This window comes from Dipteris shenzhenensis, chromosome 7 (assembly GCF_047967505.1).
Source record: "Dipteris shenzhenensis isolate YYH24624 ecotype China chromosome 7, Dip_SZ_1.0, whole genome shotgun sequence".
Taxonomy (NCBI): Eukaryota; Viridiplantae; Streptophyta; class Polypodiopsida; order Gleicheniales; family Dipteridaceae; genus Dipteris; species Dipteris shenzhenensis.
Genome location: NC_141602.1, coordinates 44,381,429 through 44,519,693, shown reverse-complemented (window position 1 = coordinate 44,519,693; position 138,265 = coordinate 44,381,429). Strand labels below are relative to the sequence as shown.

The following is a 138,265-nucleotide window of genomic DNA, read 5'->3' as shown; positions in this document are numbered from 1 at the left end:
TGCGCCAAATGTTCTTATTGTAACTCGTTTAGGCAAAGTGATGTGGAACAAAGTTGGGAAGAAACCAACATTACTTGTGTTATTGCATAACCATGCGGGTTAGTAGCAGTGACCTAGAGGGGTGTGTGAGGGTAGCTTAGCCGCAAGGGTTGATGGTTCATATCTCCAAGTGGTTATAGTCTTCAACGATTGCTTCTCTAACCATCAGACGGCTCTGTACGCATGCTATTACTAGAATTCCAAGACCATTGTGTACGCAGATGTTGTACGAGCTATTGCTTTGGAATACAGTGTTCTGTAAGCGTTCTCTCTCTCTCTCTCTCTCTCTCTCTCTCTCTCAAATTTGTATTCTGTCTCATGGATGTTGTGTGTATCGTTTGTCTATTGCTTTCCGTAGTGTCTGTGTGCATTTATGATGCTACACATTGGCGATCACGATGCGCATTCTTACCTCACGCAAGGAATTCGCGATCGGGCAATTGAGCACTCATGTCATCCGCTCCTTGCTATCTTTGTGATGGCACTTCTTATGGAGGTTTGCATGCAGTTGCACTCCCTCTGGATGAGATTGTTGCGGTGAGGAGACACATCTGGGGTTTTCAAGATAAACTCCATCGAATGCGATTTGACCCCCAGCATCCTGCTTATGGTCGAGCGAGTGCGAAAATTCCAGTGAAGAACCTCATGTGATGGTCGTGGTAGCATATTTTGCAGTTGTTGGCTTCCCAGTAGGCATGCATGTGCACATGCTTGAAAGGACCTCCTGATCCCTTGACACCGACGACACGACTGTGGTGGCTCAACACTGATCCTGAGCATGGGGGTCTCGATTGATGCACATCGGGTGCCGAGTGCATCTTCATCTCCAATTGCAGTTTCGGTGGCTTCTCACAATCTATGTGGTCAAGGAAGGCCATCTGGAGGAGCACCAAACGTTGGCGGTGTGGTGATGGCTGCGACGGGTAACATTAACTATGCCAAGTTTTTGGGGGAAAAGTCGGGCGACCCCGATGCACAAGTTTGGATGTTCGAAAAGGTGTATGGAATCAACAATCCGAGAGTTGTGGTACCGCTCCAGCAAGAGGTGGTTTTTGAGTCAACCTTATCGGGTAAGGCAGCATGTTGGTTGGCAGAGTACGTAGTGAACCATTTCCCCACATATGATGCGACCCGCGATGCATTCTTGAGGTGGTTTCGTCAAGCAAAAATGATCCTGCAAACTCTAGAGAGATTGCATAGCTTGGAACAAGGCGATTAGGATGTGGAAGGTTATGCGTTCAAATTCAATTTACTCTTGCAACGTGTACTTGCGACTCAACACCCTGCTTACGAGGTACTCAATGACTACTTCATTTCGGGGCTACCACGGGATCTACGGATGGCATTGGCCAGAGTGGATCGGACACAGACAACACTTGTGGCGGTCATGGCACAAGTAGTGTGAGCAGGGGAATCGCTGCACGGGAGGACATCCAGAAATCGCAAATCCGAGAAGAGCAAATCTAAGAAGAAATTGTCCAAATCCAAGAAGTTAGATGCTAGTGAGGAGGATTTGGATGCGACTAGTTCGGACGGAAGGTGTGAAGGTACTTGTTCGGAGGAGTCCGACTCAGAAGTAGAGATGAAGACCTGGAGAACTACTAAAGGAGGTAAGGGTGTGCCAGTGGCTTTCAAAGATGGATATGTACTTAAAGGCTTGAAGGAGATATGGTGTACTCACTATCGTAATCTTGGTCACTCCGCAGTCGAGTGGGCTCTTAACGTGAATTGGTGCACGATTTGCTTGACTAATACACACAACACGGTGGCATGCCATTACAATGGGTGTGGCCAGAGAGCAATTGGTCAACATCAGCAAGATGCGGCTATGTCTTTTGTGCAAGAAGAGCTGCAGCATCAAGCGTTCCAGCCACATCAATAGACATTCCAATGAGGCAGAGGTGACGGTGGCCGTGGATGCAGATGTGGAGGTGAGGGTCGTGGTTAGAATCATTTGAAGACCTATCTGTTTTGTTTGGGCGAAGGCCATTGGTGAAACGAATGCTTGGAGGCTCATGAATGGGATCGGCAACGTGCGGAGCACCAAAAGATGGCTGAGAAAATGCCCAGCACTTCGATGGTACACATTGTTGATGATGATCCACTGGTGTGCCGAGAGATTAGCATAATCACCCGTGCTGGTACTAAGCTGCAACGACTGACTCCTGAGAGCGGTGACAAGATACTAGATTGGTTAGCTCAGGAACATGTGCATCGCCAAGTCTGTGAGTTGGTGACAAAGGAGCAACCATTGATGTCTCTACCAGAGTCCATAGCAATGCCCAGTGAAGGGCAAAAGGTGTAGTTTGCGGAACCAGTTGTTCAATCAGAGGTGGCAACTCAAGCCAAATTCAAATTACACTTATCAAGAAATGGTCCAACAGCAGTCGAAGCAACTCCGTTGTTGGTCCCTAACCAAGCCAAGAGGCAAGCGAATTCTTTGCAAAGGGAGTCGGTGTTGGAGTGCATTTTGGAGGCTCCTATCCAAATTTCATTGGGCCGATTGCTTAATCTGGTTCTGGGATTCCACAGACAATTGTTGCACTTCGTGCATACGGAGTCAAAACCAGAAGAGGTGGAGCTATGTCAAGCTAATTCATGCCTAGTTCCGATAGTTCCCTTGATCGACATGAGAATTCCGGTGATTTTTGCAAAGGCACAGGGTCGGACTTTTGCTTAGGTGATAGTCGATGGTGGGTTGGGGGTTAATATTGTCACTTTGAAGACCTGCCAAGAAATGGGCTAGATGTCTTGGGAGCCGGCACCCTTCTTAGTACGCATGGCTAATCAACGCTAGGTTTGACCACTTGGAATCTTGTGGGCCATTGTTTTGGAGGTGGTGGGCATATCATTCATAGTGTCTTTTGTGGTGCTCAACATGGAAGCCGCAACACTAGAGTATAGAATCCTTTTGGGTAGGCCTTGATTGTGGCAAGCGAAAGTCAAGCAAAATTGGGAGTAGAACATCATTTCAGTATGGAGAGGAAAGAAGAAAGTGTGGGTCACAATGGGAGTAGTAGCACCTTTGGCGGATGCAATCCGACCTATGTTGGCAGAGACAGTGAACATGGCGGATGGATTGGAGGATGATGAGGAGGAAGCCTTTCCTATCTTCACCATTGATGTGGACGGCATTACAAACAGCTACATGCATCACAGTGGTCTAGCGAACATGGTTAGCCTTGTCTCGGAGGGGGAGTTTGAGCCCCAGCAAGTTGCAGTAGAATTGGATATACGGGACCTCCTGCAGCAAGAGACAGAATTCAAAGAACAAATGAGCAAAGTCACGTGCGTTTAGGAGGATGCTCTCGATACAATTTTTATCGAAGCGGATGGTGCATCTAAATCAGTCAAAGTCAGCACTTTGTTGACAGTTGAATTCTGTAGCAAATTGATTGCTCTATTGTAGAAATTTTTCGATGTGTTTGCCTGGGACTATACGGATATGAAGGGTCTGGATCCAAAGTTTTACCAACACCGGATTAACCTCAAACCAGATTCATTTTAACGAAGATACAGAGGTATCGTATGAATCCGTACATGACCAAGAAAGTGCGTGAAGAACTGGAGCGCTTGTTGCGGGTGGGATTCATCGCACCGATTGATAATCCAGAGTGGATTTCCCCGATTGTCATTGTGCCAAAGAAAAACAAGAAATTGCGGATTTGTGTCGACTACTGCAAGCTGAATGCGGCCATAGTTCCTGATCCATTCCCCTTGCCCTATATGGATTCGCTGCTCAATGAAGTGGTAGGGCACAAGGTGTACTCTATCTTGGATGGATATAGTGGGTACAACCAAATTCGAAGCGCTTTGGAAGACCAGCCCAAAACAACATTTATCACATCTTGGGGGGTCTATGTCTACACTATTATGTGGTTTGGATTGCAGAATGCTCCCTCAACCTTTTAGAGGGTGATGCAGGAGATCTTCGGGTCCTGTTTGACAGATTTCATGAGGATTCTCTTGGATGACCTTAGTGTGTTCGGCACTTTCGATGAGCACTTGGAGCACTTGCAAAAATGTTTCCAATGATGCAGGGAAGTCTCCTTGAGTATGAACCCTATGAAATGTGCATTCGCAGTCCATAGTGGCCGACTCCTAGGGCATGTGATCTCGGCGGAAGGAATTGCGGTGGATTCAGATAAAGTGGCAGTAATTATGCAAGCCCTGGCACCAATGACGCCTAAGGAATGCTTGTGGTTCTTGGGCCAAATTCGATGGCATGGTAGACATCTATGGTTCCTGGCTCACATGGCGATTCCCTTGAATGCATTGGCTCATGTGGAACTGAAGGCATTTGTGTGGACTGTAGAGTGCGACCAAGCCTACCCGTAGTTAAAGATTCAGCTTTCTAGAGCACCAGTGCTACTATCTCCGGATTGGTATAAGAATTTTCATGTGTTTGTCGATGCCTCGGATCGAGCCATTGGGAGCGTCTTGATGCAAGAAGATGCAAACAACTAGTATCGCCCAGTCTACTACACGAGCGGACGGCTTTCAACAGTCAAAAAGAATTATTTTGTCACGAAGCAGGAAGAACTAGGCATGATCTATTCTGTCAAGAAATTCCGGCATTATTTATTAGGTCGACCATTTATCTTCCATGTCGATCACTCCACATTATTATTTTGGTGAAGGAGCAAAGTCTTATAGGCTGATTGGCACAATGGGTGTTGCTCTTGTGGGAATACGACTTTGATGTCGTTCATTGCCTGGGCTCGTAGCACGCAGTTGCAGATTTCTTTCCCGATTGGAATCTCAGGAGCTACCAATAGGAGTGGAGGACGAATTCCTTGATGCAGAGCTAGCAGTGATTTTTTAGGCAGATCTGATCACGGTAAAGGCCAAAGTCATCCCAAAAGGACCACGGTCATGGTATGATGAGATGCTCTCATTCCTCTCTACTGTCATCATGCCCAAATACATTGTAGGTAGAAAGTTAAGTAATACAGGCATGGGAGAAGGAGGTGGGCTAACATAGGAATGAGAAGATTTTTTTTTGGGGTACTATGGGAATTGTTTGGGCTAGAAGAGTAAGAAAAAAGGTAAGTGGGGAAGAGAGACTTGCTCAGTGATCACAAAAGTGAGTCAAGAGACAAGAAGGCCTTAATGACTTACATGTACTATGTGCAGCCATCCAAAGTTGCAGGGAAAACATTATGTGTGTGTTTTAGACTCGACAAAACCCCTTTTCATAGTGAAGTGAAAACAATGTAGCTCAAAAGAGAGAGCAATTGTCATTAATTAAAAGTATTGAACGCTAATGTTTTGTCAAAAGGTCGATGAGAGGTGGGCATTTTTAAAAAAAATTGTAGAATGCACAATTGTTCAAAAGGTTGTGCTTTGATAAGTTGTAGCAAGCATCACTTTTATTGAAGAGGGGAGTCTGCATACCTACCACCATCCATAACAAGAAGAACATGGTAAGAACTAGTTAAAGCTTAGTTGGGAAGACGTGTCATAAACACCCCTCCCTTGTTATCGGAGTCACAATAAAAATTACCACTTAACAACGGACTTACAAAGCAAGTTGTGAAAATATGAGTGAATAAGTAGTGGTATGAAAAGTGAGGCATTTTTGTAGACTGAAGAGCAAGTTAAGTTTTATGAACAAAATTATAGATATGAGGAAGAAAATGTTATTAGATAAAAATAAGGGAGGGATAGTGAAATGGAGGGGTTATGTGAAAGTGCGATAGGTGGGAAAGACCGGGTTTTTTAATAAGGAGTTAAGAAAGGAAAGGAAGGGGAAGAAATTGAAAAGAGATAATTTAAAGTATAACAAAATAGTGTGGGGGTTGGGTGAAGCGAAATAGAGAGATAAGGAGAAAATTGGGGGATGGGTATAGGTATTATAAATAAATTAGAGTGGAACTTTAGCAGAAAAATTAAGGGAGGGTAAGAAAATGGGGTAAGTACACTTGTTGAAAAAACTTTAAATAAATTGGGAGAGGAACATTAGAACAAAGAAAGAAAAGTTAGGATTAAAACAATTAAAGTGGGAAAATGCCAAAAAAGAAGATATTTAAGGGTAAGGAGGGAAGGAAAAAATTAGAGAAAAAAAAGGGCTAAGAGTACTTTGGAACTAGGGGGTTTGAGGAAAAAACCTAAGAGCACTTTGGAACTAGGGGGGGGGTAGCAAGGGCATCACAGCTAGCCTAGTACTAGAGAGCATAGGCTACATTGTTGCAATAAGGGTTGGGACTCCGAGAGGCTTAGAGGCAAGGAGCTATGGGATTAGGGGCAATCCTTCGTACATCGAACAGTAGAGGTGGGTAGTTAGTAGTACGATGAACAATTAGAGAGGCAGCCAACACTACGACGAGTGGGTGGAGGGGTTATGGGACTCCGTGGGCAGAGGATAGTGTAGATACTAGATTGCGGGCACAAGGGGTACGGGTAAGGGAATAAATAGGGAGTGTGTAAGGGGTTTCAGTAGGAGGAGATAGGGGGTAGTCGAGAGGATTAGGTTGGGGAGAGGCATGAGGCCCAAGAAAAGATTAGGAAAAGGTAGTTTAGATGCCTAGCTATTTTAGAGAAAAGACTAGGAAAAGGTAGTTTTTAGAAAAAACTAACCACTCTACTATTAGGAAAAGGTAGTTTAGATAGAATTAACTACTTAATAAGAGAAACCAATAGTTTAAAAAAAATTAGGGGAATAATTAGGAAAAGTTTTAGAAAAAATTAGGAAAAAAGGAAATAAATAGGGAAAATTAGGAAAACATAAATAGGAAATAGATTAAAAATAAATATGAAAATTTTAAGGGAAATCTAAGCAAAATTAGGGGGAAATAAAGGAGAAAACTAGGGAAAAATTAGAGGGGGGGTGGGGGGAAGGAAGGGAAAAAGGAAGGGGGGGGGGGGAATTAAACAAGGAAATAAATAGGGTGAATGGATAAAAAGTAAATTGAATGTAAAGTGGGAAAGGGATAGTAAGTGTGTGCGTGCATGTGTGTGTGTGTACCCAACTTAACCCCAATAGGATACAACACCCTAGGTGAGACAGTAGATCATCACCTAGTGTGATGACCTACTATCTACCCAAAGAGGAATAGAAGTGTTGTTTAAGGAGTGAAAAGGATGTATTAGAGTATGGTGAGTTTGAAATTCGATAAGCAAAGGCAATTGTTTAAGAAGAGGTCTATGGTAGGTAGAAAGTTAAGTAATACCGGCATGGGAGAGGGAGGTGGGATAACATAGGAATCAAATTTTTTTTTGGTGGGTACTATGGGAATTGTTTGGGCTAGAAGAGCAAGAAAAAAGGTAAGTGGGGAAGAGAGACTTGCTCAGTGAGCAAAGCAGTGAGTTAAGAGGCAAGAAGGCCTTAATGACTCAAATGTACTATGTGCAACCATCCAAAGTTGTAGGGGCAACATTCTGTGTGTGTTTTAGACTCGACAAGGCCCCTTCCCAAAGTGAAATGAAAACAATGTAGCTCAAAAGAGAGAGCAATTGTCAAAAGGTCGATGAGAGGTGGGCGTTTTTTAAAAATTTATGGAATGCACAATTGTTCAAAAGGTTGTGCTTTGATAAGTCATAGCAAGCATCACTTTTATTGAAGAGGAGACCATCATTCAGCAAGAAGAACGTGGTAAGAACCAGTTAAAGCTTAGTTGGGAAGACAGGTGTCATAAACACATAAAAATAACTACTTAACAACAGACTTACAAAGCAAGTTGTGAAAATATGAGTGAATAAGTAGTGCTATGAAAAGTGAGGCATTTTTGCGGACTAAAGAGCAATTTAAGTTTTATGAACAAAATTATAGATATGAGAAAGAAAATGTAAGTAGAAATCCTTTAAATAAAAATAAGGGGAGGGATAGTGAAATGGAGGGGTTAGGTGAAAGTGTGATAGGTGGGAAAGATCGGGGGGTTTTTTGTAAGGAGTTAAAAAAGGAAAGGAATTGGAAGAAATTGAAAAGAGATAATGTAAAGCATAAAGAAATAGTGTGGGGGTTGGGTGAAGGGAAATAGAGAGATAAGGAGAAAATTAGGGGATGGGTATAGGTATTATAAATAAATTAGAGCGGAAGTTTAGTAGAAAAATTAAGGGAGGGTAAGAAAATGGGGTAAGGATGCTTGTTGAAAAAACTTTAAAAAAATTGGGAGAGGGACATTAGAACAAAGAAAGATAAGTTAGGATTAAAACAATTAAAGTGGGAAAATGCCAAAAAAGAAGAAATTTAAGGGTAAGGAGGGAAGGAAAAAATTAGAGGAAAAAAAGGGCTAAGAGTACTTTGGAACTAGGGGGTTTGAGGAAAAAATCTAAGAGTACTTTAGAGCGGGGGGGGGGGGGGGGGGGGTTAGCAAGGGCATCGCAACTAGTCTAGTACTAGAGAGCATAGGCTACACTATTGCAGCAAGGGTTGGGGCTCTGGGAGGCTTAGAGGCAAGGAGCTATGAGATTAGGTGCAGTCCGTTGTACATTGAATGGTAGAGGTAGTATTTAGCAGTACGATGAGCAATTGGAGAGGCAACCAGCACTACGACGAGCGGGTGGAGGTCCGTGGGTAGAGGATAGTGTAGATAGTAGATTGCGGGCAGAAGGGGTACAAGTAGGGGAGTAAATAGGGAGTGTGTAGGAGGAGACAAGGGGTAGTCGAGAGGATTAGGTGGGGGAGAGGCACGAGGCCCAAGAAAAGATTAGGAAAAGGTAGTTTAGATGCCTAGGTAGTTTAGAGAAAAGACTAGGAAAAGGTAATTTTTAGAAAAAATTAACCACTCTACTATTAGGAAAAGGTAGTTTAGATACAACTAACCACTTAATAAGAGGAACCGATAGTTTAGAAAAAATTAGGGGAATAATTAAGAAAAGTTTTAAAAAAAACTAGGAAATTTTTAGGAAATAAGGAAATAAATAGGAAAATTTAGGAAAACATAAATAGGAAATAGATTAAAAATTAATAAGAAAAATTTAAGGGAAATTTAAGCAAAATTAGGGGGGGGGAAAAGAAGAAAACTAGGGAAATTTTAGAGGGGGGGGTAGGAAAATTAGAAAAAAGTTATAGGAAAAATTTAAGGGAAATTTAAGCAAAATTAGGGGGAAATAAAAGAGAAAACTAGGGAAATTTTAGAGAGGGAGTGGGGGGAAGGAAGGGAAAAAGGAAGGGGGGGGGAAATTAAACATGGAAATAAATAGGGTGAAGGGATAAAAAGTAAATTGAGTGTAAAGTGGGAAAGGGATAAGAGTGTGTGTGTGTGTGTGTGTGTGTGTGTGTAGAAGACATTTACAACACCCCTTTGCATAGTGAAGAGAAGACAATTTAGAGTAGGAATGGGAAATGTTTTATTGATAAACTTTAAAATAAAAATCCACTAAGAATGAAGTAGCATCACTAGAGGGTGAACATTTAAAAAAAAAGGAACTGTGAGCATCACTAAAGGACTCTGAAGAAGAGGTTAGTGCAGTAGAGTACGACAGAGAGAGGGAGTAAACAAGTAAGAGAGAATAGAGGTGAGGGATATGGATGGTGTGTAAGAGAGGGATGCGAGGCAATTAAATAGGAGAGGAGGGTGAAAGTCAAGGAGCCAAGGAGGTTAGAGTTCTCGGGGGTCATGAATGTAGAACATCGGGGAAAAAATAAGAAATTTTAGATAAATAAGAAAAATTACAGGAAAATTTTGGGATAGTAGAATTAGTTTTATAAAAAGGAAGAAACATTAAGAAAATATAAAAGGAAAAAAAATTATGTAGCATCAATAATAATAAAAAGGAGATTAAGAAATAAGCAAAAAAAAACCTAGAAAACTTAAGGAAATTTGGAAAACATAAGAGAGAAAAAGTAATAACGGAAAATTAATATAGGGAAAAATAAGGGAATTAAAATAGAAGATAAAGAAGAAAATTTTAAAAAATACAATAGATTTAGAAGATTAAGAAAACAAGAAAAATAGAAGAGAGAAAAAAATTTAAAATTAAGAAGAAAGTAAATTAGGAAGAATAAAAGGAACAAAGTAAAACAACAATAATAAAAGAGAACAAAAGGAGATAAAGGGGAAATTTGGAAAGAAGGGAAGAGTAATAAAGAAATTAAGGAAAATTAGAAAAGGTTAAGGGAAAAAAGGAAAATTAAGAAGTTAAAAAATCAAACACGAAAATAAATGGGAAATTTAGGGAAAAGGAAAAAATTACAAAAGAAAAATAAGGGGGGTTTAGGAAAATAAGAGAAAACTAAATTAAAGCAGAGAAAAGGGGGGAATATAGGAAACTGAGAGAAAAGGGTTTAAAATGGATGGAAATGAAAAATGGATTACAAAATTAATGAAGTCAATATATTGAAGGACATTTAAAATAGAAGATAAAAAAACCAATAAAATTAGGTGGAAAAGGCGGACAAAGGAAAGAATTAGCACATTAAGAAGAAAGAAAATTAGTAAGAATAAGAAAGCAAAAAGGAGAGCCAAGTAAAAGAAGGGAAAATTGGAAGAAAGGGAAATAGGGGAAGAAATGGGAAAAAGGTGAAATTAGGGGAAGGAGAAAAAAATATGAAAAATAGGGGAGAAATAGGAAATTAGGGGGGGGAAAGGTCGGGAGGGGGGGATAGGAAGAATTAGAGAAAAATAGGGAGAAATAGGGAGATGAGAAAAATACTTAGAATTAGGGAAATTAGGGAACGATTATAATAAGAATTTTTTTTGAAAAAAAGAGGAAAAAATAAATTGGGCATACAACCACAAAGAATCCTGTGGGATCAGGACGAAATCATTCCAAAGTCTCTTCTTCATATTCATATTACATTTCAAATCTTTCTTGAGGGAGAAAAAATGGATAGTTTGTCTTGGTCATGAGAAGTACTCGAAGGTGACACATTTATGGGCTATGTTCACAATATACTTTGCATGATCAAGATTATTAAGTTGACAAGTGAAGGAACTATTGGATTAAGGCGAATCACAGTTACAGGCGAAACATACTATCACTTGGGGGTTAGCATTCGTGAAATCCCATGTCCTTAAAAAAGTATCTTTCAACGTTATGGATGGCACACGTCTAATGTACTATGAAATAATGGAAGACGACATTCAAGGGGCACCCAACCTAATGTAATGCGCTAATAGAGAGCAATGATATAGGTCATAAAGTACTACTAGAATGGAGGACATTGATGTTGTTTGTGGGACAAGTGATGTAGTAACAAGGGTCAATGATAAATGTAGTGATACGGGTCATGAAGTACTTACCGGAATAGAGGATAATGATGTTGTTTATGGGACAAGTGATGCAAGTTTAGTGATACTAGTCATGAAGTACTTTTTGGAATAGAGGATATCAATGCCATTTGTGGGATAAGCGATCCAATCACTGGGATCGATGATAATAATGATATCGGCCATTAAGTTCTTAATGCGGTAGAAGACATAGATGGGACTCAGATTGATTTAGACATCTGTGACATTGGTCATGAGGATATGAATAACGAACACCAACACCTATTTGTGATATAAGTAGACTTGGTGTTCACACTGAAATGGAACTGATTCAATGACATACTCAACCAAATGCTTTTGGATTCAAAATATTGGCTTCAATGAACTTGCCTAAAAGATTGCCATTTCCAAGGTATTACAAATCGTAGTTCTCAAGGACATTCCACATTTAACTTTACAAATGAAATGGAAAGAGAAATGCAATCTAAAATGGACAATGATGTCATGTCCAATAGGAAAAGAAAGCTACCAGGCTCAAAAAGCACGTATGTAAGTGTTAAGAGGCGATGAATCATGGCACCAATTCTAGAACCCAAGAGGCATGTAATGCTATCCGAATAAGATATGCAAGAAATTGTAATGAAAGTTTGATGTAAGAAACTTTGCCTTAGAAGAGTTACAAAGGAACATTGTGAGGCTATACATGTAGGTATTTGGAGCAAGACAGGGCCAAATAGACATAATTATCTTCTTTAAGACCAATTGTTAGGTGGATTATCACATGGTACCTACTGAGGCATATGTGAAGAGGTCAAAGATAAAGTGATTCATAGAGTTCATGGAAATGTATGTAAGTTAAAAGGACAAAGAAGCACCTTGAATGCTCTGTAACTTTAAAGCGAATCTTGAAGGCAATGCATTGCAACAACCTCATCTTCCACAAACAATGCCAGATGGAAGTATCATGTACCAATGGGCTAGAGTCCATTAACAAAACATTACAAGATAGAGAAAAGAAAGAAATTTCTAGAGCTACTTTTTACCAAATTTAGTGCGGATAATTTTACAATGTGAAGACGCCATCAAAGCAAAGAATGTCAAAATGCAAACGTGTGATGAATTGAAAAATGTCATCGAACATAGTAAATGTGACTCGTGAGAAACTTCAAGGAAGATGGAGAGCAATCCATTTATGTCATGTGCAAGATGATAGAATGGTGTATGCTTCTTGGAGGGAGGAAACTATGTCAGATCTCAAGAAGTCTATGTGCATCACTATTAATGGCAAATATTAGAATACAACTTTGCCAACATTCAGATGCACCCCACCTCCATTGGAGGGTAAAAGTGGACTAAAAATACACTTGTGTAGAGTATCAGTTTAGCATGCATGACAACACTCCAGTGATGCAATGGAAGTACTACTCAGTGGATGCAAATCATTTGGGTGAAATGAAAGGGTTGCAAGCATTTATTTCTCACGTTAGGTGTATGATGCAAAAATAGCCAGAGCAATCTCAAAAAAATATGGAGATAATTACGGCAAATTAATCTCTTGTCAAATATCTAAAACAAGAAAATTTACCGAGCATACAATACTCATATCTATTTTGGCCGCAATAAATTGAGTGGAGAGAAGATTCTACATTTGCTAGAGAGTCCACTATAGCTGAAGATATGGAAGAAGATGAGCAATGCCTTTTCCCTTGTAAATTTTATGGTAGGAAGATGATAAGCCCTTGCTAGAGTTTGTACCATCCGATGTAAATTTTGTGGTAAGAAGGATGATGAGCAATGCCTTTTGCCTCGTAAATTTTGTGGTAGGAAGGGTGATAAGCCGTTGCCAGATTTTGTACCATTCAATGAAATCCAAGAAGATGTTTTTTTGCCATTTGTAGAGCAGATCCAAAAAGTTGGATGACCAAGGTCAACCAATTTGGGTCGCAAAGATTGCTCGAATAGCAAGGGTTGAAATGGAAATCCCTAGCTTATTCACAACGTTATGGTATGAACCCAAACCATAAACAAATCTCCCAAAAAAATACACAATGAAACAACTTTATGAGGGTTGTTTGGAAAAGAAACAGGCATGGGTTTCAAATAAAGAGGGCTTGGATGAAGTAGAAGTGAGTAGCATCATCCATTGTTGGAAATCAAGGACTCAAAGTCTTAAAAAGAAGCATGGGTATGATGTAGAACAAAGTATCACGATCCCTGACAGTTGCCTCACACATCAAATATTGTTTGGGTAGACTTGATCTTACTCAAGATGCAATAACAGAGTCGAATGACTCAAATTGAGATTCCGAAGCATAAGAGCATATATGTCTTATGTGGTGGTCCCCTCTCGAAGATCTTATACATCATTTTCCAAAATGATGTATCTTCACACCACCTCTATGTTGATATCAAGAACCCTTGAATTACATCCATTAATAATTAAGTAATTAGAAAATTAATTATTAATTAATCAAAAAACTAGTTAGTAATAAAAGTAATTAATAATTAAACAAGGTGGCGATACCACTCTAACCCTGCTTGGAACCTCGCCTTCATCACTCACCATCTACTACTGTTGCTCCTGCTACTCTTCTACTGCTTGCTGTGCAAGGCTAAGGGGGTAGGTACTAAGTACTTCCAATAAAAGAACTTGCTAAAAAAATTTTAGTAAGATTTGGGTTAATTCCTATTTGGGTCAAACAAATTTAGTAAGATCTGGGTTAGTTCCTATTTGGGTCAAACATTCCTAACTACATCATTAACCTAAGACCTAACCCTAGTCCCCACTAACCCGGTCAACTTGACTGACTACTTTCCCAACCCACCTCCCAAAAATCCACTCATCCCTAAGACCCTTTGCAGGGCCAAAAATTAATAATAGAAGGTGCAAGGCTTAGATGGGCATGTAAGGATCAAGTCCTATGTGCCCACATATTAAGGGGTGTGCCACATGTGGGTGGACCTTCCTCTTTTTTTCTATCAAAACTTTCATTTGGTGTCAAATGTGTAAAATACTTTACTAGAAAAGATTTTTCATTCCCCTGACATTCTCTTCCCCACCCAGTGTACCTCCACTTTTGCTTTCGTAGATCATAATTTATGGAGATGGATATATGCACTGTTACAAAAACAACCTTTTTTTAATTCTAGTAGGTCAATATCAAGTGGAGGTGATTAGTTTGGGAAAGAAGTCTAAAACAAGAGAAAAAGTCCAAATTTTTTGAATACAATGTTTTGATACCACGATAAAGTGGACACATAGTTCAGATACTCAATACACACAATGATGAGGAATAGAGAAGACTCCAACAGTTGACTATACAAAATGTACACTCTCTCTATACCAAAAAGATGAACATGATACAATATATATTAAACCCTAATGTATGACTTAGGATCCCTTTTAGAGTCTTGTATAGTACTATCCATCTACCCGTGTGTACAACAATGAACATATGCCACACCATATGTACATGGATGATGACTAGCCCAATGACCCACTCTCGTACAGCTTTCAAATGTTCACAAATGATATTGCAACTATTTCGATGAAGAACTTAAAAAGGATGCTTTTGTTAGTGCAATTTTGACTCTCTAGTGATGTTTTGGGATCAATAAGCAATCTCTTAAAAGGGAATAGGGTGTACATGCAAGTACCCAATAAAGTGGATTAGTAAGTGTGTACGTGCAAGTACCCAATGTAGTTTCAACTCTTTTGTGATGCTTCAAGATCAATAAGCAATCTCTCAAAAGGGAATAGGGGAATACTAGTGTGTACTTGCAAGTACCCAACATAGGTGGATTGGTAAAGGTGAGCTGGCATGCTATTTGGCGTCCCGCTAGGGGATGCTATTTCATTTACAATGAGATTTAATTAATTCTTGGCAAATCTTAAGAATAAACTAATACCTTAGGTTGATAGCAACTAGAATGGAATGAAAGAATTCTAGTTATTCAAAAATTTCCTTCATAGTCTATTGTTTATCTAGCAAGCTATGGACCTTCAAGAAATCTCACTGGAGAACGATTGAGGAGGAGTTTAAAAGACTCATATGGACTACTTAAGCATTGCTAAATGAAAGTTGAGGCATAGGAATCCCAAACCTAAAGGATCAAGCTCATGCTACCCTACTAGGTAAATGGAATTCGAAGTTGTTTGAATGTAGTGTGTTGTAGGTCAAGACAACCAATGGATACTTGGGAGAGCATCGGCAAAGCTATTGGTACATGGAAAAGCTGCATCCCAACATTATAAGCTTATGACTGTTTTCAAAAAATTTAAGGGATCAAATTTGATAGGGGTTCTTGTAGAAGCTTGAAAGAAACTAGGGAAGCACTTAAATTTGGAGGGCATGTAAGGGTTTGAGATGGGATAGCAACCTCAAAGAATGTGTGTGGTGGAGTTGAGCAACTTTTATAGGCGTCCTATAACTACTATGAAGAATCTCTCTAGAGCTATAGATTGCATAATAAAGCTATTACCATTTGGGCAAGCATATAGGATAATGGCAAAGTGGGCTAACTACCAACTACGTAGTTAAGAACCAAGTTTGAAGTTCATTGCTGATTATTCTGTTACTATTAAAGGCAGTACTAGAGACAATTGACAATGGTTGGCCATCCGGAAGTGAATTCTAGTTCACTGGGAAGGACCCTCACTTGAGAAAGCCTATAGGTGCGATCGGGTAGACAAGCTTTAAAGAAGAGAATCTTCAAGAGATCGATGTAATGACATACAAAATAGAGTGGAGGCTAATATGATGTTGCCAACTCAAAAGTAAAAATTCCTCCTTTAGAAGATACACACACTCTATCTCTTATCTTTAAGTTATCGTTTGGGCAAAGTATGTGGGATAATGGCAAGGCGGCTTGGCTACCAACTATGTAGTTAAGAACCAAGCTTCAAGTACATTTGCATTAGACCTTAGCTCGTGATTGGGATAGGGAGGATAAGTTGGCTCATAATAGAGAAGAAGAGATGCTGGTACTTCTCATCAATTGAGCATGACAAAGGCATTCAATTAGAGTGATGATCAATGGGAAATGCAAGGTTGAAGTCAACCATTCCACTTGGAGTCAACTGGATGAAAACATCCCAGAATACGAAGGACGAGGATTTATTCAGGTGACTATTCAAGAGGTTTGGAGGTAAATATAATAATAAGAATTGCAAATGATCAGCTCTAGTGATCTATAGCTCAAACTTAACAAGGTAAAATCTTCACCGAGTGAAGGCTCTGCTCCAACAGCCACAATCTTGTAAACATACCCGGAAAGATTTACACGAAATCAGCTGAGTTCTCATTATGTCTAGAGACCAACTAGCGTAAAGTTAAGTACTTCGATACTTCCCATAGGCTTTATGGCTTAAAAAGGGACTTATCACACAATTGACCAGCAGCCACACTAAAAGGCCAAAAATCTTCACCTTGCTCCTCATGAAATTACAAACAACCAGCTCAGTGCACCGCAGAGGCTAGCTACTTTACAGCTTTATACAAAATTTTAAACAACATGAAAGAAAACAAAAATAGAACCTTTCCTGTTTTAAAATGCCCTTCTTATGTGACGTGTACATTAATAAGTTTTGGCTACCCTAATACACATGAACCTTAATCTAATATCAAAGAAAACGGTTTACTCACATAGGATAAAAGTGAGAACCCCAATTCTCTGGATTGAGGCCAACTACCTGCATCAAACAATAATATATGTCCTTAAGAGCATACAATGCCTTATACAACTGAAATTTTTCTACCAATTTACGAGCTTTAAGGGACATCAGATCCTCTCTTTCCATAAGAATGATACTCAGCTCTCGATTGGAATGAGACGTGCAAATATGAATCAGATTCTTTATTGAGAAAAGCCAGCCGAACATTCTGTTCCTCCAGCAATTCTAAAAGATCATATCTTATACTCCTTTTCTGATCTCCTGTTTAAGATAACGTACCATGCATCAATAACTTAAGCTATAAATATATGCCTACCTCTCCACTTTCATTCCATATCCAATGAATTCCTTCCCTTGCATCCTGCTCTTTTGGGCCACATTTTAGGACCACTGGTTGACCAACTTCATTTGCTATCTCTGCATCCATGATCTTCTTAGCTATGAAGCTTTTCTGTCCAAAATCATGTGTTTTACAACGATTGTTCTTAAAAGTTACTATGGTTTCGCATTATTCACCTAATGAACAACCTTGATACAGAGGAGGAACATAGTGAGATTTATTTCAAGAGTTCATGTAGCATCATTCAGACACCCCTCAATGGATCGACAACTCCATATCCCAATTTATCCCTTGGATACCCTGTGGCCCGTGGTTGTGGCAGTATCAACTCCAACGATCCTCTCACGGATTCTGATATCTTTGTTATAGTTGACCGACTTCACTTTCTGCAGCCTCAGCACCTTTGTATCCACACCGCATATCAAAGAAAGCTACGAGCTACGATCCATACCACCCTGTACACGTGGTGCACAAAAATGTAAGCCATACAAATCATTTCGGAATAAGCACAAAAGAAGTTCCAGCTTGGCAGGAATAAGTCTCACATGAAGCATTCTATTTCGAAACCCAATTGAAAGAGTTTTGAGTGCATGTCTAACCAACAATATCAAAAGGTAAATTCATTGCTGCGAACATACATATTTCTTGCCAAAATGTGTCATCTCCATAAGGACTCTGCTAAAATTTTACATTTCCTGCAATAAGAGCAAAGGCATCAGGCAAGATGCCGGACTGAATCCCAAACAAGTTGCTTTTCCACACAAAGGCTTCTTCTGTAAACTTTCGATTCAATCTTATCGCAACACACTTTGTTTCACGTTATCAAACAGGCACTCATTCCTTTACCAGCCTACACATAATACCCGATAAGCAGTTAGAGAGAATCAGGACACAAGTGACAAATGCTCACAGTAAATTCAATAAATGTGTGGATTCAAAAAGTTATTCACTATGATTTCACACCTTTTTGGATACAGCTACAGAGAATATGGACAATGGTGAAACTACACAACCTTAGTTAGAAAGAATATCTTACAAAGTACATCTACAGTCGTGAATTTACATAAACTGCAAAACATTTCTGAAGGTTCGCATTGGAAGAAATGTCTACAACGGTGAGCTATTTCTGAAGGTTCGCACTGGAAGAAATGTCTACAACGGTGAGCTTACAATTACCTGCAAATCCCCTCAACGAACACTTTACAGAGGCATGTTATAAGCAAGCTATGAGATACTCATAGTTGCAATTATGTACTCAGCACACCAGCTATCTTTTGAGAAAATATGAAAATCAGCACAAATTCCATAAGAAGTATATTTCCGGTAAAGACAAAAAACACTATATAGACATACCTTCGAAACATCTACTTGGCTCAACGCAGTAAACATGCTCTCATAAATTTTTTCTGTCCTCCTCTTGTATTCACTTTCCTTCTGCTTCAGCTTTTTGTACTCCAATTTCACATCCCTTGAGCACAATCCAGAAAGATGTGACAGGCTCATCATAATCATTGGAATCAAAAAATCACAAATCTGTACAGACATTTGTACATGACTACGACTACCAAATTCCATCGCCTTATCCTCTCCAAATTCATTTACTTCAATTTCATTCTCACAAACATTTACAACTCTGCAACCCTTAATTACCAGACCTCTCTTCTCAAGTCTTGACCTTGCAAAAGCTCAAAGAAATTCAGCTAGCTGTCTTCGACTGTTTATGAGCTGTGATAAACAGAAAGGGTCTTTGAACTTATGGCACCGGCAGTCAAGAGTACCAAAGTGTCAGAGTACATACTTATTCTGGGGATCAATTTCCAGAGCTTTTTTTATATCCTTCTCTGCAAGTTCTGATTCCCCACATTGCACATATGCCTGCGCTCGTCTGTACAAGGCTTTCACATTTTTTGACTCCAACTCTAAAACCTGAAGGATTTGTGTCATGAAAATAAAAAGCGTTAACACATTTGCCTCAGACAAAAAAGACTAGCTTTGCAACAGCTATATCTACGTCATTGTAATCCATCAGTGGAATTTCGCAATATTGCTTCAGGATAAACACAAAAGCAAGATTCTCACATATAAACAGAACAGGGGAAGACAGGTTTGACCTTCATTTACATGGCATAGCTGAGGCAAATAACTAGATGGAACTAAAAAGAATATGAAAATAGATAGATCTCAAATCTCTGATACTGTTGTTAATTGACACTCGCCTTTGAGCATAGCTTCACTACTTCTTTGTGGTCCTTCTTCAACTTCAGTTTACATGCTGCATTATTCAAATAGCATGGAACTTTCAAAAGTGTTGCTTCTGCCTTTTGCTCATCAGAGAAAGAGTTATCATTCTCGATAAACTTTACAGCCTGCAATAAAATCATTTATTAGCTTGAAAGAAGGCTGTCTCATACCACAGAGGAAAAACAGAGGTAAAATTCGAATCCAAATTTAAAGATGGGTCAGAGTGCGGGAATCCCAGAGGAGGCTGTCTTCTACCATGACAGCGCCACAGGATTGCATTAATATGTTAGGGCAGCTAGCAAGCATACCCTCTCATACTTCTTCGCAGCTCGCCAATATTTCCCAACTTTAAACAGGGTGTTACCCTCTTCTTTCTTTTTGGCAGCAGCTTCAAGCTTTTCAGGAGCATCCATCTCCCAGGGCTCCTTCTCCTGAAAGAAAATCAATTCCAATTATGACTGAAATTTTCAAAACAGTCTTTAAATTAACCAATAGTGATTCATGAAAAGATTTGAGTTACAGAAACCTTTGTAAATGAAACGAGCTCCACTTCATAAACCAAAGTGGAATGAGGAGGCACAACAGCCATGTCCCTACTCCTTTCCTCTGCCCCGAAACCATAATCAGGAGACACAGTGATCAAGGCTCTCTCTCCTTTCTTCATCTTGGCAACGGCCAAATCCAAGCCCGTAATGACTTGCTCTATTTACAAACACAGAAAATCCAAAGTAACTTCATCTGATGATATAAAATGTGCACTATTGAAAAACAGACCTGATAAATAAAAATAACACATGCACGCACCGGGGCCCAACACACACACATGGTGTGCGCGCACGCATGCACGCGCAAGCAATATAATCTCAACAGTACCCAACAACTGTCTCTTTGGGATTGTTGGAATCGTATGACCCAGGGTAAACCTAAATCTCATATAAAGCATTCACAGATAGGAGGTTGGGGGGGGATATGACATGCCATGGCATAGCCTGGCATGATGTGATATGATAAGATATGAAATAAGGTTATGAAGGTCCCAAACAAGTTCTATTGCACAAAGGGCAGTTTTGTTCAAAAAGTTACAAGTTGCGGTTGACAGGAAGCTTTTTTATGTGGTTGTGCTCATTTCCAATCTTGGCGGTGCATATACACACTCCAAGACCCTCCTATAACGCTGAGAGAGAGAGAGAGAGAGAGAGAGAGAGAGAGAGAGAGAGAGGAGGGGGGGGGGAGCAGTGTTGTGGAAGGGTGGGTGTGTGGAGTTAGGGAGGGAAGGGGGTATAGCTAAAGTGAGGTCAATAATCCAAAGGGAAAAGCACCAATAATTTAAAAGGTCCAACGTTACTTATGACATGAGACTAAAATTATGTTTTAATCTTGCATTCAGGCACAGCAAAAGGTGAAATTAATAAAGTAATGCAACTTAGAATACAAAAGAACACAAGCTTGTGGCACGTGTAATCTTCGATTGTAGTAGATTCCTTCTGAGAGGGTCAATACTTACCTTCATCGATAATAAATTCCAACGGCGCTTCTCCGTCATGCCCCTTCCGCTCAAAAACGGTCCCATCAAGCAGCTTAGCTACATATCTTACTGCCATTGGAACAGTCAGAACAGTCGTAAATTAGAATGCAGCTATTTCATGTCGACTTAACATTGAACTGCAGATCAGATTCTCAATTCATACTTACTCCTAGCGACCGTTCCATCGTAAGGCCTGTCGTATCCTTCTCCTGGCTTTAAAATCTTTTTGACCACACTTTCATTGTCCGTTATAATATCAACGCTTTTCCAGGACACCAATTCTAAATCTATCGACAGATTTGCATACGGTGGAATTGCGGCCTGCTGATTGTGTTTCTTTGATCCCTTTTCACCGAAAGCATCTAAAAAGTACAAAAAGTGAAAGCGCATGAGTTCCTTCTACAGCCCAGGAAAAGAAACATTATTTCAAGATACCGCGAAGGTGATGCGTACGATGACGGTTCATGTTTTACTAAATCTACACTGAAGCAAGTGATGCGTACATTGGGCTTTCACAGCTAAGGAGACGAGTTCTCCTTTCTTCATCGTTTTCACAGCTCTGCCAATTGCAGGGCAGAAGAGGCCTGCACCCAATAATAATACTTACTTATAAGGGAGAAAAAGGAAAACTTTCAGCATGCTTAGGCACGGCATCAAATACTTACCGTCCCTCACGTAAAATTCAACACCGGTTTCAGCAGACTTTGCCACGACGGTCCCATCATCTAGTTTCGCCTCGTATTTCACTGTGGTAAAGAACATAGACAATTTAGTTACCCCGATGGGAGAACGAGATCGTAGAAATCCCAGTGAAAACACCCTCATCAGGGCAACAAGATCATAGGAATCCCAAGTGGAAACACCCACCTATGACTTCATCTGCATCCTTGGGAGTCGCCCAACCTTCTCCTTCCTTCACAATGCGCTTTAAGATGCCACCATCCCTACAAATATCCTTCACGCTTGCCCAAGATAGAAGCTCCACATCAAATGTTAACGTGGCTTCAGGAGGGATAGTTGGCGGAAAGCCAGCTTTGCCATACGCGAGTTCAGGAGGAATTGTGAAGATAGCACGTTCCTCTTTCTTCATTGTAGCAATGCCCTGGTCCCATCCTTGGATGACCTCACCTGCATAAACAGGACTATGCTCATGGAGGGCGATAGACTCAGCTTGACCAACAACAATGCGCACCCAATGCTACTTTAGACGGTGCAATTAGATTAACGCTAAAACTGTCAAATTTCGTCAGTCTGGATGACTTGCGAGGAGAGATACCAAATCCACAAGCTGGTGCGTACCTTGCCCGAGCTTGAAGACAAAAGGCTTCCCACGATCTCGACTGGAATCGAATTTTCTCCCGTCCTGCAGGGTCCCGACGTAATGCACTGCACGAAAGAGAGCAAAACTCCGGTATAAAGTTCGACTACTGTATATTCATTGGCAAGCGCGCGGCAGAGAACATTGCAATACAGATATGATAATGGCTAGACAGTGTGCAACTTACAATCGCGGAAACCAGAGCGAGGAATGAATACAGAGAAGGTAGGGACAAATACCGGAAACCTCGTCGCCAAGTTCAGGTTTGAAATATCCAGTGCCAGTTTTGACGAGCTTCTTGACGAGGCCGAGGTCACCGATGTCACGTTCCTCGCCCTCCGTCTGAGCAGGAGGGGGTAAGAAAGGGGAGCTCATGGCGATGGCGAGAGAAGGGTTTAGGGTTTTAGAGCAGAAATTACACAAAAGGAAGAAAGGGCGTTCATTCATTTTGAAGCAGTGGCCAATAAAACTCCATCCTGCTGATTTGTCGGGGTTCTAGAATACTCATTTTGCTTACCCACTCTACCTATCTATCAACTTCCATTTCCCCCCGATTTATCTCTGAGTTGGTCAATCTTAGGCTGTTTCCACATCTCCAAAGGGTGTGCCCAAAGTTTGGGCACCCAAAAGCATTCATGCTCTCGCTTGAATGGGCACCCCCCATTACACACCACACTCCAGCCGCCCATTGTGAGATCATTAAACTAGGTTGCGGGAGGCCACCTAAGGGGAATGAATGAAGAGAGTAATTTATAATATCTTGATTGTAAATTAACAATGAAGAAAGGATGGCAAGCCGGTGTTTTAAAAATACCTGACTATCAACTAAGCTGACAATAGTAGGCTCTACCAAATGGCGTATGTGTTTAAGCGTTCCCTTCTTGCCAACACCTCTGCAAACAAATAGAAAAGGAAGAATTTAGCATATGCAAAAGCAAAAGAAAACACAGAACTTGAAATGGAAAAAAAAAAATATATATATATATATACATACATACATATATACATACACACACACACACACACACACACACACACACACATATATATATATATATATACACACACATATATATATACACATATATATATACATACATATATATATATACACACACACACACACACACACACACATATATATATATATATATATATATATAGATATAGATATGTATATATTTTATATAACCACACATAGATATAGATATAAATATAGAAGGACCCCATCTTGTTGCATCTGGGAACGTCATACAGCAAGGAATTATGGATCCATTAAGTCCCAAAGTTACAGCATGCAATCGAACGGTCCAAGATCACAGCCAAGGAGTTCGGTGTGTTTGGCAGGACTATAAGTGAAATTCCACTGGTATACATAAAGACATTGATCCCTGGTATACATAAAGACACTGAGGCATTCATATTGGATGAGAGAGGGGCTGTTGTTAGGCGATACCACCCTTGAGAGCATCTTGGGGTATTCGTGAGCTGCATAAACGAAGCCGTGGATGAGCGATTCCTGAAATCTCAGCAAAAACCATGGAATGGATGAGCAATTTCACCGACAAAGCCCAACAGAAGCACTGGAATCACAACCTCAAGCTACAGCAGGAGCTACTCAATGATCAATCAAACTAGAATTGTGCAATGGAATAACAGATTCACGAGACAAAGTCCTCAAAAAAGCAATGGAATTGCTTTCTCAACGACAAGAATTGCTCCCTGGAGCTTTCTCAATGATCGATGCATGAAATCTCAATAGAAACCATGGCAAGAATGAACAATTTCACAACAAAAACTCCTACCCAAATGAGAAGTTAATTTTGAGACACTATGACTTCACATTAATACTAGGCTATGAAAGGAAACTTACGAAATTTTACACAACCACACAAGAATTTTAGTTATAAAAAGAAAAAATCCCCCTCCTAGCCCTTCCCTAATCCTGACAAAAGCAACCGAATCAACCATCAATCAGACAAGAACTGTGCAATGGAATAACAAATTAGCAACATTTGTGAAACAAAACTCCCCAAAAAAGCGATAGAATTGCTTTCTCAAGAACAAGAATTGCACCCTAGAGCTTTCTCCAAGCGATCGGTTTGGACAAGAATCGTCGTCGAAATGATTGCCGATTGCACACGATGAACATGAATCAAGGGAGGAGATTACAGTATCTTCGTGGCGTGAAGGGGTGCTAGGTGCAGAGAGGAGTCGCAGGGCACATCGCATCGTGTCATGCTATAGAATTCGCACACCATGTCTTAATTCTCATCCCACCATACTAATACCATGGCTAAGAGAGCACATCTTCTTATTCAGAAACGAAAAGCATTGGACAAGCAAGAAAAGCGTGCGAGCTTTCAAACATAGAGTTTTCCATTGGCCACATTAGATTATCTAGATCTAGATCAATAGGCTATATTCATGACACATGGCTCAAGGAGGCCTCAAGAAACCCAAACATCCCTTAAGGCTGCCTACCGTGAAAAATGGGTGCCTATACATGGACACCCCCTTTTACACACCGCCCAAGTACAAACCTCTTTTGTAAAAATGAGGGCTCGGATGAGTCTAAAGCTAGGGTACCCAAATCATGATCGTGATTGTGGCTGAATCTAGCCCTGCCCACCATCAGTGGGCAGCCAAGCTTGGCTGCCCAGGAAGGCCCCTTTCTCAGGGCATGACGTGGACTCCACGTTGGATTAAAAGGTCTAAGCTTGGGCACTGTATGTGTAAAGAGGTGCCCACCTAAACCTTAAATCGTGGCTTTTTATTGGTCCAAATGGCTACCCAACCTTGGGCACCGTTTGGTGTGTAAACAGCCTTATTCTCATGACCATCCACTGTGCAGGTCGACGGAGCATCAATCTGAGACATCGATCTCCGCACCTTCCATAATGGGAAAGGCGATTACCGAGATAACTCCACCAATTGGTCACGTTTGACTAGCTTAATATTACCTGCACACACTCATGTATTATCCACCGTTAGATCTAACCGTTCTCCACTCCACCAAGTAAGAACCATCGGATCTTTCTTGATCCAAGGGCTCACGACCAGCATTGTATTATGGCCCTTAGATCAAGCTTTTGATCTAGCAGTGCACAAAAGTAGGTTAAATGTGGCATGAGGTACAACCTTAATGGCGCGACGGCTATTTTCCACCTTCTAATCAATGCAATTGTCATTCGATCCAACGGCACATATGTCGCCCCCCCCCACTATTGATGGTCAAAAGTCCTCTCCGGTAGCCATTGCCGGTCGAAAACCAACAAAACCGGCTCTCGGCCTACTAGCCGATTACACCAGTTTTGCCGTTTTTCTCCCAGGACTGGCTACTACAAGAGAATTCCTTACTCCTTACTCAGTGGGGTTGGCCTACACTTACATGCACCTCCTAGGAAATAAAATGCACACAACCAGCTTAGTCGAGTGCACGCCCACTTGTTTCAAGTGCCACTACTTCACTCGCTCCCTTGAGATTAAGGGTGTATTTTTCAGTTCTAGCTCGAGAATATTACCACAAAACCATTTCCAGGAATGGTTCCCTCCAATTAGAAGGAATTCAACAATATATTAATTAGTGGAAGAAGAAGGACTCGGCGGTCACTAAATGAATGAAGTGGCCAATAAAACTCCATCCCATTGATTTTTTGGGGTTCTAGAAATTTCACTGCGTTTACCCCAACAGTCAAGGTCCTAGGGTATATTTTAGAGAACAACATACTTATTTCTAGTGTCTGCATAAGTGATGACATTAGATTTGTAATTCCTATATTTCTTAGAACACGGCAATATAAATTGAGGACAAAACTAAAATAGTGAAGCTAGTGTATGCTTCATTGAAGAAGTCTTGAGTGAAAAATAATGGATGCCTAAGATAGTGACATATTATCTGGATGTCGATTGCCATACAATGAAATTATACTTTTTTCTCATACTGATAGTGCATTGAATATCTTGTAGATACCAGCCACATAGATTTCTTTCACTTACTGCAAATGTTGGAATATATAGATGTGAATTCAAACATAAAAAAGTGTGACGATTTTATCCAGCAACAAGCAATCATGCACAACTTTTTATAAAGTATCAAATATGATTTTATGTGTTTTTCTTGCAAGCATGAACTGAAATTTTGCAATCAAAATAGTCAAAAGTGTCCAAGCTGGAAACAAAGAGCCATGGGCATGCAAAATCAAGCAAGATCATTGGATTAACTCATGGACCTGCACTTTGAAGTATGCTTCATGACTTTTGAGGATGTGGGGGTTGAACTCTCTTCTCTAGTTGGAAAAGGACACTGCATGAAGCAAGGAAAAGGGAAGCCCACTAGTAGAGGGATAGTAGTTGGTGCGGAATTGGCAAGTGGTAGACATTGAAGCGAATTGTTGCATGGAAGAAAACAAGCAAGAGCCATTTCCTATAAGGCAATGAATCTGATGCAAAGTTTCTTTTGAAAGCTTCCAGCTCCCCACACTCATTGTGTACATTGCTATGTTCTTTGGTATCCCCACTCTCGATTTCACTATGACCACTACGGTAAGGTTTCCTTCTTGGATCTTCATGTGCACCCTTGGACACATTCTAGTTTCATGTTTGAAAATCCTTGTGAGCAATGCTTGACAATGTAGTTGGAGCTACTTGAATAGCATCAAAGCTATGGATTGTTGTCTTATGTGCCTCAAAATGCTGCCATGTCTGAGTTCCCCATTGGATAGGTGCGCTTTGCTCTATCAATCCTTTCCATCTCCACCATAGATTCTGCAGAAAAATAGCCTGTTTAGTCTCCTTCCTTCATTGCCACTCTCGTTTCCCACCCTTCCTCACAACAATGCAGTTCTGCTCCCCCTCTACCTTGGTCTTCCGCCTCCTTGCTCATTGTCACGTTCACTCAAAACCACAACTGGAAGGGATTTCATGATTGGTAGTGCCCGATATTTGCTATCCTTTGTAGGCTATTGTTTTGATTATGAAAGCAAGAGGCATCCTGAGTGGTTATAGACTATCTTAAAATGTCGATGTTCTCTCCCCATGATTCCTCTCTTCCCCAAAAAAGAATCTTTTGGTGTCTAAAAAGCCTTGGGGATCTGTTTGGAAATCAAAAGAGGAGTGGTTTTGCTAAGCACGTCAAAGACTATTGGAAAAATGGTTTATTCTTGCTCAAAGTCTCAACATTCAAGGAAAAAGGTTTTTGGCTTCCTGAGGCCTTCTTCTATGACCAAGAAGAAGCATACCAATGAACAAAAGAGCAAAGAAACAATTGAATGATTAGGGCTAAACTCAATCTAAAAAGTTGAACTTGTAATCCATAAGGGAGCTAAAGCAAGAGAGTGAGAGTGAAAGGTGACAAGCGTGATGTATTCCTAATTTGGAAGGGGCTTTTTTTAGGAAAGCTTCTACCCCTTCGAATCTATCCAAGATCAAGGTTGTACACATGGTTCAAGGAGAGCTCATGAAAAGAAATCTTGGGTGTAGGATGCCTACCGTAAAGAATTCAACTATATGTTTAATAAGTGGCAAAAAGGGGAGGGGAGGGATGGAAAGGCAAGGAGAGGGGTAAAGAGAAGAGTGATTAATGAGGATGTCCCTCTATTTATGAGAGGAGGGGCACGTCTCCTCTTATCATATCTCACAAACATCTTCATTTAGCCTAGTGTGGTAAGACCTTGGGAGTGGGTAGTGGGATGCCTTGAGTTCAAGTCCCCCCATTGCATGAAGTTTTGGAGGTGAAAAATAAAGCCCTTTTCAAATTCCTTTCTCCATAGGTTAAGTTATATGTATGGAATAATTTGTTGAGATTAAGAACCTTTAGAGTAGGTATATGGAAAGTATAGATGAGCAAATTAATGGATTAATTAGGTGAGATCCATTAGCGGGGTATATTTTAGTTTTAGCATGAGAATATCACCATGCACACCTAAGAACCGTTTGAAAATGGAGGTGTAACACAAAACCCATTCACACTTCTCGATCAAAAAATGACTCATTTATCAAGAAGCCAATGTCAATGTTAATGCCACCCAGCCGACCACCAGAGTGAGATGTCCGTGGTATAGCCCTTGCCTATGGCACCTCCTAGGTTGGCTTTCAGTTGTAGCTAAGGTCACATGTCAAGCATGTGAAGAAATAGTGATGGGAACTTCTCTTCCTTTAGTGATTGAAGCAATTTCTTGACACGCCCCATTTCATCTTCTCAATCCAGCAAAGATTGATTGTTATCACTTTGTGGTCATACTATGTTGGCTACATCGTCTTATAAAAAAATAGCATACACATCTACCCTATGAAACCTACTCTGAAATTGTGAGCCAAAAAGCCTACCCATAAACCAAGAGCATTTAAGTTCCACCTAATAGAGGATGTCATGCTCAACCCTTTCTAGCATATGCCCAATAAGAATTTCACACAACCACCTCTAGTTCCACATGTTTGCTTCTTATGACAAGGCCTTAATTTAGTTATGAGAATCAGCTGGGTTATCCCACTCTATTTGCATTCCAAGCCAACTAGTTTAGAGCAAATTTTAGGGTGATAATTACAAGCCCATGCTATTACCATCCTAAACATGCTTCTGACTACAGAGGAGGATCCAAAAAGAAGCAATACTAGCTTCTTACAAACAATGGAATTTGGATATACACTCAACAATACGAGGGTCCATGCTCTTTGCTCGAATTTCCTTTTCATAGACAACTCTTACTAGCTATACCCACAATATATGATATGTAGTTTGGAGTTTTAGTTAACAGGAACATTAGCTAAATGACTTTCAATCACCAAAGTCACTTGTAAGATTCATAAATCTATGTAAGTTAAATTGAGATTTGGAATGTTAATGGAACCATCCATGCAACTAATCCAACAAGCAAGCACAAAAGAGAAACATCCATTTTTGGGTGTCTTAAGGATAGTGTAAATTACACTATTCTAAAGAGAACTATCATGTCTCTCTCCCCCAATCTTCAAACATGGTATTAGAGCTTGTGGTGCTCTATCCTTTGTAAAGAAAGTGATAAACCCTTCCTTTTATCAAGGCATAAGCCCTCCTTTTGAGGCATCTTGCACCTCGGGTGGCACACCTTAGGACCTATATAATACAACATACAATCAAAAGAGGGTAGAAAAAGCCCTAAATAGATGGGACACTAAAGGGTCAATGATCAGAGGGAGTGATCTTCTAGAGTGGAATAAATTCAAAAGAAGTACACTTTCTAGTTGATATTGGCAATTTTGGGACATTTACATGATTAAAAAATAAGTTGGAGATAAAAGGAAGGAAGCTAGGTTGGACAGTTTTATTTGACATAAACCTCGCCCTTAAGTCAATCAAAAATAACACTCAGAACATATCCTCTTTAGCTCTATGTAATCATGAGCCCATCTTACCAAGGTGTGACACCCTCTTGGTTTAAAGCAATCCCCAAATTTGTTGGTTCAAGATCAAATCTCAAATTTTTGGAGATAGCCTTAGTATTACTAGACTTGCTACTATTTCCTAGAATCAAGCAATTAGAGATACATAGGGGGTGCACAAAAGGGCCAAAATAAAAGCGGCAAAGATCAAGGCAAAGAGGATAGAAGCTCCAATCCAAAATTAGAGAGCTCATAGAGAATGCCAAGCTAAGCGATGGCTAGGTCAAGACTCAATACCTAATGCCAAAAACAAAATGAGAGTGCAAGGCTAAGCGCTTACTAGAGGTCAAGACTCATTACTTTGTGCCAAAAAGGAAATGAGAGTGTAGGAGTAAGTCCAATTGAATCAAGCAAAGATCTATTATAGGGAGTGGTAGATATACAATGAGAATCGCTTGTGGAACCTGCAAATCATTGAAAAACACAACGAAAACTATGCACAAGAATATGCACGATCTTTCAAAGCTCACAAATGGAAAAGAAGACAAGCACATTGGGTGCAATCTCCCCCCATAGGAGTGATGCTCGTATTCCACTCCCTCTGTATTTGATTGATTCTAGAATTTCAAGCAACAACTGTTACAAGCTCACGTCCATCTCCTCCATGCATAAATTGGAGATAAGCAACACACATCCTTTCCAAAATAGATTGCCTTTTCTAGAAATAGAGTTTGCTTTTCCCACTTTAGTTAATATGCTTAGGCTAACCCTCTAATGTTCCAAAAAGTAAAATATGTACATAAGTATTTGTAATTTTAAAAGCTAGGCTTTCGGAAGTAAGCCTTGCTTATTCCCTGCATCATTGCCTTATGCACACAAAAATGCTTGCTGCCAACAGCCATCGCCTGATTAGTTACTCTTCCCCTGAATTCACAACATCCATCAATAATGTAAATGTTTTCAAGCATAAGAAACCTTGGAAACGATCACCAATGTTATTCAATCTTTCAGCATTTAAGCGATGTAAAATCAACAAATCATAGATGGATGATGCACACATGCGACACATACCATCGCATGGTGCACACATTGCTACACATGCATAAAATCATATGGATGGTGCACATACCGTCATCGCGCAAGTGGTGCACACACCACTACACACTCATATGGCCATAGCCATATATCTAGCCATGCGTATGGATGGTACACACACTGCTACACATACTATTGCTCATCATGTAAGTGGTGCACACACAGCTACACTTAAGTGGTGCACATACTACTACACACTCATACAAACAGTGAGCGCACACTGCATCAGCTGTGTGACGAAATGCTAGATCCCACAACTAAATACTGAAAGATTGGAAAATACAAGGATAATCATAATTCTTGTAACATCACTCTTGCTTGATATTGCAATTGTCCTCCATTGCATGACAGAGAAGTAGTCAACAAATCAGGGTACTAGTAAAAATATATTGCGGGCATCCACTTGGCATCCTATAGGTAGTTCTTGAATGTAACAAGATAAATGGGATATGAATTTCTACATCTTGTCTCTCAGTGATTTGTGTATCAATGATATGATATGGCTCTAATAGTTGGGTCTCTCCTTCAAGCAAAAGTGCCTCCTCTATAATAAGTTGAATCGGTGGGTTTCCACAAAAAGGTTTCAAGAGATGCACATACAAATTATGAATTTTCCAATGTGGCGATAATTCTAATCGATAGGCATTTTCATTGATACGCTCTAAAATTTTAAAGGGACCATAGGATTTAGGGGCCAACTTTACAACAAAATGTGTCTCAATACTCTTAACTAGACACTTTTCAATTCATAACATCACTAGGTCGCCTTTTTCAAATATCTCTTTTTCTCCCCTTGTTTGCTTGTTTAGTATATATAGCTTGAGCGTGCTCTATATTCTTCCAAATAGTAGTCAAAATTGTAGAGCACTGAATCGGTCAACAACCTCTACTTGATGCTTAAGACGGGTCAATGGAGTAGGAATAGTCTTGCCACAGATAGCTTGAAATGGTGATTTACTTGTAGCAAAGTGCACAGTATTGTTGTAGGCAAACTATAAAATGTGTACATATTTGTCCCATTTGTCTAGCTAACCCAATACATAAGCACGCAACATATCACAAATAGTATTTTGTGTGACTTCAGTTTGACCATTGGACTCCATATGAAAAGTAGTGGAGAAGTCTAACTTCGTACCAAGATTATCAAAAAGTGTTGTCTAGAAGTTACTACAGAATTTACTATCTCAATCACACGATTACTTTTGGTAGGCTATGGTGAACAAAGATATGCTTGATGAACAAATGAGCAGCTTGAACTGTTGTCAAAGCCTTTTTACACGGAATAAAATAAGCTTGTTTGTGCTAAATCTATTTATGATAGTCCAAATCATATCGAAACCTCAGCTAGTTGTAGGAAATCCAGCAATGAAATCCATAGAGATTTGTTCCCATGGTCTAGCAAGAATTGGTAAAGGTACAAGAAAACCTTGATATTTGCCCTTGTAGCTCTTGACTTTCTAGCAAATAAGGCATTGTGCAACAAACGATGCAACATCGACTTTAAGCTTAGGCCAAAAAAAATCTTCAACTACAATTTGATACGTTGCAGCGATACCTCTATGCCCCATGTAGGGTGGTTGATACACCTTTTCTAGTACCAAACAATGAAACGATGTAGTGATGCATAAGCACTTTTCATAGAAAAGGTAGTCATCATGGATGGAATATGAGGCCATAGGGGTACCAATGGCTTGCTTAATTTTATGCCAAAATTCTGACAAGTCTCAATCATTAGCATATGCATCCTTCATAGGCTCAAATGGGTCTCACTTGATGACTGAGATATTATATAAGCTAGGTCGTTGGCTCAATGCATCATCAACTACATTGTCTTTGCCTGGTTGGTATTGGATCATTGGTTTAAAACGGTCAATAAAGAAAGTTTAAGGGCATGGACTACAATGGCTAATTCTTATCATATGTGGAATAGTTTAGCTCCATTGGTTTCAACTCACGTGACTCAAAGGCAATCGGATGGTTAGCTTGCATAAGCACAGCCCCAAAACCCTGCCTACTAGCATCAATGACCATGACAAACAAAGAAAGGTCTTGTGAAGTGTGGCATTGTCAAAATTGGGGTTTGGAACATTGCCTCTTTAAGTCGTTGGAATGCTAAAGTGTGTTTTTATTCCCAAGAGAAAGCACGAGTCTTATGTAGAAGTTTAGTCAATGGATGTGCCTTGTGTGCAAAATTCTTAACGAATCTTCGGTAAAAACTACACATACCTAGAAAAGATTGTAACTCATGGATATATTTAGCCTATGGCCAGTTCACTATTGCCTCTACTTTCTTGGGATCTACTCGAATACCTTCAGCTGAAACAATGTGACCAAGATATTGAATTTCAAATTGGAAAAATAGACTTTTCTTTGGGTTGGCATAGAGTTGGTTCTCGTGTAAGAGGGAGAAAACAAGATCCAAGTGTTTCTCATGTTTCTCTCGACTCTTGCTACTATAAACCATGATATCATCGAAGAAAACTACCACAATGTCTTGATAAGGTAGGAAAACACGATTCATCATCTGACTAAATGTGGCAGGTGCATTAGTCAGACCAAAAGGCATAATAAGGAATTTGTAGTGACCAGTTTGGGTCCTAGAAGCAGTCTTGAAAATATTAGGCTCAGTCACTCTCACTTGATGATATCCTGACTTGAGATCAATTTTGCTAAATATTGTGGCTCCTTTCCACTTGTCAAGAAGGTCCTTGACTCTCAAAATGGGGTATCGATTCTTCACTGTTATTTTATTTAAGGCATGGTAATCAATGCACATTCGAAAGTCCCTTTTTTATTATTGACAAGAAGAATGCCCAAAATGTAAACTGCTATGTCAAATCAAGCCTCGAGCCGAAAGCTCTTCTATTTGGGATTGAATCTCTTGTTGCTCAATAGGATTATGTCTATATGGTGCTTTCCATGGCGGAGCACTACCTGGGGTAAGATCAATCTTACGGTCCTCAGGTCTAGACTGAGGAAGGCCAGGGGGTAAGTCTTCCATAAAACAATTAGCACAGATAGCTAGAAAGGATCAAGAGGCCCTTGCTTAGGTTTTACAGTCGCAGGACTAGCCTCGACCTTATTGACCATAACAAGATATGTTTTGTCATGTTTGCACATAGCTCTTTTAGCTTGGGTATGCGACAATAAAGGCCAAGAGGGAAGGCTCTTGCCGCATTCCAAAATCATGGACTCAGTGTCCTGAGTCACAGTAATAGTGCACTCAAGATAATCAGGTTTGGCATTGTGATCGACGCACCTAGGCATTCCAAGAATAAGATCTTGCTCTCATAAAGGAGCGACTACGAAGTCACGCCTCTCGAATAATGGCCCATATAATCACCTCAAGATCCTTCACCATTTGCAAACAATTGTAACGTGATCCTTGAAAAACTGAATTGACTTTGTATTTTGTTTTGATGGATGGAAGACCTAGTTCCTCAACTAAATGACATGAAATGAAATCATGGGTGCTTCCATCATCAAACAAAACATTACATTCTTTTTTCGCGTAATGATGCAGTCATGTGTAACAAAGAGTACGAAAAAGAGATGCACTTTTACTGAAAAGCACTTACATGGAGGAATGTAGTCGATGTCCTTGGTTTCCTCCTCATCTCTGCCTTCTTGCTTGAAAGATTCATCCTGGGATCCGTTGGCAATGTCATTGATGTAGTTGACTCGTGCAGAGTTGTGCTGGCCATACCAGTAGTATGGCCATTGGTTCATCCTCCATTGCCTCCACTGTTGTTGGTAGCATTCTTTCCCTAAATACCTGGCTTGTGTGCAAGAAGTGGGCTCTTTGGACATTCAAAAGAATAGTGTCCCTTCTCCTTGCAACTATAACCCTTGACAAGTATACCCGTTCTTCGATTTATATTTGATTTAGCAGACTTGCAATTAGACTTACCCTCAACTTTACCAGTTGGACCCTCCTTCTTGAAAAATGGAGTAGATTTCTTTGCTCGAGGAGTACGAGAAGAAAAGCTTCCTACCTATTTTCTTTCTTATTCTAATGCGCAAACCCTCAATAAAGGTACGGCATTGCTCCTTTCATGGTACTCAATGGTATGTAATTGAAGTAGGACTAAAAGAATTTTCTCAGTGTATGCATCCATGCTTTCATTGTCCAACTGCCTCATTCTTCACCATTGCCTACGAGTATCCTCTTCGAACTGTGAGGTAGGAAGCACTTCTTAATTTTGTCTTTGAATGCTTCCCATGTATTTGGAACATGCGTGCTTTCTACAAGTACACTCCACCATAATTGTGCACTACCCATCATGTGACTCACAACAAGTTTCACCTTCTCCATCTCTTGGTATTGCTCGCCCAAAAGATATTGGTTGAAGGAACTAATCCAAGCAAGTAGAGCCTGTCCATCTCTTTTACCATCAAAATTTGGAAAAGTAAAAGTCTTGCGATTTATATTACCCGACTTTTTTTTATCCTGAAGCTTGAGTGCTTTTAGGATGGCCTTCCCCACATTGTCTCGATCATCACTAGACTCGTGCAAAGGGGTGGTGTCGTGGTGTCACCCGCAATGAAGCCTTCACATGATGCTTCTTCTTTCTTTGATGTCTTGTTCTATAACTTCCACTGTCATTATTGGAGGCATCCGACAATTCCTAGTTGTTGCTTTCACCATCATCTTCATCTTTCCTATACTTTTTTGTAACTTCAGTAACCTCCTTTAGTAATCAAGTTGTATGCCTTTCGTTGTCTTTATGTGTGTTGTACACATTGCGCATGTACTCAAGTTCTTGCTCAAGGTCCTGCGCATGTTTCCATGTCTCCAATGAGTCTGATGTAATCATAGGCTCCTCGTCCGCAGGAGATATAGGTGGCTTCCAAGTTGACGTCACTTGTCATAGTGCGTCTTCAATGTCTTGGCGAAGTCGCTTCGCATGTTGATAGAGTGCTTGCCACTCCTTCTCAATGAGTTTCTTCGGTGTTGGACCTCTCTGGCTCGTAGTGATCGTTTCGCACATCCTCGACATGATGTAGGTCTTCATGATGACCTATTTTTGATAGAATATGCTTTCCTGACATAGTTAGAATCATGCATGGTGTAAGCAAGAAAAATCACTATGAAAGGAAATATATACAAACACAAGACTTATCTCAATTCAGTTCCCAAGCTTTGAAAGTGGCTATTTGTTGAGTATAGTATTTTGGTGGCCTCTCAGACTCACATGATTCCAACGAGTGCATTCACATTGCAAAGTACAAAGCAAAGCTCGTGTCCAATAGCACTTGTAGTTTGTGTCTTGCGCTTGCAAACACCTGCTTGTCTGCTTCCAAAATCCTTTGGGTTGCTCCCTTGATTGTAGTTTTTTTCCCCTTGAAAGATATCTTTATGCCCAAAAACTATGGAGTATAGAACAACAAAGTGACTTGACCTAGTGGATAGTCACAATTGTTAAGTGTGCTTGGGCTAGAACAATATTGGGATGGGTGACCTCCTGGGAAGTTTTGAGAGCAATCTCAGAAGTCTCCCTCATACAGCCAACAATGCCTTTGGTGCCAGGTATGCCATGGTCACCGCCTTTGTTGCACGCTTTGGTGGAGCTTCGGCTAGTTGGTGCTGCATTCCACCTAATCTCTGCGCTAATGTGCAATACTTTCTTTCCACACTTTGGTGGAGCTACTGTGCAGTACTTTCTTTCCTAGGAACTACGAAATCCCCCCCGGGTTTTCTTTTGTTGCTTCGCTCTTCTTCTTCTGCTTACGCCTTCACTTGAGTGTGACAAGTATGGCATAATCGTTTCGCTTTGGTGGAGCTTCGACTGGTTGGCGTTGCGTTTCGACTATTCTCCGCGTTGTTGTGCGGTACTTTCTTTCCACACTTTGGTGGAGATTCGACTGGTCGGTGCTATATTTTGATTTTTCTTCGTGTTGTTGTGCGGTGCTTCTTTCCTATGAACTGTGAATCCCCCCCCCTCCCGTTTTTTTTTTGCCGCTCCATTTTTCTTCTTCTGCTTTGCTTACGCCTTCGCTTGAGTATGACAAGTATGGCAGAATCTTTTCTCTCAAACTTGCATCGCTTTCTTTCACACTTTTATTATGTGTGGCTTTCCTTGCAGGCCCACATGGTTCCCATGCTACGGATCAACGAAGCCTTTGATCTGATACCACTACAACAAGAATCGCTCACAAAACCTGCAAATCATAAAAAAATATAGCGAAAATTATACACAAGAATATGCACGATCTTCCAAAGCTCACAAACGGAAAACAAGACAAGGCGCTGGGTGCAATCTCCCCCCATAGGAGTGGTGCTCATCTTCCACTTCCTATGTATTTGATTGATTCGAGAATTTCAAGCAACAACTATTACAAGCTCATGTCCATCTCCTCCATGCACAAATTGGAGATAAGCCACACACACCCTTTCCAAAATAGGTTGCCTTTTCTAGAAATAGAGTTTGCTTTCCCCACTTTAGTTAATATGCTTTGGATTATGGTTAGTAAAGGGGTAATTGCCGTATGTCCAAGCAGGGGGATCCTGTGTCTCAGGCTAAGCCTCTAATGTTCCAAAAATTAAAATATGTACATGAGTATTTGCAATTTCAAAAACTAGGCTTTTGGAAGTAAGCCTTGTTTATTCCCCATATCATTGGTTGTGCCTTATGCGCAAAAAAATGCTTGCTGCCAATAGCCATCGCTTGATTAGTTACTCTTCCCTTGAATTCACAACATCCATCAATAATGCAAATATTTTAAAACATAAGAAACCTTGGAAACAATCACCAATATTAGTCGATCTTTCAGTATTTAAGCAATGCAAAATCAACAAATCATAGATGGATGGTGCACAAATGTGACACATGCCATCGCATGGTGCACACACGGCTACACATGCATAAAATCATATGGATGGTGCACACACTACTACACATACCATGCACACATTGCTACACACTCATATGGCTATAGCCATATATCCAACCATGCATACAGATGGTGCACACACTACTACACATACCGTCACTTGTCGCGTAAGTGGTGCACATACTACTACACACTCATCGCATAAGTGGTGCACACACTGCTACACACTCATACGAACAACGAGCACACACTACATTAGCTGTGCAACAAAATGCTAGATCCCACAACTAAATACTGAAATATCAAGAAATAATGGGATAATCCCCATCCTTGTAACCAGATAGATGAAATAGATACACCTAGCAAAGCAACTTTTAGGATCATCAGGAAGAAATTCCTCTCCTTAAGAAGAGTGATGGCACGTATGCCTCAACTATTAAAGAGAACCTTTAGATGATTTGTCTTGTTATCTTCTTTATTGATTCCCTCAAGAGAGATTCTATATGCTTGAATCAAGTGTCAATTGGCTAGGTCCTCATTTATTGAAAACATTAACCTTTTTTTCAGGAACACCTATGAGACGGCGGACTAAATTTAAACAAGCCACTATTGTTATGATTGAGGGGAAAACACTAGGGGAGGATGGATTACACATGGAATTTTTCAAAGTCTTTTGGGATCTTATTGGGCCCCCTCTACTTCTCCTTTAGGTAAGCACAATTCGATGGAAGATTAATTAAGTTGATCCCTAAGGGGTGAGTAAAGAAGGAACTTCTAAATTGTAGACCTCTGAATTGTAGCTATAATTTTTTTACAAAGGCCAAATGGATTCTCCTTCAACCAAAGGGATTTATAGAGGGCTAACATTTACTAGAGGTGATAGTAAACCTATGGGATGGCTATGAACATGCTAAAGACACTCGCCAAAATATTTGGTCCTTGAAATTGGATTTTGGTAAAGTCTACGTTAGGCTAGATTAGGGCTTCCTAGTCCAATCCCTTGGAGACATGGGACTTGGTCTTCTTTATGTGTCCCTTACATAGTTTATTCTTTAAAATGCCAAGGTAAAGGTTTATGTGAATGGAGAAATGTCCAGGGATGCCCTATTGTTGTGTTGTTGTATGCTATAGCTGCAGATGTCATTGGGTAGTTCATACATCAACAGGTGGACGAATGAGAACTTAAAGGGATTGAGTTACCTTTAGGGGGATTCTTCATACACCAACAATTTGCTAATGACACAAAATCAACTCATAGAAATACTCAAAGAGACATTGAGTGTCCTCTAGCATGCCTAGAGACCTTCTTCCTAGCTTCAGGCTATTTAATCCACCATGCCACTATAGGGTATTGGCAACCTCTTCTTGCTCCTAGTAAAGGGTGTTTGAAGAGCAAAGCTTTTCGATTACTAGGCATCCCAATTTGAAGTTACAATGAAAGACATGTGGGACTGATTTCTAGAAAGGTTTGAGGACAAGCTTGTAAGGTGGAGAGAATACCAAAAAAATTTGCTAGGAAGGAAGAATGCCCTTAAACACTTCATCTATCTTGTTGGAATATTCTACTTGTCGTGTTGGTACCCCTCACAGGCTAGTTTACATATGTTTTCCATGCTGTGCAAGTGCTTTTACAGGGGGGTATTCCAAACAATAATTGTATCTAGGGGTTGTTGATATTCAACAAGCAGCCTACAAACTAGCTCTCTCAGGTTATTAAAGTAGGTATTAACACGAATTCTTCTTGGACCCAACTCTTGCTTAGAAACTTTTTCTCAATTAGACATCTTAGAGATATTAATGAAAAATTATCCCTTGCCTACTGGTAGTTTTATATAATCTTGAATTGTGCTCTACCAAAGGAAGTGACCTTTGGAGATCATTCTTGTCAACGTTTGTGACCATTAAAGCCCAAGTTGCTTTGTTAGGGAAAGGAGCCTTTATGAGTATTGACTACTATGCGATTTCTAGAGATTCGCACTTAGCTGATAATGATATCCCCAATGCCAGCAAGCTCTTTGAGGTGGGTCTCCAAACCTAGGGACAACTTTGATGTAGAGGAAGAGCTCACATGGGAAATATGGCTTGAGACAAGGAGGAATTCTATCTCACAAATAACGACAGAGAGATAATTTTAAATAGGGTTAGAGTTGTGGCAAGGAAATATCTAGTGGAAAGGTGGAACTTCGGTGTTTGATGAAAAGGAATTCAGTTGGGTGGGCGGCTCTTCGTTTTTTCCCACTTCCCATCCCAACCCCAAGGCTCACCCTATTGAGATTGTCCACGTTTTGAGTCAAAGATGGAAACACTCCCATAATCATTAGGCTTGGAATGTCAGGTTTTCAAGGATTTAGCACAAGGGAATCTAATAGAAAATATCCACATTGCTTTGGCTTATTTTACACAAGGCAATGTGGACTAACTAAGGATAAGCAAAGGGATGGGAGATGTAGGAAATGGCTGAGTACGTCTTTCATCTTTTCTTGAGTTATCCCCATGCAAGAAGGGTGTGGAAAGTATTGCAGATGATCAGCCTATCGGTTGGAATGCTGTCCTCTTGGGGGATTAAATGAAAGTCAAATAGAGAGATCTTTTTTGAGAGTGCATGCTTTGTTGTTCATTTGGACATCCAGAAATAACTTTTAATTTAATATGGTAACCATTAATATGAAGAAATGGCTAAATGGGAAAAAGCTTTGCTGATGTAGTAGATTCGAATCTTCGTTGATTAAGCTAAACTAGGAAATTAAAGTTTGCCAATAGATGCATCCAATTCAATACGAGTCAAGGGCCGAATATTCCGAAGAGACTTGCTATGGGTAACAATAGGGGGATGGCTAGTAAAGATGTATGATGATCTACTTATTTTGCAAGGACATTTTTTGCCCTCAATGCGAAATTATACATGTGTGTAGTTCTATGCATGTATGATTGTATATGATAGTACTAAAAACATTATGTATATGCTTTTTGTTCATACTTAAACTCTTGACACATTTATGCATATGCATATTCATACATAGTTACTTTGTGTGTGTTCTTATGGAGCCATCGATACTTGGCACACTTATGTATATGCTTATTGATTTGTACTCAAGCACTTCATAGGCTTACTTACATATGTATTTATTGATGGGTACCTATCCATTTAAGCATACTTGCTCATTTATGCAATGCAAATTAATGCGTATATTATGATCCATATCAGTAATTATGTATGTTTTGAGTATGGTTTCATGAACAATATTGCACTAAATAACTAAGTATATAAATACATATTGAATGTGTTCAAATAATATAGATTTCATGATAAGTGTTCAGATTTGTCAAAAAAAATGAGATTGAGAGAGATGTTGTGATATGATGCAAGAGTTTACAAGTGGATTTGACGAGAGCGTCCTAGATTGAATAGATATCTAATGAGAGCATGGATGCGGAGTTCAAACGAAAGTGCAAAGGCATTCGAGTGGGACTGTAAAGGGGGTGTGAGAGAGAGAGCCATGTAAGTGGTGAGTTTTCTCTTGTGGGAAGGGGATGGCCCTCAAGCGTTAATAAGTCGTTAAAGGTTTGAAAGGGGGCCTAAAAAAGGGCGGAGGAGGAGGAGGAGGAGGAGGAGGAGGAGGGGCGGCGGAGGAGGAGGAGGGGGGCGGCGGTGGTCGTATAAATTGTTGTTTTTTTGAGGGGGGTGTTATTTTGCCCCCTTTTTTGTGAGGACGTTGGCGACATACGAGTCGGCCAGGGAAGAGCAAAGGCTGGGCAAAAAAAAAAAAAAAGAGGGATTGACGGACGAAATGGGGAGCGTATGATAGCGGGGGTTTCTGTTGATCGATCGATCGATCGATCGGCGGAGCTGCGCCTGAGAAGCTGTTGTGGTTGTTGTTACCTTTGAAGCAGCAATTCGCCCCGCCCTTCTTCAAACTATGGCATTTCACGTTGCCTGTCCAATAACCTGGTCTCTCTTCTTCTTCTTCTTCTTCCTCCTCCTCCTTTTCAAAACTCCTCTCTACACTCGCTCTTCCTCGCCCTCCCCATCCCAAGGTTCTTCTTCATCGCCACCCTCTGCCCCCCCCCTCCTTCGCCAATTTTCTTCCTCTCCCCCTCCCCTCCGCCATCTCCCCCTCCCCTCGCCCGCCCTCCCCCCCCCCCCCCGCCTTCCCCTGCCTCGGCCGATCTCCTCATCACACCCTCCGCCTCCCTCATCATCCCCCCCCCCCCCCCCCCCCTTCATTTGCCCTCCCCTCCTCCCTTCCCCGCCTCTCCATGCACCATTTCTCATTCGCATTATTCCAATTTCATTTTTCTTTAGCCTAATTTTTGCTGTTGTTTTTCTTCTCGCAAATACAAGCTCAATTTCGATGTCCCTTCTCGCCTAATTGATGCGCGGATACCCTCATTTTGCATAGATGCTCCTCTGCATCCTTGCAGTATCACTTTGACCTTACCTCATGATTCGTTTCCATGCAGCCGGAAGATTTGTTATTGTACCCTCGGAGCTCCTCTGCCCTTGCAATCTCCTCAAGGCCGGGAATATTTCTTCCAAGATGTTTTGGCTCTGGAAAATCTGCTGGCCAAACCCGCTTTCCTGGCTGCTGGAGGCGAAGAGACTGTCGAAATATTGGTTCCGCGTTTGGCGAAAGATCTTAAGCCTAAGAAGAAGAAAGGCACCGGTGGACAGAGCGGATGGGACAGCAGCGAAGAAACTCCTATCTCTCTCTCCAAGAAAGCTGTCATGCGAAAGAAAGCCACCATGGCGGCAATTGCCGTTGCCGAGGCTGCTGCGTTAGCGGAGCAAGCAAAGAAAGCTGCAGAAGCTGCTAGACTCGGAGCAGCTCGCCAAGTGCGTCAACGAAGCCAACTTTTATTAGTCCTTGTCAAGTTTTTCTTCTCATCTTTCGCTATGATACTTTTTAAGTAGAATGTGTGGTGAACCTTGGCACGAACGTGCATGAAATATAGGGTGTCTTAAGCAACAGAAAATTGAATGCTAAGGGTAAACATTTTGATGTTTTTAATTAATGAACGTGACATTCAAAAGCATGTTCAAGCAATTGCTTCCAGTGGTAGCCTCGTTCATTGTCTGAAAGACTTGCCCTATCCTGGAAGTTTGTTGCCTGTAAAGTTTCTGATGTCTAAAGACATGATTTATTGGAAGGTAGATCACACCTTCTTCTGCTTTCTTGTCACTGTCTGCAGTTTTGGGAGGTTCCTTCAGCCATTTTCTATTATTTGTCTTCTTCCAGCAGCGTATCAGGTTTTTGTGAGAGTCTGTCAGCTATAACTGTTTTGGTACCTTTCTACAATGCTTTATAACGATTACTTTATGTTTTTGGCTGTGTAATTTCCCAGCTTGCAGAAGCAGGATCACACAGAGCACATTCCAATGGATCCGAAGCACTTGTAGGAGTGCCACAAGCTACCTGTGAACTCTGCCTGTTCGGTGAGGTTATAGGCAGCAAGAAAGCTGATAGAATGATCTCTTGCCCAGGATGTAAGAAGCGGTATCATCGGAACTGTCTCAAACGCTGGGCAAAAAATAGAGGTGAGTGGCAATGATGTTTTAAAGGTTTAAGTCGTGCCACCTTTTAACAGGCACATTAAAAATTTCCCAACCGAAGAATCCTGATTTAACAACTTCCTGCTACCCAAGCATGAGTTTCTCAATGTTTAGTTTGATTAATTCTTTTTGACATTATATTGCATTGAAAATGTGGTCTCTTTAACGAGTCACGCATTTCATCTGACTGTCTACAGATTTGTTCAATTGGTCTTCCTGGGTTTGTGGATTCTGTCGCATTTGCGAGGTAAGGTTACTGAATGAGTCCTTAAAACTTGGTGTTTTGGAAAGTATCTTCATTGCTGTTGATGTCATAACAAGATCTGCTTTGCTTCAAGGCTCTGCTTGAGTATCTTGAGGGGTCATTATGGTTTCTCCCTGTCTGATTTGTGTTTTTTTTGGAAAGAGAACAACAAACCAATATCACGATAGTGAATGCAAATAATTCTTGAGACCTTAAGTATGTTTGTACTGACGTCGTCCTGGTGTTTATGAGCTGTCTGATTTGTTCAGCCTGGAACAGAGCAGGTTCCAATCACAAGAGAGCATGACTGGTTATCTAATACTTCATTGCATTGGTTTGTGCTCCAGAAAGCTATTTTCAAATTGGTCCTATTCCATATGAGAATGGAGGAGGGGTGCATATGCCCATCATGGGCTATATTGGCAGGTCCTTCAAAGCCAAAGTTGGCCTGACGTTGGCGAGGCCTTTTAGGCCAATTGGGGGGCCCATCTAGAGGCCTGACCCAGCAGGCCATCGGATGGGCACGTGGGGCTGATCAGCCAGTATGGGGTCAGCCTGCCTCCCCAGTTGATATATAAATGGAGTTCAGAGCTCCTCTCCCTATCCATTCCACAGCAACACATTCGAGGAGAGGGAGCAGCAACAGCAGGGCCTCAACTTACACTGGGATCAGATTTGAGGAAGGGAGCAGCAGCAGCACCTCAGCATGTTGGCTGAGGTCTGGGGCTGCATCCTGTACATTCTCTCCCTGTTTTGATGGAGCGTACATAGAGGCTCCTTTTGGCTCCAAATTCTCTGCGGTGCTAGGACAGATTTCAGTTCGCCTACGTGTGCACTTCTATGGTGTGAGATTGGGCATATTTTCATGTTCCTTTGCTCATCTACATTTTGCTGCAAATTAGTACTAGATTTGCTGGTTATTCTCTGATATCGGGGAGATTTTGCGCACTTACATTCGGCAGCCTGCTATGAGCTAGTACTAGGTGTACTGGTTATCCTGCGAGATAGCTTGGGAACCATTGTGAGAACCTGTAAGTTGGCTCTTAAGGCGTGAATTGTGACAATCAGATCGAATGCTTTGTAGTCTGCAAGCTCATGAGGACATCTCTTGGCTCCAAGGTGGACAAAATGAATGTCCTCACTTGGGCCATCCACTAAGGTGGAGCTTGACATCTGGGGCTCCCATGTGGGTGCTCATTGATTATTAGGCGTGACCACACACTGTGCAGCTTGAGTATTTTCTTAGATTTCTGGATTCCTAGTTGATCTTGATTGCCCCATGCTTATTGATCAAATACTTTGAGCTCCCCTCATCAAAGATGAGCTTGCGTTGTCCTATGTTGGTCTAGTGCATAAGTATGTCATTGACTAGTTGACCTGCTTGCCGGAAGGAGGGGTTGTGATATGAACAGTGCTGTAGTGAACTAAATCCCCTGGTTGTCCTCCCCTTTGGCTAAGTTTTTACTGTTGTCATGATGGTGGAGACTGGGCACTTGGGCTGAAGATCATGCGATCGAGGGATTGTTCTATTTGGTGGATGCGGGCTAGGACAATGCTTGTGATGGCTGTGTTCACCGCAATGGTAGTAGAAACACTTCTTGTCTTGCTTATGCTTTTACTCTGCATTGAGGAAACCACCAGACTTTCCATTGGCTGCCGATTCTCTGTTTGAAGTAAGTTCTGAGGGAGCTCATGCGTTGTCGTAGTCCTTGGGGCTGAAGCTGTAGATGTACTATTGAATGTCTGAGGCCATGGAGAAACTTGGTGATTTTGTGTCTCTCCTCCTCCTGTAACTGTATGGCCCTTGTGTGAACTGGTTTGCATAGTGCTTGACTGTCTCATTGGAGCAATTGTCTTGAGACGATACAAATAATGTAATCGCACGGACATGGTATGTTGTCCTTAAGTATTTCTTTCGAGTGGCTGGATTTTAACCACTTGTGCCACGAAGTAAAGATGCCTTAAACATGTCTATGTGCAACATGTTTGCATGTCCTTGCCATCTGGAGCAAGGCACTCCTTGTCTACTTTGGTCTCTTGAGCGGCATGGTCCCATTCTCTCTGTGTACGGCTCCTTTTTCTAGACTACAGTTCCATTGTTTGTCTGCATAATCTCGTTCTTTGGTCTCTTGATCCTACAACTGTATGGCTTATATGGTGAACCTAGCTATCACGCTTGCATGTGCATCATGGGTTGGATCATGGCGATGATACTTGATGGTGTAATTGATGCCTCCATGCGATGCTTCCTGGAGCACTTAGCCATCTGCCTCTATACATCTTATATGCTAAGGTGTCTCCTTTTGCATGTTGGTGAGCTCAGAAGATTTATCATAGTGATCTTTTTGGAGCATGCCACTTGATCCAGTGGATCTCTCACTGAGGCTGAAGGGAAGAGAGTCATGGAAATGGAGGCCTACTAGTGCTAGAAGACACTCGGGATGCCATGCTTTCTCTTCTGAACCTCCACTACCTCTACTCATCATCTTAGGTTAGAGAAGTTATGATGCATGGAAAGGAAGGCGATTACCAACAACAGCCCCCTGTGGACAAATCCCTAAGTACACAACATGGCCAAGCCCATCAAATCAAGATGACCATGACCAAACACAAAAAGTCGGGGCAACCAAACCAAACATGACCAGCTGCCCACGAAGTCTCTAGACTACTAAAGTCCACAAGGAGCTGTTGTGAGGCTGTGAGGAACTTGCGTTGTCACACACAGTCCAATGGCACAAAAGATGCCTGTCAAGGATTGTGACAACTCCGCGACAAACCCCGAAGCACGCAACATGGCCAAGCCCATCAATCAAGACAACCATGACGAGACACAAAAGGTCGGGTCAACCAAACTGAATACAACCAGCTGCCACCAAAGTCTCCATACTACTAAAGTCCACAAGGAGCCGCTGTGAAGCTGTGAGGAACCAGCGCCATCACACACAATCCAATCACACAAAAGGAGCCTGCCAAGGATCGCGACAGTCAGTCCGCTTAGGTCCTGTACAGAGACAGCCGCCTCAAGTGTCCAAAGGAGTGCGGAGTGCGGGGGTTGCCAATCCCCGCCTGCTAGCCACACATGCCTCCTCAAACCCCAAAAGAGCTAGTTGGGATGTGAGGAGGGTGTTCAATGAAAGCCTTATAACCAAGGCGGCCTTTAATACCACTTTGTATATGGGACTAAAGTCCCTGTTGTACATGTGTGACAAGTGTGACCAGCCTTTTAATCAAGGCATATTCGACAATGCTTCATGTGCAAATGAGGGGTGAAAGCCCCCACTTCCAACAATGACAGAAAGTCAATAGAAAGGCTTTTATACAAATGGATGCTCATGGATGTTGTGTATATATCCCCCATTGGCACTGTTCATGTGGGTCAGGATATGATACCAATGAGTGGAGTTTATGGTTTTAATATTGAGAGGAACTCTCAAGGGCTAAAGGTTGCATTGTTTTTTAGGTTTCTAGAGAACAAGGTTGGGCATGCTTGTGGATTCATCTATATATACACGTTTGTTGAATTAGTAGACTTGCAAATTTCTCCTCGGGAAATAAGTTGGAGGAGCTAGACTTTAGCGTATCATTTGTCCTTGAACTCTTTTCGCTTTGCAATAGAAATTCATTCTTTCATTTAGCTGTTAATCCTCTCGCTACCTTTTGCATTATGTGTTTGTAAAGAGCTATGAACCTTCCCACTACCTTCTTTTATTCTTTCATTCAGCCATTAATCCTTTCGCTACCTTTTGTAAAGAGCATGGATGCAAACCCCTAGGTGTTATGTTGTATGGGCTGATTGCTAGAGTTGACCTTTAAAACACCTATTGAATGCACCCTACATGCGACAATGGCTACACCTCAGGCTGCCGACTTTGACTGGTGCCTCAAGGACCATGAAAGGGTTTTGTTGCGGAATAAGCTGGGAACCTAGTACTCATTCATGATAGAAAGAAAGAAAGAAAGATATATTAATGTCTTTGGGAGGCCTCACATGCCTATGAGACAAGTTCAGTAAAAAATGTAACTCATACAAGCCACCATAGGCTGAGGCAAGGGCACACTCGGGCCCTTGCCGGCTATTCAAGAACAAGGACTCAAAACTCAAACTTAGAGATCCTGAGAGAGGGAGCAAGAGGTGTGATCAACTATCAACTATGATCCTGGTGTCATGACAGTCCTCCAGTGGGATATCAAGATATGTTTGTCTTTGCCGGGTCGTCTCTTGCTATGGTGGGCTGCTTGGCCTCCGTGATCTTTGTATCCGATGGACCATATCAAGGGTGATGCCTTAGCTCTCAGTAAGGCCAAAGTATCAGAGGAGCCCCAGGACCTTTGACAATGTTAGGATAGTGTTATCCTCGCAAAAGTACACTTATTTTTTGGTTCTTTTGTTGTGTCTTGTGTTTTGTTTTGTTTTGTTTTCTTTTTTTGAAGAACAATACCTGAAACCTTTTTGCGATTTGTGTTTTGGGGTTTTCTCATGTTTTTTGGCTGATGTAAATGGTTCAGGTTTGCAGGCGTACTGGGGAGCCAAATAAACTTATGTTCTGTAAAAGATGTGATGGAGCTTATCATGCATATTGTCAACAACCTCCTGTTAAGGTAGGGAAAGTGTAGGGTACATCCACAACCGTTAAAAGTGTAGGGTACATCCATAATTGTTGAAAGTGAGATATTTTGTTGTCTTCGCATTGCTTTTCCCCTTTCCATTTTGTTCTGAATGTATTTATGAAGTTAATCTGTTTAAAGTCAAGAATCTCATGCAAGCTCTTTGAAATTTTGATAACAGCAAGTACCAAAAGGTCCATTTCTATGTCCAAAGCACACCTCTTGTCATAGCTGTGCTGCTCGTGTTCCAGGAAGTGGTGTTAGTTCAAGGTAAGTCCTGTGTAACCTCATTCTTGGCTTAGATAGATTTGATCAAACTGTTTATTTACTTGTTCCCTTTCATAATGGCTCTAAAAGTATTAGTGGAGTCAGTTGTCTCTTGACTTAGAAATGGAGTGGCTTTCCTGTAATGTGTAGAAATATATTAGATCAGTCTTTGCTCAGTATTGGGTTTGCTGTCATTGAGAGGTTGAGGATCATTTTGAGACATATCCCACTGCTTCCACACCCTTCACCACCCAGCCCGAAAGAGATGTTGCAGGGGGGTTGAGAGGTGGACTACAAGTGGCTGAGAGGCGGGCGAAGAGAGAGAGAGAGAGAGAAAGAGAGAGAGAGAGAGAGAGAGAGAGTTTATTAAAGTCTTCGGAAGACTAATGGGTCTATGAGATTGTGAAAAACCTGATACAATGAGCTGTGGTAGTGGAGCTACTAAACGAGCATCCACACCAATGCAGAATGCAAAAAAATGCAAAATGGCAGTACTAAGTCCTAAGTACAACATAGTCATATCTCGACTATATATATCAATCTCAGCATCATCGTCGACATCATCATAACCATCATCATCATCATCATCAACAGCAGGACATTAGGATGGATGAGGCTGTGGAAGTCGATGCATGAGGTCAACAATAGAGCGCTGTCGCCCCCTTAGGGGTGCAGTCCTAGTACGCCTCCTGGTCGTAGCTCTGCATCTAACCAGGGCCACTGTGACCCCCGTCGGTTGGGTTCCAACCCTAAACAAGGAGGGGATGTCCCCAAGTATGATATGTGAGTCAACCCTCTGTTTGAGCTGTCGGGTCATAGGCTCCGGGTCACGGTCATGTTGAGGTCTCGCCTCGTGGGGGTCTATGTGATCTGGCTGAAAGAACTCCGTGATAGAGCTCTGAGAGGTATCAGTCGAGGAAGAAGTTTGTTCTTGTCTCTGTGCTCGGGGGGGGAGAGAGAGAGAGAGAGAGAGAGAGATGTATTAACGTTTGCAAAAGGCCTCGCGGACCTATGGGACAAGGTATAAAGTAGACCAAAAAGGATGATCTCATACAAGCCTCAGTGGGCTGGAGCAAAGGGGGCGCTCTAAGGCCCTTGCTGAGTGCTTAGACTCTAGTTTGCTCACTCCCGACAGTTAACTTCCAAAGTGCTTGGTCTGTGCAGCTCGTGAAAAGTTAGCCCGATTGTGTAGTGCTCAGATGAAGATGCTCGCTCTTGCGATCCTTAGGAAACGGTGTACATGGGTGCTCAATTGTGTGAAACGTAGGTGCCAATTAAATAACTCAAAGGTTTGGGTTACTATTGAAGGGGAAACGAGGCGATATGGGTGAATTGAGTTATTAACAGTTAACAGACAGAAGAAAGCACAGCTTCTATGCCCTGCATACGGTGGAGCGTGACTTTCTATCGTAACCTTTGACCTTAATTGCTTTGTGACACAGAGGCGTCTAATGGTCATGCCGCTGATCATTAGACAGCTGGTCATAAATCCTGGGAAGTCCTCATCTTGAGCATACTGCTCCTTCATTGCATCTAACTCATTGTGGTAAGCAATGGTTACTGTGGAAACGTGAGGCTTCCTTGACAATGCATCAGCCACTACATTCTTTTTACCTTCCACATGCAGATAAGAAATTGGTCCAATGCATATGCTTCTCAGATAATTTCATCTGAGTGAGGAAATATCTCAAAGACTGAGGATCTGTCTGCACTGTGAAATCAGTTCCAAGTAAATATTGCTTCCACATGACAAGGGCATGAATTACAGCCAGCAATTCCTTTTCATAAATGCCTAGATGTCCCTCATCATCCTGAAAAATTCTACTCTCATAGGCCACTACCCGTCCTTCCTTCATAATGACCCGCTCCCAGGCCATTCTTTCCACATGCATCAGCTTGGACATGACGAAGATCTGCTAAGATCAATACTGGCTCTGGTACGCTTTTCTTTTAGCATCTCAAATGCTGCAATCTGGTTCTCAGCCCATATGAAGGATGCTCCCTTCTTCAGAGAGGTGAAGCAATTTCAGCGAAATGGTGTATAAATCGCATGTAGTACGAGCATAAGCCCGAAAAGCTTCGTACTTAATGCAAATTCTTCAATTGTGGCTAGTTGCGGATTGCTTCAATCTTCGCGGGATCCATTCACACTCTATCCTTCCTTGAATGTAAATCTTAGGCAAAAGAATTCACTTTTCTTTGCATTTACAACCAGCCTATGCTTGCTAAGCTCTGTAAATACTATTGCCAGATGCTTTTGGTGCTTTGCCTCATCTTTTGAGTACACTATCATATCATCGAAGAAAGTGCCCACAAAAGCCCTATGCTCACGGAGGATTCTGTCCACCATCCGATTAAAAGTGGCAAGAGCACTCATAAGCCCAAATGGCATAACCAAGCACTCATACAAGCCAAAGCTGGTCCCGAAGGCCGTCTTGGACACATCCTTTGGACGAATGCGTATCTGGTGATACACACTCTTGAGATCTATGCGACTGAAAATGGCTGGCCCTTCCAATCTATCCAAGATATCATCTATTCTTGGAATAGGAAATCTGTTTTTTATGGTTATCTTGTTCAGTGCACGATAGTCAAAGCACATTATGAAGAACCGTCACTCTTTTGCACTAACAGAATCGGTGAATAGTAAGCAGAAGAACTGGGCTGAATCAGCCCCTTTTCTAAAAGATCCTTCATCTGGCTCATGATTTCTTCTTGTTGAGCTGCACTCACCCTTTATGGTGCCTTGTTTGGTGGACTACTCCCTGGCACTGTATCAATTGCATGATCCTCAGGCCTCTCAGGTGGAATTTTACCGGGTAACGAGTCAGAGAAACACTCTCCAAACTGATTAAGAAAATCTGTCCGCTCTTTATCTAGCTCAGAGATTACAAATTGTGGATCGTCAGACTTAGTATCCTTTGCAAAAACTAAATATGCAGAAATATGATGTTTCATTACTGAGCATATAGCTGATTTAGATACAGGGATTGACTCTCCCTTAAGTTTGACATCGAGTACATGTTTCTTCCCTCTATGCTCCATGGAGATCTTCCGATTATATGTATCCACCAAAGGATGAACTCTGTGACACCAAGGCATATCCAGTAAAACATCACAGCCCTCAAGAGGCATTATATAAAATTCCTTGTTGTCCACAAAGATCTATATATGCAATCGGAGCTTTCCAATGATAGGGGTGACTAGAGTGCTAAATCCAGGACAAGCCAAGCCTGCCTCACTCATGTGCCCCATCTCCTTTGCACGGATTCCAAGTTTGCCTGCCAATTGTGGAGAGAGAAAATTTGCACGAGCACTTGGGTCAAAGAAAATCAATGTCATCTGATCCCTCACTTTGCCCCATGCCCTGCAAAGCTCCGGAGCATCCTCATCAGGCTGCTCACTGATAACATCAGGCATGGACTGATCAGATGGTGTAGGCTTCTTGCCTTTTTGCTCTTCCCTATCATCCACTTTCCCTTTAAGCTTGCGTTTTGGGAAATCCTGTGCCACATAGCCCTCTTCTTTACAGTGAAAGCTTTTATTAGCCTCCATCAAGGCTTTTCTTTCCTCACTTGACAGCCAATTAGAACTTGGCCTATCACGCTTCTTCCCTTTGTTAAGAGGAAGCTTGGAAGCATCCTTGGCTTCCCTGCTTTCTTGAAATTCTCGGACTTACCGCGAGAGCTTCCCAAAACTTTTTATTGTATTTTTCCAAGTTATGACAGTTGGCTGCATCCAACTTGTGCCATGCTATCATAACATCTACTTTAAAGGTAGTGGTCAACCAGGTAGCTGAAAACACCTGCTGAAACTGAACCCAACTCGTGGGTGCTCTAATTTGGAGCAGCAAATTTGTCCACCATTGTAGGGCATTCCCCTTCAAGAAGGTGGCTGCCTTTCACATTTTTGATGACTCAGTGAAGTTCCCCCCTGAGAAGGCTGCATCAAATTGCTGCACAAAAGTTAAAGCCTTCAACCTGTCTGAGCCCCATTAAATGTCTCAAACTTCACTGCTTGCTCCACCCTCCTTGTAATCTTTTACCTTTCATTTGGGTGTCAGATTGTCATACACAGGTGGCTGCAAAATGCAGGTTGCATTGCATTCCCTCCAGCCTATCCTGCACTGCCACTACCCATTAGAGGGTTTGTCAAACCAGCCCCAGGCATACCAAACATACTTGTAGGAGCTCCAAAGGTCCCTGACCTTCCACTTTGCATTCCTGGCTGCATGCCAATATTGCTATACATCATGTTAGGCATTGCGGGCTGCATACCCCCAGATGCATTGCCTTGCATCCCTTGCATCCTAGGCTGAAAACCAATAGGGTAATTTCCAAGCATTCCTTGACCATCATTAACTAGACTAGCCATCGCCCTTGATTTACATTCTGAAAACCAGTCCCTTGGCCATGCATAACCATACCAGGACCTTGAAAGGGCTCCTGCCCTGAAGCTCCCTGTACATTTGGCACTACTGGCACTACTGGATGCTGTCCATCCAATGGCATCACACCAAATTGCTGTTTTTGAACCCCATTAGGCTCCCCCGCATGAGAATGCTTCTTTCTCTCCTTAGACCTCAAAGGAGTCTGCATCAACTCAAAGAACCTTGGGTCTTGCGTGATTGTTCCCATAGCTCTCATTAACTGTGCCTTAAACATAGCATCAGCATCATCTGCATCTTCAGCCTCTTTTGACACTTTTGACTGAGAGGCACTCACACCAAAAGGATTTACAGCTTGCTGTGCCTCAACATTTGGGAGGCTCCCTCATACATAGATTTCTCAACGTACAGACTGTCCACACGGCTGTACGGAAGCCCGACTCTTCGTGTATGGGTTTGTACGGTGGCTGGTTTCCGTATTGCTAGTCGTGGAGAGCCCATGGCACTGTCGTCTCTATCCCGTGCGTCGATTCCTCTTTCTTCCAAGCTCTCATGCCATTCGTTTTCCCGTCGGGCATTCTACATTGATCCAAGGCCTTCCTTTCTTTTTTTGGTTTGCCCCCAAGGCTTTAATTTACCCCTAGGCCCCCTCTAGTGGGACCTTTCTAAAACCCCCAGCAAGGACCAACTTCAATTTCTAAGGTTCTTTGGGCCCCTCTTGGCCCTAGATTTATCCCCAAGGCACAATTCCGTTTGGGAAGAACTTGCCATCCTCACCCCGTGACCTTGCCAACTAGATTCCCAGGGTTGGGTCCACATGTAAGTACAAAACTCACGCCCTCATGACAGCTAGATCTCAAAAACTCAAAAGCTCAAACAAAAAACTGGAGCTGAGAGTTCGGAGCTTAACCCAAAACCTGGCACTGTAGTAGCTCTCTAGCGGGATGCAAAGATCTCCTGGACCTGCACCTGTCGAGCTGTCTTGCGTTGTGGCAGAGGGCGTGGTCTCCTTGACCTTTGTATTTGATGGGCTATGCCTTTGAGTAGGGCGGAGATAGGTCGAACCTCGATCGTGTGTGCCTTGGTCACTCTCCGTGTCATGTGTGGACTTTGCGTCCCTCGATCGACAGAATCTCATGTTGTCTCTATCCACTGATCCACAACGCTCGTAGGTAAGCTAACAACTCCTCCACCCACAACATTCTGGAGCCAACTTATAAGCATAGAAAGTTTGTGACACGTCGTCGTGCTCGGTCTGCCTCCATAGCGTGTGATGCTGTACATGCCTGTTGCTGTCTGATCTGTCGTAGTAGCGTATGTATGTGCCATCTCATCGCAATTACATAAAGCCTAATGCACACCTGGTCCTGAAAATGGATCAGTCGTCGTGAGAGTGGACCAAAGCCGTGTCCCTCTTGAAAGAGGTATAGGTATCGCCCTCGGATCTTGTAGTAGGCTTTGCAGAGGTATAAGAAGTGCTTTTTTGTCTCAATCTTCCCAAGTATGCATAGTTTGCAAATCCGCTGCTCTCTAGGTATACTTGCAGCTGTACCTGTCTCGGTCTCAAGTTGATTTGTGATGAGATCTGCATCTGTCCGATCACAATCCTCAGTGCATGTGAGACTCCTTTGTCCTCAAGGTACTGGGGTTTGATGATGAGTCCATCCTCTGATAATCTTCAAGAAGTGGTTGTGATAGAACTGGACCTTGGTAGGGAGCTCCTGGTCGTATGTAATTGGAGGTCTAATTGTATAATATGGTTAATCTCATCTTGAGGGGTCGACTCAGGTGGTGCATCCATGCTGTACTGGAAGGGGAAAGCCGGCCCATCTGGATACTTTTGAGTGGCAAACGATGTGGATACACGTGCATACGATACTGCGTCGGTCATACTCTTTGCTGACCATATGGATGACACTAGTGGTAGTCTCGATAGTCTCTAGCAAGGTAAGGCTTATGATCCGTGGAGGAAAGTCATCCTTTAGCAAAGGGCATCGACCAGAAGAGTTGTCATGCTGAACTTTGCCTACATTATCTGACGGGGGACTGCGGGCTTACTTTGTATCATTTTAGAATCCATAATCACCTGTAGCCGCTCAAATCTCCTCCACGCTACTGTTGAAAGGTCACTCCATGTCAGACGGTCTCACTAGTGTGTTGAAAAGCTAGCCCTTTGTTAGCGAGTCTAAAAAGTGCGCGTGAAAGAACACTTCCTCTAAAGTTGGGCCAAAGCTCTTGGTCCACATGTGAGCCGTGCTCTAGCTGCATGAGTCATCCTGAATATTGGCCTTGAGAAAACTGCCCCCAAGTACGTATAGGATTGGACGATCTCCACTTGATCGCCTTGGTAAGTGAAACTATGCTGATGCAGCATGGCGCGTGAGGTGTTGAAGATCATAACCTTGCTCTTCCCAAGGTTGATTGTCAAGTCTCTCTCTCTGCCAAACACCTTCGGTGATAGAGGACATCGCTGCTTCACACCATGGTGCTCTCAACATGGACTCTCCCTCTGATGGACTCGTATAAGCTCATCACCCTGGGCGCAGATCAAGATCTCTGAGATCGACATCTCTCGAAGCCTCTTGATCAGACGGGGGTGTGGGACAGTGTCAAAGGCCTTCCGAAAGTCTACGAAGCAAGCGTAGACTTTTTGGTGCCTCGATCTTGCCTCCTTAATGATGGTTCTCAAAGTGAAAATATGATCAAGGATGGAGTGCTGTCGTCGGAAGCTTGTCTGTCCTAGAGCCCGCTGCCCATGTGGCTTTGTTTGACTGTTAATCCCCCTCTCTAGTACCGACCCATAAATCTTGGCTAGAGTGTGGCGAATCATGAGAGTAATGTAGTTCCCCGTCTCCATGGGGTCCCCTACTTTGTGTATGGGCACAATGGTGGTAGTGCTTCAAGAGGATGGGAAGCCATGACAGACCGTGTGATTGAACATCTATGCTAAGATCAGAGCAAGGCCATGTGCGAAATGCTTTGTGCGTAGTCCCTCATGGTCTTGAGCTCTCCGGTTATGGAGCCGGCAGAGTGCACCCCGTACATTTTGTGCAGGGAACAAATGGCACGTGGTGGGCCCGAGCATATAGGACATGTTAGGTGCTGTGTGCATCGGGATGTCATAGAGTGAGTGCATAAGTGTGCCGAACCTCTGTGAGGGGAATAGCGGCTTCCCCTCAGATAGAAGCCCCCATCTATTGTTTGGGTCCCCGCCAGGGAAAGAACGGGTCACCTCCTCTATCTTGTGTGTGAGGAAAGCCCGCCTCTTACGACGTGTTAGTCATCGTGAAATCTGCTGTGCCTCATGTGTCGTCAGATGGCCCAAGGCTTGCTCCCTTGTGAGGTGCGATCTCATCTCTCTGCACTCATCATCGTACCAAGGATCGTGAGGCATCGTCCCAACTGGGGCATGTGCTGCATGTCTGCATCATCTCTAAGTAGATCTGAGAGCTCACGTGTCTGACGTAGACTGGGTCGAGAGCATGATCAAAGTGGATCTTGACACGAGTGGGTATGGGCGTTTGTAATAGAGTTTGCCTATTTCTGCAATCTATATTTTTCTTTGGCTATTCTACTTAGTGAGCAGGCTTCAGATATGTATCTATGATTAACCTCAAGAGTACTTGGGTGCACAAGTTTGTGAGAGTAAGATTTGATTTAGCATTGTTTGATGCCTGGGTAATATTCTTTTGCTGCGGGAGTGTTGCAAGCAACCTCCATCTGTGTTTTCTAACACGAAAGCTGAATGCTTCCTCCACAAGGCAGAAGTTCTTCTACATGAGCTGCTGCAGTGCTCCCTCTCTCAGCTTGCCCCTCCCTCTATGAGGTCCCGCATGTTATACAAAGCCCATGAGCTGCCTAAGTAGCTGCAGTCCCCTCCATTGCTTCTTTACAAAGTCAATACTGAAATTCTCCAGCCTTGTTGCACATGCCCTTGGATTGCTATAATATCTTATTTTCTTCTCAAGGTGTTCTTGTAATTAGATCCATTCAATTTAGATGCACAAAATTTAAATAGGGCAAGTTAGAAGTTCTGCTCAGTATAAATCAGGGCGCAGTCTCTTTTCTAATTGAATTTTCCATAGTACATGCAGTGGATGTTTTACTTAAAAGTGTTATTGAAGGGCCCACAAAGGTTGGCGCAAGATTAAGCCACTCACACTCTCTGAATGTGTTTGCATTTGGAGTAGTGCACTGGTTATTACTGGCATAGAAGTTCATGCGTCATATTGTTACTTTACCCATTCTTTTTAAATGCGCAGGAAGGTCCTGACTCTTGTTTACTGTTCCAGGTGGTTTTTGGCGTACACAACTTGTGACTCTTGTGGGAGGCTCTTCATGAGAGGGAAGTACTGTCCTATTTGCCTAAAGGCAAGTTATCTGCTCTTCCTTCTCTCTCTCTTGCTTGTCTACAGGAAGTACTTTTTAATCTTGGACACAGTTCATTTTTTTGGTGGATTTGTTTCTATGGAGAATAGCTAGAGCTTCAGGTCAGTCAGATAATGCTGCTCTGTGCAGCGAAGCAGTAGATATATAGTTTAGGTTCTCTCTCCTGTGCAGTGCATTAAGTTGCATGGTTGTGCATTTCACAGTGGATAGACTATGTTTTCCTAATGTAATATGCTAAGGGTAGTGCAATGTTTTTAGCAAGTGCTTCGATGTCTCTTAATGTAGACATACGCTTTGCGTTTACCAATACAGGTGTACAGGGATTCTGAGGCATCTCCTATGGTTTGCTGCGATGGTTGTGAGCATTGGGTTCATTGCCAGTGTGATGGGATAAGGTATGCCTTTATCACTGACAGCAGTATGTGAAGAACTATGGTTGTTCTTGCTCAAAAGCATTGCTCTTCTTCTTTGTTGAACTCTGCCAAATGTGAAAGTTTGCTAAAAGCTTTGATGATTTTGGTTGTCTTTATTGTAGAAGTGCACATGCCATTTACTTTTCTATCCATCATTCTGAATAGGAATCACTAATTCTCTTTTCAGTAACAAAGAGGCTGATTGCTTGCAGTGATGAGAAATATCATGAATTTCAGCTAGACAATGATTTGCACTACAAATGCGCTGCTTGTCGGGGAGATTGCTATCAAGTAATTGTCACGGCCATGCTTATTCGAATTTCTGGCAGCTTCAGGACCAATTTTCAAAATGTGTTCGTACATTTTTGTAAAGATCTCTTGAACAAATTTTAGTTAAACTGTGGTTCGGATCTGATGTGTGGATTGCTCTGGGCTTGGTGCAGGTCAAAGATTTGGATGATGCAGCAGATGAGTTGTGGAGGAGGAGGGATTTAGCCGAAAGGGATATCATATCGCATAATCAGGCTGCTGCAGGGCTTCCTTCAAAGGATGAACTTTTGAAGTTATCTCCCTCTTCTGATGATGACGACGAAGATCACATGATTGTCCCAGTAGAGGATCGTTTGCTGAAGAAGATTGTCAAGACACAGCCTTTGAAAGTGAAAGAACAAGAGGGGAAGTTTTCAATTAAACCAGAGCTATCAAAGAAGAAAACTCAGAAAATAGAGAAAGGTGGATCTGGTGGGAATATCAAGAAGTTCAAAATTACTTTGCCTAAGTCGAATATAGTCAAGTCTCAGGATCATGCTAAAGTACATAACAGTAAAGTGGAGAAGGGAACTACAGAAGAAAGAGAACAAGTTCAAGAAAAGATGCACAAGAAAAAAAATGGATCAGTTGTTAAGATGATAAAACTGGCTGATCACAGGATTCAATCTGGAGACTCTACTGCACCTGGCCATGGGAAGAAGGATGTTATTACTTTGCCTGGTCAACTCACACCAGGAAATAAAGTGTCTGACAAAAAGAGCAGTTCCAAGAAAGTAAAGAGTAAGAAAAGTGCAAAAAAAAGCTCCAAGCATCAAATATTTGTTGACAAAAGTAACCTCGGGAATCAACCTAAAACAGTAAAATCTGCAAGCAATGCAGATAACATGACGGGCACCAAAGTTGTGTTGCATCTTCCATCAAAAGAAAAGGGAATAAAAAATAAAGTCAAAATGAAGCTTCCTCCGGTTTTGGCATCGACAATGGAGGATAGGTTAGAAGGTCAGAGGGGGACTGATCAGTTTGGTTCAGATGCAGAAGGTTGGTTATTTTGTCTGGCATTTCGTTAATGCCAGGGTGCTTTTAGAATGCAATTGTGTGCGGGAAGTCTCATCATGTCTAAGCATGTTCAGCAGGATGTGGCATAAAAGGGATGAAATTGAAGGAATTTAGTACTGTCTCAATTTTGTGCTTAATATAGGGTTTTATTTTCTTTGCTTTCTGGAATGCGTACCTCTTTCAGCATAGGAATTCTTTGTGGATGGATTTTAATTCAGCTATATTTCTCATGCTTTGATGGTAGCATCCTTCTCTGCCTGCACAACCAGCAGTGTTGCTCTGTTCCAGAATAGTATGGCTTAGATTCTGGATTTTGATTGTGCAGAGACAGAGTCTGAAGCCCCATATGACCACGAGCTTCCATCACATGACGGGAGAGATGGGTTTCAGAATTCATACCCTGAGGAAGATGGAGAAGATATGCAGATATCAGAGCAGGATTTGGGAGGTAAGGAAACCATGGCTTGCATTCTGTTGGAATTTGAGGTTAGGGCTTCATATGGGGTTGATTGTCTTAAGCATGGTGAATCTACTTGTGTATGCAATCATCTCTTTGATAGGCTGAAAGTCTAGCTGATGAGATCCAGGTTCTTAGTTTTTTTGCGAGAAGATATTTTTGCCTTAGATAAGCATACAAATGAGACCCGGGACTTTGCTGAGGAAACATACACAGTCAACCTTATTAAGGCCTGCTGGCATTAGTCTTTGGATTGGGAGTTGGATACCTTACCTAGAAGCTCATTTTCTAAAGCTTTGGTACAGGAGACATAGGCACAAATATTATAACACATAAATGGTTACATTTACTGGAGAAGACAACAGCTAGCTACTCTAGACCCTGTGGAGTCAGTGCCGTTCTTGGTGACTGATTTTTGCAGTCATCCTTTTATGAATGGTAGATTTTTTTTCTTCCCAAGAAAAGAACATTAAAATGAGAAAATGATATAGATCAGCAATCCATGGGACACTTCACCAATCAAAAGAGGCAGCTGGCTGTTATGCTATCTGCTTCTCCGGACATCAGTGCACCGCCTAGAGTCTCTCAGAAGAAAATGCCAACAATTAGGGTGGGAGGCTCTACAAGCAATGGACTCCTTGATCCTGAGAATGGAAAAAGGCCTGCAAGCCATGCCTTACAAAATTGCTCCTGGCTTTTGGCAGTCTTTCTACATCCCTCCATGCTCCCATGTGGCCTTCAAGGTGTAGACGAAATCATGCCATATGTTGATAAGGGTGGTGGATGCAGGCTGAATCTACTGATCTGGCATCACTATACCAGCGAACTACGTAGATATTCTAGGCTGTGATGTTGGCTGTTCAAAATATTGTAATATTTAAGGCAGCAGCCAATGTATTAGTTAGTTAGGAGGGTTAGGAGCACTGTTTCCTTCCCCTAACCACAATTAATTGTTGAGTTAGTAGTACAGTCAATTTCAAATCACCCTAGGCTCACCCTAGGGTTTTATCATGTTGATATCCCTCTCGTATGTCATTCTTGCAATCTCAGCTCAGCTCAGCTCTATGTTTTTGAGTTTTCTCCATCTCCGAACCCTCACATTTGGTATCAGAGTAGGCTGCCCCTTGTTCGGATGCACTCCCCTCACCCTTGGGGACGATTTCTGTCACGAAAACTCGAGTTTCGCCACCAGAAAGTTGCTGTTTCAGTCCATTTTTGATCAGCTGCCCTGTTTTTGCCCATTTTTGATCAGCTGCCCTGTTTTTTGGTGGATTTGAGCTCAGTTTTTCTGTGGACCATGCTCCTGGAGCTGTTCTACCACTGGCAGCCCCTCTCCTCCCCCTTCCCTAGCCTCTCCGCCCTACCCTCTCCTCCCTAGTTGTAGGGACGATCGCAAAAGAGAGAGAGAGAGTGCAGGTAGCAAAGAGTCGCACGATAGTTCAGCCGTCACGTCAAACTTAGATAATGAAAAAATCTAAGTACAAGGTACTTGTACCTAGACCTAGGACTAAGTGTCCTATGTGGCCTAAAAGGCACTAACACTACAAGTGCCTACACTTATGCCTACAAGGCACATACCATGGCCTATAGGGCTTCACTAGAACCACCAGAAGATGGCCTACAAACCCCCCTCCATGGGATGGGCTGAAGTACTCTCTGGAAACGTCTCAGAATACCTGGTAGTTTCTGGTCATGGTGGCACATGTTCATCCAAAAGGATATAGCCACCTATGAATGTACAAGGGATGTCAGATCATGTAACAAAGGGAACCAAGTGTAAAGCCTGTTGGAAGATTTCGAACTTGGGACGAGGAAGTGCCTTTGTAAACATATCTGCTATGTTGTCCTCTGTGGGAAGATAGGACAACTCTATGTCTCCTGCTGACAACCGCTCCCGAACATTATGATAGTGAACTTCAATATGCTTGGTACGTGCATGAAACACTGGGTTACGTGCAATGGCCAAAGCACTCTGGCTGTCAGTGTAGACAATAGTGGAGGATGTTTGGCAAATACCAAGATCTGTAAGTAACTGTCGAAGCCAAGCACACTCTACTGTAACGGTGAAAGCTGCCCTGTACTCAGCCTCACAGCTAGACGTGGCAACTGTTGGTTGCTTCTTGCTGAGCCAAGAGATACATGAAGTGCTAAGCAAAAAACAATTGCCAGTATGAGACACTCTGGTGTTGGAACATCCTGCCCAGTCACTATCCGTGTAAGCATGCATGGTAAGTGAACCCTGATCACCATAGAAGAGGGCTAAATCTTGAGTGCCTTTGAGATATCTAAAGACTCTCTTCACTGCCTGCCAATGCTGTGAACTGGGCATGTGCATGAATCTGCTGAGCTGAGATACTGCATACTGCAAGTCAGGTCTGGTGTGACATAAATAAATAAGGCATCCAACAGCCTGCTGAGAAAGAGTGATATCACATGGTGGGCTCCCATCCTGAGCTGAGAATTTGAAGCCAGGGTGCACTGGAGTAGAGATTGGCTTGCAATCCTCAAACTAAAAACGATCAAGGAGCTGTCCAATATACTTGGACTGAGACATCATGATACCCCCCTCAACATGAGCAAACTGAATGCCCAAATAATAATGGAGCCGTCCCATGTCTGACATGTCAAAAATCTGCTGCAAATCAGCCTTGAAAGCTGCAATTTGCTGAGTATCTGGGCCCGTGATGAGCATATTATCCACATATAAAATCAGCACTAAAAAATCAGATCCACTCCCACGGACATAAAGAGTGGGTTCTGTGGGACTATTCTGAAAACCAAGGGATAGTAAGTGTGCATGAATTTTGGCATACCATGCCCTGGGTGCCTACTTCAAACCATAAAGGGCTTTTATAAGCCGGCATACCTTATTTTCAGAATTAACAACTTCAAAGCCAGGAGTTTGTGTGACATAAACTTCTTCCTGTAGATCCCCATGAAGAAAAGCAGTCTTCATGTCAAGTTGGTGCACTTGCCAATGATGATGGGCTGCAATGGCAAGACACATCTAATGGTAGTAATCCTGGATGTGGGAGCAAATGTCTCCTCAAAGTCAATGCCTTGTTGTTGGGCATACCCTTTTGCAACAAGACGGGCTTTGTATCGATCTATGCTGCCATCAGATTTCCTTTTTAATTTGTAGACCCACCGCGTTCCAATGGCATGCTTGCCGGGAGGGAGATCTACTAATTCCCATGTGTCATTTTTGGCAATAGATTGTAACTCAGCTCTCATTGCATCCATCCACTCTTTGCTGTCAAAAGCATCTTTATGGCACAGAGGCTCTTCATTGCAAGCTGTAGCAAGGAGTGCAAACTCAAGAAAGTGACCATGCTGTCTATTCCCTGATCTTGTCCGGGCAGCAAAAGGCTGATCTTGTTTGCTGTCCCTCAATGTATCAAGAAGCCATCTGGGAACTTGCCTTTGCTGTCTATTGACAGCTCTTTCTTCAATGACTGCATCATGAGTAGTGGGATCATTTTGTGCCAGAAGAGAAACCTGCAAATCAGCATGAGGGTGTGGCTGATTATTGCCTAGTGGAGGGCCTGTAGGAGGCTCATGTTGCTGGTCAAAATCCTCTTCTGATGATGGCAGAGGTAACCAAGATTCAAAGGCATCAAACATGTCAACATCTGGCTTTGCTTTGCAGTCCACAAGAGGAGAAGCTGAATGTTCAGCAAAGATTACATCTCTATTAACAATAATCTTCCCAGTATTTGGTTGATATAACCGATACCCTCTGCTCTCGTGGCTGTAACCAATAAATATGCATTTGATTGCCTTGTCATCAAGCTTATGTCTCAGCTGAGATGGTACATGAACATATGCAAGAGACCCAAAAACTCTCATGTGTGAAAGTGAAGGCTTCCTGCCTTTCCATGCTTCATAAGGTGTAATAGTCTTCAATGCCCGTGTAGGTGATCTATTCAGCACATAGTTGGCACACATTACTGCATCAAGCCAAAATTTATTGGGCAAAGACTTGGCCTTAAGCATGCTTCTGGCCATCTCCATTGTGGACCTGTTTTTCCTTCTAGAAACCGGATTCTGCTGAGGAGTGTAAGAACAAACCTGTCAGGACTCAGGAGGCCGTTGTACACGGGTGCTCCTCCTAACAAAATGTTCCGTAATAGGCTGGTGTCTAGCCTGTTCGTCATGCATGACGGGTGGCTGTACCACCATATTTGGCTGTTCTACAGCGCCATTTGCTGGCATATCCAGTGGTGCATCATTGGCAAAATTGTCTGGCTGATTTTCAGCCTGTATACCCTCTTGAACAGGGATATCTACAGCAGCCTGCTGCTGCATATTAATGGACATTCTTTGCTGTCCGACATCATCATAAACAACCCTCCTGTATTCCATAGGTTGCACGGGTTCTTTGTGTACACTATCCTCTTTAAAGATGACGTCATTGCTGCGTATAATCTTCTGTTTGACGGGATCCCATAACCTGTACCCCATTTCACGTTCGTCACCGTAACCCATGAAGATGCATCTGAAAGATTTTGGCTCGAGTTTGGTGCGCAGTTCTTTGCGTACATGAGCAAAGCACTCGCAGCCAAACACACGTATGTGCTTGTATGAAGGTGGCTTGCCAGACCACACCTCCTCTGGCACTTTCAGCTCCAAAGCCTTGTTCGGCGACCTGTTAATTAGGTGAACTGCTGTTTGCACGGCTTCTGCCCAAAAGCCATGGGGCAATGCAACATAAGACAACATACATCGAACTTTCTCCTGAATAGTTCGATTCATCCGCTCACTCACACCATTTTGAGATGCATTATGAGGGGCTGTGAGTTCCTGTTTAATGCCCTTAGCTTCGCAAAACTGTACAAAAGCATGTGACACATACTCACCCCCATTATCGGATCTGAGGCATTTCAGCCTGCGTCTTGTCCGATTCTCAACCTGAGCGACAAACTTCTTGAAAGCATCTAAGGCATCGCTTTTATGCTTCAAGAAATAGACCCACACTTTGTGTGTGGCATCATCAATAAAAGTAATGAAATACTTTGCACCCCCTAGTGATAGTTGTGGCATCTCACACAAATCAGTGTGCACTAGATCAAGCGGTGCTCTATTTTGGGGAGTTCTCCTCTTATGAGGAGTCATAGAATGCTTTCCAAAAATGCAATGATCTCAAGTAGGCAAATCTGAAAATGAAAAAGACGGCAGATAACCCAAACGTGACAGTTCTTGCATTCCTTTAACGGACATGTGTCCCAACCGGCTATGCCACAATGAAACCTTCGGCAGCTCGGATATGGCAACAACATGATTACCTACATTGGAAACATAAAGAGGGTACAAGGTATCACTCTTATAACCCTCAGCCACTACAACTTGGCCATCAGTAATCACCCATTTGGAATCCCCAAATGTGGTGTGGTATCCACTGTCATCCAACAAGCCAGTGCTAATCAGATTTTTCTTGATTTGCGGCACATGGCGAACACCATCAAGCATAAATATGCGTCCATCAGGGAATACTATCTGTATACTGCCAATCCCTGTAATCTGACATGCATAGTTGTTCCCAAGGTGAACAACTCCATAAGTACCTGTGTAGGAAGTGAACCACTCCCTATGAGGAGTAACATGAAAAGAAGCACCTGAATCCAAGAGCCAGGTGTGCATGTCATGGCCATCAACAACCAATGTATGTGCAATTACAGCAGAAGAACATAATACATCATGTCTGTCACTGTCACTGTCCTCTGCTGCAACATTCACTGCATCCAAGTCATCTGCCTTGGCCTTGCCTTTGCCTTTGCTTCCACTGCCTGCATCCTTTGTCTCAGCCTTCTTGGCTTTCTGATCCCGTATAAACTTGAAGCACTTAGACTTCACATGTCCCTTCTTGCCACAGTAAAAGCATTCAATATCCTTTTTGCCACGGGACTGAGTGCGGGATTTGGACTTGCCAGCAGATCTCCCCTTCTGCTGAGTCCTACCTCTTTCCTGTACTTGCAAAGCATTGGAAGACTTGCTGCCCGCATTATTCTTCCTGCTCATCTCCTCCATGAGAAGAGAGCTCTCCACATCAGCATACATAAGAGTGACATTTGAATTAGACAGGGTGGTCTTGAAAGTGTCCCAACTCTCAGGGAGGGTACACAACAAGAAAGTAGCCTTGAACTCCTCATCAAGGTTCAATCCCTGTGCAATAAGCTGTGTAAAGATGGCATTGAACTCACTCAAGTGTGAGGTCATAGCTGTACCTTCTTTCATGCGAAGGTCGACAAGCTTCTTCAACCAATAAACCTTACTGGCTGAACTCTTTTGGGCATACAACTCTTCTAGCCTCTGCCATAGGCCATAAGAGGTCTTTTCAGCCTGAACATTGAACACAAGAGAAGCAGTGAGAGTAAGCATGATAGCAGCCCTTGCGGACAAATCAAGCTCCTCCCACTCATCATCTGCCATCCCAGATGGCTTGACACCCTTCACCCTTATGGGCTTAGAAATCTTCTTTAGCAGAAGTACATTCAAACACTGTTCTGCCCATAATGCATAATTGTGTGCCCCTTCCAATTTCTTTATGTTCAGTATTGAAGATTCACTTCCCCCTGATGCCATATCAGATAAGGAAAGTGCCTGACTCCCTGTAAGTCAAGAAAATGACTAAATAAAATTCTGATTTCTCAGAAAACCTGCTCTATCAAGAGCCAGGAGCACTCACAATAGTGCTGTTTTTTACTGTCAAAAAATCTGCAGCAAAACAGAAAATTTTCCCTCCAGTCACTGTACCTTTTGACACACTGTACCGTGCTCAAATAGGCATAAAACAGTAACTTCAGAATGCTGCAGCTGTTCCACAAGTGCTTTATCAGTGCATCATCATCTGACGAAGCACAAAACACTGCTGTCCTGGACACTTCTCCCACCTCAGATGAGGTATTACACTGATTTTATATGCATAAACCACTTGTCATACACTGTTTTGTCCACTGAAAAAGGCTCCAAACACCTCAGCCTGTCACAAACCTGCAACAAAGTATGGGACAAATCCCAAACAATCACCCTTCTGCCAAGGGGATAAAAGGCATCTGAAGTTCTCAAACAGTAACTCAAGTGCTCACAAGCAAAATCTGGGCAAAAGCCCCTTGATTTGACACCTGTACCAAGTGAAAAAACACCTCAACACTGAGGTAGCATACAAAATACAGCGCTCTCCTGGCACTTTCACCTGACAATGTAGTGCATAAACGGTCCTGTGTACACAGTAACAACACAGATCCCAACGTACAAACACTGAAGAGAAAATCTTTTGAGCATTGGCAACGATGGACAGTTAGGGACCGAGTAAACTCGATGCGCCCTGGCCAAGCGTGGCTCAACTGAGATTTTCAAAGTGTCGTACACAGAATGTGACCTGCAAGAAATGTCACTGAATACACTGCGGAAACAAGACCAATGTGGGCACCCTAGCTCCACACTGCCTCAAGGCATACACTGCATACACTTCCAGGCAAAAGCCCTATAAAATTGTCACTCGAAAACTGAGATTTGCACTCAGCAAAAGCATAAAAGCCCTCTGCCAAATCAAGGCATCTGACCTTCCCGAAACAAAATAACTGTGCAACCACCACACACTGTGGCACTAGTCACCTCAAGCATGAGGGACACGAGAGTACTTGCTGTACCTCAAACACACAGTTTTAGAACTGAAAAAATTCCGGGAATGCAGAGCAGAGTGCTCTCTCTTTTCCTTCTTCCCCCCAAAAAAAATCTGTGTCTGCTGTATCTTCTATACCTGCGCAGGGTACCTGCTGTACCCTATACCTGCGAGGGCACGGATCCCCCAAATTTTTTTTTGACCTGTACCTGCTTGTCGCGGCGTCCGTGGTACGGTTGCCTGTACGGCTTCCGTACGGCCAGTACGGCTGGCCGTACCTGTACGGCTTCTGTACGCTCCGGTACGGCTGCCTGTGCAGCCTGGTTGCGCGGCCGGTGCTGTGCACTGCGCGCGCTGGCTGCGCCCGCGCAGCTAGCAGCAGCTAGCTGCTGTTGCAGCTATAGCTGCTTGAGCAGCTGCTCCTGCGCGCTGGCTGCTCGCCCTGCTCGCGCGCGCTGCCCTGCTCGCTGCTGCCTCGCCCTGCTCGTGCGCGCTGCCGTTGCTCGTTGCTGCCGCTGCTGAGGGCACGAGGCCCGAGGGGAGAGGGAGGGGTAGAGAGAGGGGTAGACCGGAGAGAGAGGGAGAGGTAGAGGCTCTGATACCACTTGTGAGGGAAAGGGAGAGGGAGTGGAACGATGGAGACAGAGAGAGAGAGACACAAGAAGTGTGGGTGTGTAATGTGTTGAGCCACACCACAAACTCAAGAGTTTTATTAGGATTAGGGATTCACCCTATGACTGTCTTAAGACAGTCATAGGTGTCATAACATTTTAAAGGGTGGCAATCTGCCTTTACCCCAACACAAGCATAGGTGAGGCCTGTTCTACCCGCTGCTCAGGATTAGTGGAGATGGGATGGCAGAGAGACCTAGGATTTGTCACTCATTGTCGAGTCTATTAAGAGGATCATAATACCTCACATCCGCTCCTCCAAGACTTCCAAGCAAGCTTGGGATACGTTGGAGAGTATGAGGGTCTCTTTCTTGAAAAGTTAGCTTGATTATGCCAAGATGCTGAAGGGTGGCTTAATGTTAGATTGTTTGACTAGGATTCGAGATCTTAGATAATAGCTGAAACATCAATGAAGTTATACATGATAGTCAGCTTATATCTACAACTCTGATTTCTGTGCTAGAGAATTTCACACTTCTCTGAATTTTTCCATGAGACGTAGTATAGTTCCACTTCCTTTTCAGAAACTTGTGGGGCTGTTATTGCAGGAAGAATAGACAAGGAAAAATATGTATGCTAATGTTAATGATGCTGTCAAGCCTTGTTGACTAAAGGAAAACAGAAGCCTCAGTTTGGTGGCTCTCAATCCAGTATTGATTCAGCTCAGCCATCAAAGGAAAATTCATGAAATGTAGGTCAGCCCAAGAAAAACGATAAACGCCATTTTTGCAAGCGTTGACATCACGTCAATGAATGCAAGAAAAGGTTGGAACAACATCGATATTTTGTTACCTTCGTAGATGATTTTTCCAGATTTTTAATGGTGTATGCTTTGAAAGAAAAATCTGATGTCTGATGAGTTTGAGTGCAAAGTGCATACTTTGAGAAGACAAAGGGGGGAATAATTATCAGATGTCTTCAAAGAATTCTTGTAGGAAAGAGGGATTATGCATGTGTGTAACCCCTTATATACCCCAACAAAATGGTGTTGAAGAAAGAGTAGATTGCTGATGGAGATGGCGAGATGCATGATCAAAGGGACGAGGTTGCCACACAGATTTCGACTGGTAAAGCTGCCAAGTGCCATAGTTCACGTGGTGAAATTCGGAATGGCTTCATTGCATAACTTACTGTCGCCACACAAGCATCTTGCTTGCTGCCGTCATGTGTATCCAACTGATATAAACCATGATGTAAAGTGTGCCGTAGTGACTATCTGGCATTCTTTTTCTCCTCTCTTACAATTTATTGATGATCCTGAAAAATGACAAAAGAGGAAATTCTTTTTTGTTCTTGGAACACAATGGGCATTTGGAAGACACAAATCAGTTCCATCTAACTCCCTTCTGAGGATATGATGAATTGTTGGCACAAGATAGTGTTTTGCCAACAGGAGCAGGTTGCAAATAACAAGCAAGTGCTTCCTTGAAGTAATGTTCCTAGATGCACCACTGGGAAAATACCTAATTGCATCATAAGTATGAGAGCTTTTTTTTTTTGGGAACTATGGGGCCTAGCTTTGTAGGGACTTATACCTATAGGTCAAGGGTCCATCGGCGGGACAAACACATCCAAGCCTTGGAGTGGTTGTAACCTTCTACAGTGAGCTTTTTTAGGTAGAGGGATTTTGGAAAAAAGTTCGGGCCCAAGTGCCTCTCATAGTCACACTTGAGGTATGTTATGGAGGCTGGTGGCCCCAATATTTGAGGACCTATGGAATTTCTCCGAAGTTTGAATACCTTGAGGAAGACGGGCCGACTTCATCCTTCTTTTGCTACTTCTTGGATACTAGCTCTAACCCCCTCTGTTTGGCATTTTAGGAGACGGTTCACTTTGGTGCCTCTCTTATGGCTTGATTTGCCTTATCACAAAGGAGACAAAATAAAGACTCACGAATAGCTCAGGTTTTCATTCTTTGCATTCAACCACTCCTCCCTTATCTCAGCTTGTAGACTTTAGCATTATGGGCGAAACCAATGTTGGGCATCTTCAGCTTTTGGGAGGCCATTTGGGTGTTGGAATCAGAGTCCTAGTGTGTGTGGTCCTAGAGTCCTAGGAGTGTCCTACAGTTGTGTGTGTGTGAAGAGTCTTGAGGCCACTTGTGCCACCTCATGTGGTAGGTGTTATTTCTCCCCTAAATTATAGGATCTAGATTCTCTTGTGTGTGACCTCATCTATGAGGTGTCTGTGTGGGAAGATAAGGCTTGCCCAGCCTATAAAAGAGGCTATATACTTGCTGTGATAACATCAATCTATCAACATCAGTTCGTGCCTCAGATCTTGTCTCTCACCCTCTCCCCATTTTCAACAGTTGGTATCAGAGCAGGTCTTCCCTGACTGAGCCTTGCCTCATCGCTATGTCTTTGCGATAACATTACCACACGTCGCCATGTCTACGTTGCTGACCAGCAGGCCGTTCCAAATCCGCCCAAAGAGGGGCTTGCGTCTGATTAGCTAGTTGGCGAGGCAACGGCTTACCAAGGCGACGATCAGTAGCTGGTCTGAGAGGACGATCAGCCACACTGGGACGGAGACACGGCCCCGACTCCTACGGGAGGGGGGAATCTTCCGCAATGGGCGAAAGCCTGACGGAGCAATGCCGCGTGGAGGAGAATGCCCGCTATCTTCCCTGATGCTGCTTCATTCTGTCCGTCCTCCCTCGCAGTCTGCTCACGCCTCCCTCGCAATTTGCTCACGCATCCCTCGTAATCCTACCCGCTACCTCTCTCCTCCGTTGGGCCACTCTAGTTCCACATGAGCTCCTACCCAAGCCTCATCATCGACTGCTCTTTAGCATCAGCTCAGTGTGACACTATTCTGCCTACGTGGTTCACCTCTCCTGATGCTGCAACTACTTGTTTCCTCACCGAATCTGCATCCACAAGGTTTCAATGTCTGAGCTTCGATTTGCAGCTCCCCTTTTGTAATTCTCTTAGTCGGAATGGATCAGATGCTGCTGGCATAATTCTGTTGATCATGCAACTTATTTTCCTGTTGCGCCAGAGGATATGTACGCCGATTCTTCCTAGTACTTGGACAGGGCGTATCCTGCCATTTGCTGTTCATGATCTGTTGTCCATGATTCAGCTCATTGATTCCTTGCTGCCTCCCTGTCTCTTGAGGATGCCTTGATGCAGTAGCAGCCCTGCTCTACGCCGACTTGAACCTTGCTCTATCTGTGTCGAAGCTCGCCATTCTGAAGATCTCCAATTGATTCCTCTCCACCAACATATGAAGATAATGCTGCAGCAATTCAGTCGTCATTTTGACTGCTACAGGCCCTGTTCGTGACCGATTTCCTACCCGAAACCCTAATTTTCGCCCCTTTACAATTTATGCTCAACTTCTCGAATTTTTTGGGTGTTTTCATGATGTGAGGGTTCCCAACCGTTGAATGAGAACTCTTCTGTCAGAAATTTAGAAAAGCCCCAATTTTCTGCAAACTCTAATTTTTCAGCAACCCTAACCCAAAAATTTAGGGCTTTTCTGTCCTGTGTCTTCCTTTGGCATAATTGAAGCTTCTACCATGTAAAATTTGGGCCTTTTTTGAAATTTGAGTAAACATTGTAAGGGATTTAGACACTGGCTGTAATAACAGCTAAGACCTTCCCACCAATGGATAGCATAAAAAACTCCTCGTTCATCGAGAAATTCTCAAGGAGCAATTTCCCAACTTGGCAGACAAAACTCCGGCTTCTTCTTATGCGAGAAGGCATATGGAATATCACCAATGGCAAGGAGCCAAAACCCCAAAGTGATGATGCTAGAATCAGTTGGTGGGAGAACCAAAATGATAAAGCAATGGCTATCATTGGCCTAGCTTTAGCTGACAACCTTATCCACCATGTGGATTTTGATAAGACTGCAAATGACGTTTGGGAAAAATTAGAGAATTTGCTTGGAAATAAGATCAATAATTCCAAAGTATTTCTCAAACCAAAACTCTTCAAACTCAAGATGAAGGAAACTGAAACCCTCAATGAACACTTGAGCAATATTGGGTCAATTCTCCAACAATTATCTGCCATCTGTGCCATTGTTGAAGATGATGATCAAGTTGCTGTACTTCTCTCAAGTATTGAAGACATTTCCAAGTACAATGAGATCCTTGCTGTCCTAAGAGTCAGCCGCAATATGAGCTTTAAGGATATGGTAGCTCATCTCATTGATGAGGACCGTAGGCTTACAGAGAAAGCAGAATCTTCCTTTGAATTTGGCAAAGCATTCTTTCTCACAAATAAGCCCAAGAAGAAAGGAAAACCTCTTAAATGTAATTACTGTTAGAAGCTTGGCCATCCAGAGGATCGTTGCTTCAAGAAGATGGCAAAGGTACAAGCCAAAGAACATGCCAATCTGGTTGCGGAGCAGAGCGAGGACGAAGACGATGAAGCTACACCTTCTGGACCTGAGGAACAAGCCTGCACTGCTGCTGTTTCTGGTTTATCCCTCCATGAGGTGATAGATGAAGAGTGGGCTTTCTAGAGTCGTGTGTGTTAGGTACTCTGCCTTGGGTAGTCCCCCTAAAATGATGTAATAATTTGTCATTTTGTGTGCCTTGTCCTATAAAAGACTCCACTTATTTCCATGTACCTAGTTAGGAGACAGGGGGGTTGTTATGTCTTTCCTTTATCAGGTGTCACCTAATTTCTCTAAACTAACCTCTGCTGCAGATCACGGGAGTAGCACCATGATTCTCCTCCCAGCCAAATCATGCTAAGGCACAAAGCGAGGCAGAGATCTACGTTGAAATTTTTTCGTGAATCCAATCCTTCTCTTCTCTCTCTAGCCTTAGCAAACCCCAAATCCCTAGATAGATCTAGATGCCACATGTCATCCATATAGGGCCTTCCTAATGCAACATTTCACCCCTCTCTTGGGATGCATTTAATTCCTTGCCCCTAGGCACAATCTTTGCACTAGGCCCTTGGTCTCAGATCTATCTAGTCTGGTGCTATCAGCCCTCACCTAGGACCTTGACATTAAATCCCTCCCGATCATTTACATGAAGCGCAAACACATATATTACAGAGATAGATCCATAAGGGAAATGTCGACTGATTCTTCCGAGGTCATGCTACCTCGGCTAGAGCGTAACATTCCTTCCCTCTTCAGACATCAGCGTCCTCGATGATAAAGTCTGGGAACACTCTCCGCAACTGATATACAGATTCCCAGGTAGCTTCGGATAGAGGCTGACCATGCCATGCAACCAACACCGTGGGTATCTTCCGATTTCGTATTTGCATTGTTCCTCGGTCCAGGATTCTTGTTGGTTTGCGCCTTGCAATATCCTCTATCTCCTGAAACAAAACCACACCGTCGATTAGTGAGTCACCAGTATGTAAAAATTTCTTTAAACGTGAAACATGAAAAACCGGGTGCACCTTACACCCCTGTGGCAATTCTAATTTATAGGCTACACTGCCTATTCTCTTTAGAATTAACCACGGCCCACAGTATCAAGGTGATAACTTAGCACACTCTCCTGAAGTCAACGACTTCGAGTGCGAAGGAATTCTGAGAAAAACTTTTTCTCCTTCTTCAAATACTCTTATAGACCGATTTTCATCCGCATACACCTTGGCTCTATCCATAGCCTGACGGATATTAGCTCTCGCAAGTGCTAGCATCTCCCGCATCTGAACTACAAAGTTCGCGGCACTAGGCACTTTCTGAGGTACTCCAACTATAGTTGGATTGGCTGGCCTATAACCATAGTTCAGGTCAAACGGACTGAACCCAGTAGATGAATGTTTCCTGTCATTGTAGGCAAACTCCAACAATGGCAACCACTTGTCCCATGTATGTTGCCTCAATGACACATATGCCCTCAGCATATCCTCTAAAGTCTGGTTGACTCTCTCCGTCTGACCATCCGTCTCAGGATGATCCCCACTACTCATTCCCAACTCAGTCCTTAGTGTCTCAAATACCGCTGTCCAAAAGTGACCGGTAAACCTGACATCTCTGTCTGACACTATGGATCTAGGCAATCCATGCAGACGAAATATATGTCTAATAAACAAATCCGCTACTTGCGGGGCACTAGTAGACTCTCTAGTCGGAATGAAGTGAGCCATCTTGGTTAGACGATCAACCACCACAAGGATAGAATTATACCCTCCTTGTGTTGCAGGTAGCCCTACAATAAAATCCATGGAAATGCTCTCCCACTTACTTAGTGGTATTTCCAAGGGCTGTAAAAGTCCGGGTGGCTTCACCCGCTCGGCCTTACTTACCTGACACGAGAAACACCGTGTCACATATTCATGAATATGCTTTTTCATCTTTGGCCAAAAGAAATCTCGCTTCACGAGATCATATGTCTTCTCGACTCCTGGATGTCCCGCACACGGGCTATTATGGCATTGTCGAATGACTCTCTGCCTGAGATCATTCTGACCAGGTACTACAACCTTGCCATTTCTAACTAGCATACCATCCCTTATGGTATATCTTGCATAAGTTTGGCCTATTCTGGATGCCAGGTCATTCTTTTCATTTTCCCCGGGTTTTAACACATGAGCCTTAGGCCATAAGCTGTGGACAAACTCGTCCACCTTCTGAGTTTCTCTGATCTCGGTCATTAGAGCACTCTCTAATACCGTGAAACTCAGGTTGTGCATAATGCGAGACAACGCATCAGCTACCTTATTGTCTTTTCCCCTATGGTACCGAATCGTTAAATTAAACTCCTGCATGAGCTCTGCCCACCTAGCTTGGCGGCCCCTCAAGTCAGGCTGTTTACAAAAATGTTTCAGAGTATCATGATCCACATCTACATAAAACTCTGAACCATACAGATAATGCCTCCATGTTTTCAAAGCATGGATAACAGCTTACAACTCCAATTCATGAGTTGGCCAATTCCTTTGAGAGGGAGAAAGCTTCTTGCTTTCAAAGGCTACTGGCCTTCCCTCTTGAAGGAGGACTGCTCCTACCGCAATGCCACTTGCATCGGTTTCTAGGAACAACGGTTTCTGGGGATCAACTATTTTTAACACCGGTCCTGTGACCACAGCTTGTTTTATGGTGTTAAAACTTTCCTGTTGATTCTGTCCCCAAACAAAAGGTACTTTATCTGAGGTCAGATCAGTCAATGGCGATACTATTCCGGAATATCCTTTGATATGCCTTCTATAAAATTGGACAAATCCCAAGAATGATCGCAACGCGGTCAGACTCTGAGGGATTGGCCAAGTTAGTATCGCAGCCACTTTCTTCGGATCCATTTCTACCCCCTGTGGAGTAATTATGAACCCTAAGTACTCAAGCCTAACCATACACAGTATAGTTTTCTTTTTATTCACGTAAAGACTGGCTTTCCTCAAAGTACTGAACACTATCCTTAAGTGCTCACAATGCTCAGTAACACTTTTACTGAATATCAAGATATCGTCAATAAAATGTACTACGAACTTTCCGATATACGGACGTAGTAAATCATTCATAAGCATGACGAAGGTCGCTGGAGCATTGGTAAGTCCGAAGGGCATTACCAAAAACACATAATGACCAAACCTGCTTCTAAAAGCGGTTTTATGCACATCCTCGGCTCTAATCCGGATCTGATGGTAGCCGCACTTAAGATCTATCTTGCTGAAAATCACGGCTCCATGTAGTGCATCTAGCAAATCATCAATCCAAGCCATCGGATACCTGTGCTTAACAGTGATATTATTCAATGCTCTGTAATCTATACAGAGGCGAAACGTATCATCCTTTTTCCTCTTTAATATCACTGGTGAAGCAAAAGGTGAGAAACTTGGTTGAATCTGCCCCAACTTGAGGTATTCTTCCAGTTGCCTACGCACCTCCGCTTCTTCAGTAAAACTCATTCTATAGGGAGGTCTATTTACAGGTTCTGCCCCCGGGATCAGTTCAATCTTATGCTGAACTTTCCGCTCTAGAGGTAACCCATAAGGTAGTTCATCCCTAAAACATTCAGAGAACTCCTCTGTTATAAGATTAGCCAGCTTGGCCATCTCACCACTTTGCGTAACATCAGTGCTAGCCGAAGACTCATCCATCGACTCTACCGATGCTGTGCAAAGGTATAAAAACTCTACTTGAGCCTTTCTGATTTCCATCACGGAAACCAACGGTCCCTGAGGTATATCTTTTTCACCTCGCAAGACATAAAGCACATCATTCATCTTGAATTGATATACGTGCTTTTTCCAATCAATGGCTGGGTTCTTCCTAGAATGCCATGCCATTCCCAGGGCTATATCTGCATGAGCAAGCTTGGTCATTTCAAAATCAAGCTTCTCAGCATAGTCCTGAATCCGAAGTTCCAACTGGGTAACCCTTTGGTCCCATACTTCAGTTGAACTTCCATCTGCCATCCTGACTGTGTACGCATAGTCAGATGGACGTGTCTTTAATTTCAGCCTCTTCACGAGCTTGGAGTTAATCACATTGTGAGTTGACGCTGAGTCAAACAACACAATGACATCATGACTGGCCACTTGCCCTTTCATTTTGATTAACTCCGTATCATTAAAGGCTGTACACCCCGTTGCTGCGGGCTTAGATAGGATGTTATCAGGTGCACTCGTCACTAACTTAGCAACAGACACACATAACAAACAAGGTACTAACCTCTGAGAAGATCCCGCTAGCTGAATCTGCATCTCTTCCGCTCTGGGACTTCCCTGCATCTCCACGTCGCACTCTGAGATCACCATCTCAGCCATCCGACGATCTTTATTACGTGGACAATCTCTCCACTGATGAGGTTGAAGGCAACCAAAGCATAAGCCTTCTCTCCTCGCTTTTTCCCGCTGTTCTGGGTTCAAGGGAGATTTAGACCAAGCCCGGGCTGCCATTGGAGTTACTTTCCTTTTCACTCCAATGGTGGTACTTGGCTTAGGAGTTTCAGCCGGTCTCGCCTGCTTGGCTTGAGCACTCGGCTGTGAACCACTCCCTCTACTAGCCCACTTCTTCTTAAACCCAGACTTCTTCGGATACCCATACTGGGTTCCGACCTGTGCAAACCCACTTGGCTTGCTGCCCTTGGCATCCTCGTAGTTCAGGGCTATAGCTATTGCATCATCTAGCGTGTTCGCGTACTTAGCCCGAACTTCCATTTTTATTCGATCATTCAATCCAAATATGAAATCTTTCACTTGGATTGATTGAGGCAGGGGTTCGTCAACCTTCATTACACTCTCGCGAAACTTATCAGTGTATTCTGCCACTGATAAATTTCTCTGACGAAGGTTCCTATATTGATCCCAAGCTCGGGATGCTTCGTCAGGAGGTAAGAAGTGTTTCCTGAACTCTCTTTTAAACCCCTCCCAGGTAGTGGATGCTATGCCATCTTTTTGTTGTTTAATCCACCACCGATCCGCTGCCTCACTAAACATGTGGGTGGCTTCGCGGATCTTTTTGATGTCATTTCTGATCTCACAAATGGCGAACGCCTCGTCCCATTTGTGTAACCAGGTCTCAATGACATCAGAGCTACGGTCGTTCATCCGACCAGAATACTTTTCCGGTCTGTAATTGGCAATATTTGGCACTTTAGCCTTCCTAGGCTCGACCGTATGGACACTAGACTCCAGTTCCATTGGAGCCTTTCCCTTCTCTTCTCGAGAAGGTCTGGCAGACATACTCTGTAACGCTCTCCTAAGTTCAAATTGCCCTGCGTTGGCTTGTAATTGCTGCGCTAACAACTGTTGCAAGGCATCCTCCAGCAATGCAATCCTGCCAGATAAAGTGTGAGCTACTGGGCGCGATCCCTGCTGGGTCGGCCGGACTCTTGATTCACCAGGGTCCCTCCTGGAAGCCCCTTCTTCTGCTTCCATTTAGTTCAATAGGTGTTTTGTCTTGGGTTTTTTTTTTTTTTTTTCAACACCCCTAGAACACTGTAATCACAAGCTGACACAATTCAGTGTACTAACACTCCTCACACAATTCCCTATACTAGGGAATACCTGCGATCTGACATGCACACTAACTACGCATTTGACACAGGCATATATCCAAATCCCGCTTTTCCCTATACTAGGGAAATTCCTGCAGATTAACTCAGACTTAACCACACAGGCATAACCCGTCCTTACTGCCACGCTGAAACCTCATGCGTGCTGTCCTTTCTATGGAAGTAGCGCGTCACCCAGCTAATTAAGGAAGAAAAAAAAACAACACAAAACTAAGGGAGATCAAAGAAAGCTCCCTGGTTAAGTCGTGCGCCTCTGCGTCCAATCGGTGTCTCCGGATCCTGCAGCCTCTGCGTACTGCCTGCTCATGAGTAATAAGACTTCTCTGGTGTCGCGTATCCTTCAGATTGTGCTGTCCACGCCAACCTACGGACTGTTTATTACAGACGCAGAAATTTGAAAATGAGCGTCGATCAAATTCTCCGTTAGACTCACGAAACACCTTGCATCTCACGTCTGTGCTCTGGTCCTTCGACAACCGCTCGTATCACTGTCGTAGCTCCCCAGGTGTCCGTCGTCACGGCACCCCCGTTGTGGTTTCGCTGCAGTCGCCAAACACTGTCGTAGCTCCCCAGGTGTCCGTCGTCACGGCACCCCCGTTGTGGTTTTGCTGCAGTCGCCCTATACTATCCGTTAAAGGCACGTATAAACCTTCCGTTGAGGTAATCCAGCGCCCCGCCGATTCGTAGGCCCATCAAAACGTTACGGGAACCCCACGTCATCTCGCAGGCCCTTCGACTGGCGCTCCACCAACGTTTCGTCGCAGCCTTACAATTCCAACCAAAATTTCATCGCAGCCTTACAATTCCATGCTGCTTCTGCTCGCCGCTCACGGGCCGCTGCTGCTCGTTCCAGCGCCTCCCCTTAGACTTTCCGCTGACTAACGTCGAAGGGTCTACAGGATAAACCTCAACAATCTCGTCGATCCTTTTCTTTCTTGCGCTCTGCGACAGCTACGTAAACCAGTGTTCGTCCGTCCCTTCTCTAATTCCAAGCCTTGCGCTCTGATACCAATTGTCACCTAATTTCTCTAAACTAACCTCTGCTGCAGATCACGGGAGTAGCACCATGATTCTCCTCCCAGCCAAATCATGCTAAGGCACAAAGCGAGGCAGAGATCTACGTTGAAATTTTTTCGTGAATCAAATCCTTCTCTTCTCTCTCTAGCCTTAGCAAACCCCAAATCCCTAGATAGATCTAGATGCCACATGTCATCCATATAGGGCCTTCCTAATGCAACATTTCACCCCTCTCTTGGGATGCATTTAATTCCTTGCCCCTAGGCACAATCTTTGCACTAGGCCCTTGGTCTCAGATCTATCTAGTCTGGTGCTATCAGCCCTCACCTAGGACCTTGACATTAAATCCCTCCCGATCATTTACATGAAGCGCAAACACATATATTACAGAGATAGATCCATAAGGGAAATGTCGACTGATTCTTCCGAGGTCATGCTACCTCGGCTAGAGCGTAACATCAGGCCTGGCCGAGTTCCAGGATGTTGGTGTACTCCCTAGACCTATGAGTTGGTCATGCATCCATGCTCAGATTTGAGTCTCTGATCACGTTGACACCTAAGCCATGAGAGTGCTTGGTTCAACCTCTGAATTATGCTTAGCTATTAGCCTCTGAGATTGCCTGGGATGCACAGTCTGGATGATGTCATAGTTTTTTCACCCTAGCTCCGAAGGGGGGTTTGTTGGAATCGGAGTCCTAGTGTGTGTGGTCCTAGAGTCCTAGGAGTGTTCTACAGTTGGGTGAGTGTGAAGAGTCTTGAGGCCACTTGTGCCACCTCATGTGGTAGGTGTGATTCCTCCCCTAAATTATAGGATCTAGATTGTCTTGTGTGTGACCTCATCTATGAGATGTCTGTGTGGGAAGATAAGGCTTGCCCAGCCTATAAAAAGAGGCTATGTACTTGCTGTGATAACATCAATCTATCAACATCAGTTCGTGCCTCAGATCTTGTCTCTCACCCTCTCCCCATTTTCAACATTGGGCAAAGGGCGCGGTGGCAAGAGCAATGCTCCCTTTGCTCTCTCTCTCTCTCTCTCTCTCTCTCTCATGGTCAGTTCGATAGGGGTGCCCCTAGCCCCATTTTTTCCCTTTGTGTAGTGACTCTCAATCAGCTCACCCTAGTCAAATACTTATTGTGCCAAGGTAGGACTAGGGGAGTTGCTATCATGCCCCATGGCCAAGGACCATATGTCTATGCCTCAACCTGGAAGGAGGCGCCCACACTTTTGAATATTTGTATGAGAGGAATAGGGCTTTCCGTGTGAGTGGAAGCCCGTGTAACAATTTTAGAATGAGTGGATGGGAATTTGGAGGGAGAATAATTCAAATCTTGTGTGGCGATGCCCTAAGGGCATCATTGGCTTCAAGATCACCTTGGGGACCCAATGCATTAGAGTCGCACTCATTGCTCCCAGTCTGCTAGAGCACTGGTTTACTGGCCAGTGAGTAACGTTGCAGAGTTTTATATCCACTCTAGTTGAAACATTACCACTAAACACCTGAGTAGTCCTGGCTTGTCCTTACGGAAGGTGATCTGATGAACCTTATTTCCAATCTTTGTGATGAACCTTATTTCTAATCTTTCTTGGATTTACTCATGCTTTTAGTATCAATAACAGTGAATAGCAGATGGATGTGGGGTCATTGGCAATTCTTTTTTATGATAAGGGTATAAATCTGAGAGTATTAGCTATGAGTCAATTGGAATTGGGTGCTTGCAAGTTGCGCATGTGGATATTTTCTTTGGTATATCTTTTGGTTCACATTTGTAAAGGGCGGGGGGTACTGTGGACTGTGCTTGAACAGTTATTAGATTTCACTTATCTTTTAACAGTTATTAGATTTCACTTATCTTTTCTTTTTTAGTTATTGTCCTTATGTCAGTTCCTGTGCTGCCATTGAAAAGTGGATGTTTAACCAGAATTGTAGTAATGGGAATACTTGACATGTTTTCTTTGTGAAGAGATGGGATTGTTTGAATCAGCTCACTAACCTTGATGATTGCTGCATATCTTTTTATTTCAGATTCTTCTCCAATCCATTCCTGGGGAGCTCATGGAGACATTGTTAGGCGTCGTCGCATGCCCAGCACAAAGTATCGTGATATGGATACGAGTGTACGAAAAGCTATCAAAGGTCCCAAAGAGAGCGCCAACTCATCAGAAAAGAGGGGGAATTCAAATATGACAAGACTTGAAAGTGTATACGTGAATGAAGAACTAGATTCTAATGATACAGCATCTGGAAAACAAGGAAACTCATGGAAAGTATTCAAGAAAGCAAGAAGGGAGACAGAGACTGGCTTTTTTGATGCGCCTGCAGTGAGTCAAGATGGAGACTCTTCAGGGGTACCAAGGAAAAAATTGAAGATGTCAGATCTTCGTGGAAAGTCAGCAGAGGAAGAAGGTAGGCTGTTTGAGAGTGGTACCAGAGATTCCTCTTCCAAAGTGTCCTTGAAGCTCAAACTAAAGAAACCAGTGGGTGGAAATGGTGTACATCTGGGAAATGCAGAGGGAAATTCTCCAAAGCATGGGGGTGGCAGTACCATTCGTGGGCAGAGGTCTAAAAGAAAAAAGCACCATTTACTGGAGATGGGGAAACTGAGTTCCCTTGAACAGGAAGGAGAATTGCACCTTACTAGGGAGGAAGACGGAAAAATTTCAGATGATAGTTGGATTCTGCAGAAGCTCGGCAGAGATGCTATTGACAAAAGGGTTGAAGTTTTTCGCCCTAGGGATAGGATATGGTGAGTACTTTATCGTACGGTCTTCATTTGCGAGTGTCTGTAGAGTCTTAAATTAAAGTTCATGAAGGCGAACCTGATTCAAGTCTTCCTGATTTTAGATTGAAAAAAATCTAAACATTAATAGGGGACATAAGGACCTGATTCGAGTCATTTTAATCTGGGAGTACGGAATTCTCTCCTTATTGACTGGAGTTTTCAGTTTTGTTGAGAGTTAAGAAATTTGCAGGTTGGCTCTGTCTGTCATGCGATTGTTTTGTTAACACTGAGTTGGTGTTTTTCAGTGGAGAATGATGTTCAAGATGTGAAATTTCTTGTTTGGCAGGTGTAAAGGAACGGTGACTGAAGTTCTCCCCCTCAAGTCACAATTTACTGTGAGCTCTGATGATGGTAGGCAGGAGACCATTGCATTTGGAGAGAGGAGTGTGCGTATCCTTTCGCACTCGAAGAAACATCCAAGATCTTGAGTAATACTCTTCGGAAGGATAAATTCTGGGACTTCTTTCCATACAACAGCAACATACAACAGCAAGAACGACAAGGCTATGAAAACAGATATCAAGCATCCAAGCAGCAGTAGATTTTCTAGGTGAGGGATATAATGTTGATGCCGCCTGTCATCCAATATTTTTCATTTGCCTGCCTGCGTGAAACAGTTCTGGTTCAAGCCATTGCTAAGAATTCCAGGCTACTGCTCGAGCTGTTGTTCCAGAATCCCCAGTACAGGGGATTTGTATTCTAGAACTGGTTCAGGTCTGCCAGTTTGGGTAGTCATTCCTATTCATAGTACTGCCGGATCTATCTTTTTTAACTGGGGCAGAGATAGCAAGATGCGATTATGAGGGAATATGTGCATAGTTCACCATCACAGTGATGTATCCCTTGTATCATCATTTTTTGGGATTAAATCCATTTTTATTATTTGAGTACTGATAAGAAAAGCCTAAATTTGTTATGCGACTCGTTGATTTCAACTTGTGAACAGAATTGTCAGGGTCGCATGGGTAATCTTAAGGGAGTATGATGAAACATAGCTATTCCTGTAAAAAGGGGGCCTGCACTGCTGGCATAATTTGGATTTTCAAAAATTTTTGGAAAGTTTAGTGAGTCCCATCCAGCAAGTGGCGAGCCTGTCATTTGGAGCCAAAAGTGGTGGTTTCTCCTTCAAAACAAGGTGCATGGTTGCACGAATGCACTGTCCAAAGAGCATAGATCAGAAGCAACCAGCTGCAAGCTTCGAGAGAGTCGTGACGGCAGAGAGAACGGCAAAAAAGCACATGTGAGCAGGATGAACATGCATCCACGTGGCCTTGCATGCTTTTTAACTCCGATTAAGGCTTCCAATGTGCTAGGCCTAACAACTTTAATGCCTGCCACATTTTGGCCAGCCCGAATCCCATGCGCTGGCATTCCTGATGCTATAGACCGCCCGCTACGGGGGCAGTGCTAATAAACGCCTAGTGAACATTCATATAGCAGGTTGAATATTGAAATTGTGGATGATGGACTGGCTGACCTCTGTGCTGTATAAAAAGCAAGCTCTTTCTTCATCCGCATTCTTAGGGATACATAGCAGTTTTTCATGCTTATGGCATGGTTGGTCATGTGTGTCAAGCAGAGGAAGGCAGGTTAGAAGGTAGAGTTCAGAAACGATTCATAAATCTGAGATGACGGTGTTTGAGGGAGAATATATATGCATTCTTTCATCTAGGAGTGATTTTACTGGGATGGTATTACTTTGTCAGTCATTGTTTGCACATGGAACCAGGGGATAAAATAGTTCTAGTTTCAATGAGGAATGTATGCTCAGATAAAATATTTATGCTTGCCTTGAAAATATTATTGAATGTAAGGCTTAATTCTCTTGCGTTAGATCCCTCTTGTGAATGCTATTTTGAACTTTAAGGGGGCACAAAAGGCCAGGTTTTTTGTTAAAACTGTGCAATGATCCTCCTCCCTGTGAAAGTAGAATGAGTGATTTGAGCTTGAGTTGAGCTTGAGTTTACAAGAAAGATTGTACAGTGTATGTGGGCCGGGTTGTGATTTGATGGGCATGAAATTCCACAGTTTAGGTAGTTTTGTTCACCCATTGAGAAGTCTCTTCATAAAATTCAATTGGTAGGAAATCAAAATTCAGCTTCAAAAATATGTTTCTATAATCCTCATCATCTAGATTTGCAAAGTATGTTGTATTCTGTGTGTATATATATTTTATGCAATGCAGTGAGAATCTATAGAACAGAACCCTATGACATTAATAATCTGTCCCTAATTTTAAATTATTTATCCATCAAGAATTGATGCATCACAACGTGAAGCTTGTTGAGCTGCTCCGGATGCTGAGCAAGAGCTCTTTCTTTTTAGTTATACTCTTTGCTTTGGAGTCCCTTGTATTGTTTATCTTATCGCTGTAGTGGTTGTAGTTTACGAGCATTGTCCTTTTTATCTTGGCAATAGTTTGGTTATCAAGATTTGGGATGTGTGTTTCGCTGTTGCGACCTTGAAAGTCTGCTTTTTTGTTGGCAACCACCTTGAATAAGAACATGCCAACTCGTCAAACAGCAACAAATAACAATAACCATGAGGGAAATAACTGTCATTGAACAAGAGGCACAATGTGCCGGGCGCACTGCCCTTAAATATGAGTAGAGGTCGGCAAAAGTAGCACAGTCTAGTACATATGCTTTGGAGCAATGTCCATGCCCCATCTTTGCCAGCTAGAAATCGCACACCACTACCTCGTTTGCTCTCTCCAACAAGACATTGGCAGCTTTGACATTGAGGTCACGGTCACTTGTGTACAATCTTCAGGTCACATTGCTCATGCAAATAGAGCAATCCTCGAGTAGAGCTGATTGGATGTGCTTGAGTGTAGGAAAATCCAGAAGGGGATGATGTGACAGCACGAATTCAAAACATAGAAAGTCCGCTTTAGAAGGAACCTCCCTTGTTGCTATAGCTTGCCCCTAGTGAGGTAGGGCTAATAGAACTACGAATGTCACACACATGTTCAATCCTATGAACTAATACTAAGATAGTATAGAATTTTGCCTATAAAGAGCAAGAGAGATGATGATGACATGTAGCATGATGCATACCTTTTATAATTCCTAGAGGACGCAAAACTTGTTAAAACACCTCCCATACCAGAGTGTCCTAGCGGAATTACAAAGGATGTCCTTCTGCACCTACTGTGTGGAGCTTCTCTTGTGGAATCATTGAAAGCTTAGGAAAATGGCCATGTGTGCAGAAACCTAGTTTTTCCTTTGAACACTTAATCAAAACTATTTGACCATGCATATATCCAATGACTCAATTACAACTCCAGTATGATGAAACTAGAGGATGCCACATGAATCTTATCAACCATTAATTACGATCCTTGATCGTCTTGGATGATACAATGGCCATTGGCAAGCGTTCGAAGTGAGGACCTTTTTCATCAATGCAGAGGATAATGGTTTCTTTTATACTTTTAATACATGTAATCCAAGCATTAGTACTTGCTTTTGTTTCAAATTCAATGGTCAATTTTTGAGTTCAAATTTCCCCTTCTATATATTAGGTGTCACATACCAACAAGCTATATGATATAGATAGATGTGTTAAAATATCAAAATCACATTATGTTTTTTAGGCATTTTACCTTAGTGTCCATGACTCAAAGTCCATATGACTTGGAAAATTTTGCTAGAAGCAACTAAAATATTATCTTTCACTCGATCACCACAAAAGACTTCAAAACAAGTTGTCCTAGATTTGATTGCATGGGAGATAGGGGTGGGGGAAGTAGGTACACCTCAACAAACCCAACAAGAGAATATCTTTGACATGTGAATCCAGTAGGCATGAACAAGTTTGATAGCACATTCAGTAAAGATCTATGACACATGCATTGGCTGCACCTAATGCATAACAATGTTTTGGACAACTTCAACTCAATACACCTCATTGTAACATAAACTAGCACTAAGGAAAGTGACTAGTTTTACCAAGCAGTGGCCAAATGATCCCAAGGGATATTCAATATTCTCACTAAGGAAAATCAAACACATTTGGATTTGACTTGCCCAAATACTTCTAGAAATTATACTTTTCATCTCATGAAAGTTAAATTACATATCTAATTAGTTAGTCCATGGCCTATTATATTAGGTTTGAACTCCGATACCTAGGAATGATGGTGTGTCCCTAGATATATCTCTAGTGTCCCAGAGACGACTCCCTCTCAGACTAAACTACCATGATCATCTTCACCAAACCAGAGATTAGGAGCGAACCTCATGAATCACCATCTAGAACTCACCACCCAACCATAGATCTCTTCTACCTCACCCATGAGCACAAGTAGTTCATGGGGAAGGTCTATGACCTTCAACATACATCCTCATCCTATACCATGGATATCCTCTTCATAAGGGATGCATTAGAGTAGCTTGCCAACAACCGGCCATGACTATGGCCAAGATCCACAATTCAGGTACCAATCAATGAACTCCCATGGCCCAAGCCCTCATGCCAATATATAGCCTAGGCCATGGCGAAATATAACCCAATTAATTTGTACCCATTGCCTAACCTTAGCCTTCGCCCTCTAGGGTCTCCTCTAAGCTTAGGTTGGCTAATGATAACCGATCGTTAGCCAGGGATGTAAATGGACCACCCCTTGGATGGCCTATCTAGCTTGGATCATCACTTCACTTTGGAGGATGCAAGGTAAGTTATAAGGTCAATAAATCATGTATTGTGAAATCGTTTAAGCTTTTCCAAAAAATCGAAATGGATTTCCCTTTTTCTCCTTTTCTTTCGTGAAATAATACAAGGATTGACATGACTTGTATATCATTGGATACATAATGGCTCTATGAGTGACAAAAGTGGGTGGTATTTTCTCAATACACACACTATGGACTAGACCATGCCCATCTTGACATGGGTAACATACATGATGCCGATCCAGATGCAAATGCCATCCACAATAGGAGACTTGACCCTCACACTATATCAGACTTGGTACGCTAGTATTTGGTTAATGCTCTTTCACACCAAGTGTTTGACAAGTCACGTGAAAGTTGATTCTCACTTGTCAGGCTAGACAATGAGTTACTAGTCCACATCTTGCATCCTAGGCCTTATGAGATAAGTGAAAGTAGACCTTAGTTACAAAATGACATTGCTAGTTGCTACTTCCACCCTATATCCCATCAAGGCACATGAAGGCAATAAAAAAAGTTCACAATGAGCAACCAATCTTCTTGCATATGATGTCAATCCAAACACAAGAAGGAATTACTATGAGTATATGTGTCATTCCAAACACAAGAACTTATTTTCTCATAACTTATAAACTCTCTTCCTTGTCTAGCAAACATCGAACTTCTAGTAAGATGTTCATGGCACAAGAAAGCATACCATTTTATAAACTAATTACACTTATGTTCTAGAACTTCATCCAATTGAATAAAGTGTCATCGAACTTTACAAGCCTCTAGATTATAATGCCAAGGCACACCTTTCTTGTGTTTACACCTTCACAAATTCTTTTCTATTTAGATCATTTGGCTAAGTTTTAGAGTTTCCCTATTTAGAGGTGATAGCTCAATCAAAGAATAATCTAGCCTCAGTGTGGTATAAGTATCCATAGTACCTCTTTTACTATAGCTTAAAGGGTATGAGTCACTCAAAGGGATACACAAGACAATATCAAGCACAAAGAAGAGTTCTATCAATTTTGTATAGCTGACATAGAATAAGAGATATACTAGCACAAGCTTTATAGTGATATGTAGTAGCAAGTTGAGAGGTAAGGTAGGATTCTTTTCACACTAAAGAGAAGCCCTAACAAGTGGGATAGAACAAGAAGAATGTGTAGACTAGCAGACAAACAAGTGGGTGCAATATAATGCATGTGATGAATTTAGCTAGTTAACAGATGGCAATTTGAGGCATCAAGAACTTGGAGGATTTGGAAAAGATTGGGAAGGCTAAAAGTACATTTGAAGCCTCATTGAGAAGTATGATTTCACTACAAAGAAAGCATGTGACCTAGAAGAGTTAATCTAGAAGCACATGGCAATAATCAAGAGCTTATATTATTAGCTTTGGAGCCCAAAATACATACCACAAATAGATTCAAAAAATTTCCCCCAATTTCTTATTTCTCAAATTCAAGCCAATATTGAGTCACCAAGCATTAGGGTAGGTGATGCCATCTTGAGGGTTGCATAGTGTAGCTACATCATGGATATTACATAGTTGGCTATGCCATCTTGATGTAGCTACATATTGTAGCTACATAAGAAAAAATGCCCTAGGGATTTATGCCTAGCCTAGCTCTTAGTGCTTGAGTCATTTGCACCCCTATGCACATATATGGAAGCTTTGACTCAAACTATTGAAAAGACAAGTCTTATCCCCTCTTCTCATCTTTATCCCGTCCTTCTTTCTCCCCTCTTTCTCCAATTTTTTGACCCCATTATTTTATTGATAAATTAATAAAGAATAATTTCCTAGCTTTTTTGTGAATTCTCCATCATTTTCCGAGTGGGAGTACCTTTGCTTTGGAAGCACATATATGTAATATGGTGATAGTGGGGGTAAAGCTAGTTGGAGTGACCATAATAATAAGAGTGTAGCTAGTGGGCCTAGTGGTCCTTTGGAGAAAAATCTTAGTATTTTTGATAAATTGCAAAAGTCTATTCACAAGTCTCAATCCCCATTAACAAGAGGGAGTCTGGTGGGGGATAGAGAAAAAGGAGGTCTTGTGGCTGATAGAGCAAGAGCATGAGAGGTCTTAGAGCATGCAGGCATTTTTAGGAAGTAAGGGATAGAGGAGTGCACACATTGTGTAGTTGTAATCTAAATGTATTATGAACATGATGAAGAATACATACATTACCCCTAGCAATAGTGTTGATAGTATTTTTCCTCACCCCTCAGTTGACCAGTGTACCTAGTGCTTGGTGTATGCACAATGCTTGGTGAGTGATGTTGTGCTTGTTGGTGCAGAAGATTCCCTCTCTTGCACTTTGGGATGCTTGGCATGTAGCAAACTACTCGGTGCTTGCATGTAGAGAATTAATTGTCATCTATCTCGGGGCTTTGTCATGGATGAAACTATTTGAAGATAGGTGATTGTGCAAACTCTTATATTCTAATTGTTATCATTCATAGAAATGAAGGTGACTATGTGCTGGAGAGAGGAAAGAGTGCACCTACCCACACTCCACCCATAATAGATCTCACCCAAAGCCTAGCCAATTTGAGGCAGAGACCATGCGAGTCTGTGGGATTCAACAGAACGCAAGAAAAGGAGAGACAGCAGCCTAAGTGCGAAAGTCATTGCAATTTGCTACAGTGAAGACATTTTGGCACGAAAATACGAGTTTCTCTAAATAGAAAGGACATCTGTAAAAAGCGGACGAGACGCAAGGTGTCTGAGGAACACATCATGCTAGATTTGTGCAACAAGATGTTGGGTGCAATGCTCATAGACACTCGCTCTCCTTGGCCCTTGGCCTGAGGCACAACTATTACTCAAGAGCAACACAACTCATCAAAGTTTTAGGACTCTACATAGACACTCAAGACTAGACAGCTTGTGCAAACCTATTCTACATTGGTTCCCATACTTAAACAAATCTATGAGTCTCTAGACTGAGTGGTTTTGTGAACTGACTTTCTAATTTCTATAGGGGATCATTTGTGAACAATTTCCATGTTGAGGATTCATCTCAACATCATGTGCTCATAATGTGCATAGCACTAACAAAAAAAGGGCTAAAAGGAACAAGGGTTAGAAACCCAATCCTAATCACAATCCTGAAGGGGTATGTATATATTCATTTTTTTCAACTAATATAGTGTACATTTAGTCGTTTTGTGGTGTAGTTTCTAGCTATGCTATCACTCCTCACTCAAGCCTTATCCTCTCCATCTTTATATTTAATCATGGTATAAGAGCTCCCTTATGTCCCATTGAGAAGATCACCATTAAGATCTCCATTCAATATCTTTTTGGCTGATCTGGTCAATAGAAAGAGGTAGAGAATATCATTGAGAGACATTGCTATCTTTGTGAGTGTGAAAGAGATTGAGAGTTCTCTTAAGTGTTCTCTTGTTGTGAGTTCATATTCGTCGTGAGAGAGTTTCATTCTTTCCATTCATTCCTTCTCAAGAGGATTTATTCTCTTAAGAGATTTCCATTAATCTCCTTCCCTTAGTTTAATAAGAGCGTTCTTTGTGAATTTTTTTTCTTATGAGAGAGATCTATTAAGAGAGACATATATATCTCTATTCTTCTTCTTCAAGAGAAAGAGACCAAGAGAGAGCTATTTCTAAAAAAGAGACTTTACCTTTAAGATTTAGCCTATCCTAGCAAAGTTCAGCTGAAGCACTAGAAAGCACATTAGGAAGAACAATCAACAACTACAGACTCCATAGAGCAACAAATACAGATGCTCAGACAATACAGAAGCACCCTACGTAGATCAGACAATAGTTGCATGCACATCACAGTTGCAAGCAAACCTGACCATCAATGTAGAGATGGTGGTAGCTCAAAAGCAATCAACAGCCAACTTGATGTGACCATAAGTAGCTATACACATAAGCAAGGAATGCATACAATGCAAAAAAAACATAGCAATTGACTCACATTAAGGCAAGCACTTAGAGCACCCAGTAGAAGCATAGTCGCACAACAAATGGACTACATCGAGGTGCAAACATAGCTAAAGCAGCATACAATAACACATAGACATAGTGACTCAGACTAAGCAACAAGTTAGGTGACTACCAGCTATAGAAGGTGGACGCGCATGCATGCATGCACGCACATGCGCGTGCGCACACACACACACACATTTTTTGTAATAAAGTTATATTACTATGTGGGAAACCTCAAAAGAGGTGAAAACCCATCATGAAGTACAAATGCTAAAAATTACAAATAAAAGGACTTGACAAGAGAGCGAGGAAACTCAAATCAAGTAGAAACCAAGCGAGGTACTAGGATTAAATCATCCATAGTCAATCACTGGGTTTGAATTTGGATCTCCGCCGATGGAACAATCATAGAGTTAGGTGGTTTTCCCTATTTATCCACGCGACACCATGTGGAAAAAGAGGCAAAATTAAGTTTAATGTGAAGAGGGGAAGAAATTCCCAGGCCAATATCCAAATAGTTAGGTATAGGGAGTTGCATATCCCATAGTACACAAACACAAACATATTGACCTAGCATAAAGAAATGGAGCTTTGGCACGTGAAGTATGTACTCTACCTAAGAGACCCACAACTAAGGAAAGATAAGGGAGAAGAGGAATTGGGATGAATTCTTTAGCCGAATCAAAGTGCAGATCCCAAGGCATCACATGGGCAAGCATCCCTTGACTCCAAATTCCAGCTTGGCAAACAAGATGATATACCACATCTTGAGAGGTACAATGGGCATAGTAGAAGCCTTTGACAAGGTAGATGAAAAAATGTATATTATCCTCACCTGCAATTGCTAGCCCAATTACAAAGTTGCTATTTGGAGAGAACCTGCCCCATGAAGTAGATGCTATTGGGAATCATGCAAAGAGGCAAGGATTGTGTCCTGGTTGAGATCTTTGCAAAGGCTTGAAGAAGAACAGACCTGAAGAGTGGAGTCATCATAGAGAGCATGGAGAGCATGGAGAGGTAAGGTTGAGGTCGAGAAGCTGAAGTGGTTCAATTTTTGAGCTTTGGTTCGGGATAGGAAAGGCTCCGGTACTACTCAGTCTCTTCCTATGGGAGTCCAGAGAGGAGGCTTGGAAGTTAAAGTTCTAGAGGAAGAGGTTTGATTGGAGTTGAAACCATTCAGAGGAGGAACCTTAGGTTTTTGAGCCTTGGAAAAGGATTCATAAGAGATTTGAGGCTTGAAATCAAACAACGTATTTGTAGAGTTGACCACATCCAATTGTCACTTGTACGATCCGTCGTTTGTCGGTTCATCCCTATCAATCCACTACTAAAGTCACTGAGCTTAGAAGCTTTGCTGATTGGTTTATCAACATTACCAGAGCTATCTGGCTCAAATTTCACGATCTTTGTCCCATTGTAAATCCCATCCTAGAGGCGCCACTCTATGGTCACGCTCTGTTTTCCAACTGTAGAGTAGAAGTTTGAAGCATAAGCAAGGCCACTTATTGGGGCACCTTGCCGTGGGAGGTGAGACACAGAGTGCAAGGTCATCAAAAGTGAATTTGCACGCATGCATGCACGCAAGCTGGCGTGCACGCGCGCACACACGCACACATGCACACACACATGCACACACAAGTTTGTGATGACATATAAAAGTTCATGATCTTATGGCTTGAGATGTGGGCAATCCTGACACAATTGGTCCAAATAAGTATGTACCTAGCTCTACCATGGCAAAATGTCGCCCCTAACATTCAATGGATATACTTATCAAAAAATATGATAACCTTGCTAGTGGAGGTTTAGTAAATTACATTTTCATAGTACTAATTAGCACATTGACACCTTAGTAAAGAGGTACGTGTGCTACTTAGCAAAATTCGTACCATCAACATGCTAAGGTGAGAAGTAAAAAAGGATGAAACAAGTATCATGCTCCATAAGATGACATGGTAAAACCCTTGGCTTGCTTAACTTATGGCAAAGGGTACAATCATAGTATCCTTGTATGAAATTAACGTTAAGCAAAAGCCAATGTACCTTGACAATGCCAGCATCACCAACGATAATCTTGGATTGCCATGTGACTATATGTTTTTAATGACAATATATTTTGACTAAACGCTTGTGATTCCACCATAGTGTCAGGTATTGTAAAATCGTGGTTTCTCTTTCTCTTTTTCAATATATCTCTTTCAATAAAGGAGAAGACATTTGAACATCCCTAATGCATGAGGGTTCAACTAGCACTTGACAATCATGAAAACCATTATTCATATACAAAATCCATGGTTATACGTGGTATAGATAATCATGCTCGGCCATCTATACTTGGTGTTGTCAAGCATACGTACCCTTGGACATCAAATGGCCCCATGTAAAAGTAATCCATGAATGCATATTAGAGCTTAAGAAATGGTACTCATGTGATACCTTAATAATGATGCAAAATTTATGTGCCAAACATGCATAGGATCTATAAGGTCAGGCAATGATGGTGTATATTGAAGCCAACTCCATGATAACTGACCCAGTTGGGCATGATTTGAAAAAGCTATGTATATTAATGATAATCTACAAGCTGACATTGCTTTCGTCTGCCAAACTGAGTGCTTGCAAAAAGCAAGTAGAGTCTACTTTGGCCTCTTACTGAGTGTACTCATGGGTAACTACTTGCAAAGCACTTGGATCAGAAGCTTGTTGTTGTTATAGCTATGTACTACTTGGCTCGATGCCCCTTCTACAAGCCTATCTTGCTGAGTGCAATGTAATGCTATAGCCATGGTAAGGGATCCATGATCACGTGACTACTACCAGACTACCTCACTAGCTAATGACAAGTTGTGTGCAATTGATCTCCAGCCACAATCATGTTCAAAAGCATTTGACCATCACAACTGGTAACTGAGCTCATGCCTATACTCAACAAACATGAGTTTTGCGAGTTGGTATTTCAACCTTGTGAAATATATTTTTTGCGTGTTTATGTGGTGTAATACGAATGTGTGTGACTCACATCTACTTGAGATATGGCAAAATACAACTGAATTGTGCTCACATTGTGCTTATGAGCTTCTAGAAATACCAGGTGATCATAAAGAGAGAACGTGAAGATTTTTTCACGTGACTACATAACTGACGGGTGACAGTCATGCTTGAGCGTAAGAAGGATTTTCTTTACCAAGGTATTCCTTCGCCTTATAATGCACATTAGTTACAGCAACAAAATCAAAAGGTGAACGTCTAAAATGGTTGGCCTTCCAACTTCTCTCTTGGCTAACAAGTTTCTCTTTATTATAGCTCGGCCATCGAGCTTGTTTGGGTAGACAACACGAGGAGGTGTCACTCAAAGTGAGCTCTATGCAAAGGAAGTCAATGGCCTCTACATTACTAACATTTTTGTATAGTGATGCGCATGACTAGCCTTGCAAGATAAATACACATTGAGACTTTTATAGTAGAAGTGCCTTGAGGGCTATTATGACATCTGATAGGATCTTTTTTTAATATACAAATTTAGAGACTACCACAAGTTCCTGGAAGAAAATAGAAGGATCATATGGGCAATTGATAACCTGTCGTGGTGACCAGGACCGCTACACTATTGGTAACTTTCTATACTATGGTTTTTTGGAGACATTTCTTATACACAATCAAGGTTATAGAGCCATGTAAATCTAGACTCCTGAGTCCCTAGAATGATGACCTCTTTTTATATAATAAAGGAGGCACAATTAGGATGGTGTCTAGATGTGTTGTATGAATGATTTGTTGCCACAGACATGCATATTAAAACTTTTCTTGGTAGGATTCCTGTGGAGATACTTGAGGATGAAGAGAATAAAACTTGGCCTGATATCATAATTGAGAAGGTTGACATATTGCTTTAGTATTTAGGCGAGGATATACAAACATGCCCCACATACATGAAGCATCTTAAAGCATGTGAATCTAGTGCTAAGGTACCACAGAAGACAGTGTTTGCCAAAGTTGATTAAAATTGGCTAGCATTTATAACATATGATATGGTGACATCAATAACAAGTGGAGCTGTGTTGTGAAGCCTACAATCCCACATTTAAAGGTGCTTGTTCTAACATGGATTTTATGTGGATGGATGCAAGTGAGTGGAGCTTCTTTAATGTCATGTATAGCAAAATCCAATTTTTAATGTAAAGAACTTTTTTCTAAATTTTGTCTTGTGGCTTCTTGTCTTGAAAGGATTGAAATCGATTATGTTTGTCTTGAAATATCTGTACACACTTGCTCCCTATAGAGTATGACATTTGGAGAATATCATCACCTAGATAAGAATAGAAATAGGAAAAGGGAGGATATGCTTGCCCCTTATTACACTTTTGTTCATTTTCCCCGAGGGGTGGAAGACCAATGCTGGGACCCCATTGGGTTGGCATGCATTTGCAAAGATCAAAGGGGATACCATGGATAAGACGAACTTTATTAGAAAAATATATTGGAAATGATATATTGTGATTGGATGTGAATATTTTATATACATAAGACATTAGATGATTAATGGGAGGTGAAAGATGAAGAAAGAAAAAGGAGGTTAAAAATTCAAACGTGAAGGAGAGAGAATAACGGAGGGACTATCATCCTTTACCTCGAGTCCTCCACTATTAATTACCTGCAGTACATAGAACCCCAAGAGGAGCTACTTGGTAAGGGGGAAAATTTTATTGTGAGCTTTTTAATGCGAGATTTTTTTGAAATTTATCAAAGTTTGCGAGCTTTTTTAGAGTCCCATAAAAAAAGAGCTACTAATCAAAAAATAACAAAGTAATTACTTATCCTGTATCTATGGATTTATCCTAGGAAATACCAAAGCAATTAGCAATTCTATGGACTAAAAAAGACAAAGCTATTAATCTAAGTAATTTATATTGCAAGTTAGTAACAAATGATATCATATATAAAAATGAGCCATCACAATACCAGCAAATATGTATTATGCATTCAAGTCTATGGATTGTTGCTAAGGCAACAAAGGTTTAACGAAACTTCAAGTAAGCATATGCCAATTTTCATGTAGTTCTATTATTTAAAAAGGCCAAAGCAATTAGTAAAATGTTCCACATTAAGAACATTGTGTTGACTCAACACAACAAATTTTGAGCAAAAAATAGTGTCACATCAAAAAGTGGGCTATCATAACACCAACAAGTTTATATTTTGCATTCAGGTCTATGGATTGATCCTAGGTTGGCTAAGCACTGATGAAACATCCATAGTGGAAAGGGTTGGTTAATGAATAAGCATGTGTCGATTTGGATCCAATCCCAATACACGGATGAAGATGTAATAGATATGTTTGCATGCCAGGTAAGGTTTTTGACCCAACTCTCTTTTTTGAAAATCTGGACATGTACACATGGGTTTAGTCTTGATGTGCACATCGTAAGACATCCGAGCCTTGTCAGACCCTGTTGTTCTCAAATGGAAATACTATGATGAAGAAGCTCCACTGTCATTTCTCCCATGACAACAGCGTGCATAGATTGAGCACTAGCTATTCTTTTTGCAGCCTCCTTAGATATGCCAACCAATGTGTGTTGAGCTAAATTCCTTGGTATGGATGCCGACCCTCCATGTACATCACAAAAATTAGTTGGCATCAATGCTGATCCTTGAGGTACATTTGGTGTCCTCTAATTTACATGGGACTGTGATCCACTATTTGCAGTCTAAAACCAGCCTTGATGAGATTTCCTATCTCCTCACTTGTGATGTTTGTTTCCACATCCACCTTCCACACAGATGGACGTTCAAGAACATGCATGATATTATGATCTAGGTGCCATGTATGAGTTTGTGCTTTTGGTCCTCCTACCCCTGGATGCCGCCGTTCAGAGTAGAAACAGGGTGCCACCACTCCTTGTGAACTGCTTTGTATATATTGATTACACTTAACCTTTCCATCTATGAATCCAAGACACTTCACTTTAGAGTTTTTGGAGGTCCTTCGAATTGCCCAAAAGGTACGGTGGATAGGCACCTCAACAATAGAGAGGCCACTAGGAAGGCCTCCTTGTCTCATAGGTGGAGCCGTTGGGGCTTGTTCTCTTGTGGGCATGGTCTCATTCTGAGCTCCTTTAGCTTCCCCTACATTGCCATGTTTTTCCCATGATGTTTTTGTAGACTCCCCTTGAACTCCACCTTGCTCCATTGTGGAAGCCCTAACATCCACTGGTTGGGTATTACCTTGTGGTTTTATTGAATGCCAATCTCCACCTTCTGTCTCGAACCTAATTTTTCTCGGCCGCCCTCTTTGCTTACGATTTCTGGTCTCCATCACATACCCTGGCTTATGTGAGGTGTTTTCTAAATGTATACTTGATGATTTGCTTCTCTTTCTTTGGACTGTTACCTTATCCCCATGTAATGGTCTTGGTTCTTCATACATTGGTGTCCTTGCAACTGTTTCATGCACCATTTGTGCAACTTATGCTGGTGAAGGTGTACTCCTTGAGGCCACTCTTTGCATCAAGGCTTCCAAGTTAGGACCATCCCCAACATGCCTTCCAATCATATATGCATATTGTTTGGCACTTTGTAATAGGGCATTTGCCATGTCCGAGATGCAACAATAATATAAGTGTATCTTTGTCTTAAACCCTTCTCCTGCTAGCCAACTACCATGCATGCTTTCAGCTAGATTTGACCTTGGAGTGTGTGCCTCCTCCAAGGAACTCTTTGTTACCTGTGGTAAAAAGGAGGTAATTAGATTGGCTTATTACATTTATTTAGCTTACTACATTTATCTACAAAATACATACCGCGCTCATGAGATTCCCCCAATGGGCAATCCGCACATCCCACCAACTAAACCATATGTCCATTGAAGGAATGTCGACCTCACGGACATGTCCTGCATGCCACCACTTTCGAATGAGCTTTGCTTGGTTGGTAGCTTCTTGCTTTGTCTTACATAATCTCCAATTCTCACACATGGTGATATGCTCATTCCTCATATCCTCTTTGATGAATTTCCTTGTGTGCTTATGCAAACTTTGTTCCCAATGGAAGAGACATGAGCGCTCTCTCCCAACAATTATGTTGTTTGGACCCCCATTGAAAATAGTTCTCATAGCTATCCAATTTGCTCCAGCTTCATCAGACATGAAACCATGAAAATCTGAAGGGGGATACCCACATTCTTTCATTGTGGCATTCAACATCTCCCAAAATAGGATTTGGCTTGCAGTATCTTCATCTTTCATCTCACATGTGGCGATGGTCATTAATTCCTACACACTAGTAGACAAAGCCAACATTATTAAATATTATACCACAACTCTCTTGATGATAGCAACATGGATACATAAGGATGGAGGGAAGTTATACCTAGGATCATAAACTTGACATCCCATTGTGCTCCACCCAATCACTCGATGGATGTGATCAAATTGACCCATAAATCTTCAAATCACCATTCAGTATATTATCATGGATGTGCCTTCCCTTGACAAAACCATATTGTTGATTAGAGACCACTTCAGGTATCAGATGTGTGATTCTTGTAGCGACCATTTTGGCAATGATTTTGTACGAGACATTTAGCAGTGACAGAGGCCTCCAGTCACCAAATCTTTCTGCTGGAAATCTCTTGGGAATGAGTCTGATGAGTCCCTTATTGACGTTTGGAGAGAGGGATTCCCTAACCCATATCTCGTTAGCCATCCTCACAAAGTCGCCTTTGAGAGTGCCCCATAACGCCTGATAAAATTCGACTGTTAGTCCATCAAGACCTGGGGATTTGTTTCTCTTCATGTGCAGAATCACTACGTCTGCTTCCTCGAGGGGGAAAGGCTTGCACAGCGTAGATAGATCACTTTCCCCTATTCTTTTGTCCACACACTCCAGTAGGAGCTGCCGGGCCTCCATCTTTGCATCTGATTGCTCTTCCTTGGCTCCCAGAATTGCCTCTAGAGACGAGATAAAGTGTCGGTTGATGCTGTCCTGCTCAGTGATCCAGATGCCTGGCGAGTCACGGATTCTACAAGTATTGTCCCGAGCCTTATCTGACCTTATTGTCCTGAAGAAGAATGCGGAGGGAGAATCTCCTTGTGCAATCCATCTGGCAGATCAGCGAATTCTGGCCCCCTCTGCTTTGTGGAATTCGAGCTGTCTAAGCACAGCTTCACACCGCTGCATCTCCCTAATGTCCTGTTCTCTAAGTCATCTTTCTCCCTTAGTTTCTTCAGTTTCTCTCTTGCAGTGGAGTCTAGAATGCGCTTTCGACCCGCCTGTAGCTTACCCAGCATCCACGCAACCTTGATAACAGAAGAAATTCCTTTATCAAAAGCTCCCACTGGATCTTTTGCACCTCTGACCCCCTGTCTCCAGGCGGCTTCCAAAGCCTTACAATTGTCTTCACTCAATAAAGAAGCATTGAGTTTGAAGGATTGGCGACCCTTCCTAACTGGCTGCATCCCAACTACAAAAGAAACAATGCATGGCATGTGATCGGAGAAGGTTTGTGAACGGTCTACCTCCCCTTCCCAAGGTGGGCAGATCCAAGAAGCACCACCACTGAACCAGCATAGGTCAAGCACAGCTGATTGCAAATTGCAAGCTCTTCTTCTGTACCATGTGGGTCTCGTGTCCAACAGGCCAAGCTGACGAGCTTCTACAAAGCCATGCTGCTCCTGCATCATGGACTAGGCACAACTCCTAGCTTCAGAGTGGTTGAAGTCACTGACTGTCACCAATCTGGCACTGAGTTCTTGGTCACCCATCCAGTCCCAAAATTGGTTTGTCTCCCCAGCATCTGTAGGAACATACACCGAGATTATGCATAGAGGTTCTCCCTCGACATCAATGTCAATCCCTACTATTGAACCCTCATTATGCACCAAGCACTGTGTGGCTCTAAGCTCCTTGCGACAGAGAATAGCTGAGCCTCCTGCTCCTCTTTTCCTGCAAGGTGAAAAAACGTCGAACTCCTTAAACAGAGCAGATAGGAAAAAAACATCCTCCTCTCCCAGCTTCAATTCCTGTAGATAGACCACATTAGCTTTCCAGCAACGAATCCTCTCAACTAAAATCCATCTCTTAGCTCGAAGGCCCAGACGATGAACATTCCACGTCACCAGTTTAACCTGCATGATTACAAGGGAGGTTTGGGTTAGCCAGCACATCGAACATGTTCTATCTGTTCGGTTTCCCTTTCTTCCCTTCTCCTTTCCCGGGTTGAATCTCCTTCTATGGGATCCTTCTATTGAAGCTTTGGAATTCATCCTCGGAGAGACCGAGGCACTGTGGGATCACCATCCGATTAGTCTTGGAGGATTCCTCCAATGGTGTTGCATTCTGGACTTGGGAGGGTGGCTCGTGAGGGGTTGGACGCTGAGGGGCTCTAGCTTTGATGCGATCTTCCAGCATAGTTTCAGTGGCGGGAGGCATTTCTTTGCTTGCTTGACCAGATATTGGCTCCTGTTGCGTTTCCACTTGCATGTCCTCCACCTGGGTCTCCTTCTGAGTCGAGTTCTTTTGCCCTTCCCTTTGGGGGCACTGTCTTGCAAAATGTCCAATCTCTTTGCATGTGAAACATGCATTGGGGAAAGGACTGAAGCGGACACGGATGCAAAAAGGCTCGAAATCCCCTGTGTCGAGTTCAACGATCTCAGGAGGCTTCTAGGAAATGTCCCACAAGATACAAACTCTGGGGGTAGGATTCGTCTCAACAGCCCTTGGCGGGGGAGCGAAGATGACTTGCCCCAACTCTTTCGCAACTTTGTGGACAACCGGCCTGAGCATGAAAGGTAAGCCAAGGAAAGAGATCCACACAGGACAAATGCTTTGAAGCTCCGTTGCAGGGTCGAACTCAGCATGGTAAGCAACAACGTATCCCACTGAGCCGTAAAATGGGATGCTGCCTTTGTCAAGGATCTCCTCAACCATCTCAGGAGAGTGAAGACGGAGCAAATAGAAGCCCCTTCCAACATAGGAGACAGTGGAAATACCAAACCTCTGCATTGAGGGGCTCGCTCTCCATCGCTCCAGATCCGACTCCTTGTATGTTTTGCCCATAAAAAAAACGAATACTCCTTTCTCCCTAAGCTGCGCATACTCGCGGATGATTGCATTTCCCGAAACGAAGGCCTTGAAGACAACAGCATCATTCGGCATACCCTGGGCAAGCTTACCCAGGCCGCTAGAGATCTCGTCCGTGACTCCTTGATGGTTGAAAGCGCTGCCCTCAAGGATCTCCATTTCGTCATCGTCCGATTCGTGGCTGACAGTGGTTCTCGTCGCTTGATCATCCTTAACTCTCTTAGCAACAGGAGAAGCTGAGGAAGATTTCTCCTTCATGGGTCCTGACACCGCAGCGACCCTTGCAGCAGGAGGCATAGATCTCGCCCAGCAGAAGGCACCGATTTCCGCAGCTTTTCCTCTAATTGAAGGTCATTCGAACCACTGTGCTAGATCTTCCCCAGGGAAGACTCGGTAAGTGGTATGGAAGGCTAGAGGAAATACAAGGCACGTGGCGGCCTTGGAGCATGAAACACGTTTGTTCCCATGCTTGAAAATAGATAATAACAGCCACTTGGAGTTACTAAGACATAGGAGGACAGGCACAGAATGTAAAGTGGCCATTGCCCCAGATAGCAGTGAAATTAAATGCCCATGACCTCGAGCCGCACAACGATAGCATGAACGAAATTTGTTGTTTCATGCCTCTGTTGGTCCTTGGGAAGGCAACTAGAATCCAAGGCCTCCAGTAAATTGCACACTGGCAAGCCGGCCCCGTAGCAAAGAGTACCACTGAGTCTAAGAGGATCCAAGGGACCTTGGGTGGAATGCCTTCAATGGTCTTCTGAATAGCCCTCAAATTTGAAGGGTAGCCTAGAATTTCATTTTGAAGGGCAATTGAAGAGTTATCCTTCTTGTAAGTTACTTTTGAAGGGTGACGTGGCATTTCCTTTGTAATTTTTCCCAAAGCGGTCCTTCTTTTGAAGGTTGATCTCTCTATTTCCCTTTTGGGGAAGGGTAAAAACCCCTTTGAAGGGTGTTGCAGCCTTCAAATTTGAGGGCTGCTTCTGAATTCAAATCTTGAGGAAGGGCGAATGGCTAGAGCAATGAAAATCCCTCGCACTGAATGTCCTGGTGTCATCTAGAGTGGGAGAAGTCATCGAGAATGACAAGAAAAACGCGCCTGAGGAGACACGGGATACTGGCATTGGGCAGCAAGTACGTGAGCTTGGAAGACTGGGGAACAATGCTGGCAAGAGAACCTTCACACCCTCCTGAGAAATTTAGGCAACACAGGTGAGCACTGAGCACCCATAGACTAAGTTGCATTTCGTCCCCCCACATCATCCTTCCAAGCTTAGACAGCTCGTCTGACACGGAGTCATTCGAAGCACCCTACTATAAGCTTGAGTGAGTGTCAGATGAGCCATTCAAAGCACACGGAGCCATTAGACCCAGCTTGCATACATTGGCCATATCCCCACACTCACTCACACTCAACACCCATTAGCTGCTCGATGAACCTGAACCCGATCCTTTTAGTTTCCCAACATGGTATCAGAGCCCTTTGATCCCCCTTGAGCCCATTTCTGCCACATCATCATCATCTTCTTCATCTTCTTCTTCACCATCTCTCCCTCTTCTTACCAAAGTTTGCTTAAGCTTGTTCTCCTCTGGTTCTCAACCATTTCCCACGCCCTTCCTGTTGGAGATCCACCTCAAAGGGGCGAACCCCTGGCTGAAAGGAATCAGAGAAAGCCGTGCCCGTTTCGTCACCATTACATGAAAATCGTCGATTGTTTCTTCTGTGTTTTCTCTCAGCACACTTCATCTTCCTCTAATTCCTTTCAGGGGTAGATTCTCCATGCCTTGGGCTATCCTGTGCTGAAATCTGAGCAGCAATGGCTCCATATTCAAGGAGAAATCAGTGAAAAACCAGTCGATTTTGAAGGGGCAAGCTATGGAGTTCTGACACGTTTTTGCGCCTCTTCTTCCCAGAGGATCTTCTGTGGTATAACAGCTCTCTCTTGCCTTAAAAACCCCCTTTTTCTTTGCTCTGAAGAGTAAGCTACAAGTCCTCCAAGTTCAGCCTTTTGGTTTTGACAATTTTGACAAGTTTTTGAAGAAGATGCTACATAAGATGCTATTCTAGCATTTCTGGTTTTTTGAAACTTTCAATAATATCAGTACAACGTGGCTTCAGTTTTGTTTTGAATTGCTAGACCTGGTTTTGATTGAAAAGTATTCATTTTAGCCACCTCTATGAAGCATGTATGAAGAAGCATCATTGATTGAATATTGGTCACTAGTCTTTGCTACATCAAGTGCTTTTCTTTTGGAAGTCTTTCAGTTATTTTTTGCCTTGTAAGAGAGAAAGACATTGCCCAATATCTGGGTTAGACCCTCTCATGGCTACCCTATTGAATCTAGAGAAGTTCAATGGAAAGGGCTTCCACACATGACAGATGAAGGTGAAATTTGCATTGATGAGGGAGAACCTCTGGGGACTTGTCAAACCGACTCCAACCGCTTCTTCTACAGCCTCCAATGCTGGAGAATCCTCAACTTCGACACGACCGGCAAGGGATCCCGCTAGAGAAGAAAAAGCATATGGTATCATTGCTCTTGCTTTAGGAGATGATTATATTCACCACATCTCTGACTTAGAGTCTCCTTCAGAAGCTTGGCAGAAGCTTGACATGATTTTTGGTGCTAGCTCTCACATCTCTAAATTATCACTTAAAATCTTTTTCTTTGAATTGAAGATGGTTAGTGGTACTACTTTGGCAGCTCATGTCAACTATATGCGGAGTCTTATGACTCAATTACCTTCTATCAACTCTCCCATTACTCCAGATGATGCTATGGCAGTGTTACTTAAGAGTATGCCTGAAGATTATGATCACATAGTTACCACTTTGAAAAATCTTCCTAATCCTAATCTTGAAGGTATTATCTCTACTCTCCAAGAAGAAGAAAGGCATGGAGCTCAGGAAAGGCAATGACACTGTTTATGCTATAAAAGTCCAGAAGGGCAAGTATACCCCTTGCAATCACTGTGGAAAGACAAATCACCTTTCAAAGGACTGCTTCAAAATTAATCCATGCAAGCATTGTGGCAAGAACAACCATCATGAGAAGTTTTGCAGAGCCAAAGCAAAGACAGAAAATGCAAATATACTTTTAGTTGATGAGCCTCCACAAGATGAGGCATCCTTTGAAGATTATGCATTTTAAAACATCTCTATGTATGCTCCAAATCTCTCTTTTTATGTCAAGGTCCTCAGCCTGGATAGTCCTCCAAAATGAATGAAATAAATTATTGTGTTTTGTGTGTTTTGTAAACACCTCTGGTCACCTTATAATGTAGGCCATGTGTATGTTTTTCTCCATGGTACCTCCTACAGACATTGTGTGCATGTACATGCAGGGGAGATAACCATTGGAAGGACTTTTTTTATCCCTTTTGTTTACCTTATACCCATGGGAACCCTTGCTAGCATGAGAACCTAGCCATAGATTTATCCTTGACCACCATGAGATGGCATGAGAAACTATGAGACTAGATGTATCCTTGACATAGCCTGAGGCATTCCCTTGAGGGGGGGTTTGATGGGATATCTCAAGGTGTATGCCTCAGGCACACCTTGGTTTCTATGTGTGGGTGCTAGAGGCACAGTTAGGTGCCCACAAGCACAATTAGGTGGTGGAGAGCCACATAGGATGATTGAGAGAATCTAGGAGCAGATTGAGGAGATGATTGTGGAGCTCTGAAGTCATCAGTGATGTCAGTGAGCATGTATGAGGTGCCTACTTAAGGACCTCACTCTTCTTCATTCCATAATGCAAGTATTCTGAGTTTGTGTCCACTCTTTCCTTTCCTTTCAGTTTCCCAACACGACTTGCCTCTAGCTTAACCAGCTTCGCAGGCTATGTGCAGCCTCAATGCCTTGTTTGACGAGTCGTATGCAAACTACCTTGAACTTTCAAGCGCTTGAGAAGTTATATGATCCCCTAGTCCCAGGACGAGTTGCTTGCAGTTTCGTTGCAAGTTTTTCCTTACCTAGTAGCTCTTTATGAGCTATTCTATGGCCACCTCGTGGTCACCTTTGAGCTCTTATTCTCCCAAGCTCTTTTTAGGAGCTCTCGTTAGTTATGCAATATCAAAGCTTGTGCATGAGTCTTCTTGAGCTCACCCAAGCTTCTTAGCTTCTTTTTTTGGATCTCTTCAAGCTCTTCAGATTTTGTGTTCAAAGTTCTTCACTGCATCCCGTTACAAGATATCTTTCTGGATTTGCCTCCATGTCCTATAGATCACGATCTTCTGCAAGGTCCCCTCTCCTTGAGATCCTCTTTATTGGATCAAGCTTGTCCGGAGAGCTTCTTTGCAATAGATTTTCCAATGATATTAGATATCATAAATTTTGTTCACTATTAAGGCTATCATAAGTTCTTTCAATGCATACTATTACATTATATGACCAGATACTTGCATCCCTATTAACAACTACAGCCATGGAGCATAATGACAGATCTGGCCCTAGGGGTTTGGAGCCACAAATGGCTCAACATCAATCTGGCCTTACAGGGTTTGAGCTGCAAATGGCTCAACATTGACCCAGTCCTGCGGGTTTTGAGCCTCAAATGGCTTAGGACAGAGGCAGGCACTGGGTTCATCCAAATTGGCAAGGATAAAATAAGAGCCATTTGGATCCTGTATAAAGATAACACAAGAGCCATTTAAAGATAAGAGGAGGTTGAGAGAATGCCTTTGCGCCATATGGGCCCGTTGTAATAAAAGAGAGATGAGAGAGAGTGGTATAAGGAAAAGGGTTGTCTCTTTCTTCAAAAGGTGACTTGTATAAAAGGCCAAATGGTTGACTTTGGTCTTCATTGTTGTATGCACAGTTTGGAAGACAAGCTCCCTCTTCTCTTCCAAGAGTGTCTTTGGGTGTTCTCTTGTTTCCCTTGTAGTGCCTTTGTGTTTGCCTCTCCATCCCCCTTCACTCTCCCCTTCCCTCCTCCTTCTCCCTCCCCTCTTCTGTCTCTTCTCCCGTTCTCCCTCTCTTCTCTCTTCTCCCCCTTCCCTCTTTCTCTCGTGGAAACACATTGCAACAATCCAGGAGCCGCTTGAGTGACACTTGAGGATGGCTTGTGCTTTGCATTACTCTCATAAGGAGTATCATAGAGTGGAGGCTCCATCGACATTCCTTCAAGATCCCCATGACACGTGAGTCATCGTAGAGACCACATCTTTGGCACCGTTGCTGGGGAGTTCAAGGTATGCTTTTGCATTGCATTTGCCTTCTCTCATCATTTACCCATTTCTCATTGTTTCAAGCTTAACTTGGAGCTTTGATAGTGGAGCTGTAGGAGTGGAATGAGTGAAGAAGTGTGTGTTTGGACAGAAAAAGATTAAAACTATCATTTTCTTGTTGGAAAGCATTTTTGATCATGTGAAGCTTGTTTTTTATGTTTTTTAGCATTTTGAATTGATAGGAAGCTAGTGTAGAGGATTGCTAAGGTGTGTGTGATAGCAAACTCAACAAAAAACACCAAAAAATGAAGATTGAAGCTCAAATTCATTGGACTCTTTCATCTAGATTCTACATCAACATGGTGGTCAAGAATATGCACCCTATTGAATATATCATTTTACATTTGTGGACCAAACACAATGATAGCATGAAAATGACACTGAAAAAGGATTGCTATCAAGGGGGGTATCTTCCCCACGTCTCCAAAATATTAGAGTTTTTTTGTGTGGTCAATAAGGGTTCTCTGCTCTAGGATGTCCCCCTTAAATGATTGTAAGCCTTATGTGTGAGATTTACCTTGTTGGATCTATGGGAATCTACCATGCATAGTCATTGTTTAGTCTCCCAATTGTAAACCAAGAGACCAAACTCAGAGTGAGATCATGTTGGGGTGAGGATGCCCAAATGAGTCTAATGTTGATGCAACTAAAGCGATTGCTAGGTTGGGATCATGAGTGTTGTCACTAGAGGTGGGCAAGCCATGAAGTTTCTTATGCACTACTGCTAGGGTTGAGGTCATCGATTTGTGGGGGGGTGCTGGGACCAATTGATGTAATGGGATCATTCCAAAGGTTACAAGGTTTATGATTATGAGTGTGATCACATGAGTCAGTGTGTGAACACGTGTGTGTGTGTGTGTGTGTGCATCACTTCAAGGAAGGCGTGACCGACCTTCAAGGAAGGAGAGATGACCCGCGTCAAGCGAAGCTGATAAGGGCAGCATGTGACCTAGTGAAAACTTGAGTGGAGGATGCGTAGAAAAGCAAGAGCGAGGAGGAGGAGGCTCCAGCAAAGCAAGGCATGAACGAGTGAAGCAAAAAACTATATAAGGCTAGTTTAAGGGAAGAAGATAGAAGTCGCATTGAAATGATCAACCAAGAATCAAGGAGAATATAAAGACTAACGTGCATGGCGGTACAGAGCAACGTGGAAGCAAAGAGAGGGCAGCGGGGGTGACTAAGTGGGTGGATGTGTGTGTGATTAAAAAAAAAAAACAAGCACTTCATTATGAGAAGTTTTATCCAAAGGCCCGCTCCTAGGTACCACATAATCAAGAACATTAATTTATAAATTTATAAATGCAAAATTCTAAGAGGAGCAAGCATTACACAAGAGTCAATAAAAATATATTTGACAATTTAAAAGAGGTACAATAAATAAATAGGGAAAGTTTAAAACAATAGCTAATACAAAAGAGAGATTAGGTCTAGAGGTAAAGCAAAAGTAATGCTAGGGGGAATTTTGAGTATTTCAAATTATAAGAAGAGAAACAATTAAAAAATAGCCAATATAATTATATATTCCAATTTTGAAGAGACAAAATAAATATATGAGGGAATTTTAATCCAATACAAAATAAAGTAGGTCTACAAGCAAAGCAGAAGCGATTAGAGTCTTTGAAAGACCGATGGGTCTATGAGATTGAAAGAAAACCTGATACAAGACCCCTGAGCTAGAGTCATATGATTCCTGGTCAAAACGTGCATCTATCATGTCTTTAAGGCTAGCCAAAATCCATCAAGGCCTCTATGGCCATTCCTCATAATCATGTTAGAGTGCCACCATAGGGCATTCTCATGGTCAATAGTTTAAAATGTCTCTTAATTTAAACACCCGGCATCATAATAGTTTGTGGATGATTGTTGGCAGGAAAGCGAGACTTATGGGACTCATTGCCTCTTTGTAATTAAAGTGTTCTCAACTCTATGGCCTATGGTCCTTAGTGGTTAGACTCCTGATGGCATAGTAGTCATATTCTTCGTACAAGCATCTAGCTTTCCTTCTAATTATTTTTCTCTTTCTTTTTTGCATATGACATTGTTTGTTTAAGTTGCAGCCTGCCGAACCAAATGCATTGAGTTTGGGCTTAAATTGTTTTCTTTGTTTTTTACTCATGGCATTGTATTAAGTAGAAATAGACATCCATTAACACACATGCCATCTAAAAGAGAAAGGCTCATTCAGCTCGACCTCTTGATGATATCATAGGGTGTAGATGCACCCCTCTCTAGATATCCCCTCCACCGATTCACTTTCAATGCAAAGTTAGTGTGAAGAGGCACAAAAAAAAGGAGCTTGTAGGAACCTAGTTGCCAACTAGGTCCTAAATTTGTGAAACAATAAGAGATCCTCTTAGATGACTTAGTTCACCTTGTGATATGTAAGCGGGATGAAGAGGGCCTCAATGTTGTACTAAAATGGGGGTAATCTATCTATGTGGAGCCCTAGGCTCTCAATCCACCTCTTAAGTACATGCATATCAACACTTTTGGTCATGCTCAACTGCTATGGCACCATGGATGAGGATAGGGCTAACCACGGCATTGCCCTGTAGTGCAATTTAGCAATTTACTCACTTGATGCGATAGAGAATATGTGATGAGTTGGGATGCTACATCAAGCTCTAGCAAGGATGCTCTGAACTCATCCAAAACTACCTAATGTGATACTAAAGCCTTACTCTATATCATCCATGAAAAGATGAGAACTTGGAGCCTCTCAATTTGAGCCCAGTGTATATATGATAAGTCTAGACCCTAACAAGGGCTTCCAGAAATACATGTTGTGTGGACCAAAGAGTCAAAGAGAAGAGCCTTGGCCTTGAGATCCCTGAAATGAAAGTGAAAGCATTGTTACTTCGTTTTGCTCGTGATCTTTTTCTCGAGTCATTAGCAAACATGAAGTTTATTAGAGGTGTCCCATCGATGACAATACGATACGGTTGCCATAGCTGAGAACACAAATATATAGCACAGCCACAATCGGTCCGGTCGCTCATCACATAATCCAATCATAGTTTATGCATTGTGTCAATTATAATTGCAAACGTTATATCGAACTCCTCATTTGGTTCGACTATCTTCGGTTCATGCAATCACGTTTTTGTTCAACAAGAATTCAAGTAATACTTCTTGTGAATATTATCATCAATAACTAGCTGAAGCAGGGCACCCACAACAGTCAAGTATAAAGATTCGCGGACTCCAACTTTACACATGGCGATTGTACTGCCAATCCGTAGATTAGCAAGTTGTTATTTGCCTACGACTACACCAAATTGATCTTCTATCATCTCGATTGTTTGGCTACTAGTAGCCACAAATTATAGAGATTATGGGTAGTCGCTCACACATTTGGACACATTGCCAACTTTTGCATTGGTGCAACACTCCTCCTCTCACTATCAAATGTTTGGTGAAGATATAGGCATCTTTTCTATTGGACAATAGCAGAGGTAATTTCACCATTCACAGATTCTTACCGTACAAAATTAAAGTGCACATTTTGCGGGGAAAAGATATTAATTTGAATTCATATAAGAAAAGGTAAAAATACAAAATGTGAAGATTGTTGCCTCTTTAATAGAGGTCAATAGCTACTCAGCTAGGAGGGCTATTGTCACATCTAAACGTCCATCAAGTGAGCTTTTCGAAATACAACTTTGTTTCTACATGTCCATTAGGCCACATAATCAAGCCTCTAATTACTTGCTAGACTTCATGAACTGCATCATTTCCCTTATCTCGTAAGATAGCAATCTTCCATGCTAACTTCACATGAATTTGAAAACCCTCTAGCCAATGTATCACTGCACCCCATACTTTTCATACTCCCAAGCAATCCCACATAATGTGACTATGAGTTTCTTTATTAACACGGTAGAGAGGACAATAAGGCCAAAATCTCGGGTGCCATATAGAGAGCCTCTCCCTCACTAGAAGCGAGGTAGATAACACCCTCCTCATCAACTTCCAAGGAATTGAGCCCACCTCCTTACCAAAACAGTGAAACCTTGCCATAGTAACTAAGTGCTATAGGCTTTGCCTCTTGGCTAGATAAAATGGTATGAGCTAGAATAAGAATGGCATTGCATATCTAGGTGTAGAGCAATATCCAGTCTTGGTACATCAACATCGCTAAGACTTCCATCATCACCCAATTTGGATGCCCCATTGAAATTGTGTCGGATAGAGGCACACATTTTGTCAATGAGGTAATCCAAGAACTCTTGTCTGGCTTCATGGTAATCCATAGAAAAATCACACCCTACTATCCCCAAGGGAATGGACAAGCCGAATCCACCAACAAAATAATATGCATTATCCTCACCAAGGTAGTAGAACCACAATTTTCTCATGGGGCAGAGAAACTGAATGCTGCCTTATGGGCATACAGAACCACATTCAAGGTTAGCACAGGGAACACACCTTTTCAATTGGTGTACGGCCTTGAAGCTGTGGTTCCACTAGAATTTGTAATACCAAGCCTATGGATAGCAGTACAGGAATGCATGGGAGACCATGAATCCTTGCAAGAAAGGCTCTATCAGTTGGAGAAGCATACAGAGACAAGACTAGTCGCCTACCATGCCATGACAACAGAAAAACGTAGAAGAAAGGCATGGTTTGATAGAAATCTGAAAGCTAAAGACATCAAGGAAGGCGACTTAGTCCTGTTATACAATGCCAAAGTACACAAGGGGAAAATAAAGTATCTAGGTCAAGGACCCTACCGAGTACAAAAGATGAATCCCATTGGAGCTGTGCTGCTAGAAACATTGGATGGAGTCTAATTCAACACAACAATAAACAGGAGCCGACTGAAGCGCTACTACATCAACACGCAAGCCATCCCCGACAAAAACGAAGATTTGGGAAACCAAGTCTTCCTTAGTTAGGATTAGATTGTATCATGAGCACTCACTAGCATATGCATGTTTTTGCACATATAGTTTGCACTAGATTGTTACACGTACACTCACTGGCATATGCACGTTTTTGCACATTTAGGAAGACAGGTTGGGGGGTATATCCAATCTGTTGCACAAATCAAGAAAATTCTCGATTTGTGCAACAGGTTGGATATACCCCCCAACAGGAGCAACAAGAACCTATTGCTTGAGCAATAGGTTGGGGGGTATATCCAACCTATTGCACAAATCGAGAATTTTCTTGATTTGTGCAACAGATTGGATATACCCCCCAACCTGTTGCTCAAGCAACCGGTTGGGGGGTATATCCAACATGTTACTTGATTGCACAAGTCAAGAAAATTCTTGATTTGTGTAACATGTTGGATATACCCTCCAACCTGTTGCTTGAGCAACATGGTATATCCAACATGTTACACAAATCAAGAATTTTCTTGACTTGTGCAATCAAGTAACATGTTGGATATACCCCCCAACCTGTTGCTTGAGCAACAGGTTGGGGGGTATATCCAATCTGTTGCACAAATCAAGAAAATTCTCGATTTGTGCAATAGGTTGGATATACCCCCCAACCTGTTGCTTGAGCAACATGTTGGGGGGTATATAAAACCTGTTGCACAAATCTATAAAACCTGTTGCACAAATCAAGAAAATTCCTTGATATTTGCAACAAGGAATTTGCAATAGGTTGAGTGCACCATTAACCTATTCGACTTGCAACAGTTTGGAGGATATATCAAACCTATTGCACAAATTGAAAAAAATCATAAAATTTTGATTGTATTTTAGGGTTAGGGTTTAGGGTTTAGTATTTAGGGTTAAGGATTTAGGGCTTAGGATTTAAGATTTAGTGTTTAGGGTTTCGTGTTTATGATTATGTTTTTAGGGTTTAGGGTTTAGGATTTAGGGTTTAGGGTTTAAGGTTAAAAATCTAAGGTTTAGGGTTTAAAATCTAGGGTTTAGGGTTTAGCATTTAGGGTTTATGATTATTGTTTTAGGGTTTAGGATTTAGGTTTTAGGTTTTAGGGTTTAGTATATAAGATCATGAGCTTAGAGTCTAGAATCTAGGGTTTAGAATTGAAAATTAGGTTTTAGAATTTAAGTTATAGGGGTTAGGGTTTAAGGTTTAGGGATTATAACTGTTATATAAGTTTAAGAGCTTAGATTGTATAACCTAAGATTTAGGGAACTTTAGGATTTAAGATTTAGGGTGTAAGATTTAAGATATATAGACTATATAAAATATGCATTCTAAAGTATTTAGTTTAAATATATATAGACTATATGTTATATGCTTTCCAAAGTGTTTTGTTTATACGTACGATCCATTGTAAAGGCTTTACTTTAAGTAAGTATAAGTCTACCTAGTCAAAGTATCCTACTGATTAGGGATAGGCACATAGGCTAAAAGCACACCGATTCATATTTTTTTACATTCATGCTGCATAGTGTATTAGAAGGTACGATCCTTTGCAAAGGCTTTACTTTAAGTAGTTACAAGTCTACCTAGTCAAAGTATCCTACTGATTAGGGACAAGTACATAGGCTAAAAGCACACCGATTCATATTTTCTTACATTCATGCTACATGGTGTATCAGAAGAAATCAAAAAGTATGTGATAAGAAATATTCGGAAGAAATATGTATTCCATATCATGGATACCATGGATATCTGGTGGTTGCTAAAGTAAAAAAATGATATGGATGCAATGATACTGTAGTCTTCTAGATTCTATGGTTTTAAATACCTACCTTACAAATACATTATCTAATTTTTCATTCTTTGACTAACTAACAAGTATTATACACATGGAATCATGGATATCTAGTGGTTGCTAAAGTAAAAAAATGATATGGATGCAATGATACTGTAGTTTTCTAGATTCTATGGTTTTAAATACCTACCTTACAAATACATTATGTAATTTTTCATTCTTCGACTAACTAACAAGTATTACACACATGGAATAAAAGCATACATGCTAAAAGTAAGTGTGTAAATTTTAATATTTTCTTATTTTTTAAATTAATTCAATTCTTTTATTGACTACTTTTTAAAATTGAAAGATTATTAGTATATAATCTACATAATTTTAAATTTTATTAATGTATAATATCAATTATTTATATATTTATTTAAATTTATATTAATAATGTATAGAATAGCAATATATTCACTAATTCTTCATTGTTTTAAGAGTAAGTATTATATAAAGCACATATGCTAGAAGACCTCCCTTTCAAGTTATATTTTTTAAATTAATGTATTTATATATTTATTTATGTAATAATTATATAATATTTATATTAATTTATAGATTAATAATATATATTTTTAGCAAAACTATATTTTAACATTAGTTAATAAAATTTTATTATATTATGGAGTAAAAATATTATAAATGGATTTTTTATATTAAAAAAGTGTCGTGAGAAGAGTTTTTTGGAAAGATTTATGATTAAATTTTGTTTTGAAGTTGTTGTGTACGCAATAGGTAGGGACATTTGAGTGGTTTTGAGGTTGATAGAGAAATTTGTAATAAAGTATCGTGAGAAGAGTTTTTTGGAGAGATTTATGATTAATTTTTGTTTTGAAGCTGTTGAGTACGCAATAGGTAGGGAGGTTTGAGTGGTTTTGAGATTGAGAGAGAAATGTGTAATAGATTGTTTTTTTTTAAAAGGAGTTTTTTGGAGAGATTTATGATTAAATTTTGTTTTGAAGTTGTTGCGTACGCAATAGGTAGGGAGGTTTGAGTGGTTTTGAGGTTGAGAGAGAAATTTGTAATAGATTGTTTTTTTTTGTTGATGAGTTTTTTTGAGAGATTTATGATTTTGAAGTTGTTGCGTACGCAATAGGTAGGGTTTGAGTGGTTTTGAGATTGAGAGAGAAATTTGTAATAGATTGTTTTTTTTTAAAGGAGTTTTTTGGAGAGATTTATGATTAAATTTTGTTTTAAAGTTGTTGCATACGCAATAGGTAGGGAGGTTTGAGTGGTTTTGAGGTTGAGAGAGAAATTTGTAATAGAATGGGTTAGGAGAGAAATTTCTGAAAATAGGTTGTGAGAGTTTGAGGTAAAGAGGAAAATTTGTGGGAAAAAAGATTTAATGCAAAAATGGTTTTTGAAGTTGTTGCGTACACACAAGTTTTTGAGAAAAGGATCGAATTTGAAAAAAAATTCAAATTTATAAAAACTTGATTCTTAGAAGTTCTTGCGTATGCAATAGGTTAGAAATGAACTCACCTCTTGCAACATTTTGAAAATTTTTTAGAATCCTGCAACAGGTTGATGAGAGGAGAGAAGCGTGGAGTGTAAACGAATGATCTTTGAATGAAAGAGAGAATGAAGAATGTTCTACTTATAGTGAACCTAAAAGAACTAAAAAAACCTTAAAAACTAAAAAAAGCTGACTTGACCTAAAAGCTACCCATTTCCTATAAAACTCTACTTCTCCTCATTCTCTCTCACAACTCTCCTCATTCTCTCTCACAACTTTCATGGAGCTCCACCACCTCTCCACCCAGGTACTCCCTCCCTCCCTCCTATCCCCTCTTCTCCCACTTCCTCTCTCCCCTCCCTTCCCCTCCCCTCCCTTGCCCTCCCCTCCCCCTCCCTTCCTCTCTCCTCCCGCTTCTCCCCTCCCTTCCCCTCTCCTCCCTTCCCCCTTCCCCTCTCCTTCTTGCCTTCCCTTCCGCTTCCGCTTCCCCTTCTCTCCCTCCCCACCGGCCCTTCCCCCTCCCTTCCTCTCCTCTGCCTCCCCACAGGCCCCTCCCTCCCTCCCTTTCCCCCAGTCCCCCACCTCACCCCCTTCCCCGCCCCCTTTCCCTTGCCCCTCCCCCTTGTCCCCCCGCCCGCCCGCCCCGCCCCCTTCCCCTCCCCCTTCCCCCCCCTCCCCGTCGAGCCGACGGGGAGAGGGGGAGGGGAGGGGCGCAGGGGAGGGGGTGGGGCGGGGGCGCAGGGGGCGGGGCGACAGTGGGGGCGAGGGGAGGGGGGGGAGGGGGAGCGACAGGGGGGGGAGGGGAGGGGGCGGGGCGGCAGCGAGGGCAAGGGGAGGGGGAGGGGGCGGGGCGAGGGAGGGGACGGGCAGTGACAGGGGAAGGGGAGGGGGTGGGGGCGGGGAGGGGGAGGGGGAGCGGGGGGGATCCCCCCCCCACCTGTTCGGTGTGCAACAGGGCAACAGGGGGCCCCCCTCCCCACCCTGCCCCCTCTCGCTCCTTGCACCCTCCCCCTCCCCCCGCCCCTTTCCTTGCCCCACACCCCTCGCCCTGCCCCCCCTCCCTCGCCCCCTTCCCCCCCCTCCCCGTCGAGAGGGGCAGGGGGAGGGGGCGGGGCGGGGGCGAGGGAGGGGAGGGAGCGGGGCGGCGGCGGGGGCGAGGGGAGGGGGAGGGGGGGGAGGGGGAGCGACAGGGGGGAGGGGAGGGGGTGGGGCGATGACAGGGGCGAGGGGAGGGGGCGGGGCGAGGGAGGGGAGGGGAGGGGGTGGGGCGGCGACGGGGGCGAGGGGAGGGGGCACGGTGGGGCAGCGGCAAGGGAAGGGGAGGGAGCAGGGAGGGGGAGGGGAAGCGGGGGGGATTCCCCCCACCTGTTGCGTGCACAACAGGGGGCCCCCTCCCCGTGCCCTCCCCCTCCCGCTCCCTGCGCCCTCCCCTCCCCCCACCCCTTTCCCTCCCCCGTGCCCCTCGCCCTGCCCCCCCTCCCTCGCCCCCTTTCGGTGGAGGGGAGGGGGGGATCCCCCCCCACCTATTGCGTGCGCAACAGGTGGGGGGCCCCCCTCCCCCTCGCGCCGTCCCCCTCACCTCGGGGGAGGGGGAGCCGACGGGGAGGGGCATGGGGGAAGGGGAGGGGGGCCCTCCCCACCTGTTACGCACGCAACAACAGGGGGGAGGGCGAGGGGCATGGGGAGGTGGAAGGGAGGGGGCGCGGGAAGGGGGGGCAAGGGTGCAGGGAGGGAGAGCAACCGGGGTAGGGGGTTAAACCCCCCCACCCACCTGTTGCGCACGCAACAGGTGGGGGGACCCGCACCTGTTGCAGGTCCCCCCACTTATTGCATGCGCAACAGGAGGGAGGGGGCAGCGACGCGGGAGGGTAAGGGGTGGGAAGGTGGGAGGGGGAAGGGAGGGGAGGGGGGTTAAGGGGGAAATTCCCCCCACCCACTTGTTGCACATGCAATAGGGGAGGCGCGGGAGCGGGAGGGGAAAGAGCAAGGGCGGGGAGGTTGGGGGTTGGGAAGGGGAGGGGCAAGGGAAGGGGCGGGGACGAGGAAGGGGAGGGGGTTAACCCCTCATTTGTTGCCCATGCAAGAGGGGAAGGGGGGCGGGGAGGGGAGGGGAAGGGGAGAGGCACGGGAAGGGAAAAAATATTAATTAACTTAATTTATTTTAAAAAAATAAAAAAGTTAAAATAAATAAAACTTAAAAAATTTTAAAAATTAAAAAATTAAATTAAATTTTAAATATAAAAATAAACTAATTAATTAAAATAAAATAATTAAAAAAGGAAAATTTTATTTTATTTTAAAAATTAAAAATAAATAAAACTTAAAATAATATTTAATTAAAAATTTATTTAATATTTTGAGTTTGAAAATCATTGTAATTCTCATTTTTTATTTTTGATTGTTTTTCAGAAAAGTATGGCTTCCAGTTTTGGTTCCAAGGTGTCTTTCAAATACCTTGAACATGCTTGGTATTTTATGGAGCGCAAATTAAAGTATTTTTTGGTGATCACTGCAGAGAATATATCAAGCATGAAATATTCTACAGAGGCAGTAAGAAATGGTGGCATGGTCTCAAACATCAACATTAAAGAAAACAATTTGATAGAAGTTGTGTGAAAGGAAAGAATGACGAGGTGGTTTACAAGTTACGAGTTACTCACAAGCACTTCTTGAAGCCCTTACCAGATTCAATTGAGGGATCCCAAAAATTACTTAGTGCCTTAGAAGCATTGAAGAAAATATCTACAGCGGTAACTCCGGCAAGTGTAACTATAGGATCTCCAATTGTACCTACACCATCGACTGCTGCAACTACAGGAACAAGAAGGAGTGATCATGGAGCAGATTCAAGTTCTACAGCTATTCCCAGAAAGAGAGCAAAAATAACTCCTACTCCACGTGAGATCGTTCAAGTGCAGGCTATTTAAAACTAGGCACAAAATTGGATAGCGATGAAGAGGAGGATCCGCAAGAAGAAGATACAAGTCTCGAAGACTTTTCTATAAGTGTGGCAGACTTACATCCTCCAGAGGATGAGGGATACATTTGGGGATTTTCACAATTCAGCATGGCCACAATGCTTATTGATCGAGCTTCGTTGTTCACAAATCAAAGAAAGCTAGATAAGATATTTGCACGCAAATTGTATGAAGATACAAGGAAAATAAGAACTCTAGTTGCCACTAATATCACTCTTCGTCCTATGGCGTTTAAGAGACTTCAAGAAGATGATCCTACGTGCTGGTTTGCTTCTGTTACAAGATGAATGGATTTGTAGGATGTGTGGATTCATTATGGAAAACCAGTGCGGTGGTTGCTGGGACATGAAGGACAAATTGATGTATGGGTGTGTGCCTAAGGGCTAGGAGTCTGTGACAGTAGGTGTGCTAGAGTGGGTGTGATTGAGAGAATCAAGGAGTGATTATAGGATCTAAGGATTCCATCCTGAGATCATTGATGATGTCAAAGATATATACTCTCTTGCTTTATATTGGGCATTCTCCATGAATAAAGTGTTTAGTTTGTGATCCATTGATGCTCCAACATGTGGTATCAGAGCCATTCCACCATCCTTGAGCCTCCACCCACGTTCTAGTGCCACCTCAACATCTTCTTCAACCTCTCCATCTTCTTTCACATTTTGCCTTCTTCTCTCCGAATTTTGCTATGCCATATTGACATCTTCAATGGCTTAATTAGAACATTAAATATGTACAATTGGACTAATGCTTACCTCGTTTGCCCGTGCCGACATGTCTTCCAGTCGCCAAAATTCGTGCAATTCTCCACGTAGGAGCTATCATTCACAAAATGCTTTAAGCTACTATTGGGTGACCCTATGAGGAGTCTACTGTTGAAGTCTGAGCACCAATGCTTTAGTACTTGAGGAGAAAACAAGGAAAAACTAGTCGAAAAAGGTGCATCTCTCTGAGGCAACCTAACGCAACATTGCACCTCTGCTTCATGTTGGACACTCTCCACAGTAAGGGCTTTCATTCCAGCAAAAAGCCCTTTGTTTTCTACTCTTAAAGTCTTCAATTGAGGCCCCCAACTTCAAACTATTCAATTTGGGGGTAACAGTGATCTTTGCTTCTACTGTGAACCATTGAACATGGTTAAGTGCTAGAAAGTTTCATTATTATGTCAGTAATCTTTGGGCTTTTGGATGCTTGCTCATTTGAAGTGATCTAAAGCATTTTTCAGCTTCACCTTTGGAGCATTGTCTTGAATTTTTGACAGTTTTTGGAAAGCTCATGATGCATTTATGATATATATTTTGAATTGAATACTATCTTTGTAAGGGACTAGACACTGCCACATCAGTGGTAAGACCTTCCCTATGGCCTCCAAAACCAAGATAGATAAGTTTGAGGGAAAGGGTTTTCATACTTGGCAGACCTAATTGAAATATATCCTCATGAAAAAGGGGATCTGAAATGTGGCTAATGGAAAAGAAAAGAAACCAACCACTAGGGAAGGAGAATCTTTATGGCTCCCTAAGGATGAAAAGGCATTAGCCATAATTGCTCTTGGATTGAGTGATTCTTTTATCCACCACATTGATGGCTGTGAGACTTCTCATGCTGCATGGAGTCATATTGAGCTTGTCTTTGGAGCACAGGGGAGGTGTTCCAAGTTTAGCTTGCTCATCAAATTCTTTGAATTGAAATTGGATAGAGGAGAATCCACCTCTTCACATTTAAACTCCATGAAGAGCATACTGACTCAGTTATCTAGCATCAAGTTTAATCTTGATGATGACATTGTAATTGCTATCTTTTCTCAAAAGCCTAACTGAGAAATATGGCACTATTGTCACTGCTCTCACCAATACACTAGAGATTAGTTTGGTGGAAATTGAGGCATCCCTCTTGGAAGAGGAAAGGAAAATCAAACAGAGGAATAACTACAAATAACATGGTGACTACAAGAACATGGGGCATATTTGGCCAAAAACAACTTCAAGGGATACACTAGCAAGAGCAAGATGAAGTGCAAGTTTTGTGGAAAACCTGGAAATCAAACAGAGGAATGACTACAAATAACATGGTGACTACAAAGAACATGGGGCATATTTGGCCAGGTTGTTTGGGATATACTAAAAAGAAGCAGTCTCAATACAAATTCCATTTTTGTAGGACAAGTGGACATATTGTTTCCTTGCAATGAGACTACATACATTTTCTTAATACTATCTCAGTTGTCCTCGTCTACCCCTCCAAGACACCCCAATATGTGCTCTTGCATGTCTAAATCCAATTTGAAGATACTCTTGCCCTTCTTTCGTTGTGGCACAGGTTGCATCTAGAACTTAATATCTCTTACTAGATGAGAGTACACACATGTTTGTGGACTCTTATGTAGCAGTTCGTAATTGCAGCCTCTCTTGGATGTTTTTTTGTACCAAAGAGCTCGGACTACTACATCGCACTTCTCATAGTTGTTCTCCAATTATCCTTAAATGTTTCCTCAATCTTGTACTTAGGTTTTGTGAACTGCAACAGAAAGTATGGGTCATCTTCCTCATTCTCCCCAGAATCTGCGACAACTGCAAAGTTATCCCCCTCTTCCAGACAATTAGTGAGGTCATCAAAACTCTCCCCAAACTGTGGCGAGTCGTTTGTCTCTCCATTGTTTGTGACTCCATTTGAACGTAGAGGAAAATCTTGAACTCGCTCCCATGTCTTCGCAGTTGTAATGTTCTCACAATCGTCATGATCCCCTATGATGCACGCTCTACAGAAACAAGAAAGTTTTATTGTTTTAATTAGTTGGTTGTTTGAAAAGCCCCATATGCTGTTCCCTATCATCTGAAATGTAGAAATGGTAAGTGCGTTGCACTGACCTGGACTCCTGTGAGTCAGCAAGCAGATTGGCATCAAGCGTGGAAGAATCAATCAAATGATTGTACGTGATATGCACAAGAATTGTTATTTGCTTGCTGTACCAGTGAGCACTTTGTATCTCATCTTGTTCTTGTAAAGAATAATTTTTTGCGAAATCTATGAGAGATACAATAGTGTCACCGAGAAAATTGGCAAGGCACGTCCTGAACTACTTATCCTACCAGCAGCTGGCCATGGAATTATGAAGCTCATATTTTGGGATGGATTGAACCATGTGACCTACAAGCTCCCTTGGCTGGGTGCTCTTATATGACAATAGCCATCTCTTTTTCTCATATCCTTCAACAATGAAATTTTCAAATCTCCTCCATTTTAGAGCAACGTATGAAATCCAGACATTGAATGTCTTCTTCTTCAGCTTCAAACTGCAATGCTGGCATGTGCCATAAATGCATTCAATCCTGTGCCACTCACGGTCTCCCTTTGGACAAACCATTGGCTCCCACAGAGACCTCAGGCCACAAAACCTGCCCTCCCTTGCAAGCTTGCGAAATATATAGATTTAGGCCTTCAAAAGCGCTTATGCCTTCCATCAAAATCTTTTCATCCAAAAGCATGCTTTTCATCAAGTCTTGTAGGCCTTCATATCAAAATTAAATCCAAGGCTTATATTAGGACATGTGGCTCAAGGAGAGGCAAAAAAACCCAAAATTCCCCATAGGCTACTTGCCATAAAAAGAAAGTTTATTCTTTGAAAGATAAGCTATATTTTTTTCTTCTAGGGCAAAGACAGAATCGCTGTTGTTTGGCCGTGGTGAAAGTTGCAAGCAGAGGGGGTACTGGCAAGCTATTTTTTCTTTTATGGGGGACAGGAAACAAGAGAAGTAGCCTTCATATGCTGCAATAGTAGCTTCACCCTTGCCTAACACTAGGCAAAATGAGGCTATTATTCTTCTACAACAGCAAATTCTCCTTCTCAAAAAAGAGAACATAGAGATGAAGAAAAAGTTCCAAGAGTTAGAAGAGAGAGTAAAAGTGGCTGAGAACAAACTTGAAAAGGCAAGCCCCATTATAGCTCATGATGAAGCTGTCTTTAGTCAAACAGAAGAGATGCATGAGAAGCTCAAGGGAGAGATCCAAGAGAAGCTCAAAGGAGAAGTAAAGAGCTCCTTCGATACACAGATGTCTACTCGACTACAAAAGGAAGTTAAAGAGCAAGCCGACAGACTGTGCAACTCAAGAATGCTCAGGATTGGAGGTTTACCAGACAACTGGTTCATAGCAGAAGACTCTTATGAAGAGACTCATGAGAAAATCAGCAAAATTGAATGGGAAGACCTAGAGTTTAATATTGGAAAAGCAGGAGTGCATGCAGTTCTTACCTTTGAGTCAAAAGACAAAAGAACTCAGATTGTCAGACAATCGAATAAGCTGAAATGATTAAGTGTGTGGATGGCAGAGGAACTCACAAAATCTCAATTAAAGACTAAGACCTCAAAGCTTGCAAAGGTAAAGGCGGCCAGAAAAGAAGAAAAATGGGGTGTCTTTCAAGATGGCAAGGCTTTTATCAAAGACTTCAAAGCCAAGATCAAAGACCCTCAGTCTATTACTGATGTATGATTTGCTATTCTTTTTGTCTCAGTTTTCTTTTGTTCATCTTTATTAGTTGAAAAATTTGTATATGCTGAAAGTAATATAAAACCCTCTTTCTTTTTTCTTTTTTTAAAAGTACTAAGAAACACAATAATTTCAACCACTGGGTTGGTCAATCACTAACGTCTATTCAACCACGCTGGTTCAAGACAATCACATAATTGGTGATTGAGCTGAAGCAGCCACGGTTGCATGATGTTCCAACCATCGGGCTGGTTTAGTAAAATAGCAATATATTGTGAAATATATTGCTGTTAATTTCTACTCAACCATGCCATCGGGCTGGATAAAACTAATGTCTGTTCAACCACATTTGTTCAGGACAATCACATCACTGGTGATTGAGCTGAACCAGCTTACGGTTGCATGATGTTCCAACCATCGGGCTGGTTTAGGAAAATCGCATTTAGTCCAAGCCCAGTTTGAGAAAAGAAACAAGTAAACTATCCCAAAGTTCAATCACAAAAACAACCACCGGGTTGGTTTAGGCACCACTGACCTGCGTTGTATCTAGCATGTGTATGATGTGCTCCTCAAACACCTTGCATCCCATCCGCTTCTTATAGATGTCCTTTTTATTTGGAGAAACTCTCGTATTTTCGTACCAAAACGTTGTCACTGTAGCAATGACTTCCGCACTTAGGCTATCTCTCCTTTTCTTGCGTTCTATTGAAGCCCACAAATTTCTCGGATCAGGATTGCTTCTGCTCTTTGTTTAACTGCTGGAGCCACATTGGTCTTTCTGATTGACAACATCTTTGACATTGTGTGCCCAAGCCGTTTCCCCTTTGTTTCAGGGGACACCAATGTAGCTAATGTCGCCCTTTTTGCAACTAGTTGATCTGAGCTGTGCACCTCTTTCACTTTCTGTAGGCCATTTCTCAGGTCAAAGAGCATTGCCTCTTGGGTGTACATCTCCCGAGGTGTTGATAGGGTTGTTACTCTATGAACTTTAGGGTGCAGGATAAAGCTTGTGAAGACTCAAGACTGGTAATCACCTGAATGGTCTGATGCTGCTGTCTTGAATTCTCCCACCAATCATGACACCATAGCTTGTGTTCTACGCTCCGATGGCAATGATCAAAAGCGTGTATCTGCAACTGCTTCTTGTTGCTGCTCTACAAGAAGTCTTATTTATTCTCATTGTTTCTCCCTTCGCAAATGTTGCAAAAGTGTCTTCCGTTGCCGATTCGATACCGTGCCAGCGCTTTCCTCGACCCGCATTCTGTTCCTTGTGCCTTGACCTTGCTCTTCGGCTTTCGTGTCTCGCAGTCTCTGTTTGCTTCTCTTGCAAGCCATGGCGAGCTGCATGTTGTCATTAACGCCATGGCCATGATCAATCCTGAATACACCCAGAGAAGCTAGCTAGTGAGTCAAGTAAAGAATAGAAGACAACTTACCTGAAAGAAGACAATGGTATGTGCAAGGTCATGTCGAGGTGCGTGCGGGTTGCAAGGCGTTTGCAGAGGCGTTTGCAGGGCAGGGACAGGTTGCAGGTACTTAATCTTTCAAGATTTGATGGGTGGGAGGTGTGAAAATTTAAAATTCGCGGGAGTAGTAAAATTTCAACCGCCGGTTTTTTTCCCTCCGATGATACACGTCAACAGAACTGAATATCCCAAACAAGTGCAATGTGGCCTAAAATGCTTCAAAACATAAGTAGGCCAAAGGACATGCTATCAGGTTTGATGTTGTGTATTATTAAATGCAATGAACTTTGGCATGCTTATCAGCCATATAGCAAGCAAGTGCATGGAAAAAGAAACAATTCAAAATTATAAATAATATTGGATTTATTAAAATATCTTTGCACATGCACAAATTGCACTTTTTCAACTTCTTCCATTTTAGGGTGAATTTAGATACCAATACCAACAACTATCAATGTTTTAAGACCACCATGCAGTAGTCCCAACAGTTTGGATTCCAAATTTTCAATCCGTTTTGGTTTTCAACAAATCAAAAGAAAGTTATGGAGCGTGTCCTCAAATGGGTATGTATTGCTTTAGCATAACATTGGAGGCCCATTAACCCATGCATAATGATCTCATTTAGGTGTGTCCTTGGGTTGAGGAGAAGCTCACGTAGTGTACTTTAGAATGATTCCTTGATTGCATGTATGTATAGAATAAAATTTTGATGTTTTTGAATAAATTGCTATATCCTATAGTCTTCAGGATGCATGCTTCACATGCAACATAGCACTTATAATTCTTTAACGGTCTCATTCCAAATCCTTACTGCATAATTTTTTGCTCTCATGTTCAAGTTTGGAATGTGTACTACAACTTGAAGACAAAGTTTGCCGAATTCCGTAGAGCGATGCATAAGTTATGGGTCATGCAAGACACCCATATACAAAAAAGTCCCTGAATCTCACCAAAAATGGCTACACCCAAGCAAACAATGACCCTCCTCAAATGCCTATTTCCTTCAAGAGCTTCTTGAGCTCCTCCTTCGTGGCATCCTTCTTTAGCACCTACTCTTGTTCTTTTTCTTCTTTGTATTTGCAAGAGAAATGGGGGACAAAGCCAAGAAAGACGACAATAACAACAACAGAAAAAAGCAAACGACACAACTGAAACTGGAGGATGTGAACACACGTTACAACCGAAGTGGACTCGGGGTAGACAGCAAGGCAAAGGCAAGACCCACCTCAGCTTCTTCAGCCTCTATCTCTACCTGAACCTCAGCTCTCGCTATAGTTTCAGTTTCAATTTCAGCTCCAACCTCAGCTCCCTCTATCTCTATCTCTACTTCGACTTCAGCCCCCGCTTCAAGCTTAGCTCGAGTTCTAGTCTCAGCTCCCTCTACATCTACGGTTAGTGACATACTCATGCCCATGGTGCCGATTGTTGTTCCCTTCCCCTCCTCTCTTGTTACAGCTCTCGCACCGCTTATGACCCCTACTTCGGAGGCATCATACACTGTCTTGCATTACGCTTCACTCTCCCCTCTCCCTCTCAATCAGCAATCCACGCTCCCACACCCCGTTGGGACTGCCTCATCCATTCCATTGTCATCTCCGTTCCTCACCCAGTTCACCCAGTTTTTGGACTCAGTCCCACACTTTCAGTCCAGTTTCCGGACTCAGTCCCACACTTTTAGTCCCACACTTTTAGTCATCGTCCAGTTTTTGGACTCAGTCTCACACTTTCATGCCACAGTTCATCACAGTTTCAGCATGGACATGGGTGGGCTGATACACCAGAGGCCTGTGAGACCTTGCTCATGGAGATACATAGTTTTCGTGAGCGTGAGATGGAGCTGACTCGCTTCACACGAGAGCAGGTCCACTTCCACCAGGAGCAGAGCCACATCATACAGGAGCAGGCTAGGGCCATTCGAGAGCAGGCGGGTCTTATTTAGGGACTCAGACATGATATCATACAACTCCGACAGGAGGTCATAGCCATACACACTGTCCCAGGGAGTACCCCGGTGGCCAAGGCACAGATTGCGAGCATGCAATCTGCTATTGAGAAGACTTTTAGATGGGTTGACGTGGCCAAATGGGAACCCCCAAGGGTAACCGTTTCGGCTACCCTCATGAAGCAGTAGTAGAGAGCCAGTAAGGCTCTCAACATCAGAGTACGCGGGATCCCACGCACTGAGGCTACACCGATGGTAGATGCAACTGGGTTCGTGGCCGCTACCCTAGGTGTGGCTGAGCACATGATAGAGAGGGCATGGCGGGTGGGGAGAGATCCCAACCGAGAGCAACCCCTGATCATACGATTCCATGACACTCACGCATGACTTTCAGCTCTACAATGTAGGTCAGTGCTTCGAGATCAACCAGCGATCTCTATGGATGAGGACCTCACACCTCTACAGGTTGAGGAGAGGCGCTCTTTGCTGTAGCAGCAGGATCAGGCCCGAAAGGAGGGAAGTGGGTAGTGGAATGAGAGGGACGACTTCTTATAGGCCCCCGTATGCCCCCTCCCCTATATAGGGAAGCGGGGTCTATGAGACTCAAATATCCGAGACCATGTCCTGCACCATTTGGAACTGTAATGATACCTTATGGTCAGAACCATGGAACTTCTCGGAATCCTATACAAGCCATGACATAGTCTTTTATATAGAGACACATCAAAGTCCAGAGCGCCCTCTTCCAATAGTCAGCGGATATACATGGGAGTCTGCCTCCAGAGATGAGACGAGGGGTACAGGAGGAGTTCGAGGTTCAGGTGGAGTTGTAGTCCTTTTCAGATCCACACTTCGGGGGACCATTTCAGTAGAGCAGAAAGATGAGATGAGGGGTACACGAGGAGTTCAAGGTTCAGGTGGAGTTGCAGTCCTTTTCAGATCCACACTTCGGGGGACCATTTCAGTAGAGCAGAGAGATACACATTCCAGATTTCTTTGGATCCAGATTCGACACATGGACAGCCGAGATCTGTTTGTCGCAGTTTGCTACTTCCCCTCCTGAGACCTCCCACTTTGCCGGAGATATCTGAGGTGATGATGAGACATCCCATTTGCTGCCCTTTATCAGTCCATCGTTGAATTCTCTAACCGTGGAGAAGTCCTAGTGGGGGACTTCAACGCGAGGACAAGGGCCCGTCAGGTACCACTTCTTGACTTCAAAGATGATTCCACTCTACTGCCAGATATTGACCTTGAGGAGGTAGGTATGCTACGGGTTTTGGCTGACAGGCGAGGTCCATTCTTATCTTATGGGCAGGCCCATTAGACCTTGACAGAATACATTATCTCATTATCTATAATGGTCTTGACAAATGGCCCGCTTCAAGTGGTTTTGCATGCTTTCCACATGGGAGGGCTCCAGTGTTATTGATTACATCATGGGATTCCCTGTCTTCACATCTCGCATTACTGACTTCACTGTAGCACCTCTCCCCCCAGGGACTGATCATACATACATTTTCTTTAGCATCTCCACCTCCCTTCGCATAGCACCTTCCACCCCACTCAATGCTTACTCCACGTACCACGATATACGCTTTGATCGGGATCACTCACCTTCTTACTCTGGCCGTCTGTACATACTTGTCGCTTATATTGACTTCATATCCCTTTTAGAGGATCGTGCTGCCCTTGTCACCCGCTCACTACACGAGGCTGCCATTCACGCTTTCCCCCACACCACCCACTCCACCCGCCCACCACCCCCTAGAACTGTACCTTGTAATAGTTGGTATGATGATGAGTGTAAGGCTTTACGCGGTCAACTCAGATTCAAAACCAAAAACAGTCTTCCGAGCGCACTAGATACGCTACGCGAATACCATAGACTGGTACGGAGGAAGAAACTAGACTTCGTTTGTCGAAACGAGGAGCTACTGAACATTTTGTTTAGTAACAACTCTAAGGACTTCTGGCAGAGATTTCTAGAAGGACGGTCCCCTCTGCCACTCACTGACACTCAAATCTGGTTTGATTATGCACACACACTTTATGACATCCCAAATTAGCCAGTCCCTAATCTCTCACACATGCCTCACTCCACATCCTGCACCCTCTTTACTAGAGGAGGGGTAAAGGATGCCATAATGAAACTTCATAATGGCCGAGCGAAGGATCATGAGGGGCTATGCACTGAGTTCATTGCATATGGGATTAACCTCCTAGCCTTGATCTTAGCAAAGCTTTTTAATGAAGCTGTTTGTTTGGGGTTTCCACACACTTGGACCATTAACACTATCTCACCCATCCACAAGGCAGGGGATCCCATGAGCCCAGAGAACCACAGGACCATTATGATTGGACATGTCATGTCCAAGATTTATGCATCAGTACTTGACTCCGAGGTTAGCAGACTTACAGAGTGTTGAGGACTTAGAGCAGCAGGACAGGCCAGATTCCGACGTGATCATGGAACCATGGACCACATTCTCACGCTCAGATGTATTATCGAGGAGGCGAGGTCACGGAATCGGATTTCCGCAAGGCATTTGACACGGTTCCGAGAGCCCGCCTCATACGGCGCCTATAGGACGGTTATGACTAGAGATCATTTGGGCTGTCATGTCACTTTACGAGAGAGTTTTAGGTAGAGTTCGAGCAGGATCCGGGTGGATAGACGAGATCATGAGCACCATCGGGGTCAAACAAGGGTGTCCTTTGTCGCCTACCTTGTTTGGCCTCTACATTGATGAGCTTGAGACAGTGATGCAGACACAGGGGGGTGTAGGTTGCTCTCTTGCGGGCACGCTGATCCAAATTTTGCTCTATGCAGATGATGTGGCTCTCTTGTCTTCCTCAGCAGAGGGGCTTCAAAGACACCTAGACACACTACAATCACCAAAGCCTGCATAGCTATGTGTTCCAAAACTGAGTACAGAAGAGGCCTTACAATCTACGCCACATGGAGAAAGGTGCTGCTCCACTGGTACCTCATCTGTAATCTCCAGCTCTCTCCTTCTGCTACTTGCCTGTAGAACAAGGCCTTTGGTGGCTTAGGGAGGAGCCCCAGATAGAGCTCTTCAGCTATCCTTCTGCTGCAGGCATTGTGCTCCTTGAATGAGCTCTAAATCAAGCTAGGACTGGTCGTAACTATTCTTTGCTGCACCCTTCAGTGCCTGCCCGATGTGCCCAACATTCTTTGCAATTGCCTGGAAATGCACTCCACAAAGTCAGAACTGAATGCACATCAGCCCCCTAGGGGGCTCTCTATATAGACGGCTGTATGCCCCCTTAAACTAGCCGACCTGGCCCTAAACGGGTTGACCCAGTCTGTGGGTCTGCCAGCCTGATGCCGATCACGCCAGATCAGCTGGCCAACCTGGTTATTGTGGCTGACCAGGGCAGCTTTTGGGGCCTATAAAAATATTTCCACCAGGTGCCTTTATGCAGGCTCTACCCCATTTCCGATGCTCATCCATTGGGCCCTACCTACAATACAGCCCATGGCATCTCCTCAAGGGCCCATGAGCAGCCCCAAAGATGGGCAACTCCATGGCAGTTCCTTATGAACTGTTCAGCCCTGTGTAAGGGCATCGATCAAAACAAGTATATACATGTGCTCCCCATGTGACAGACTGTGCGCTGCTGGTGGCAGCCTCACCCAGGCCACATTTACTCGCTACGTGTGTTATTCCCGTGCGCACTTCTCACTTGGGGCTTACATGTGAGGAGTAGACCCTACTTTTCCAACAGTATAGCCTTCTGTTCTGAATGAGATGTGATGCTAGATGACAAATTCATGCATCACATTAATGCAAGCTGGCACTTTTTCACATCGTTGTCAACCATAAACTTCAGTATATCATCAGAAGTACCTGTGTTAGCATGGATGTTTGCTAGCAACACATACGGTACAGCTGTCCTTGGTTCTAACTCAAAAACAAGATTTGCAGCTCGCACAGCCCGGTCCACATCATTATGAATTCTGCATGAAGAAAGAAAGCTCAACCATGCTGATGGGACACATTCAAATGGCATGCTGATGATCAGGTCTTCTGCCTCTTCCAATAATCCTTTTCGCCCAAGAAGATCAATCATGCACATATAATGCTCCGTTGAAGGGGTTACGCCATAGTCTCTCTTCATAGTGACAAAGTATTGCTTCCCATCAGCAACCAGACCTGAATGACTGCAAGCAGTGAGAATGCCAATGAGGGTGATCTTATCTGGCTCGAAGCCTTCAGCCTGCATTTGACCAAATAGTAGCAAGGCCTCCTTGCCATACCCATTCTGGGCACACGTAGCAATCAGGGAATTCCAGGAGACAACATCCCTTAGTGGCATCTCTGAAAACACTGCCCTTGCATCATCAAGGCTCCCACACTTGCCATACATGTTGATGATGGCATTGGCCACAATAACATCCGACTCCCCTCCGTTGCCAGCAACAGTAGCATGGATCACTTGACCCTCTTCTAGGGCAGGCATACTGGCACACACATCCATAAGGCAGATGAAGGTGATATTGTTTGGCTCAAAGCCTTTGGCCTGCATTTCACTGAACAGTTGCAGGGCCCCCTTGCCATGCCCATTCTGAGCACAAGCAGCAATCATGGTACTCCAGGAGACCACATCCCACTGTGGCATCTCTGCAAACACTGCCCTTGCATCATCTAGGTTCCCACACTTGCCATACATATTGACGAGGGCATTCCCCACAGTAACATCTGATTCCCATCCGTTGCCAGCAACAGTAGCATGGGTCACACGACCCTCTTCTAGGGCTGCCATATAAGCACAAGCATCCACAACGCAGATGAAGGTGATCTTGTCTGGTACAAGACCTTCAGCCTGCATTTGCCCAAACAGTTGCAGAGATTCCTTGCCATACCCACTTTGGGCACACGCAGCAATCAGAGCACTCCAGGAGATCACATCTCGCTGTAGCAGCTCTGCAACAAACACTGCCCTAGCATCCTCTATGCTCCTGCATTTGCCATACATATTGATAAGAGCATTCCCCACAACAGTATCTGACTCCCATCCATTGCCAACAACAGTAGCATGGATCACTCGACCCTCTTCTAAGGCTCCCAGACTAGTGCACACATCCACAACGCAGATGAAGGTGATCATGTCTAGTGCAAAACCTTCTACCTGCATTTGACCAAACAGTTGTAGTGCATCTTTGCCATGCCCTTTCTGGGCACAAGCAGCTATCATGGCACTCCAGGAGATACCATTCTGCTGTGGCATCTCAGCAAAAACTGCCCTTGCATCATCTAGGCTCCCACATTTCCCATACAAATTGACGAGGGCTGTCCCAAGGACAACATCCAATTCCCATCCGTTGCCAACAACAGTAGCATGGATCACTTGACCCTCTTCTAGGGCTGTCACACTGGCACACCCATCCACAACGCAGAGAAAGGTGATCTTGTTTGGCTCAAAACCTTCGGCCTGCATTTGAGCAAGCAATTGCAGGGCCTCCTCACCGTGCCCTTTCTGGGCATACGCAGCGATCATGGCACTCCAGGAGACCACATCCCACTGTGGCATCTCTGCAAACACCATGCTTGCATCATCTATTTTCCCACACTTGCCGTACAGATTGATCAGGGCATTCCCCATAATAACATCCGATTCCCATCCATTATTAGTAACAATATCATGTATCATTTGACCCTCTTCTAGGGCTGCCACACCTGTACATGCATCCAAAATGCAGATGAAGGTGATATTGTCTGCCTCAAAGCCTTCAGCCTGCATTTGGCCAAACTGCTGCAGGGCCTCCTTGCCATGCCCATTTTGGGCACAAACTGCAATCATAGCATTCCAAGAGACCACATTCCGCTCTGGCATCTCAACAAAAACCGTCCTTGCATCATCTAGGCTCCCACACTTCCCATACATGTTGACAAGGGATGTGCCAACCACAACATCGGACTCCAACCCATTGCCAGAAAGAGTAGCATGGATCTCTAGACCCTCTTCTAAAGCTGCCACACGAGCACACACGTCCACAATACAGATGAAGGTGATCTTGTCTAGCTCAAAGCTTTTGGCCTTCATTTGAGAAAACAGTTGGAAGGCACCTTTACCGTGGCCATTTTGTGCACAAGCAGCGATCATAGTATTCCAAGTGACCACATTCTGCAGTGGCATCTTTTCAAACACAGCCCATGCATCTCCTAGGCTTCTGCACTGTCCGTACATATTGACAAGGGCTGTCCCCACGACAACATCTAACTCACATCCGTTGCCAGCAACAGCAGCATGGATTACTCGACCCACCTCCAAAACTTTCGCACTGGCACATGCATCCACGATGCAAATAAAGGTGATCTTGTCTGGCTCGAAGCCTTGGGCCTGCATTTGACCAAACAATTGCAGCGCCTCTTTATCGTGCCCATTCTGGCCATACGCAGCGATCATGGCGTTCCAGGAAACCACATCTCGCTGTGGCATCTCTGCAAACAATGCCCTCGCATTATCCAAACAACCGTTCTGCGCAGACGCTGCGATCATAATATTCCAAGAGTACAAATTCCGATCGACAATTTTGTCAAACACAGCACGTGCATTCTCCAAGCTTCCACACTTGCTGTACATTTGGACGAGAAGGTTACTCAAAAATCTATCACAAGCATACCCACGGCTACTCATGTGTTCATGTACGCGTTTGCCCTCAGATAGGGCCTTGGCACTGGCACAGAGCCGTAAAAGGGAGGCATAAGTTACATGGTCTGTCTCTGGACTTAGCTGACCAAGAATCTCCGCAGTCAAGCTTCCAGCACGGCAGTCTTCAATTCTGTAATGGTGCCGAACAATGCAGATTCCTCGCTCGCTTAGCACCATCGACCCACAAAGTGGTAACGCGGAACCCATCCATCTCGAATAGGGGACAGGCAACGAAACCAGTCTACATAAGCCTAAGCCATTGGTAGCCCTACCGCGATGGGTCGCCTTCTCCACGGTATTCAAGCGTGCAGGCGTGCAAAACGTGGTCCTTTTCTCTCCAGAGATTGCGGCTCCATCGCAAAGCCAGATGCCCATCATACACAACAAGAAACAATAACTCGGTAGTAGCAGTTATAACAACATAATGATGTAGCTAGCAAATGAGATTATGAGACCACCCACGTGGTCAAAATTCTTCGTTGGTCAACCTTGACTTCCTTTAATTGCTGCGGTCAGACTTTTTGATTGCTCAACCTTGACTTCCTTCACCTTCCAGAATCCATCCCTCGAACCGCATAAATCTCTGCGGGGGGGGATTTCAATGAGTCCTAGTTTAGGGGCGTCTTTCTGAGTTGTTGAAACGCCTCAATAGTTCGCCACATCCACTTTGGGAAAAGAATAAGGTTTGAGGCTTCAACTCAAACCCAAGGAAGACATTCTAGCCAAAGTGCGGAGCTGTCAAACGGAGCCCCAAAATGAAGAATGACGGGAGATGACAGTCGAAGGACATGGTGAAGCCAGAAGCAATGCAAAACCGAAACCTCAATTCCAAGCATTTGCGAGGAAACAATCGAATAGAAGTGAGCATGCGGCCAGCTCTCACACTAAGAAAGTGCCATAACGAGGCTAACTCTCTTGTCAACAAATCGGACAAAGGACGTCATCATCATAAAGGACTCATTTGGGAGAGCCTTGACAGGACACACCAATAGGCAGTTAAGGCACCTGCTCACCTACATGAGCGGGACAAGCCTTGTAAATGCGATGAGTAGTATCAATATAAAAGGATAGAGAGTCTAGGCGCTAGGGTTTACGAGTCTTACAATTGAGGCTACTCATGTATTGTTGTAATCTCATCGTGAGGCTCACGTAATAAAGGGCGATCATTTTAGCCTCTCTCTCTCTCAGTGTGTCTCCCCTCCGCTCTGTTGTTCACCTCTTCTACGCTCACAATTATGGTTCATTGTCACCACAGGCTTCCCATTTCCTCGTTGCCTCTCATCATTTGGAAAAGGTGATTGCCCTACCACCTAGGCAAACAAAGCGCTTACGATACGAGCACTAGCCGATCCGATAGCGAGCATTCAACGTTAGGAGTTAGGAGTTATTGCATTCGGTGTTAATATTTGGTGATCCTGTTGGGGAGTAATCAAGGTTGCGTGCTAGGGAAGCCAATGGATAGCAAGCACCGTGACTCTAGTGAATGATGGAGCTGCCAAACGAGAGAGGAAGGAGACAATTGAGGTACTACTAGCGACGAGAGAGACTATTCATGGAGATTGATAGAAGAAAGTTGTCAACCATCATCCGAAGGAGACTAATCCTTGGTAGAGGAACGTGGGCAGGCCAACCAGTCCACCATCACCAATGCCATCCACCAAGAGGCCAAAGGGAGTGACCAAGAGAGTCAAGGAACCCCCGTTCCAACAGTTTCGTGCAAGTTTTGACAAGGACAAAGGAAGTGGATTCTCATAACCCTTAAAGACCAAAGCTGTTAAACATTCAAAAAGAGAGAAATGAGGAGTGAGAGAGGGAGGAAAGATGTCACAAAGCGACACGAAGTTTCTATTGTTCACAAAGAGAATACAAGTCACGTAGATGTCTCACACACTCATGGACAAGGACTTAAATAGGCAAATGGAGTAGTCCACTTGTCCTTCCCTAAACATACCACCTCAAAGTGTCTCACATGCAAGAAGGTGATTACAACATGTTGCTACATAGGAGCCACATAGCACCCACATGTGTCTCAAGCCTAGAACCCCTTAGAACGTATCTTCCACATAGAATCACCACATAGAATCAGTAAGTATGGATGCTATGTGTATTGATTGCTTTCAGGCACACACGTTACTAGATAAAACCATAGAAAAAGAAATCACTCAGCTTTGAAAGGCCGATTGTGTTGATGTCCACATAGTAAGGTATTATCACTTAAAAAGAGCTGCTCAGTTGCAGCAATTGCAAGCCTAGAATGAGGATTAATCACCAAGAAGAATCATATGCTCTACTATCTCAATCAACTTGTAAACACTGAAGTTGCAGCTTCAAATCAGACTTTGCTCCCATAAAGTATATTGTGGTAAAGAGAAAATAAATCACATGCAGACTTTGCATTAAGCAAAGTTTGTTGTTGTGCAAAAGAAATTATTTGATTGTCACTCGTCTCCACCCTTTCTCACATGTCTTCACACAGCTGTGCACTTCTTTACATAGGTCTTTACAAGCCTTTAGAAAAAGATTGTCATTGCAGGTCCTTACATAAAATGACGCGCCTCCTTTCAGAGCTAAAGCATAGCTTGCAGATCACCAATTTGTTGTTAGATATTAGAGAAGGAAGCCACGTAGAAACTGCTGCTCAATGGAACCAAAAGATATCAGAATGACTCATAGTAGGTCATTGTTGTCTAAGGCTGATTCAAACACACAAGCAAAAAGTATCCAACATGAATTGGAAGCTGCTCCATCCCGCGTATCCTTACATCATAAATCAAATCGACAAATAGTCATAGTTGCAGGATTCACCATGGAGAAAAATTGCCCTTGGGGACAACTATTGCAAGCTTTAGAATGAGCCTAATGGTACACACCAGATGATAAGTACTCTAACTTAGAAAAACAAGAGATGCACAACTATCTTAGTTCGAGTCATAGATACATAAGCTCTATGTGTGCTCTGTAATACAACGATGAGCATCAGAACAAGACTGCAGTGCACTGCTAATCCCAAAAATGTAGGCATTGGAAGCACCCATGCGACTAACCTTGAACGAACTTGCAGTAGCCTGGTTTGAGTTCTCATAGAAACACTGGCATCCCACAACAATCAAAACACTGGCATCCCACAACAATCATTCATTGAAAAACAGACAGAGTCAGGCATTGCAAAATCATATGCGAATCATAAGCCTCTTCTTTAGACATGCCACACACATAGGTTGGATCACTTATGGCTCTGCAAATTGGTTCACATAGAGTACATCTCTCTCTCTCTCTCTCTCTCATTCATACGGAAGGAGAAGATCTCACTTAAGAGCAAAATTTGCCAAGCCATCATCCCAAGGAATGGAGCTATGATACCATGTTAAACATTCAAAAAGAGAAAATGTGGAGTGAGAGATGGAGGCAAGATGTCACAAAGCAACAGAAGTTTCTATTGTTCACAACAAGAATACATGTCCCGTAGATGTCTCACACAGTCATGTACAAGGACTTAAATAGGAAAATGGTGTAGTCCACTTGTCCTTCCCTAAGCATACCACTTGTACAAGGACTTAAATAGGAAAATGGAGTAGTGCACTTGTCCTTCCCTAAGCCACTCCAAGTGTCTCACATGCAAGAAGGTAGAATCAACACATAGAATCAGAACATATGGATGCATCGCCCATTTCTTAACAAAAGCAAGCAGACGAAGCCAAGATGGGAAGAGCCGATGATGACGGAAGAAGAGAGGAGCCAAGAGAACAGTAGGGAGAAGACTGGCAAGATGACAGAAGACAAGATTAAGAGGAGAGTGGGGAGAAGCGAGAAGCGAGAAGGGAGGAAAGATGATCCAACAACGAAGGGGACGGCAATGAGGCCAATTGATTCAGCCAAGATGAGAGAGAGGACCAAGTCATAATCACCCACCAAATAGCCCACACCGAGCAGCTAACAGACTGAAGATAAGAATGAAGTTTCAAAACTTCAAAGGGAGTGAGGGAGATAATCCCTGCTCTCATATTCACAATTTATTGAGAACAATTGTAATCTTGCAAGTCAATTGGAAGGAGAAGTACTTAATGTATTTCCCCACCATGTTCACCTACAAGGCCATCGAATGGCATGATCAATACCTCGATGGACACTTTGCCATGTGGGATGCATTGAGGGCCCATTGAGGGCTACATTCCTAAAGAGGTTCCAACATGAATTCAGCAAACAAGGAAGATGTATTTTTGAAGCTCAACAATCTCGACCAAGTGAAGGACAGACTTCACAGCTAAGCAAAGGATGATGACCACTAGCTCACCAACATGCAAGAGCTCATGAGTGACCTCACACTAGGGGATGAAGCTACACAACGTGGAGATAGTGTACTCAACAATTGCATGAGAGAAGGGGAACTCATAGTTCTGAAAGCAAAAGAAGCCTCCCATCTCTCGATAACTGGAGAGCAAATACAAAGTAGAAAAAGAACAAGAGGAGGTGCCAAAGAAGGATGCCACGAAGGAGGAGCTCAATAAGCTCTTGAAGGAAATAGGCATTTGAGGAAGCCCAGAAAAGGGCGAGACCTAGTACCACAAATGCAAAACCCCATGACTATAGATCGCACCCATAATGACTATGCAAGTGATGCAAATTTGGAGTCATTAACAAAGTCCTACTTATTGGTGTGGCAATAGACATTTTCTATATATAAACAGGTGGATCATGTTGCTGTAGTCCCCCGCCATTTGCAGATCTTGCTCTCGTGTGTACAAGATCGGCGGCCTTTAGTTTCATTATATTCAATTTGTATTCTTGTATCTACATCAAACATATGCCTCGTCAAGCTATATTATGCTCTAACTCTATTCTTTGATTGTAAAATCATAACTTCTTTGCATATAACTATTTTATTAATGGAGTGAGTACAAATTCTAATGTTTTTAGATTTTCTCCCACACTATGGTGGAATTGGATGCTTATACTAATGTGCACCAAAAATTATGGACCATGGAAAATATGGTAGTGATTGCTCCACTAACTCTAACTTGCTAGACTATTTTATTTCATAACTCACATTTGATTTTTATTCAAAGACCTTAAAATACAATGCTAGTTATAGATGCAAACATGTCAAGAAAGCAAGTAAACATATTAATGATCCAAACGTGAAAAAGTAAGTACAAGGCCAAATAAGCCTATGTCACGTCTCTAGCTATAGTTCTCATAATGGGGTCTCATTCCCGCCCTCTGATCTACTAGTTATTCTAGCCCTCTAGTTCCTCGTCTCCCCTAACCCAGTCTTGCACCATCTCTACCATCACCACCTTGAGTCCCATGGCTATCTTTGCTAGTATCGCTATTTGATCCACCATGGTCATCACCGCTTTCATCTCGGTCTTCGCAAACTAGAGTGCCTATGGTCATCTTCTTGCCCCTATTGTATAGTTCTTCATGTCTCTTGTTCAAATTTACCTCCTGCATCCAATATACCACATACTAGATCAATTTATTTTTCATGAGCCTACAAGATTCCAAGAAATCCCTACCCAATTAAAGAAATAAAAAAATGCATGGAGAAAGCCTATGAGTTTTTTAAGGAAACACAATGTGTAAAGAATACATATACAACCAAGAAATAATATGATGTTTGATTTCGACATAAGATACTACCATCAAAGGCATCATAGCCATCTCAAGTAGCCGCTTGCAAAGACCAGGATATCCAAGTAGGGCAGCCTCTCCCATCTCCTCCCTCATTGGTTCCTGCCATAATCCTTCACCTACATCAAATTGAAGATTATTATTTTCAAATAAATATGGATTATTGAGTTAAAGAAAAATGTTAAAATATACTTATTGTCACAAATTGAGCAAGAAAAAATTTAAAATATACTTATACTCACAAAGAATTTAGCAAGAAAAATTTTAAAATATACTTATACTCACAAATTGAGCAAGAAAAATTTTAAAATATACTTATACTTAGAAATTGAGTTAAAGAAAATTTTTAAAATACACCGATACTCATAAATTGAGCAAAGTGTCTATGTCTGCATTTTTTTTGTGTGATAAGAAGGTAAACCAAGTGTTTAAAAGAATGGCATTTGTGATGTGTGTAAAGGCAATGAATTTCAACATGCAAATGTGATATATGAAATATAATATTGATGAATTAGAGTTATCTATTTTTTCCTCATTTCTTTATGAAAGAAACTCCATGAGGCCTTTGATAAATGGAAAGGTTTCATGGGCTTTTCCACATATGCTTTGTCTTGTATTCAATCATAATAGAAACTTGAAAATTATTAGGATACTAAATGCAAGAGAGGAGCGTTTTACATATAGTACATCCACTACAACTAGAAAAAAAAAGATGACAAAAATGTTGTAGAATATAGGTACCATGTTGTTAATAAACTAGATTTTTCTAATCTTTCATAATGGTTTGCAAACCTAGGATCTCAAAAATAAATTCCATTTGCAGTTCATATTCATTAAAGTGTTATTCCTAGGTTAGCAATGGTTGGTACCAAAACTAGTATGCTGAAAAAGATTCTCATTTGCATTATATATTTATTAAGTGCTATGACTCATCATAGGCATGCATTGGTATGCTTGCAATGATATCTTAATATGATCTCTCTCTCTCTCTCTCTCTCTCTCTCTCTCTCTCTCTCTCTGTCTCTCTCTTCTATGAGTACTGGTGCTTGTTGAGGAATCATCCCAACATCATGTTGGTATTGTGCATAGCACTAACATAAAGAATGCTAAAAGGCACAAGGGTTGGAAACCCTAACATTAACCCTAAAGGGATTTGTATATATTCATTATTTTCAACTATATCTAGTGTTCAGTTAGTCATTTGTGGTGTGCTTTCTAGCTATGCCCTCTCTCCTTGTCTCCACTCTTCTCCTCTCCTCTCTCCATATTTGTTCATGGTATGAGAGCATCCTTGCCTTCTGATGAGGCATGACGATCCTTGCAAGAGAGATTGAGTTTGACCATTATGATTCACAAAGCTAATTGTGATGCATTTACAAAACTTAACATCCAACCTTCTGTGATGATCATCATGTATCTAGGCATATGCTATGCAACCAAATATACGAAGATGCCCATTGCATGGATTTGATCTAGTGAAATCATCATAATGGGTCATACCTTAAATTGGTTTGATTGGAGGCCAATTAAGCAAGTAGTTTGTAGTGTGAATTCCTTTTGCCTAGTACTGAATTCAAAAGATGCTTCTCACTAAGCATTGCTCTAGTACTCTTTTGCTAAAGTCATGTTCTTCCTTTCAGCATCTGCATTCTGTTGAGGAGTATCTGCACATGTGAATTGCCTTCATTACTTTTGCAAAATTTCATGAGTGCTAAAGACATGTATTCACTCCTCT

At 42.6% G+C, this 138,265-nt stretch overlaps 3 protein-coding genes across 3 annotated transcripts; 1 reads left to right on the top strand and 2 right to left on the bottom strand.

The window, feature by feature from the left end:
* Window positions 1-16,822: 16,822 nt before the first annotated feature.
* On the bottom strand, window positions 16,823-22,749 carry LOC147900400 (peptidyl-prolyl cis-trans isomerase FKBP62-like). Its single transcript, XM_087376704.1, has 14 exons — window positions 22,530-22,749; window positions 22,272-22,358; window positions 21,840-22,100; window positions 21,638-21,718; window positions 21,476-21,556; window positions 21,140-21,334; window positions 20,952-21,041; window positions 19,974-20,149; window positions 19,756-19,878; window positions 19,423-19,572; window positions 19,005-19,132; window positions 18,560-18,674; window positions 17,845-17,901; window positions 16,823-17,661 (listed from the first exon to the last, which is right to left on the bottom strand). Exons 1-13 carry the CDS (start codon window positions 22,735-22,737, stop codon window positions 17,893-17,895), a joined length of 1,704 nt encoding a protein of 567 aa, XP_087232830.1. The 5' UTR covers window positions 22,738-22,749; the 3' UTR covers window positions 16,823-17,661; window positions 17,845-17,892.
* Window positions 22,750-41,287: 18,538 nt separating this feature from the next.
* Window positions 41,288-82,827, top strand: LOC147900399 (uncharacterized). Its single transcript, XM_087376866.1, has 13 exons — window positions 41,288-41,527; window positions 42,040-42,412; window positions 42,922-43,114; window positions 43,327-43,376; window positions 47,880-47,972; window positions 48,160-48,248; window positions 56,925-57,003; window positions 57,334-57,416; window positions 57,647-57,725; window positions 57,878-58,742; window positions 59,086-59,208; window positions 80,500-81,220; window positions 81,543-82,827. The coding sequence occupies exons 1-13, from the start codon at window positions 41,496-41,498 to the stop codon at window positions 81,682-81,684; spliced, it is 2,922 nt and encodes a 973-aa protein (XP_087232992.1). The 5' UTR covers window positions 41,288-41,495; the 3' UTR covers window positions 81,685-82,827.
* Window positions 82,828-128,022: 45,195 nt separating this feature from the next.
* On the bottom strand, window positions 128,023-131,274 carry LOC147900398 (pentatricopeptide repeat-containing protein At2g13600-like). Its single transcript, XM_087376634.1, has 5 exons — window positions 129,967-131,274; window positions 129,392-129,678; window positions 129,058-129,205; window positions 128,641-128,811; window positions 128,023-128,508 (listed from the first exon to the last, which is right to left on the bottom strand). The coding sequence occupies exons 1-5, from the start codon at window positions 131,272-131,274 to the stop codon at window positions 128,023-128,025; spliced, it is 2,400 nt and encodes a 799-aa protein (XP_087232760.1).
* Window positions 131,275-138,265: the final 6,991 nt, after the last annotated feature.

Excerpts from the sequence above, each read along its gene's own strand:
- LOC147900400 (XM_087376704.1), bottom strand. The coding sequence starts at position 22,737 with ATGAATGAACGCCCTTTCTTCCTTTTGTGTAATTTCTGCTCTAAAACC. Across the intron at positions 21,557-21,637 it reads TGAATTTTACGTGAGGGACG|GCCTCTTCTGCCCTGCAATT; the intron begins GTAAGTATTTGA and ends TATTGGGTGCAG. Across the intron at positions 21,042-21,139 it reads CGATGGAACGGTCGCTAGGA|TAAGATATGTAGCTAAGCTG; the intron begins GTAAGTATGAAT and ends TTCCAATGGCAG.
- LOC147900399 (XM_087376866.1), top strand. The coding sequence starts at position 41,496 with ATGGCATTTCACGTTGCCTGTCCAATAACCTG. Across the intron at positions 42,413-42,921 it reads GACTCGGAGCAGCTCGCCAA|CTTGCAGAAGCAGGATCACA; the intron begins GTGCGTCAACGA and ends GTAATTTCCCAG. Across the intron at positions 57,004-57,333 it reads ACTGTCCTATTTGCCTAAAG|GTGTACAGGGATTCTGAGGC; the intron begins GCAAGTTATCTG and ends TTACCAATACAG.
- LOC147900398 (XM_087376634.1), bottom strand. The coding sequence starts at position 131,274 with ATGGGCATCTGGCTTTGCGATGGAGCCGCAATCTCTGGAGAGAAAAGG. Across the intron at positions 129,679-129,966 it reads TGCAGGCTGAAGGCTTTGAG|GCCGAAGGTTTTGAGCCAAA; the intron begins GCAGACAATATC and ends GCTCAAATGCAG. Across the intron at positions 128,509-128,640 it reads GCAACGGAGGGGAGTCGGAT|AATGGGTATGGCAAGGAGGC; the intron begins GTTATTGTGGCC and ends ACGTGTGCCCAG.